The 144,179-nt window shown below is 39.9% G+C and overlaps 3 protein-coding genes across 24 annotated transcripts in view; 1 reads left to right on the forward strand and 2 right to left on the reverse strand.

Annotated features, from left to right (window-relative positions):
- Window positions 1-7,060: 7,060 nt before the first annotated feature.
- LOC146675738 (PC-esterase domain-containing protein 1A-like) lies at window positions 7,061-10,217 on the forward strand. Its single transcript, XM_085401185.1, has 7 exons — window positions 7,061-7,136; window positions 7,952-8,031; window positions 8,261-8,493; window positions 8,705-8,855; window positions 9,448-9,712; window positions 9,847-9,938; window positions 10,200-10,217. The coding sequence occupies exons 1-7, from the start codon at window positions 7,064-7,066 to the stop codon at window positions 10,215-10,217; spliced, it is 912 nt and encodes a 303-aa protein (XP_085257311.1). The 5' UTR covers window positions 7,061-7,063.
- A 3,680-nt stretch (window positions 10,218-13,897) lies between these two features.
- Window positions 13,898-110,824, reverse strand: afap1 (actin filament associated protein 1). 5 transcript variants are annotated; one of them, XM_085400701.1, is made up of 18 exons: window positions 110,704-110,824; window positions 58,520-58,648; window positions 57,586-57,668; window positions 34,877-34,985; window positions 34,517-34,728; window positions 34,248-34,427; window positions 30,144-30,230; window positions 28,471-28,546; window positions 23,838-23,990; window positions 23,102-23,313; window positions 22,453-22,598; window positions 22,035-22,149; window positions 21,030-21,269; window positions 20,183-20,312; window positions 19,285-19,449; window positions 19,014-19,204; window positions 15,561-15,728; window positions 13,898-14,745 (listed from the first exon to the last, which is right to left on the reverse strand). In XM_085400701.1, the coding sequence occupies exons 1-18, from the start codon at window positions 110,726-110,728 to the stop codon at window positions 14,719-14,721; spliced, it is 2,448 nt and encodes an 815-aa protein (XP_085256827.1). In that variant the 5' UTR covers window positions 110,729-110,824; the 3' UTR covers window positions 13,898-14,718. The 5 variants fall into 5 exon arrangements, with proteins under 5 accessions (XP_085256827.1, XP_085256826.1, XP_085256825.1 ...); XM_085400700.1 differs by lacking the exon at window positions 110,704-110,824 and adding an exon at window positions 70,529-70,778 and having other exon boundaries at window positions 28,471-28,543; XM_085400699.1 differs by lacking the exon at window positions 110,704-110,824 and adding an exon at window positions 70,529-70,777.
- A 3,392-nt stretch (window positions 110,825-114,216) lies between these two features.
- The window catches only part of ablim2 (actin binding LIM protein family, member 2), a 105,430-nt gene continuing 75,467 nt past the window's right edge, over window positions 114,217-144,179 (reverse strand). For 5 of the 18 annotated variants that reach the window (XR_014910328.1, XR_014910325.1, XR_014910323.1 and 2 more), the window contains 13 exons: window positions 142,804-142,881; window positions 142,538-142,681; window positions 141,721-141,753; window positions 140,864-140,981; window positions 139,685-139,954; window positions 134,984-135,091; window positions 133,341-133,394; window positions 128,437-128,474; window positions 128,149-128,248; window positions 128,013-128,071; window positions 123,365-123,425; window positions 121,709-121,789; window positions 114,217-116,155 (listed from right to left, as the gene is read on the reverse strand). Coding sequence is in view for 3 of the 18 variants with exons in the window: in XM_085400707.1 (XP_085256833.1) it covers window positions 121,852-121,916; window positions 123,365-123,425; window positions 128,013-128,071; window positions 128,149-128,248; window positions 128,437-128,474; window positions 133,341-133,394; window positions 134,984-135,091; window positions 139,685-139,954; window positions 140,864-140,981; window positions 141,721-141,753; window positions 142,538-142,681; window positions 142,804-142,881 (1,128 nt within the window). In the remaining 15 variants the exon portion in view is untranslated. Of the gene's footprint in view, window positions 116,156-121,708; window positions 121,790-121,818; window positions 121,917-123,364; window positions 123,426-128,012; window positions 128,072-128,148; window positions 128,249-128,436; window positions 128,475-133,340; window positions 133,395-134,983; window positions 135,092-138,989; window positions 139,062-139,684; window positions 139,955-140,863; window positions 140,982-141,720; window positions 141,754-142,537; window positions 142,682-142,803; window positions 142,882-144,179 lie in introns of those variants that run through there. The other 13 variants (XR_014910330.1, XR_014910327.1, XR_014910326.1 and 10 more) reach the window with 8 other exon arrangements.

A 144,179-nucleotide genomic window follows, 5' to 3' on the forward strand; every position in this document is an offset into this window, starting at 1 on the left:
AGAAATCTGCCGCAAAGGTAACCTGCGTCTCCACAAGTTTGTTTCTAACAATCACACTGTTTTGCAAAGTATACCTGCATCAGAGTGTGCTGTAAATATTAACATAAGAGACTTGACATTCAAAGACATGCCACAAGAAAGAGCACTAGGCATCCAGTGGAGCATTGAAAAGGACTGTTTCAAATTTGACAACACACTGAAAGTCCAGCCAGCCACACGCAGAGGTATTCTATCCACTGTTGCGTCAATCTACGACCCACTTGGATTTTTAGCGCCATATGTGCTGAATGGAAAGAAAATCTTGCAAGAAATGTGTCAGCATGGTGTCGGGTGGGACGACCCCATACCTAATGCACTCAAGCCAAGGTGGGTGAGTTGGCAAAGTGACTTTGTAAATCTAGACAAGCTAAACATACCTCGCTGTTACCTGCCTGCTAACTTTGGTGAAACTAAAGAAATAGAGTTGCACCACTTTTCAGATGCAAGCTCAAGTGGTTATGGACAATGTAGCTATCTGAGGGCAAAGAACGCTAAAGGTGAAGTTCACTGCTCTCTGGTAATAGCAAAGGCTCGAGTTTCTCCAACTAAACTGACCACAATCCCCAGACTTGAACTAACAGCAGCTGTAGTTTCAGTCTCAGTCAGCAACATGTTACGGGAAGAACTGTGTTATGGTGCAAAGGAGTACTTCTGGACTGATTCAAAGGTGGTGCTGGGCTACATAAACAATGATGCACGTCGTTTCCACACCTTTGTAGCTAACAGGGTTCAGAGGATCAGGGAAAGTACAAGCCCTCAGCAGTGGTTTTACGTGCCATCAGAACTGAATCCAGCTGACGGTGCTTCGAGAGGTGTAACTGTCAATGAGTTAAATAAGTCTATCTGGTTCACTGGCCCCTCCTTTTTGTGGAAAAATGAACTGCCCACAGCACAACCTGTTGAGCTGGATCTGACCATAGGAGATCCAGAAGTCAGAAAAGTACAGACAATGTTAACTAAAGTCACAGACACTGTAAGTCTTGCTGAATGTCTAAGTAAGTTCTCCTCCTGGTCCAAAGCAATTAAAGCTGTAGCACGTCTCATAAGAAGGGCTAGACACATCAAGTCAAATGCATCAGCTACAGTGAGTGAGCAGAAAAATGCTGAACTTGTGATCATTCGACGTGTACAAAGTCAAGCGTATGAACAGGAAATAAAACAGCTGAAGAAAGGAGAACAGCTCCCACATCATAACAAACTGTTTAAACTGGACATTTTCATGGATACAGATGGTCTCCTCAAGGTGGGAGGGAGACTCCAGCATGCAACGAGTGACACCTTCAAACACCCGATCGTGATCCCAAAAGAACATTGTACAGCCAAACTCATAATATCTCACTGTCATGACAAAGTAAAACACCAAGGAAAGGGATTCACCATAAATGAAATCAGATCCAGTGGCTACTGGATTCCTGGAATGAGTAAAACAGTTGCCTCATTCATCCGACAATGTGTGATCTGCCGCAGACTCCGCAAAGCTCCAGAGGGTCAGAGGATGAGTGACCTACCTCCACATCGCTTAGAGCCCTCTCCTCCCTTCACACACTGTGGCATGGACTGTTTTGGTCCATTTGTGACAACTGAGGGAAGAAAACAACACAAACGGTATGGACTCCTACTTACTTGCTTTTGTTCTCGTGCCATTCACATTGAGTTCTTAGAGGACTTGTCTACTGATGCATTTATTAATGCATTAAGATGTTTCATTTCAATCAGAGGTGCAGTTCGACACATCCAATGTGACCAGGGAACGAACTTTGTTGGTGCTCAGAATGAGTTTAAAGCAGCTTTAAATGAGCTAGACACTCAGAGACTAAATACATACTTGACTGAAAAACAATGTGACTTTGTGATGAACGCACCCCATGCTAGTCATGCAGGGGGAGTGTGGGAACGTCAGATAAAGACTGTCAGAAGTGTGCTGAATACCACTCTGTCACTGGCTCACGACAGACTCAATGATGCTTCATTACGGACGTTATTCTACGAAGCCATGGCTATAGTCAATAGCAGACCCTTGACTATAGATAACTTGAATAGCCCCAACAGCCTGGAACCGCTCACGCCCAATCATCTGCTGCACATGAAATCCAATGCACCGTTGCCCCCACCTGGTGCCTTTTCAAATGAGGACCTGTACAGCAAGAAGAGGTGGCGCCGCGTGCAGTTCCTTGCAGAGCAGTTCTGGAGCCGCTGGAGACGAGAATACATTCACAACATCATTTCAAGGCAAAAGTGGCACTCACCAAAGAGGAATCTAAAAGTAGGTGATGTTGTGTTGGAAATGGATGAACTGGCACCCAGAGGGGAATGGAGACTTGCAAGAGTTGTAGAGACTGTCAGTGGAAAAGATGGACTTGTGCGAAGGGTAAAGATCTCACTTGGAGAAAAGAGACTCAATAATAAAGGTCAACGCTCTACTAAACTATCAGTTGTTGAGCGTCCAGTACAAAAACTTGTATTGTTGTTAGAAAGTTCCTAAGGTAACTCCTACATGGGTTATTTTGTTTGGGAAAATTATTCATTTTGGTTCTTATGTAAACCAATTATTCGTAATTTTGGTGGGAGTGTAAATAACCCTGAATGCCTTTCTTTGCACCTTATTTTGGCACTCATTCCTGTTTTCTACTACCAACTTCCTGTCCGTGTGTAGAAGCTTTTATTTTGATGGGACGATTTCCTGTAAAACAGTTTTTGGCGCAGTTTTCAGCAGCAGTCGCGGGAGTTTAGAAAAGTGATGGCTTAACGGAGCCTATGGTGATTTCTTTTGTCATTAGCAGCCCCCTTGATAGAGGCACAAGGTATGGTTATGATGTAAATAAGGAGACGTTTAGATGTTTTTGTGACAGTCGCTACATTTGTTAAATGTTACGTTGAAACGAACTTCATGTTATAAGGTTTACGATTGTAAGAGTGTGGATTATTTTGCTTACACGCTGTTTCTGTGTATACATCCCCAGCTCTTACGGTGAGATTGATGGTTTACTGCCATTAAACCTTCAAAACGTCATCAGTAAAGTGTCATCCTTCATTCGGGGGGGTTCGCTACACACACTATTGAGATCCTGTTTCTCTTTAAACTTTATTCTTATAGTTGCTCCGCGTTTTTCGGCACTTAACTACTCCCTCAGTTTTCAGCCGATTTTCTCCGTTCAAACTCTAAACTGTTCTGCTCTTTCTGCTAATTCCAGCTATATCTTTTGGTGTTTATTGCTATTATACTATTTAAAATATTACACTTTTTTCCTTTAATTTGTCCCATTGAAATGAATGGGAAACTTCCACAATTCTGCTAAAACTTTCTTGTCTTTGAAACTTAACTACTGCCTCATACTTTGACCTAGAAACTCCATTCAAACTTTAAAATGTTCTCAAATGATTGGGCTATTCCTGTGTGATTCAGCTTTTTCATATCTGTTACCGTTTTCATGTAATGACTCTTTAAGTTTTCAGTTGCAACTTTGTGATTTTTCAGAAAATACATGCGTTGCTATGGTTGCTATGCAATTAACTCCCAGTGCACACTCATCCGTTCTGAATTTTCTCTTCATGTCTGAACAACTCCTTGCTACTCACTCAATTTCCACTCAACTTCCACAAATTATACATCAAAACGTAGGTATTTTTGCTGGCTTTAAGTAGAGCTGGGCGATATAAGATTTTTTCATATCACGATATGTTTTTTTCATTTCAGGCGATAACGATATCTATCACGATATAAGCCAAATAACTATATTTGTAAGATTTAAATGTGCCGTTGCTCACAAGTAAAATGTGAAATAATCAGCAGCTTGTTTTTATTTAAATATTTATTTCCCATAATAAGTTCAACAGGGTAGATGTACTTAAGGAACATGAGACTTTTTCAGATAAATAAAGGCAAATATTGCAAACTACACAAAAGGCAGCCGCTAAAGCGTTTAAGTTTCAAAATAGAACAAACGAAACAGACTAAATTGTCAATTCCACTTAGAAACAAAATATTAATTCTAAAAATAAATCTTAGTTTGTTTTACAGAAGAACAGACAAAACTGACTAACTTTTGTCAATATCAAATAAACTGAGAACTAAAAGGAAATTCTCAATCTCTCCTTGTTGTATAGCTTAGCTTTTCAAACAGTTTTAACAGTTACTTTAGTCTGACAAAAGCCGAATGACGAATTAGCGCTTCCAGTCAGAGACTGAGGCTACGTCCACACGTACACGGGTATTTTTGAAAACGGGTTTCAACTTTTTCAGCTTTTTTCAGCAGATTTTCTCTTCATGTCCAAACAACTTCTTGCTACTCGCTCAATTTCCACTCAACTTCCACAAATTATACATCAAAACGTAGGTATTTTTGCTGGCTTTCAGGAAATGTCACTATCATTGTTGTGGGAGTTACAGATTTTTTGCAAATCTCCTCAGAGCAACAATAAGTCTCAAAACTCTCCATTGAAAGTCAATGGAGAGTTTATTCAAAATCACCGCTGGATTTCTCTAATGAGAGGCATTTTCAAATTGTCATATCTCCTTAACGAAGCGAAATTAAGACATGAGGCTTGTCCCGATATATCTTCAGACACTCCTGATGCTCACAATTCAAGAATTATTTTCTCACCTATTACCGTTCTGAGATGAGTTAGACTTGTTTGAGGGTAGGAAATTTGTCCCTCGCTCAGATTTCTTCAGATTTCAAACTCTGGAAATGAGGGACTTTTTTCTCTCATCATATCTTTTTGATGGATTTCCACAGAGCCCTGAAAATTTCCATGACTGTTCACCAAAGCCTGCTGTTTCTTACGGTGAAAGAACGATTTTGATGCTCCATATAGATTTAGAGTTACCAAAGGTTGTTTGAGGGCAAGTCAAGGCAGTTTTTGCTTCGCCTCTACTCAGTTACAGTGTATTACAAGTCATATATCTTTAATAATTTATATTTTATCTCTGAATTATGAAGACCTGAAGATTTCCCCCATCTCTTCTGAACAAAACGATGTCTGAATGAACGTTCTAGTCTCTACGGTTAGGAAATTATGGCCATTTGTTCAAGGGGAATCCTGAATGTCAGAAATACACTGAAGAAAACACACCTCTCTCTGTGTCTGTGTGTGTAAGGGCTGACTACAGCAGGTGCAGCTAATTTAACTGACCTACATATACCAAGCCCAGACTCTCAACAGCTCCTGTTCCCTTTACTGTCTGTGTATGTGTGTCTGTGTATCAATATTTCTCCTATGTTTAAGTATTACTCCTCAATCATAGTATTTCTGCTAAAGCAAAGTACTTCTACTACATCTTAGTACTTCTGCTAAATCATAGTATTTCTGCTAAATCATAGTATTTTTGCAAAAATCATGGTATTTGTGCAAAATCATGGTTTTGGGGCCAAATCATAATATTTCTGTTATTTTATAATATATGTGCTGAATATATTATACGTGCCAAATCATAGTATTTACCCCAAATTATAGTATTTATGCCAAATTACAGTATTTCTGCTAAAACGCAGAAATAGTACCTTTTAGCAGGAATTTCTACCAAAAGATAGTACTGCTGCTAAATCAGAGTATTTCTGCTAAACCAGAGTATTCCTGCCAAATCATAGTATTTGTACTGAAACATAGTACTTCTGCCCAATCATAGTATTTGTACTAAATGATAGTACTTGTGCCAAATCATAGTATTTGTGCCAAAGCATCGTATTTGTATGGAGTCATTGTATTTCTTCTAAATCATAGTATTTCAAGCAAATCTCAGTAGTTGTTGTTAAAACGCAGTATTTCGTCACTTGGATGAGTGACGAAACGTTTCTCCAACTGAAAATGTCCTGATGAACAGAATCAACCTTTTGGGATTTACTTACCTGGATGATTAAGCACGCATCAAGACGTTATTTTATTAAAAATTTTAAAATGTTAGCAGCACAAACAAGCATTTTTGCAGCACAAACCAGCACAAACGTTTGACATCAATTTTGTTTGATTCCATTAATATGGGGGGGCTGGTTGACCTCTAGAAATTTTTGTTAATATCTTTAAAATAATAGCGGCACAAACAAAAATTTCTGCAGCACAAACCAGCACAAATGTAGCACAAACGTTTGATACCACTTTTGTTGGATTTGAAGAAGGGGGGGGGGGGCAACTTCACTCACATAAAACCTTGGGCCAGCTAGTGTTATCACAGTAAAGGCATTGTTTTTGAAGTAGGAAATGGTTTAACAGGCACAAGAAGAGGCGTGGTTGTAATTCCATATGTGCACGTATATTTAAAAAAAAAAAAAAAAAAAAAACCAATTCATATTGTTAATTTTTAAAAATCTTTTTTTTAAAAGCATCTAATATCTCTCTAATATTAAATTAATTTTTTTAAAAATTTATTAAGTAATTTCTTTTTTATTTTAAAATTAGTGTCGACCCATTAAGGTAGTGCACAGTCGTTAAAAGCACCATTTAATTGGCGACACCTGCAGTTTGGGGGTGTGCTTGAAACTCCGGAGTGAAATATTTGTAATATTTTTTTTTTTAAATTCACACCAACTTTAAACTTTTAAAACACTAAGTGGTTGAGGAGGCTGTCGCAACTTCGGGTCTTGAAACTAAAAACTTAGTGGCGCAAGAGCCACTTCAGAGGAAATTTGGCTAACGCTAGCTAAACGCTAGCTAAGCTGGTTGAAAAATAACACTGAACACCAACACATATAGCATTTACAAGGGGCTGGAATTAGTGGTACAGTTTGCATCTAAACTCAAAAATGGTAAGTGTTTATTACATAAGTGATTTTAAGCCAACAGAAAAATAGCCAGCTATTTTATTTATTTTTTAACCACTGTTGGTCATTAGTAAGCTAATGTTATTGCGAGAAGCTTGGAAGTATGGTAGAGAAACTCTGATGTCCGGTCAATATCTCATCTGGAAAAACTACCACAACCTTTGAGTTTACACATTTAGGCATTTTTAGTGGAAAGTATTTATGACCGCAATTTGAGCCCATAGAAAGACGCAACAGTGTTTGACTTTGTAATTTAACAGCGGGAGATCATGAAGAGTGTGAGCCACCTGCAGGCCAGCCAGCTGCTCCATAACAAGTTCATGGTGGTGTTGGGAGACTCCAGTGAGTAGCTGGCTGACAAAATTAATGAATCGGTATTTACATTATCTTGTGCATTTATACTTAAGGTGTTCTTGTTTGCCCAACGTTGACTGTTTTGTGAATAAACTGTATGTACCGTTCACATCCACTTCATTAGGTTCAGTTTGGTTGTGCTGGAATTGATACCCGTTTACCTTCATAAATAACATAGGCTAGTTCTTCATGACATTTGTTCAAGTTCAAATAATGGCATCAGACACGCAGATTTGTGTGTGGCATCTTTATTATACAAGAGTGTGGTAACCATATCTGTTCACTGTGATCATAGGGATGAACATGGTCAGTAACTACACTCAGGTATGTTGCAGTGTATTTGCAAATATGTGTAATTTAATGGGGCAGCACTAAAATTACCCCAGATGAGTGTTTTGCCACAACCAGGTTAAATTGTTCACCCAATCCAGGATGGATCCATGTTTTCATGTTGTTAACCCTATGAAAACTCAATGTTCTAAGCCCTAAATTCTGACCTTATTCAATGTATCCTGTGCCCCAGTGTCAACTGCTGTCATCAAGACATTTTTATCCAGAAGTCTTGTATATATTTTTCCCTTTCTAAACCATTCTCTGGCTCAAATAGATGGTAGTAATCAAGTTCAGTTTATCAGCAATTTCTAAAATGCTAAAACCAGCCCATTTTCTGCTAAGTGATGAATTAAATATTAAAGTGCACTTGGAAAGGTGTGCCCAATGAAAGGACTACTATCGAATCTGTATAATGTAATGTACTAATCTATGGGGACTACTTCTAATCTATCATTTTATTTCTTCCTCAGTTCAGCGGGCAGTGTACAAGGATCTTGTTCTGCTGGTACAAAAAGAGAAATATCTTTCCTTGAGACAACTGCGGAGCAAGGCAAGGGCTAAAATTTACCAGTTTTATACACTGATACAAAAAAGCGTGCAGGGTGTATAACCATGTGCATGCTACCAGTTAAAACCTCAGCTAACTTATGCAATATAAAGTTTGTAATCATGCCACTGGTGTCATTTAAATTGTAATGTAAAAAAATGGGTGTATTTGAATGACGTGCTTTATATCTGTTCACCTCCTCGTTTGTGTTGTCCTCACACTTCTTCTTTAGGGTGAGATGAGCTTCGAACAGGACTGCCTGGTGGAAGGGGGCTGTCTGGGTCAAATGCACAACGGCACAGAGTACAAGGAAGTTCGACAGTTTCAGTCCGCCCACCATCTGGTCCGTTTTTACTTAGTGACGCGTATCTATTCTCGCTACATGAAGAGCATCCTGGAGGACTTCCGCCATGGTTTGAAACCAGATGTGGTTTTTGTTAACTCCTGTGTTTGGGATATTTCAAGGTGAGTATATTGCGTAACTATTAATAAGGCTGTTGATTTGATTTCATTAAAGAGATAATGTGAGATGAGTCAGAAGTGAGAGTGATGGAGTTTTTTGTGTGCATCTATCAGTTCAGAAGAATCATAGCACAACGTTTTGTTTTCCCAATTGAATTCCTCCCACTGTAGTGATTTTTGTTCTTCCTGTTTATGTCTGCACTGGGTGTTCTAGATACAGTTGCAGCTGGGTTGATGACTACAAGGAGAACCTTCATAGGTTCTTCGACGAGCTGCGTGAGGCTCTGCCAGAGGAAACGCTGGTTGTGTGGAACCTCACCATGCCCTTAGGAGAGAGGATCAAAGGCGGTTTCCTGGTGCCTGAGGTCCGTTAGCAAGTCCCATTTATATTATGATTTAACACTAATCTGATCGTGTTAAACACATTGCATGTCAAAAGTCTCTTGTCATCTGGGGAAAGCTGATCTAGAAAATTTGCATAAGCCATGTGCCTGTAGTGGATAATGTGATGCCACTGTCCTCTCAGCCAAGTGCTTTTAGAGGCTGAGTAACAGCAGAAATCGAATAGCATTAACATCTGAAACCCCAAGGGTCATTTCTATTTGAAATGACATGCCCAAAATTAATAGTATATTGGATATGTCAGTATTTCTTTGTTTATTCAGAGTTGTAATTGCAATCTTGGTATCAAAATAAAGCTTTTGAGACTTCATCAGAGGTGTAACTATTACAGCAGATGCTACTGTGTCAAAGTGGGGATGCCTAAATTTCTTTTATAAATTTTAATAAATATATTATGGTGCGATCTGTAGTTTTTTTTTGAGTTTTTTTTAAATACTTACTTTATAAATTAAGTATTTAAAAAATTATTAAATTATTAAATTATTTAAAAATTATTTAATTTTTTTTATTTTACCATCTTCTGTTTTGAGCCTTAAAGCCCCTTATTTGCCTCAGATTGAGCACAAGGCACCCCAGTTGCGCTACGATGTGATTGAAGCCAACTTCTACAGTGGAACTCTGGCCGATGTCTATGGGATGGATGTGTTGGACCTCCATTTCCAGTTCAGATTCTCACTGCACCATCGAATGAAGGACAGAGTCCACTGGAACGCAGTTGCTCATCGCAAGATAACTTCTCTTCTGTTACAGCACGCTGCAGAGGCCTGGGGTGTGATATTGCCCTGTCCTGTGATATTGCCCTGTCCTGTGACTGTCTATGGTGAAAGGAAGTCAGGAGTCGCACGTACATGCAGGAAAATATTTTGCACTTCTAGGATAAAATGTGGTTTGTTGGTGTCTAAGCTTTCTGCAGGGTTTGAACTTCACCTTTTTTCTCCCCTTTTTTGGGTGTAGATCACACGGAGGTTGCTGAGGAACAGCCAACCTATAACAGTGCCTATTCATCCTATTCATCCTGCTCCAGTTCCACCACCTTCTTCATCACGGTACTACCTGAACGGATAAATATATTTAGAAATACTTTAATTTGAATAATTGATTTTTCGGGGACCAATTTCGAAAGAAGATCAGATATCGTGTTTCCCAAAATGCAAAGTTGACGCTTTCCGAGTGTGCCCGATCTCGCGTATTCCTAAATTTTAGTCATTGTAATTTTTTAAGGGGCAAGTTGAGGATTTCCACTTGTTTACACTCCAGTGTGTGCGGTGATACCCCTAATTCTGCTTTCAGGGTGTGTCTCCATGTAGTTCAGAAGCGAGAGTTGATACCAAATGCTTGTTGAAATCTAAAGTTTTCGTTTTACTTTTGCCTGAAGTTCGACAGGGAGCAGCTCTGTATGTTTCAATTCCGCTGTAGGGCGCTTTAGTTTGGAAACTGAAAGCATTTTTGTGCAGAGATGGAATGTAACAGCCTTTTCAAAATAAAAACACAAACAAGAGGAGCTCTTTGCTGTATTTACTGTATTTTTCAAAAGCAGGTTTTTATATACATTTTCTTGCTTTGGTCGTGGATGTTTTTTATGCCTAAAAGAAAAAGCAAATACTCCACTGATATGGGTTTAGAATTCAATTGCAGTTTTAGTCTGCAACAGAGATTTAGATTGATCTGAATACACTGTTTGTTTCTTGAAATCTGATCAACAGTTCATGAAAACTTGCCTAACCAGTCCTTCATTGACCTACAGCGTAAACCCAGTGTTAACCATTCCTCGCCGTCAGTCCCCTGACCGTGGTCGGGAGACACGAGGGGAGATGCTTCCTCCAGGGCCGAAGTTTGTCCTCCTTCGGGGTTAACTCCCTTCACTTTTGTGGAGTAGTGAGGCAGACAGAAATCAGCCGAGGCACCGGAGAGTACTGAAGAGATGAGGCTTTAATAACAGTACTGCACACTGCATAGCCTGTAGCCCGTTAGAACGCTGCTCCCGGTCGTCCTCTCTACCCATGACACACTCTCTCACTCTCTTTTCCCTCTTTCGCTCCCCGCGTTTCCTTCACGCGCATGATTGAGTGCTTGAACAAAGGCCATTCAGCCGCGGGCTTTACACTCTTGCCCGACACGGATATATGAAGAATGAAGGAGCTCTCCGGGGAAACGTAGTGCGCCTGTGGACTCAGCTTGACCACCTGTTGAAGGTAGTTTGATACCATGGCTAATTCTAGCATCACCGCATGTAGCCCCGCTGTTCTAAGAAAATATTACCCAGCTGAACTAGCTAGCAATGGTTTTTGTAAGTTAATGTGCTCTTCACGAATAAAGCTTCAAGCAGCTCAGACTATTAGAACCAGCTACACTTACACAATGTGAGATCAGTGCCTGCAACCTACAGCCTAACTCGTGCCTAAAATGCTGTCTGGAAACACATCCTTCCACATGTCACCACATTACTTTATGATACTTAGAGTTAAAAGAACGATGACAGGGCGAAATAACACAATAGCTGTCAATTCTCTCATTCCTTATATTATCTCCAGTCTTAGCAGAGGGCAGTGACACTATTATTCTAACCGGCAAAAGTTTATTCTATTCATCTTATGTACCTTTTTTGGATGAGTGACAAAATGTTTCTCCCACTAAAAAAAGATAAGACTTGATGAACAGAATCAACTTTTTAAGATTTCCTTACCTGGATGATTGAGCATACATCAATACACTTATTGATTTAAGTTCATAAGTGTGTGCAAACATTTCTTGCCTCTTGATTTAAATTTCTGAATGTAAAAAGTGAATGCATTTAAAGCAGGAACTGCACACCTAGCCATCAAAAGGTTGGTGAACTTAGGGTACTCATCCTACTGTAGGGTCCAGTTAAAAAAAAATCACACAAGCATCACATCACCTCTGGTTATATTTTGTAAATTACAATCATACACTATACATTCCAGTCATCCACTAATCAGTAAACATCCATCACTACGTTCTCACTATTAAAAAGTACAATTATTTTCTAAATGGATTCATTATTGTCAGTCAGCTACACACAAACTATCTAAATCTTGCTGGGTTTGATGGCTTGAATTAATCAAAAAACAAAAATTGGAAGAAAAAAACTTCCATTTTTGCAAAATATACATTGAGAAAATTTCTGCTTTTGTCTGTGTCAACAAAATTAAAATAATTGTGAACGTACACTGACCATCAAAGAACAACATAAAAGCTTCTTCTGACATGAGAATTGTAGAACCGTGAAATCTACTCTGTCCTGATGAAGCTCTATAGACTAGCTCTACCATACACATGACTAAAGTGAAACTCTACTGACAAATTTAAAGAAAATTTCCAACTCTGACTCTGTCACTAGAAAAGTTCTAACCTCTTACACTTTTAATGCTAGGAATGATGATGGATTCTGAGTATTGGATGTGCATAACCTGCAGAACACTGATTTCTGGAAGTGTTCCTTCCAATGTCTATGAAAAGTTTATATCTAGATCTATCTACAAATTCAGGTTAAAGTTCTAACATTTAAAGAAGAAGCCAGATGTGAATAGGTCTGGAAACACTGCCATTTGCCCTGGGCCAAAGCTCATTTAAAACGATTGGAAAACTGTTCTGTGGTCATTACATTGCATTACATTACATTACTTTTGAAAAGAACCAACAATAAGGCACAAAGTCCGAGGCCGGTTTGTTCGGAGGTTTATTAATTTATGTACAAGTGTGCCTGTCCCCGAGTTGGAGACTGTCTGTGATATAAAACAAGAGAAAATGTATATGGTGCAAAAGAAAAAAGAAAAAAAATTCAAAGCCCTCCCGCCCTTCTACAGTACTACATTTACCAAGCTATGTACAGCAGGTTCACATTTACTGACATCAGACATCCTTTTTTGTTGCAGGTCAACACTTGCTGACCACCATCTCTTGTCCCATCTTTAAGCTAACATGCTTGTAAAACCTTCGGGATATCATTCCGGCAGGCAGGAGACAGGAAATATTTACATCACCACGAACCAGTGAGTGTCTGTGTGTTCAATGAGTTCCAAACTGAGTGCATGCTTTCACTACATCTGTCAACACTCCCCATAAAGTAAATTAGCCTTATATACATAGTAGCAAAGCTTAGGCAGTGAAACATCGTCCAAAAACAACAACAACAGAAAAGAAACACCATTATCAGTGTGACACTGATGAATGTATGTGTGTTTAACAGTGTGGAAATCAAACTCACAGTCTTTGATTGAGCAGAACACACAGCAGTGTGAGTTTACAAGTGCCCCCCTTTTAGTCAGTGTAATGTTGAAGGATTTGCAATGTGCCATGAAGACATCTCTGAGCAACACAAGCACACACACACAGAAAGAAGCGCAAGTTCTCCATTAACAATACAACTATTACAAAGCATGGATGATGATGCTCTTAGTGAGGCCTTAATTAGAAACATTTTAATAAACATATAGGCTGTATAATATGTATTTTATTTGGGTCTGTCACCAGTTTGGCCTTTCTTGATAAACTGGTCTAATTTGTCATATTTTCAATTTTAACTTTCACCAGTGAGTGAGAGTCTGGACTGCTGGCAGGTACTCTTAAAAAATGTCACCTGACTGTATGTTGTTCCTAAACTTGTTTACATCATTAATGGTGCCTTCACAGAATGAGCGAGCTTCCCATGCCATGCACACTAATTTCACTTAGTAACATGGTTGGCTATAACAATCTAATCTAACTGTAAGGCATCCTGTTGTTCTTTAAGTGTTACACCTTTCCTGTCTTTTCTGCCCCGCCTACTCTTTATATTAACAATGTTCACATATTTCACCACATATATTAAAAAAAAAAAAAAAAAAATCTTATATGTGAAATCGAATATGTGAATTTAACAGGTTATATTTATATTTGACTCAGCATCTAATCTACTTTCAGTTAGATGGTCAGCTTTCTGTTCATAAACTTCTCTAAACTGGCAGAAAAAGACATCTCTGGAAGTTGTCCAGACCACACGTCTGTATTCAGTCATGGTTGTTTTAATGCAAAAAGAAAAGCTGAAACAAACAGAATAAACAAGGATCTTACCAAACCAACACAAACTTACCATTGGATTACCCATAGCAATAAAGTCACAGATATAAAATATGGACATTCATATTAAAACACACTTCAAGTGTGATTCATCATGATCTGTGTGTGAAAACACTTAACACAATTAACAAAATCTTCTGCTAGCCATGAGTCGGTGTTTCTGACAGTTGGGACAATTGTATTTGTACTTCTTCAAACATCAATGAGAGAGGAGCTACATTGTTGCCAGGCTGGTGTGTGTTACAATTATCGTTACTACAACAGAGGCATCATGACTGATGACCAATTATGTTGTGGGAAAATGGAGTGTGAGCAAAGCCACAGACTCTACGAAAATACTTTAAATACGTCAACATAAATAAACACAGGGAAGCTAGTATTTCCTTTAACATTTACAAATAAATACTTGGTTTTGACCTTGGACCTTTTTAACTTCAAATGGCTGGAACACATTTTGAGAGGAAAAATAAAGACAGGTGTTTGCTTGAAAAGATGTCAAAGCGGAAAACACAAGTTGCACAACCAAGTACACTGAACATGCTCAATAGTATAAAAGTTTATGTTGTGGTACTTATCGTATACTCAAACTAGGCATGTGTTTTAGTACATGTGAATGCTATGCATGTATCCTCCTCAGCACACCTTCTGACGGTATGAACAGGTTTTGTTTTTTGTTTTTTAAATAAATATATACACAATTTCAAAAAAAGAGATTGGAGGAAGACTGATGCAAGGGTGTATGTGATGGGTTTATGTGCCGGTCTTCTGTTCCCATTCCTGCAAACAAACACAAAGATTTGGTTTGCATACTTGTACACAGATTGCAAGTATTTGCATTTACTGGGATTCTCTCATTTGTTTACTACCTCAATGCATTTTTCATTGCTAGTCAGTACCAAATCAAATGAGCAACTACATCACACTTGTGTACGTGTTTGTGGAGTACTTAAACTCGCTTGTAGTTCACTGTAGCATGCAGTGAAATACAAACTTTATTAACCATCTTTATTAGCCTCACTGGTTATCTAGTTGGTGGAACTCCTCTGTGGACCTTGACACACACACACACACACACAGCTGTTCTCTGCACTGCAGGAATCCTGAACCATAACGCTGCTGACCCGATCATTCTTATGCAAGTTGTTATGAGCTAACTCACACTGTTTCCACTGCTACCACACAGGTTCAAGACAAATGTAATTAAAATTACATATATTACATATGACTAAAAGAATGGGGATACTAACGTTACATTCATATTTAAATATGTCGATCTTAAGTCGAGGAATGCATCTTTTAGATGTATCAGAGCCTTTCAGAAGGTTCCAAGAAGTTGATTGCTTAAAATACTCAGCCTACTGTTGGAGCCACATCACACAAAACAGGGAAGTCAAAGACAATAAAACCAGATTTCAAAAACAAAAGACCCTGTCCACACCAAACAATGGATCAAACAATGTGCTTCCAAAAAGGTCCCAGCATAGTTTGAAGTTTTGCAAAAGACAGAGCTAGTCAGAGATGTAAAGTTAAAGGCACATCATATTCTCAGAGAAAGACTGGTGCCAGTCGCGTTGTGTAGCGTGACCTCTGACCTTAGCCTTCCTGAGGACATGTCCCCGGACTGCTGAGGGCTTCTGGTTGCCCTGCTGCCGGTAGAGCAGTGAGGCGCTGTTGACCGGCAGCGAGCAGGACTCGGTGTCACTGGTGTCACAGCTGGAGAATGGAGAAGACTCGTGTGTCCGTCGCAGCATTGCTGGTGACTATACAAGACAAAAATATGAAGGAAACATGAGTACTGTGAGTACAACTAATTTAGTTGTTAATATAGTAAATTGGGAGATGCAATTAGAAAATGAGAGTCCCTGCCCAAAAAGGATTCAGCGATGTAATCCGAGCTAAAGTTCTTCTTTTTCTTTTTGAAATGACGTCATTTTGCTAAGAGTGGAAACTAAATGCGACGATCGATTCCACTATCAGCAAAGAAAGAAAGAATGTATGAATGAATGAGTGAAAGAGAAAAAAACTGACTGACTGGTAAAAGCTGACAAGACTTTACTGATGTAACACGACTGTGCGAAGTTAACCCCCACCTGACAAAGGTGCAGTGTATGTGTGTTTCTTTTTACAGGAGCAGAAGGCTGACAGCAACATTCGAGGTTGCGTGATGGTTTTACCTTTTAAATGCCATTTTCTGTGTCTGTGCATCTACCAGGGGTGTTATTCACTACCTTGTGTTGCTCACAGAGATCACTGTGAGAAAGTATGCATACGCCTGCGCAGCGCTAACATTTGCATTTTCTTTTCTACAGCATTACAGTTCTTCATGTGTTTGATCATATGATTTATAAGAGGACTAGTTAATGTTTTTTTTACTACAGAATTTTTGGGTTTATGTGTGAAGAAACTGTGTTTACAGGTTATGAGTTTGTGATGCTGTTACACTGTGTTTTTGGGAAAATGTGAAGGTTACTTTGGTGATGTGAATAACATTCTTTCCACAGCTATGGATGGCTAACTTTATGGTGTTTTTATGGCACCTCTGGAACCTGTCGACCTGTGCCTGACCACCGATGGTCAATGTGTGTTGCTAATGTTTGTTTTTTCTAAGAGAAAAACAAATAAGAGATGCAGTGTTTATGGAATAGTTTAGTATGGGGCTCATTAGCTGGCCACTATTGAGCTCCTAGTAATATATGAGTGGAGTGACTTTGCTTAAGGGAAGTCACCGATTACATTAATGTTGACTGAGTACATGGGATGATCAATGTCTGAGGCGAATTATGGTAATAGTTGTAGTTTACTGATTTGAGAAAACCTGCACATGACACTTGTCTTGCTGATGTTGAATGCTTATTGCTCTTATGATACAATTGTTTACAAGTGTGAAGTTTGATTTCACTTCCAGATCTTGTTTTCCAGGCCATGATGGTATATATGCAGGCTCCTGGCAGAGCCAGGTGTTAAGCAAACTTAATATGCAAAACACGCTAATGGTAAATGGCCTGTATTTATATAGCGCTTTTACTAGTCCCTAAGGACCCCAAAGCGCTTTACATATCCAGTCATCCACCCATTCACACACACATTCACATACTGGTGATGGCAAGCTACATTGTAGCCACAGCCACCCTGGGGCGCACTGACAGAGGCGAGGCTGCCGGAGCTTCTTCTCGGATGAGAGGTGAAACGTCTTCAAGTAACTTAAAGAAGTCCAGACGCTTTTCTTTGCAAGCTCCTTTGACTACGATGACCTGGATCAGGGCCGTGCAGAGAGGTTTAAAGGGGCGGGTGCTCAAAGTTAAAAAGGGGCACATTGAACCAGGCTGAATAACAACAACACACATTCATCAAGAATCTAATATGGGAAGGGCAGGGCTGTGTTGATCTGAGACTGTAGACATTAAAGAGTCCATAGGAGAGATGGTAGCTGATTAAACAAGTGTCATGAGATAATAACAAAATGCAAAGATTGGTGACAGCGCTTGGAACCATAAGGCAACAAAAACTGTGAGAAATAATTTAGGCTCTGCCTGTGAATCACTCTTTGCTTCTCTTCTTCCTTCCATCCCATCATTTCATATATCACTCTCCACTTGCTATGTGAGAACAAGGCACAACTTGCTGTTGCAATAAACTATAATCTAATTATCCACACCTAACAACTCCAGCACTTAATCTATAATAAAATGATGACAGAAAAATGTTATAGCCCTGCCTTTAGTAGCCTCACACAGCTCCTGCTGTTTCCTCCTCATGTCCTTACCAGCCATGTCTGGACAATGTTATATCATGAGTAATATTTTTTTTAGAAAATCCATATACATAAAACACACACATGCACGCACACACAGTGACATTTTAGACCTTCTTCAGAATACTGTATATACTATGGGCATCACGGTGCTGATCCAGAATCCTTACATTATTATTTATTACTAGAGCTACAATAATAAAGCAATGAGGAGGGGGAAGTAATAAATATGAAATAATGTCATTATGATGATTCCATTTGTTTCACTATCCACTCTGTGCAGGGGCAAAGCTTATTACATTTTTAAAACTGTAGAGATACAATAATTTTACTACTGTAAAATCCAAATTTTGTCTTATTTAAAATATAAATCTGATATAATCTGCTTCTTAATGTATGTTCTTTAAAATACAGCTTGTGTTTTTAAATATATTATAATTATAATAATTATTATGTGGACATGCATATTAGATCGTTTTTTAGTGAAATATAATCCCTCCAGAAAGGCAGGAAAAGCCCGGAAACTTACTTTAAAACTAAATATGTTCCCTAAAACGGTGACAGAGCTACAGACCCATGACAGCCTTACACAGGTAGCCAGCAGCTATGACCAGCACTACTTGTGCAGTTAATAAAAGGACAGGTAATGTTTGTCGCGCTGTTGCACACACAGCACGCTCGTTTGTTTCAGTTCGTCAGTTGCCACAAGACAGCTTACCAACGTGTACGTAATAAGCCAATACTCCTGGGTGCTACACACTACAGTGTACGCTGTACACCTACTTACTGGTTTTGTGGCATCAGTCTGTGTCTCTGAGTTAACTTGTGTCTCTCCTACAGCTCCGGACCGCTAAAAATGCGCGTGCTCTTTGTGAGCTCGTTCCCGGCTCATAACCAGCGCGTTCTGCCGTCAAGGGCGATCATTGGTTAAATGTGATCATGTGACTGATGCAAGCCAGATCCTTTTATTTAGCAAAACTGTGATTAATAGTTAAATATTATTGTTGAGGGGCACAGACAGGACTCCGCACGCACACACACATAAAAAAAAAAAATAATAATAATTTTTTTTTTTAAAAAGTTGCCTCAACAAAAGGGCACTTTGGGCACCCATCAGGAAAGGGGCGGGTGCTCAAGCCATTCTAGCCCCACCCTCTGCACGTGCCTGACCTGGATGACTGAGAACCTTCACAGACATATTGTCTTCAACGTTCCAGCGAAATAGGTTCAAGCTACTAACCTATCAAGTACACTAACGTGGCAGCACAAACTTATAAAGTAACTTCATACTCACCTGGAGGCCAGAGGAGCCAGCTTTCGGCTCGATGGTGAGGCCCAGGGTGACACCTCCGCTAAGGGCTTTCTTCAGGCTCTCTTTCACCTCAGTTAGCTCCAGCTCCAGGTTCACCCGCTCCTCCTCCTTCAGTTTGCACTCTTCTTCCAACTTCTTCAGGCGCTCTGATAGTGAAATATGTGAGCGTTTGCCTAATGTGAGAGAGAGGAGAAATATTACTTTATTAAACTCGTCTTTTAATGACAAGCACGTTTCTATCTCTCTCTCTTACCAGCCGCTGCCTCCACAGCAGCACGAAGGTCTCTCCTCTCCTTCTTCAGCTGGGTCAGGTGGTTTCTGATTTCCTGCTTCTTCTTCATCATCTCTTCCTCCTTTGCTTGCAGTCGCTTGGCATCAGCCTCCACACGGTTCTTCCCATACTTACACTGGTCCCCATCTACACAAGAAAAGTCGGGTTTCAAAAAGTTAGAAGCTAGAGACTGAGGTCATTTGCTAGCAGAGAGAGAGGGGGGGGGGGGGATGAACTGCTTAGAAACCCATTGACCTCAGTGCCTTCCGCAGGAATTAATTGCCAGGCCTATGTTTCCGTGAAAAATACACTCATTGTGAATAATTATGAAGAATCAGTCATATAAACCGCTGCTAATAGTTTCAAATTTAGCACTCTTATCTGTGGTACTCTAAACCCAACATGAAACATTTGGTGTTTCCATTCTGACATTTGGAGGAATTGCAAGCTACACTAAGTGGTTACAACCCTCCTCGTTCACACATTAGGCAAAAAATATTTTTCTGAACCACAAGGATTAACTCGACCACATTTCGCTCTCTTCCAATGAGCTAGGGTCTGTTTCTGCTATCGTGCCTCTTACCCTGGAGTTGGCAGGAGGCTCAAGTCTGGCCCACATGTGTCACATGGATTGTCTCGAGGGTAGGATAGGTTTAAAGGCTTTCAGTTATTTACTCCCCTCTACTTAAACCAACTGTAATTTAGATATCCTGCATTTTCCACATTGCTGTGGAACAGAATTTTGCTTGAAAGCAATCAGCGGTGAGAAGCCAGACACACTGTCTGCTATTCCTTACAGAGCAAGATCTGACTGGGAAAGGTGGGTGATATTTCAATTCAAGATGACTTCCTGTTGGTATCTTCAAATCTCAAAACTTACTGGAGTTGTTGCGCCTCAGAGACGCAGTCCCATTTGTGGCAATGACTCCATTCTTCTTTGGCTGGTTCTTTGGCTCTGCCTTCTGTTTTGATGCCACCCCATTGGTTGTTGCTCCCTTCTTTCCCTTTAGCTGAACAAACAGGAAAGACACAATTCAAATGACCCTTCAAATAGATGTTAGCAATGCATATAAGCTATACACATACAAAACTGTACCAACATGCTCTTCCATAAAAATAAAAAACAAAAAACATTTCAAAGAAAAATGTGTCACTGTTGTTTATGCCACAGGTTTTCTACTTGGATTGCACTCAATATCACAAAAGTTACAAACACTTTTATTATTTCATTAATTTTCCTACACTGGACTACTGTAATTCAGTTATCACTTTGTTCCAAAAGTTTCACAAAAAGTCTAAGCTGATCCAGAATAATGCAGCCAAATCACTAACTGGGACTGGAAAGAGAGACTACATTTCTCCCATATTAGCTTCTTTTCATTCCTTCCTTTTAAATTCAGAATTGAATTTAAATCCTTCTCTTGCATTATCAGACATATCTAAACGACTGCACCTTATTATCCTAACAGATCACAGGAGACAGTTTCCTTTTCGGCTTCAGGAGACAGGCATCATCTCTACTTTTGTTGTTTGGTGTTCATAATGACACAGGAAGAAAATCAGCAAACAAACTCCAGTTCAGTTAAATACATAAAGTAAACAAACAGCGAAGGAGAATTAAAAACACTAAAAGTTAAGAGGAGGTTAAAACAAACCCTGAACTGTTAGACAGTTAATATGCAGAAATGCAAAAAGAAACATGAAGGTTATGCAGCAGTGTTAGTCACCTGAGCGGAGTCTTTAGTTTTAGAATCAGCAGAGAGGAACTTAGAGGAGATTTTAGAAACAGGAGTTTTGTAGTGACAAGCAGAAGATGATGCAGCAGTAGAAGAAGAAGGCTTGGGAGGACAGCTGGTGACTAGCTTGGGTGAGGGCATGTTCTCATAGAGCTCAGTGTTTTCATAGTGCAATTCCTCTTTCCGCTGGCGCCCCCCTGTGCTGGGAGTGGAGTACTGCATCTCTGGGTCCTTGGGTTAGACCAGGTGAGCATGCAATAAGCAGAAGACAGGATTTAAGAATAAGGAGATGCCATAAAGGGGGGGGGGGGGGATAAGGAGAACAGAAAGGAAGAAGATGATAGCAGCATTACTGCAGTATGTGAAATACTTAACAAATTTAGTTTAGCTTCCCAAAATGGAGAGTACTGCTCCACGACTGAAAACATATTTAATGTTTCCTCTTTTTAATTGTTGATGAGCTTTTATCCAAGTCCTATAACGTTAAATCACAGGTTACTCTTTACTCCTTTATTATAGCATCTTTTATGAATAAACAATGTTATATTCTCTGTCTGCTTGTCTTTATTAGTTTTATATCATTATTATCATGCAACAGTGTAATTTTGCTCTTCTTTGGGTGCAGACTGACTCAGCCCTCAGGTTCATATGTAAATCTGTCAGGAGGTCAATGAGTGCAGAAGGTAAAAGCTGTGGTATGCAAGGGGCCCGAGCACCATTATTGCAAATAGCAAAGTACATACCGTTACTTTAACTGGTCTAATTTGATTTTAGGAAAGAAAAAGATTTATATCATGCAGGCTCACTGGAACTTCTGAAAGTGTCATAACAAAAATGACACATTTTCCAATAATATGTTAATGATATGCAAAAAATGAAAAGCAAAGAAAGAATCAGCCAAGAGTTTGTAAGCAAACTAGAGGGTGTTGAAGTGAATTATCTCACACTTTTTCATTGCAGTACATATGCAACATCAGTAAGCAGTTGTGTCCTTACCATTCCATTTATGGGCACATCATCATAGTGTAGTGCCATACCAGTGGGGCAGGCATAGCCACTGACTGGGTTGTCCAGATATGGGTTAGGAGACACGGCACGCTTACTGGTGAAACTAAACATAAAACATCACGATTTAGGCTTAAAAATACAGTGCCCTTCATATATCTTCATTACCTGGGATTTTTGTATCTCTTAGTCTACAAAATAGTTAAAAATGGATCATTAACGGTTGTAACGATCGTATAAAAACAGGAAAATGGAAAATAGCCAGACATACTACGTTTCAACATATAAGTCATTGTGAGCTAATGAAATAAGAAATAAAACACATTAAGCACTAATTCTTTAAGAATTCTTCCAGGTATTAACCAGAGAGAAAAAGATTCATGTGAAATGATGTGGATGCATCTCTCACCAGAAGGACTGTTTGGCAAGCTGGATGACGTTAGCAGTGGTCTCAACATCAATGTAGTCATAGTGCAAGGTGGCTGGGTCTGTGGTAGATCCAGTCTCAGCTAGCAAAACCCCCAACCAGCGACCCATCTCCTCAGAGGAGGAGGCCTGAAGGCAAAAGTCAGAGTTACAGAATATGCAATCCCGCCAGTGTCTGTGAAGAGTTAAATGTTAAAAAAGAGAGAAGGTTTATGATTTAGTGAAGGAGGACAGTAGAAACAGGGTGAGATGGAGGCAAATGATCCCCCAAAAAGACCAGCCAAAACAAGAAGAGGATCCTTATAAACTTTAAATTCCTTATTATTATTATCTGTTTAAATGAAGATAATAATAATTGGATTGTTTAAGGATAGCGTGCAGACTATGTGAGGAAATAGAATCAAAACAAACTGGATGGCAATTGGAGGAAGTTTGTGAAGACCAACAACATTAAACACAAAAATCACTGTGGGTGGAGGAGATATTGAGCACTCGAGAGGAAGATAAAAAAATAAGGAGCAATCTTTTCTTGCATCAGCCTAAGTGTGATTTAGTGGTGTTTGAGGCATTTCTAATTCCCTCAACAAAGTTTTTTTTCTATGAAAATCTCTCAAGTACGTAATCAAACTCACCTCCAGTACGGCCACTTCTTGGCTGTTACGAAGGAGGCGGAAGGCAAAGGGGTGTTTGTGATCGAGGCCGGGGCTGACCTCACAGCCTCGGAGGGGCAGTGAAGCTATGTGGCTTTTCAGGTCATCCCGGTCCTTGTGAAGGAGCAGCTGGTTGTCCTTGAGGCGGCACCAGCGCTCCCTCCAGCGGTTATTAGAGAGAACATTCAGGTAGCCTGTCAGAGCAAACACAGTCAGGAGGATACCATCTTAAAGAAGCCGTTACAGTGGCAACATTTTTTCAGGCCTGTCTAGTTGGGAGACATTTTAGTCGTACCTATTTGAGCCTAAATGAAGGAAATAATAAGACATAAAAGGCATTTCTATTTGTTTGTCCATCACTGGTCCTCATTGCACACAATGGGGTGCACTTCTAAATGAATTTTTTAAAGAAACTTTTACAATCTTTATGTTTTATAATACGTCTGAAAGCATAAGGAAATCAAAGCAACCTGTCTGAACTGTTTACTTTCAGGACCCTAACATAGCAATCTTAAGAAAAAACTTCCTAGAAGTGAGTCGCACCACTCAGCAGCCATTCTGAAACGCCTCTGGCATTACTTTGAAACATTTTCTTAATTAACCAAAATTCCAAAGATTCATTGGGACATAAATGCATTTATAGACCGGTCAATCAATCAAGATCCATATAAAAGCCATACTTCTACCATGTCAGGATATTTGCGTCTCTCTCTCTTACCACATGTAGGTACGTCTTCTTCAGCTGATGATGTCTGTTCATCCGTGGAGGGCTTCTTCTTTCCAAGTCCAATGATCTTAGTGATTTTCTTACTTGCTCCCTTCCCCACAGTGCCAGTCTTCTGCTCCGACTTTGTATTTTTCTTTCCTTTTCCTGAGAGAACATTTTGAAATTAATTCCTTTTTTACACTGAAGAGTAAATTAGTAAAAAGAACTCTAACGATCCTTGCTGAAGGCAATCTATGATCTTGATCTCAGCACAGGAAAATACCAAGATAGATGTTGATTCAGTTATGTTTGGATGCTTTTGTAATAATGTAAAAAAGAAGAGAAACCTTAGATTCTACTATAAACAACGCCGAGTTCCGAACGGGTTTAATCAGACCCTTGTGTTCAAAAAAGCAATGTTGGAGAATTAAACTCATTTCAAAATCCCAACATTCCCTCTGGTCTGAGTGTTCTGATTTGAGCTGCCCTAGTTTCTATTCAAATAGCAAAAGAGAGTTGAATGACTGTGCACATTCTGCTGGAAAGAGGGCTAACAGTGAAAAAAAAAAAAAGGCCATGAGAGGCTATGTCTGAGTCGCTCTGTCTGTGTAAGGAAAATAGCTTCTGCTTGACTCTCTTGCTTTGCTGATACTCTGATCTGTGATGTATCTGAATGAGTGTAAAAGAGAGTGAGAAAATATAAGAAAGACAAAAGAAAGATGTGTGTTTTAATGTGTTTGTATCTCTACACTAGAAAGGAAAAAAAAGCTTGACTTTTAACCTCTCTGTACTGTCAGACATCGAGGCAAAACAGACAGTGGAGAACAAGCGGGGGAGGGAAATATAAAGCATTCCCCTTCACTTATGTCATAGCCAACGTCTGGACTGACTCTAAACACACATGTGAGATCTGTATAATCACTGAGGCCAGTTTGCACTTGCACTTGCACACACACACACCCATTAATACTTAACAGGAATCAGCACCTGGCTGCTGAAAACAGTGAATAGCAGTCCAAACTGATATGATATAATGACAGCAACTCCCTGTGTTAACTTCCTCTTTGCAGTCAAAAATTCCCGATTTGGCATTTTTCCCACATTGCATTTTCCTCCCCGAATGCAAGATGACAATTACCATGGCAACTGTCTTAATTAAACAGTAAGCTGTCTGCAGTCAATTTAAGATGCAGGGTCTTTCTTGCAATAACAAAAGAATACAAAGACACAATGCAGGGCTGAGGTGGAGCGTAGACACACAGTTGTAAAAGTAATTTAAAAAAAAACTCTGATCAGGCTAATTTAATTCCAGTAAATCAGCTTTTTTTGTTACCAGCCATGGAAAGAATGTGGCTGATTAAGATTATGAGAGTTCTTGGACTGAATAAGAGAAGGAGCAAAGGATGAGAACTACTAACTATTTTTTTGGCAATTATTACAGCTGATGATGTTGCTGTGACGATACTGCATGATTAATATATGTGAATTCTGCCCCAATCAGTCAGAGAAAAACCACATCCAAAACTTCCTGAAGACTTTAAACATGGTTTGCAATAAATTTTGGTGTGACAGAAGTCACATTAATAGTCGCCAATGTTCCCTCTAAGCTGCGCACGTGCGCAATTGCGCACTGCAGGCACGGTTTCTGCACACAGAAAATCTGCATTGCGCAGAAAAAAAAAAACTAACCTGAATTGAAAATAAAACTTTAACAATTCTGTTTTGCAGTGTTAGTCAGTAAGTGACTGGCTGCTCCCGTATGGGATTAGAACGATGCCACCTTATCCCATAGTCCAGCCGATAATGTGATTCACATTTTTATACGCAGCCAATCAACGTGGTTGACAGGCTATGACAGCGTCCTTATGTGCCGACACTGGCGTTTTAACTAGCAAAGCGGCGTGGCTGATGTGGAGTGAAGCCACGTTAATGACAACGTGTACAACTATTGGAGATGTGAGCAGGACAGACGGAACAATTGACGGAAAAAGTGTGGACTTTCTACCAGTTTTTAAATTGTGTTGATAGGCCACGTAAAACCAGAGTTATGATAAAAATATCTGCAATGTTTGGTTTCCTTCCTGAATACTGTCATTGTTTATATTTACTGCAGGAAGAAACGGTAAAAACGGCGTTTTATAAGGAAAAAGGCTCGAAAGCACTCTCTGTATGTGAGCAAAAACAAACCCCCACCCCCCTCTTTCTTTCCTATTCGTCCAAAAAAGTACCATGTCGACCAATCAAAAAAATGGTATGGCAACGTGGCAACTAGTTAGAAACGGGGGGAAATTTTAGGAGTGACGGCGGTATTTTGAGATGTGAGAGATTTGAGACGTTTAGCTCAAATCTTGTGTAGTTAGTGTGTAGTGTAGTCAATATATTTGTTGTGTGCGTCAGAACAATGAGGCGACTGCTGAATGTTACAGGTGTTACAGCAGTGATACATCTCCTGTTGTCAGGCCTGCAGGTATCAGGCTGTTGTTCTCCTTTATCTAGTGGACAGAAATTATTTTTTGGAGTGTCACAAATAATTTGTGTGGCATCAAATTTGATGCAGAACAGCTGATTGTTCTGTAAATAGTTTGAAATGTTTATTTAAAAATGCCTCGGCTGCATTTTAAAAAAATAGCTGCAAAAAACTTTGTTTGCCAAACTGAGTTACTTTTTTGAGGAGTAACTATATAATTATACAGAGAGTTACAGGACTCTCTCCCAGACCACAGACTCATAATACAAGTCAGAGCTTTATAAAAAGAAAAAGAAAAAGAAAGTTGGTTTTTTTTTTTCGAAATTGGAGTTCAAGTCATTTTTACTTCCAATAGTGTTAACATACTACACAGGCCAATGGCTAGATTTTTTTTTTACATTTTCATTGTAAATGGGCTGAAGCAGTTTAAAAGTAGTCTAACATAAATGTAAATGCTGTAATTTGATTATTTTAATAAACCATGTAACTTGGATGGATTAGATGCTGGCGTGACCACAGTGCACACGTCTGATGTCGCTCAGGGAGTTTGTGTGTTCGCTCAGACACGTGAAAAATTAGAGGGAACATTGGTAGTCGCTGAATTATTTTCTCACAATGTTGGTTCTAAAACTATGTTATGCACTTTACTACTGTTGGAGTGGAAGTGGATTCATTTTTCTTCCCTCTTTCTGGGTTAGTATCGTGGACAGCGTGAAAGACAAATCTACCATGACACCATCGTGGTGTTTTGAAACCAGAATGAGGCGTTGATCTGACCCTGATGCCACATGCTAATTTTTACTAGCAATTTTTCAATCATAGGTCATTAACCAATGACCGTATAATGAATAATGCCCCTTTATGGCTCTTACAATGACCAGATTGATCAAATAAATGCTGTTTTCAATCTGACCCAAATTAAGTGACTGAGTTCATAAACTCACCAGGAAAGGAGATCACAGGACCAGGTTGAAATAATAGCAACTTATTTATAAGCAGGGCTGAGGACCTATATTCTAAATTTGAGTAAATGTAGTGCAGCAAAGGAAAAGCTGTGCTAAAACAGTCAGACAGAGAGAGAGAGAGAGATCTTTTTATTATTATTAATGGAATGCTAATGTTTACTATATAGCAAATTATCACAGAGTCAGTAACAGCATGTAGGTCTTTGGGATCCAATTAATTCTAACCACCCCAAAGCGTACTTCATTGTTCAAAGATGCACTCTTTTTTCAGTACACATCTTGGATATTACCCCAGATCTCATAATTTCATGGAAGCAACACAGAAAAATGTCTTGCACAACCAAATGTTTTCAAATCTCGAAACCCAATTGGTTGTTAGACTTTAAATCAACTGCTGGTGGGAAATTTGTTTCAGATACAATTCTGGAAAAATTCACCAATCTAAACAGAGCAAAAAAATAAGAGTGTTAAATTTTAGTTGACAATCCAAATAACTGAGCTGACAAGTAAAGTGAGTTTTCTCTCCCAGAAGAATTGTGCCAGCTGAGAAAACACACAGTAAATAATCTGAGAATATTTCAACGGTATCTCTTTGTTTTGGCTTTTAGTTGAGTGAGGAAAGACCATCCCCATGAAAAAGCATGTTAAATAAATCCAAATGCTCATTCTTCAGCCTTCAATAAAGGCTGACCTTTCCACAGCTTGCGGAGATTCCTCTCTGAATTATGAGGGAGATTACGTGAGAAAGACAGCCATTCAGCCTGAGAACAATTCTTTACGGTTCCAAGAAACACCAGTTTTAATAACTCCTGTCCCTCACTGAATTTTATTATTGATGTTGTACTGTGCCATGGGGCTATGATTAAAGGTACTATGTGAATGCAATGTGATCGGAATGGCACTATGAAAACAAGCTTTTAGCTCAATCACACAGTCTTCATTAGATTGTTCATCTGTCATGGATCTGTTGACATGCAAGCTCAAAGCTGATTTTATTTAATCCATGGCATCCAGATGAAAAGATACTTTCTGTTTGGCACCATAAAGGGCAACTACTGGTCTTCATTCACCTTGACCAGAGATCCAGAATTGCAGTTGTTGTAGTTGTTGTTACTCATAACACAGAGATTGTTCAGACCTTTTTGTTTTAAGCACAAACTAAAATGGATGAAAATGATTCATTTCTGGTAGCAACTGTCGTTGTGACTCTCACCTTGGTCCTTGCAGTCGCTGTGACCGTTCTCATGGGTTGCTTCCCCATCTGAGCTTGGCCTGTCACACGATGTCTTCTGGAGGCAGGACAACCACAGAGAAAAAAAGAAGAAGAAAGAAAAGAATGGGTGTACAGGAAGGTACATAGTGAACAAAACTGTACTTTCCTGAGGACAGACAAGTCAAGAAGCTAATCAACACAGCTAATTACACTGCAGTAACATCTGCAACATGTTACAGATGAGATTAGGCTGGGCTTACGTTTGCCATGCCAAGTTGGAAGAGGTTTGTCAGGCACACATACATGTGCCGAGTGCAGTTTGTCCACAGTGATTTTACCTGCTTTTTTACCTGCTTTTTCCCATGAAAGCCAAATTTCCTGTCTGTGCCATATAGAAGTAAATGTTTTTAGACACCGCCTGAAAACATACTGTGATTTTGAAAATACAAGGTTATGTCTACAAGAATACATTCATCTAAGGAGTTTTGGAACCAAATAATCTATTATTGACGTTTGAAAATTTATTGGCTAAGGCCAATAGCCTTATGTCATCTTTCTCCTTCCTGTGTTCATTGGAAAGGCAGTAGTGTGTCAACAGAAAAAAAAGAAAATTGCTCATAAGAAGCAAGTGTCTGCTTCAAAAAACAGCAACAAATCCTGGTTTAACAGATTAAGTACGTGTAACCTTTTATTGACACTGGAAGCACATTTTATTAAACTAAACTGGTGTTAATTACAGTGGGAAGACAGATATTTGATTCAAAACACTGCTATTCCATGAAGTTATCTATTGCACAAATAATAGTAAGCCAAGGCTAATAAATTAAGGTACCATCTGAATGACATCACGCACAATATATATATATATATATATATATAGATAGATAGATAGATAGATAGATAGATAGATAGATAGATAGATAGATAGATAGATAGATAGATAGATAGATAGATAGATAGATAGATAGATAGATAGATAGATAGATAGATAGATAGATAGATAGATAGATAGATAGATAGATAGATAGATAGATAGATAGATAGATAGATAGATAGATAGATAGATAGATAGATAGATAGATAGATAGATAGATAGATAGATAGATAGATAGATAGATAGATAGATAGATAGATAGATAGATAGATAGATAGATAGATAGATAGATAGATAGATAGATAGATAGATAGATAGATAGATAGATAGATAGATAGATAGATAGATAGATAGATAGATAGATAGATAGATAGATAGATAGATAGATAGATAGATAGATAGATAGATAGATAGATAGATAGATAGATAGATAGATAGATAGATAGATAGATAGATAGATAGATAGATAGATAGATAGATAGATAGATAGATAGATAGATAGATAGATAGATAGATAGATAGATAGATAGATAGATAGATAGATAGATAGATAGATAGATAGATAGATAGATAGATAGATAGATAGATAGATAGATAGATAGATAGATAGATAGATAGATAGATAGATAGATAGATAGATAGATAGATAGATAGATAGATAGATAGATAAAACCGCAAATCGCAAATCTTCTACCAACCTGAAACCTGATTCAAACCCTACAAAAGCAACGCTTAATAACAAAATACAACAAGCTGTTAAAATGACTATCATCTATCAGTGTGAGTGTGTTCTGTTTACCTTTTCCAGTTCAGGTTTATGCACTGGAGATCCAGATCCAACTCCATCCAAATCTATGCTCCCATTAACACACACCTCTCTCATCACCTAGGAACACCACAAGGAAATACGCCATTAGCTAACGTGGCTGCCATTCACATTAAACAAGTCCACAGTCACACATTTGATTGCCGCTGTGGGAGATCAGATGCCGCCATCTGTAACGGCTCCTGACTGCTGATCATACCATGTGGGTGGATTCCTAATTTAAAAATCCTAAAATATTTCCTCGCTGAATTGCCACATGATTAAGAAGCTCATTCCTTCAGTCTAGAAGGTTTGACTGGGGTAATGCAGGCCACATGTATGGTGAACTCTCTCACATCTCATCATGCTACTGAATCACAGCCAAGGGAGCAACAAGCAGTGCATGAACTGCAGGAGGGAGAGCATGCATGCATGTGGTGTGTGGCAGTAGTTGGTGGTGGGGTGGGGGTTGGCAGGTCTGTAACAAACATGAGACACAAAGACTTTGCCTGCATTCATGGAATCCATACACAATAAGGTCCAGTAGGGGTGAATGAGATCTGCAGAGCTGTGAATAGGGCGCCAGCGTGCTTTACCATGACCTCATTGGATGTCTGACCTGGCAACCCACCATGGGATCTGGCAATCCCAGACATGTGGCAGTGACAGAGAGTGCAGATGAACAGTGGGTATAGCAAAATGAGATTTCAGTTGAACCGCTGTGTGCGCAAGTTGGCTAATGCACTCCCTGACACACATGCAGACACACACACACACACACACACACACAAACTCCCACTCGTCTGAACCATCTCTAGCTGCGCTGGGCTCCTCAACTCATTGGTTTTGGCTTGGAAGGAGCATAACTGGGTTTCGTGGGGGAAATGACAGGCTGTGGCTCCATGGGTTTGGCTCTGAGAGCAGCTAAGAGGCCAGAGAATGGGATAGACAGCAACATCATGTCTATCTTTCCTTCGGAGAGCTTTTGCTGCCATGCCAGTGTACTACGTAGGTCTGATAATGCACTACAAATCAAAAAGAGGAGGAGGTGGTGAGACTGGAGGCTATAACTATGGGTGCTGAAACACAACTTGCAATAAAAAAGAAAATAGTGTTGACTGATGACTTGTTGCTCATTGCTTGTTCACCTCCTTGCAGTGCACATTTTGCAATTTTATGGTATAAAAACAGCTTGATTTCTTTACAGATGAAGCAACTTGAAGCATTTAATAGACGTGAAACCCATTCTTTACAATATCTGCAAACCTACAAATGGCTGTCCCTCCATGACCCTGGTTCTCTTCCTGTTAAAAGGGATTTGAAATAAAGTTTTCTGTCTGTCTGTCTGTTTGTTTGTCTGGCAAAAGATAAAAGAAAAAAATGATATAATCAACCAACACAAACCTTTTGTTTTCTGAGTGATTGCTTTTGGCAGCACTTATCCAATTGATGCAAAAAAACCAAAACAAAACTAAAAATAAACTAATCTGTCTGTCTCAGGGTTTGTTTGTTTTTTTTGTTTTTTTGACAATTCATTGAGGCCTATTTTAAAGGCTCATGCTGGAATAGTTGCATTACAGCTCAAGCTATAAATGTATTGTAAATGCTTATCTTGAAAGTGATGAAGGCATTGCCATGCACAGGACAACCATACACTGTCAAGGAGTTTGCACAAGGGGTTGGACTGTAATGGAAACTTGAGCAGATAAGCTGTGACTAACAGTGCACATTCCACTTACTTCCCCCAAAATTTATGCAGGCAAAGAAAAGAAAAGAGAAGTTAGTCAGTCAGCGAGACAAAGAAATGAGGTCAGACTATATCAGCAGGCAAAGATGAAGACAAAGAAGGAGTTAGGGCGTGGGGAATCCATACAATTAAAAAACACTGAAAAGGAAAATGAAGCAATGACACAATATGGACATGTGTGCTCCATAAACACATCGTTAGCCTACAGGGTCTGGGAGAGTCATTATTGTAAACTATGGGCTTTGGAAAGCCTCAGGTACTCTCCCAGCTTTCCCTTCACCCTGCTTTCTTTCATTTCTTTCCTCTCCTTCTTTTGTGGAGCAAAGCAGAGCTGCTCCTTCTGTTGAATCCGATGACTTCTATTTCACATGCTGACTTCATGCTGACTTCTATTTCACTGTTGGCCAGTGGGGGAAAAATATCCAAATAAATTTGAACTTCTTTGATTCAGATCGATAATATTCAAGAATGACTGTTACTGAAGCTCAATGTCTCTCTGGGTAAAAGATGAGGGGGAACAACGAATACTTAAAATATCCAAAAACAGTCTCAATTACTATTTTTTCCTTCTTCTTTTAATAACCTGTCCTGTCCAGCAGTTTTAGTAAGTTGAATTGTAGTCTGCATGTTCAGTTGTGGCAACCACAAAGAGACAAAGAGGGAGGGGGGCAGCAGACACACTGGGACATATCCACTTTGTGTGACTTGATGCCACTCTTACACACCCCACAGCTGAAGGGAACACAGACCAGCCAAGGAACGTAACCCTGCATGTAACAAAGCCAACTGTAGTGGCATGACGAACTACATGTGCATCAATTAAGTAAACAAAAAAACCCAGAGCAATTGCTAGAGTTACAAAATACCTGCCACGGCACTATCAGTTCAATTTGTTTCCACAATCCCGACACCTGACTAAATATGTGTCCAGACCCAGTTTCTCCAAGCAACAATTTGTGCACTCATTACCATCACTCGGATGGTTGAGGGATTTGTATATTTTCATGGGTCTGGTTGAAACCGCCTGCAGATACTTCAGCCCCCCGATGAGGTTACCTGCACCAGCCAATCAATAAACAACATCTAATTACCATGCCGAGCAAGTAATTGAATGAAGAAGAAAAAATCCAAACTGTTTGGGTCTTTGTTTCCTGACTGCAATAAACATGCTACAGCTGAAACTTCCAGAGAAAGACCAAAAGGAAACACTGCATATAGTAAGACTGGTGTTTCCATCAGTACATGGGGAAAATATGCTTGAGGGATTGTTTTCTTAACAAGGAGGAAAACAAGAAGACAAATCACATATTCAAGTCTAAAAGTCCACTGGAACTGCTGGAGGCCACAAATGTTTATAAAAAATACCATCACACAAATGCGCTAGGAGGCATCTTAAAATAGCACACGATAGGTTGTTGAGAAACCATAAATTTCAGGAGATACATATGAGATCTGAAGGGAGCAGAGATGAGAGGGAAGAATGTGGGGTGGGGGTTTCCTTTTAAAACAAAAAGACCAGATGACACCCACCATCAATGTAACTGAAACAGACAGAGCACAGAGGTGCTCTCCAACAACAAATGGTTGCAGGGATAGAAAAGCAGTACCGGAGCTTATTTGATGTCAGCGGGGCGGGTTTGTTTTGTGGACTTGTTGAGCTGCCAGAAGGAAAGATCAGAGAGTGAAAGAGAAGACAGGGGAAGGAAGAGGGGGGGGGGGGGGAGTCTGTGAGAGAGAAGCAGAAGAAAGGACTCAGAGGACTGCAAACCAAACATCTCCACATGAGAGAGAAACCAGCAGAACCACCTGTTCACAACAAACCAGTCATACAATACGAGGAAAAGGCCCATCCTGAGGAAGAAAGCCAAGACAGTTACACCCTTTATTCTTTAAAAGTAACTTGAACCCACTCTCTAAAACATGTGAAAGCAACTTAAAGGCTGATCCCAAGATATTTTAGATGTTCAGCAATCAAGTAAAGCTAGTAAAGCTCCAAGAAAAGCTAGTATGCTGCACTGGTGTTCTTGTCAGCTTCAAAGTTGGGCCACACAGAATGCTCTTTATCTACTGATTAACTCTTTACCCCTTAAAAGCCTGCCAGGCATAACCTTTGAAGTTCTCTTCTCAACTGAGTCGTTTGAGTAGAAAAAAAAAAAGACTGGGTGTGCACCCTTGAAAAATCCAGAAACTATGGTCGTCAAACCACAACTTTATTGATACATATCAATAAAGATGTCAAAGCTCGTCATTATTGGTACAAATTCCATCTTTATGGGAAAAAGAGTTCAAACAAACACCGTCTCTATCCAGTGTGATGGTAAAAGCAGTAGTTTTGAGATTTATTGATGTACCTTAAGCCACTCCTCGGCCTGTTCTTTGCTCTGCACAGCCAGCACCAGGGCGTCTGCACCTTGGTGGACAATCTTTAGTTCGTGCTTCTTTTTCTTGCCATCTTTAGGGATGTGTGTGATGCTGCACACTGACAGGTTCAGCTCCATTTGGGGAGTGTGGTCTTTGGAGGATTTGTAACACTGCATGAAGAGAAAGATTCTGTTTGTAGTGCAGTTTATGCTCACCATTTGTACGTACACAGACAGTAACATGCCTGAGTGTTTCTCACCAGCAGTTTGTTGTCTTTGATGACACATAGGAGTTTGGTCCACTGGCCGAAGCGCTTCTTGCGCAGCAGGAATGCACAAATCCGGGCGTCCTTCACGAGGTCCATGGACGCTTCCTCAGAGGGCCACTGGTGACGCATCTTCTGGCTCTTCCCATCCTCCTCTTCCTCATCGTACGACTCATAGGAACTGCTCATGGCATCCGAGTCATAGTCTGAGAGGGTATGAATAGACTGCCCTTCATTTTATATTCAAATCAGGTAACGCAAAAACTTGGGACACACTCACTTTTTTCTTCAGAAGTCTGTAACATAACTACTGTTACATGATTGATGTGTTTTATATATTAGCTTGTCACTTACTGGAGGTGATGTATTCTGGAGCCTTTCCAGGACCTAAAGGAACCGCTTCCTCATAGTAGCCTTCTGGAAGAGATGAGCTGGGCAGGGGAGGGGGCCCGTTATTTGGAGTCTGCAGAGTGAACACAGGTTTCCTCTACTTTTAATAATGAAACTTCAAATGACATTTTAGCTGCTTTGAAACATGGCACTGAACTGATCTGGTCTAGAACCTTCAATCATTTCAGCACTTGCAATTCAACTGACAAAACAACAGCCCTCTACATTAGCAATCACCAGGCACATCAATTGCTTTCATTCATGACGCCTGGCTCTTCTGTGCAGAGATGTTTTTTCAAACAAAAATGCTATACACTATTCCTGGGATTATTTCCTTTATTTCCTCTCATCATCAATAATGAGAGGAGATAAAAGACCAGTTTTACATTCAAATGTATCAATATTTTCATACATTCTCATTCATACAAAACTCTACCCATCATGCCTCAAACACAAAGGGGAATTAAGGATACCAGCCATGATCTTTTGTCTTCAGTCTTTAAAGGTGGTGACGATAATTCAAAATGATTAATCTCCCCATCTGCCTTTAATCACTGTCAGAACTACAAAAAGGAAGTAATTAGCTGCTGTAACATGAAGAAGGAGATATTCTTCTGGTCCAATACAACTTAGAGGAAGCCATTAACAATGTTGTCAGTGCAGCATTGAGCCTACTTCATTACTAAGTGTCACTTAATAGACACTGACAGAGCAAAACAGAGGCACAGTGGTTGCCGTTGTTTTGCTGAGGAGTCTTTCACTTTTCAGGTCAAAATCAGAAAATATTAGGTAGAAAGACGAGACAATATAATTAGACAGTGTCTGAAAGAGAAAACAAGAAAGTGTCGGTAAAAGAAATCAAATCCGAAGTTGTGTTAAAGACACTAAAAATGGCTGAAATTATACCAACAGAAAGATACTGACATAATTCCACAATGATTAACTGTGGTCTTAAATGGAGTTAAAATATTTTCATGCCATTATACTGCAGAGCTCATGAGCAGTGAAGCTGAAGGGTGGGGGTGAGACGTGCTTTGTTTGGACGTGTTCTCGTTGGCACTGCACAGTCCTACAAATCTAGTCAACAGGGTGAGGGATCAACTGCGCAGCCTGACGTGATCCATCTTGGCTGCGTCGCACTTCTCAGACATTTCACCTCGTACTAAAACAGCACTGTGGCTACAAACATCAAATCTGATAATGTGGTTTAACACTGGAACAAATAGCTTAGTGGCCGGCATACGTCAATGTACATATATTTTTTCCATTGCTGTGGAGTTGGGAGTTTTTGAAAGTTCCCCATGGAGTGCTACGACTTCTGTGGAACAGCTTTTTGATGAGTGTGTCCTTGTTGTGTTTAATGGATTCTGAGGTTCTCTATTTTGATGTTGGTGATGTCACATAAGTAGTAATATAGATGTTTTCAAAACGCTTTAAAAACATAACCCTTCTTTTAAATCACTAATATGACCCAGCTGAGTGTAGCATAGCTTATTAATGTTTCTTCTAGAGCCTCAGTTTAATAAGCAGCCTACACCGAATACAAGCCAGAGAAACTGAAAGTGCATGACATGTTGTCAAGTTGTAAAGACCTTATAAGGCCACACTCTAAGCGTCCCTGAAAGCACTTTTAAAAAAGACCAAGCCCGGCTGCTATGGCTGCACACTTATGGAAAACCTCTTTGATTTCCCTTTTTATTTTCTTTACTGATGGTATTGCCGATTTTCCAGTTATAGATGGGAGAAACATCATAAGTGCAGTCTAAGTCTATGTGCTATGGGCCATAGGTTACAGCCGGCCCAATCAGGTGTCAGGGCTGCATTGATGTAAGCACCCATTACTGTAGCAACCTGGGACATAAAAAGGACTTGGCTCATGCTCTCAAAGCACAGAAAGTGTGTGTCACTACAACATGACAGTGCACCGTCCAACATCACAGCGTTGATCATAATTATGGCATTTCTGTAATGAAAGAGCACTATTGAATTTTGGTTGTACATGTCTATTAGTGAATTAAGATGCCAAGAAAAAGCCATTCTGTTTTGAGTATCCTTCTCGTCATTTTTATATTCTAGTATCTCTAGTGTTGAGTGGAGAGGAAAGCTGGGAGGGAGTGGGGAAGAGTTGTAGCAAAGGGGCTCGACTTGGACCTGGGCTGTTCTGATTTTTTTTTCCTTTCTCTGGTAAGACAGTAGAAATCGTGACTCAAACATACAAACACACATATATGCTAAAAGTCACTCACTGAAGCCAAAGTATAAACTTGTGTGATGGTCTGTATCTCCATAGCAAGCTAAAATATTAGTCAAATAATCCCTTCTAAAATGCTCCAAAAGGATCCAACAGATACAGGTAGTTATAAAAATAACTTTTTAGCCCATTCGGGTTTGTTATGAAGGGGAGGAAGTACAACATCACTTTTGTACTTTTGCTTTTCACTGCTGCAAAGATAGGCATTTTAACATCGGAGTCTGGAAATTGACTGAAGCCAGCCTCAAAAGGCACCTCGAAGGACTGCAGTTTTTGCCACTTTCACGTAGGCTTAATTTGTTTTTATTTGTCATTTGTTGAGAAGGAAGAGTGAGAGCTTGTTTTCATGCAGAGTACGTTCCGGATCAAAATGCGGTACAATCGTCGTCGTCGTCTTTTTTTTTTTTTTTTTTTAAATCGTTGTCATTTGGAAATGAGATCGCACATAAGTATGAATCGAGATCGCGATTTTCTAACGATTAATCGTGCAGCCCTAGTGTCAATGCTCGTAAAACGTTTAACACGTCACTAACACCAGAGATGGGCAGTAACGCGTTACTGTAATCTGATTACTTTTTTCAAGTAACGAGTAAAGTAAGGGATTACTATTGCAAAAACGGTAATTAGATTACCGTTACTTTCCCGTAGGAACGCTGCGTTACTGTGTTACTAAAACCGTGATTTTTTTGCGAGAATGTCTCATGACAGTGACGTAAGCGAGTGCGCCGTTAGTGACAACAGCTGTGTGCAGATCAACAATGGATCACATATCGATTGTGGGAGAGAGTATGAGCGTGCAGCGTTTAAAGCGTGGAAGTACTGACCTTACTTTGAGTTTGATTCCATAAAAAGTGACAAAAACATTAGTGTCCATCGTGCGTGGGAAGAAAACTTCTTTTTACAGCGAAAAAAACCCCCTAAACTTCCAAGCAAGCACCGAGTGCGCAACGACATAATGGGAAACTCACAGAGAAACTCGCGGATTCTTCAACTGACCGCGGCACACCTGCACCAGGGTAAACCTCCGCCTACCGCAGTCCTGCTTTACAGGTGAAAATAGAGCAACAGGACCGCTGAGTCTTTGACTTTATTTATTTTCTGCTGTGTTTTACTTGCATCTATTTGAAGGAGTGAGTGTAAACACAAAAAATATTTTATTTTATGTGCTGGAATGTGCAGAAAATAGGTTTAAATATTAAACAAATTCCTTCCAGTCAGAGAATGTTGCATATAATTAAATATTTGCTTGATGCATAAAGTTAAAAGATTAAAACTGATAAAACAAGTTTTAAAAAGAGACTTTTCCATTTGATTACATTTTGTATGATGGGTTATGTAGAAAAAGTAGAATTGGGCTGAAAGATCTATCGCTTTATCACCTCTTCAGGTTGTAAATCGTGTTTTTAAAAAGTAACTAAGTAACTAAGTAATTAATTACTTTTGAAAATAAGTAATCAGTAAAGTAACGGGATTACTTTTTTGGGGAAGTAATCAGTAATTAGTTACTGATTACTTTTTTCAAGTAACTTGACCAACACTGACTAACACTGAAAACATAATATTGGCGAAATTCTTATGTTAATAACTGAGCCAAGCCAACTCTTCATCCTTGAATCATTAGAAGAAATGAGGCATTTTGGGTCGAAAAGATGAAATAAACACTTAAAAACAAAATAATCAATTATAAATTATTCAAAGTTCTGGGACCTGACACTTTCATTCATGAGGTTTTCCTTTCTCAAGCCAAACCACAGTTCCCCATCCACCTGTTAATGTTCAGATGAAAAAATATCCAGTTTGTGTTATCTGAAATTCATTTTTGTTGAGCAAACCAAGTTTCCTTTTCTTCACCCCAAACACACCCTCATCCTCACCCCCTAATCCTTGTTGTTCATCCTCCCCACGTCTCCTTTTTCATCTATAAGTCAAGTGTCTGGCTGGGCCTCTAGCAGAAATCTTATTGCATCTCCTCTGGGGAAACAGCAGTTTGGTGAACTCACTTTTTGGCATGGATGTGCTGCCCTGTTAAACGCCAGCAACACTAGCGTTCTCCACCCTAGCCCAGCCCTAAAAAAAAAACAAAGGAAAAAAATGTCTCCCTGGAGAAGAAGACAGAAAGAAAAGAAAGGCAGAGAAAGAAAAAGAATGAAAGCACTCTGCCCAGACAGTCTAACAACAGGGAATAATATATGGTTTAGAAACTTGACTTGTTTGTGCTGGTGGAGAAAGACTTTTGATATGGAAACTGCAGCGCCATATCTCACATCACAATAACTTCCTTTTAAAGACCCTTGAGCAGCAATAACACCATTAATAATCACACAGAAGTCGATTGTTTGGCTAAGCATTTTGCCTGAGTGCAGTATCACACCAGCGAGAATGTGACCCCATGACACTGCAACAACTGGTGAAGAAAGAGCATTAGCACACATGAAACACACAAACGCACACACGTGTACAAATATACACCTGTGCACTTACACAAGTCACAGCACAACATCTTAGCTGTATCACACAAATGACCTGAAGCTTAACTACACTGCAATACAGGAGCACAATGAAGATGAGCTGACTGTTGTCACAATGTATATAACCCATCTGTTAACCATAAACAAATGAAAACACACACACTCCATGTTCACATGGAGAACGTGGCAGATCATTTGTTCCACAGATTTCTAAAACAGCCTGTTGTGATTGTGACTTAACATAATGTTTTTAATATTAGATTTTTATCATTTGGTTTTTAGTGTTTATTTAAATGTTTAATCTTAAGTTCTTAGTTCTAGTTCCTCTTTAAATTAGAGTTAGATTTTTCCCTCTATTTTCCCAATAGAAAGTGTCAGGGCTGCCGAGGCGAGCCGTGTGGAATAAATGAGGATCCAAGCGCAGGCAGTCGTAGAGGAGTGAAGGTGATTTATTGAACACAAAGGAATGTGGACAAACAGCAAACGGGGCTCGAACTAAACTAAACTGGGAAACAACTAAACTACAGAGCACTAACCTGAATGAAAACGAGCAGAGGAGGATGACGATGAACAGCAGGGAGAAGACACGGTGGATACACAGACTGACACTGAGTAATACAGACGAACCGGCAACAGGCAGGAGAACACACAGGGCTTAAATACACACACCAGTAATCAGGGGATGAGAGACAGGAGGGCAACACAGCTGGGAGGAATCTGGGCTGACGGGACAGGGGAAACGTAAACTGATCACACTCACATACGACACAGACCTTCACAATAAAACAGGAAACTCAGATACATGGAACCAGACAAGACATTGAACTAAACAGACAGATTCACAAACAGATGGGGAGACACCATAGACAGACAGGTACAGACGCAGACTTAGAGGCAGATCGAAAATAACACAGAACTTAAACAATCATCATCTAGAAAATGATAACAAACTAAAAGCGCTGGGTCACCGACCCAGGACCATGACAGTACCCCCCCCTCAAGGGCTGGCACCAGACAGCCCAGCAGAAACGAAAAAACGGACCAAAACAAAACAGAAAACAACCCGACCAGGGCGGGCGGAGGGGGCCCAGGACGGAGGGACAGAGTCCAAAAAGGCCCAGATGGTCAAGTTCAGGAGGCCGACCATGCGAACGGCAACGGGGCAGGTCCGGATGCCGGCCGCGCAGTAGGCAGTGGCGTGGAAACAGTTCCGGGGGCCGACCGTGCGGACGGCAACGGCGGCGCGGAAACAGTTCCGGGGGCCGACCGTGCGGACGGCAACGGCGGCGCGGAAACAAGTCCGGGGGCCGACCGTGCGGACGGCAACGGCGGCGCGGAAACAAGTCCGGGGGCCGACCGTGCGGGCGGCAACGGCGGCGTTCAGGAGGGCGTCCATGGTGGCGGAGATGCCCAACAAGCGGCCTGGCAGATGACCGACGATGAGGAGGTGGTAGTAGAGGACCTGAAGGCTGCGTGGCCCCTGCAGCCCCAGGCGAAGCGGAGGCTGGACCAGACGAGGCTGATGAGTATGCTGGAGCCGGACCAGACGAGGCTGATGAGTATGCTGGAGCCGGACCAGACGAGGCTGATGAGTATGCTGGAGCCGGACCAGACGAGGCTGATGAGTATGCTGGAGCCGGACCAGACGAGGCTGATGAGTATGCTGGAGCCGGACCAGGCGAGGCTGATGAGTATGCTGGAGCCGGACCAGGCGAGGCTGATGAGTATGCTGGAGCCGGACCAGGCGAGGCTGATGAGTATGCTGGAGCCGGACCAGACGAAGCAGCTGATGAGGATGAAGCAGTGGCTGGACCAGACGAAGCAGCTGATGAGGATGAAGCAGTGGCTGGACCAGACGAAGCAGCCGAAGCTGAAGAGGAGGATGCTGGAGCCGAAGCTGAAGAGGAGGATGCTGGAGCCGAAGCTGAAGAGGAGGATGCTGGAGCCGAAGCTGAAGAGGAGGATGCTGGAGCCGAAGCTGAAGAGGAGGATGCTGGAGCCGAAGCTGGACCAGACGATGCTGGAGCCGAAGCTGGACCAGACGATGCTGGAGCCGAAGCTGGACCAGACGATGCTGACGCAGAAGCTGGACCAGACGATGCTGACGCAGAAGCTGGACCAGACGATGCTGACGCAGAAGCTGGACCAGACGATGCTGACGCAGAAGCTGGACCAGACGATGCTGACGCAGAAGCTGGACCAGGCAAAGCAGCTGATGAGGACGCAGAAGCTGGACCAGGCAAAGCAGCTGATGAGGACGCTGAAGCTGGACCAGGCAAAGCAGCTGATGAGGACGCTGAAGCTGGACCAGGCAAAGCAGCTGATGAGGACGCTGAAGCTGGACCAGGCAAAGCAGCTGATGAGGACGCTGAAGCCGGACCAGGCAAAGCAGCTGATGAGGACGCTGAAGCCGGACCAGGCAAAGCAGCTGATGAGGACGCTGAAGCCGGACCAGGCAAAGCAGCTGATGAGGACGCTGAAGCCGGACCAGGCAAAGCAGCTGATGAGGACGCTGAAGCTGGACCAGGCAAAGCAGCTGATGAGGACGCTGAAGCTGGACCAGGCAAAGCAGCTGATGAGGATGATGAACCCGGACCAGGCGACGGCGTGGAGGATGCAGCAGAGGCCGGGCCAGGCAACGGCGTGGGGGATGCAGACGGAGGCGCTGCAGCAGGTGGCGGCATGGATGAAACTGCTGCTGCAAGCGTGGATGAGGCTGCTGGTGGAGCGGCTGGTGGTTGGACAGGCTCCTCGGGCCCCCCAGTTGACGAGGAAGAAGGCTGGATGGGCTCCTCGGGCCCCCCAGCAAAAACAGTCTCAGAACCAGTGGGCACTGGAGCCCCTGGCACACACAGAACAGAACCAGCAGGTGCGGAGACCTCTGGCAGGAACGCAACAGAACCAGCAGGCACACGGGCCTCTGGCAGGAACGCAACAGGACCAGCAGGCACACGGGCCTCTGGCAGGAACGCAACAGGACCAGCAGGCACACGGGCCTCTGGCAGGGACAGAACAGGACCAGCAGGCACACGGGCCTCTGGCAGGGACAGAACAGGACCAGCAGGCACACGGGCCTCTGGCAGAGACAGAACAGGACCAGCAGGCACAGTGGCCCCTGGCAAACACATAGCAGACTTCAGCTGCCCAGAGCGTTGACTCTGCTCAGGCAGTGACAGCTGGGTGCAGTCCTCAGCTGGTTTCTTGACCTCCAGGGATCCAGAGTCAGCTGGGGACTGAACCCCGGCCTCTGGGGAGGCCCTGGAGCGTGTCGCAGTCTCAGAACTGGCCAGCTTTTGAGGACTGTTGACAGTATTGTTAGATTTGTCTCTCTGCTTGGAGTGGATGGGCGAGGAGCAGTGTCTTTCGGGTTGAATTGACTTGTATGGTTTTACAGGTGGAACAACTGACACAGGATGCAGGGCTGGTGGCTGCTGAACAGGAGGCTGAACTGAGGGCGACTGACATAGTGGTTGTGATGACAACGGTGGTGGAATTAGAGACTGAGCTTGAGGCCGTGCGGCTAACTGAGCTTGAGGCCGTGCGGCTAACTGAGCTTGAGGCCGTGCGGCTAACTGAGCTTGAGGCCGTGCGGCTAACTGAGCTTGAGGCCGCGGTTCAAATGAATAAACAGTCCTAGTATTATCAGAGCTGGTGTTAATGGTCTCTGGGTTATATGTCACAGTTTTAGCAGACCCTAGGTTGGCTGACACGGGTTTAACAGTTTCAGAAGAACAACAGCCCTTTGCTTTCGCTGAAGTCTTAAAAATGCCAACCTGGGAGAGATCGGTTATCACGAAGGTAGGTAAGCTTTGTGAATTAGCTCCCACTGACACACCCCGAACAACCCCAGAAGAAAAAGTCTTACAGTTCAGATTGGAGCCGTTATCCTTTTTACTCACCACAGTCGGCCGCTCTGATATCCTGGGGTCCGACTGTGGCGAGGGGCGTCGACGGCGTGAGTGCCGTTTCCCAATTGACGGCTGGACCGACGGGCCGGGCAGGACACTCTCCGTCGGGTCAGGGAGTGAAGCATGAGTTGCAGAGTGGGTGGTAGCAGGGGGGAGAAGATGAAGCTCGTTCAGAACGAAATTCTGTGTGAGCGGGTGAAGTGAGCTGAGCAACCAGGGGAGACCAGAAACTAAGCGCTGTAGCCGAACAGCTATGCCTTGGCGGAATTCTCTCCCCTCATGCTCGAGCCATAAGTTAATTAATCTGTCCACCGAGTAAATAATGTCCTCCCGGAGCTCCTCGGGCGGGTTGACTGCTGCTGGGTCCATAGTGGCCGGTTCGTACTGTCAGGGCTGCCGAGGCGAGCCGTGTGGAATAAATGAGGATCCAAGCGCAGGCAGTCGTAGAGGAGTGAAGGTGATTTATTGAACACAAAGGAATGTGGACAAACAGCAAACGGGGCTCGAACTAAACTAAACTGGGAAACAACTAAACTACAGAGCACTAACCTGAATGAAAACGAGCAGAGGAGGATGACGATGAACAGCAGGGAGAAGACACGGTGGATACACAGACTGACACTGAGTAATACAGACGAACCGGCAACAGGCAGGAGAACACACAGGGCTTAAATACACACACCAGTAATCAGGGGATGAGAGACAGGAGGGCAACACAGCTGGGAGGAATCTGGGCTGACGGGACAGGGGAAACGTAAACTGATCACACTCACATACGACACAGACCTTCACAATAAAACAGGAAACTCAGATACATGGAACCAGACAAGACATTGAACTAAACAGACAGATTCACAAACAGATGGGGAGACACCATAGACAGACAGGTACAGACGCAGACTTAGAGGCAGATCGAAAATAACACAGAACTTAAACAATCATCATCTAGAAAATGATAACAAACTAAAAGCGCTGGGTCACCGACCCAGGACCATGACAGAAAGTTTATTTTTGTGCCTTTGTTTCTCTCTTTAGGTATTGTTGCTTACTTCCTTATCTTACTTTGTTAGTTGTTTTTCTGTATATTCAGTTTTACTTCCTGTAATTTGGTTGATCGTTTGCATCTGTGTTTTATTTCTTCCCAACTGTGTCTAATTCCCATTATCCCTCAGAGGGGTGTACTACAAAGCAAAATGAATGTCATAGTGCGTTATATAAAGCTTAAAGTTTTCACTATTTACCTGGATAAATCACAATATTCAATTCAATTCAATTTATTTATACAGCGCCAAATCACAACAACAGTCGCCTCAAGGTGCTTTATATTGTATACACCCTACAATAATACATACAAGGAAAAACCCAACAATCATATGACCGCCTATGAGGAAGCATTTTGGCGACAGTGGGAAGGAAAAAATCCCTTTTAACAGGAAGAAACCTCCATCTGCTGTAACCGGTTGGGGAGAGAGAAGGAAGACAGGATAAAGACATGCTGTGGAAGAGAGACAGAGATTAATGTCAAAAGAATGAGCAGAATGTTTTAATTTGCTGTTTCAGAATTTGTATGTTTTAATACTTGGTTCTAATGTGCTGATGCGTCTATTTTACACCAGTGGAATTGCAGCAATTAGAACACAGTTGAATCAATCAAATTAACATCCCCCTGACCTGACAACAAACTAAAGGAATTTCCACATCTCCTTCACGTTAACTTGGTTCTAATGTGCTGATGCGTCTATTTTACACCAGTGGAATTGCAGCAATTAGAACACAGTTGAATCAATCAAATTAACATCCCCCTGATCTGACAACAAACTAAAGGAATTTCCACATCTCCTTTATTAGTAGACAGTATTAGGATGTTTATAGTGTTGTATACAGTAATGTATTCAGTTTAAGGGTTCAGAACGCTAATATGCATTCTGAAGTAAACCGCGTGCCCTCACCAATAAAATAATTATAAGGAAGAAAATGTTTATTTTACCCCTCTCTGTGTGATTAATCACCAGTTTTTCTGCAGCACTAGACTCGTCTTATTTGCAGTGTTGCATTTTGCTGTTTTTTATAGACCTAATTACTATTTTATCATCATCTGATGAGCTTCTTCAGTCTCAGCTGACTGCAGGTTTTAAAATATTTTTTTTTTATTATTAAAAAAAATCAACTTGTCAAAAAGTAGGGAGACTTGGAAAACAGCCAAAATTGATGATAATTTAATTTACAAAGCTAAAACAATGTCTGAATAAATTGTGTATGAGCACGTGAGTCATTTGTATCCCTTAATCACCAAATCATAGGAATGAATTGATGTTTATGGAGTGTTGTTTTAATTTCCGTGTATGCCTGTGTGTCATGCTATTTCACCTTTTTCTTAGTATAAAGGTGACCACAGTTTGGGGAAGAAATAGCTCGCGAGTCACATACATGCACCAGTTACCCAGCTCATGCTGCTTGTGTGGGTGGACAATAGAGCAGGGCGATATGGCCAAAAATATTTATCACGATATATATTTGAAAATTTGCGATAACGATATAACCGACGATATAATTGATGCGAGACAAAATACAACTCCACAACATTACTAGTGCAAAAAGACAACCTTCCATTTATTTTCACATAAACAAGAAGCTGGTTTTTATGTACATTAAAGCTTTATAAAAATTTAACAGTGCAAATGCAAATTCCTTGCTGAAAGTTTAACCAAAAGGCATTTCCAGTAGAAATGGGCTGACATATCCTGAGCATAACCATGTATAGTATCCACTGAAGTTAAAAAGAGGTGCTTTGCAACATTAAACTGCAGTGTGCAGTATGCATTTTTCGGACCATAAGGTGCACGGGATTATAAGGCACATTAAGCGAAACAAAGCAGTCAGATAAATCAAACTTTATTAAACTCATTCTTCTTGCTTCCTCCACTTCTGTACCATTGATTCATTAATGTTGAATTCTCTGGCAGCTGCTCTATTCCCATGTTGTTGCAGTATATTAATGACTAACCTCGCATTGTGGATGGATTATCTCAGTTGTTCTCCTGACTGAAGTTTGGTCTGTTTACAGCATCCTGCCATGCGATTGCATTTGTCTCTAACCATGAAGAACCTTCACGTTAACTTTTATAAGTGGAAAAGTGTTAGTGTTCGTCCTCCAGCTTCACTGTTTATGTTATGCTAACATAGCTGTGTCGCTAGCGATCACGTAGCACATCATTATATACCAGCTAGCCCAACTTCAGTAACCCTACAAACATCACTGCTGTTTAGTTTCCTGTCTTCATTTATGTTGGAAGTGATAGCAGAGCTGTACGTTTGATTTTTTTCAGAAATCTCTCAGTCAGAACATGCTATATCATGCTTAGGTAACTAGCGAAACTAGCGAGCTAACTTCCGCTAGCTTCCTGCTAACTTCTAACTCCGTTAAATGTAATAACTTTTGTTTTCATGGATGCCTGGAAGTTAAACTTTATAGTTACACCTGGTAAAGCAGCAATGCTGATCGTTTTATTAAAGATGAAAGAATTTAGACAGTTTTTAACTCTAAGTGATGCTGCAGTGTTGTTTGACCTGAAGCATACGGAGTTTAGGACCCAGATTACTCCCAGATTTAAGAGCATCTTAGTCCGACAAATATGACAATAACAACGGCCGCTTGCATGTTCTGCAAAAAAATGTGCTTTGTTGTGTATCTGACGGACAAACACCAAACCAGTTCCACATCACGGAAGTTGCACCATTTTTACAAACCAATTCTGGTTCATCTGTTTCACTCAACAATCGGCCATGTGCGTATGAAAACAAAGGCACTGCGCATGCGCGTTTTACTCCCATTCTATCGCGATATTTCATTTTCCTATCGTTGCCTAACATTATACCGGTATTACCGTGAACGGTATAATATGGCCCAGCCCTAGTGGACAACACAAAGGCCCTGATTTCCACTCCAGCAGTTCTTGTTTGCCACTACCAAGTCGCTTACATTGTCATAGTCAGAGCTATTATAGTTTTGTATTTTTATTTATTTTTATGTTAGTTTGAATTCTTTTTTTTTTTAAATCTGTTTGGTTTCCACACAAAGTTGTGAAATGAAAGAAAAGACAAATTTGCCATCAAAGTTACTGATTGTGTGAAAAGCACAATCACTATTACCAGTAATTTTCATTATTTTCATCATTTTCAGTATTTCTATACTTATTTTTATACTTATACTTTATATATTTATACTTTCTATAGTGTTGCTTATACTTTATATTGCAAAGAACTCCCAATTTGCTTAAAGCAATTATATTAAAATTGTAAAGGGAGTTTTCATGACCCATCACGGCCTACATCAGCTCATGTCCATGGATGTGGATCCGAAATACCAGAATTCCACAGTCATAATGTGTAATTAGATAGTGGTAAAGAAGTCCTGACCTTGGTTTGGAGACTTTGAGTGGGAGGTTTGTCTGCTGCTCAGGCACTGACCTGAAACTCACATCTAAACATTTATGCCAAGTATCCATTTTTGCTCTGAGTAGGAGGACTGGACCTGAATAATGTTTCTGCCATGCTGCCAGCAGGACACTGGAATGGATAAACTGACTGGACATACGAAAGCAACTCCCTTAGGAAAGGATCTGGAAAGGGAAAACTGCAGTAGTAGCTACAGGTTTTGACAGTGACACCCCTATCGAAACTGAATTTTGTTTTATTGGCTAATAAAGGCCTGAAGCATAAGAAATATTTATGTTTGTTCATCAGTATATCATAGAAACAGATTGAGAAATGTTTATGAAAAACAAAATTTGAGCCACTGCCAAAACGTTTGGCCATGATGGCAAAAAAGATTTGAAAGAACAGTTTCACAATTCTAAAGAAGCCGTGGCTTTGTCATTAATTGAAAGAATTAATTGAATATACCCAGAAAACTGAAGTAAAATGTTCCTTTAATCTTCTCCAAAGATTTTTCTAAGTGACTTGACTTCCTGGAGAACTTCCAAACTCTCACTGTGTCATCATTACAAAAAATATTCCAAAGCACTAGAAATATCTGGTTCTTGAGAATGCTAAAGTACAGGCCTGGGTAGTGTTTTAGTATATCATTTACCCAAGACAGTGTTTTTTTGTTCTTTTTTTTGTTTTGGGGGGGGGGTGATGAGTTGACTGAATTTTAAAAAAACATTTTGAAAAAAGAAGCTTATCCAACTCTGATGGGTATTCAATGTTTCAGTGTCTACTTCATAAAACATACACACTTCAAACCTAAAGGTAACAGAAATACAAAGACTTTGGTAACCATAATTTGGGGGACATTTAAAACCAAAAGAGATTTATTTGAAGCTGAATACATGATTATTCCAGCTTTATTTATCCAGAGACTCCTGCTCAGATTCCAATGTCACTGCAATCTACATTTACTGAAGCAGTCTTACCAAGCACACCTATAACATTTTGAAAGATTATGAAACCTTAATGCAGCACCGTAGCCAATTTGAGTTTTGTGAGAAACCAACCACAGCATACATTATGGTGGCTAGAGGAGTGGCTTCTGTCCAGTAGCAGCACTGAAAGTTTCATTGTTTGAGAGGGGAACTCAATCTGGAAGTCAGGTGATTAGCAAACCGCTAAACATTTCAAACAAGAGACACAGTAATATGGGACGAAACCTAAAAACTCTCTCTGCAGGACTGCAGGACCAAGCTCAGTGTCTGCCAGCCTCTGTGATACATATCTAAGATTTCCAGCTCCCTGTTTATACATGAACCACCCATGCTAGTGTTACCTCTGACAAAACAAAACCTTTCACACAACTCCCATTTTTGAAACTTCATTCTTTGCTTCCCCCGCATCGTTTTTTTACTTTTTCCTGCCTCAGCTGGGCCAGTAAAATGTGCGTTTTGCAGGACAGGTGCATTCACCAGAGTGCCGTTACTGGAGGAAGTGCCACCTTGCCTGAAAAAATAACCAGAGTGAGACTCAGACAGGGTTGGGCATTTCCTCCATTTCTCACACCTCACAATGAGGAGCCAGTGGAAGCCAGCATGAGCTGGTGGTCTGCAATTTTGGAAAGCAGGATGAGGTGGGCCAGCCTGTCATATCTAAATAGTGTTCTGTATTGCAAATAAGTAAGAAGTCACCTCAGTGAAGCAGAGTTTCATGAAAATATTTAGACATATTATAGAAGTGCTCTGCACATTTGCTCTTTGTCTGGGTATGAACTCAACTAATCTGATTGCAACAAAATGAAACATTTTACAGTTGGAAAATACATTTGCCAGTGTTTTCTGTTCAATAAGCTATCTAATAAGTCCCCCATTGTTTTCAAATTACCTGATATTATGTGGTCCATCTGCATTTCTGTTCTGAAAGAATGACATTTCAGTACCAATACCATGATATGCTATCATGATCAGCCCCTCTAGCCTATACTGCTAGTCGACTGTCAGCGTTTGGCTCAGACAAAAGGACCTTTTCCCAGACTTCTTTCATTCCAGTTAAAAGTCTGGCTATGCAGGACTATTTCCAACAAATAATCACAATTACTGTGATAACTGAGCCAAGGACTTAACTGCTAAACTGTCGAGTTTTAAAATAGGGTTGCAACATCTTCTGCGAACAAGCAGTTTCTTTAATGGCCATTAGGTGGTGCCTTCAAGAAAACACTAGATTAAAGACCACCCTCGTTCTGCAAGCTGCTGTCACTACTGCTAACAGCCAACTGAATACAAGGTAAGTTTAAACTTCACCTCCACCGCATGCAGCAGTTCTCTGAATGTTTATTAATTCATAAAACACAAAAGGAAGTGTGTGGTATTTAAGATTAACCCTTAAATGGACTGGCTGATTTTATGACATGATCACTCAATTATATCTATATAGCTACAAGCATGATATCATACTGCCAGTAACCTTTTGAGACAAAACCTAAAATTGTAATTTAGAAGCTCTTCAGGCTTATTCAATTCAATTCTTGTGAATTTATAGCAGCAGGAACTACATGGGATTATCAATCAGATCCACTATCTCTTTAGGCCACTAAAGGAATTTGGCTATTCATTTTCCATGCTCCAATAACCATTCCCATTTGTATACATGCTGTGATCAGAGTCACTGAACAATAGTCCGACAGTGTATAGAGTACACTGTAGTATGAATTCATGGGTTAATGGGCATCTTGGTCAAATACCTATCAGTTAGTAACCACAAAAGCTATTTTTCTACCGAGCACCCCTAACTTTTGTTTGGTTCAATTGTAAATTCTGTTAGTTCTCTACTAGACTGCAGAAATAGACTCAATTTTCCCTCCGTGCTTTATTTAGTCACTTCAATCACATCATGTGTCAGGAAGAAAAAAAAGAAACTTGGCATTGTAAAAAGCCTTCAAATGCACTAGAGTGGGGGAAAAAGTTGTGAAATAGGTTTTCCATCCATGCTCCAGTTACTCAGTGGGGACTTTTTCCAAAGAGTGTTAGTAACTGAAACAGTTCTGGCCCTTAAGATTAACCATGTTGTGTGCATGTGTCATTAAGCAAAGGCCTACTGCTTTCTGCAGTTAAGACCTATTCAATCTCCAATTTCCCACTTGTTTGGTTATCCCAGTGACAAAGCGTGACACCTTACAATACAATCTGTTAAACAACTTCATTTCCTGTCACAAGTCAATGACACAATACTGCTGATGTCACGAAATGCTTTGCTGTGGTATACCAAGCCACAAAGTAGGGAAACCCCACAGAGGAATTAAGTCAAATATGAAAACAGATTCATCAGCACCAAATGAAAAACACACTGCGTGGAAAAACTCCTGAAGACAAATAATTTCTGAGGCCATACAAAAGTAAAACAGGGCTGGTTCAACTCAATATGTTTGATAGCAATCCAACTGTTGCCACGCACGCACCGTGTAGCTTGACACTGTACAGTGACACACTTAGTTGGGTGAGTGTTTCCCCTTCAGGCTAGGAATAATTTGGTTTGGCAATATACAGCAATATAGTCTAAGGAGCTTGGAAAGAAAAGCATCTGGACTTCTTTAAGTTTCCTTGAAGACGTTTCACCTCTCATCCAAGAAGCTTCTTCAGTTCTAAGAGCAATTGGTGAAGAGTCCCAGATTTAAGCCCTATGGGAGTGTCCCCTAGAGGGTCTTGGACCCCCCTATTGATTCTCTACCTACCCACGCTCTTAGAACTGAAGAAGCTTCTCGGAAGAGAGGTGAAACGTCTTCAAGGAAACTTAAAGAAGTCCAGATGCTCCTTGGACTCTGAGGACCTGGATGACTGAGAACCTTCACAGACATACAGCAATACACAATGTTTTATAAGTGAGTAAAAAACACTCAGAGAAGATGGTGGTTTAAAAAACAAAGATTCCTCACAACTTCCAGTAATACATAACCATACAGAATACTGTATGGTTATAGTACTAGCTACATTTGTGCTGAGATGAATATCCATCTTTAAAAAAGACCTGGGAGGGAGGGATGTCTGAATCAAAATGAGAAGAGGAGAAAATGAATTCCAAATGAATTCTAGACATACGGATCTACGGATGATGCAGCCCTGTTACCGTGTATAGCACGTCGACCACGTGAGCACACTTCTGTGACGTGAATGCTTGAAGCACGGAAGAACGGGATGCTCGGCGTGAGTTTCTCATGCATGATACAACTAACTTTAGTGTGCATTACATGGGTAACTAATGGTGTGCGGGAGGGTCTGTGTCAGGGGAAAAGCAAGGGAAGAGAGGAGAAAGGGAGAGGTGGCACTGTTCTCCAACATCAACACAGATGGAAATCATTTGTGTTTCAACTAGCAGGAGGACTGGTTCACATTCTGCTCGAACAGTGCAGCCCTTAGGATACAGCCGAGGAAACGAATCCTGACTTGAAGGTGACTGCAGCAAACATTAGAACTCAAAAAAATCAACAAAAATTCCTAACACTTGAGGTTGCAGTCTAAGAATTTTCTTCTTCTCTCTGGTTTACAGTATTTGTTTTGTGGTGTGGGGATCTTAGACACAAACCTTTACCTTGGGCTTGCGGGACATTTAAGAGCAGCTTTAACTGTTTTTTGTAACATAAATGTCGAATGAACTGTCAAAGCAACTGGGGAAATTGTTTTGGACCCAAAAAAGTTCTTCACCGCTGTGTGCTCGAAATGTTGGTAAAAGTAGTTGTGAGTAGTAAAACAAAAAAAGCTTGAGACCAAAGTTAAAATTCAGATTCATCAAAACTGAATGTTTGTTCCATTGCTATTAAAATTAAAAGAAAAAACACAAATCAATGGTGCACTGCCACAACAGATGACTTTAAATATCTCACCTCCTTTTTTCATCACGTGACAACACGAAGCATGAACAATGCAGAAACATTTTAGGCAGATGTTTACTATTTTTCATGTTGGGTGGAGCTCCATTCTCCATCTGGAAGTCCATTTGTTTTCTTTAAAGGAGTTTAATGGAAACACGCACAATTTACATTTTATTTTCCAGTATTCTTCTTTAAACTGCTCAAATTTTGGATGAAAACCATTCATGTGGCTGAAGCGGCAAGCTTTTTGATGACAGCAATGTACTTCATGCCAAAGATAAAAGAGAAATATTAATGTAACATAAATCCTGAATATGAAAAGTGACAGGATGACAAGAAGAGGACTTCAGTGGGATTTCGTCATACTTATTAGTCATTATGATCCAATCAGAGCCAGACCTTGTTTTTACTGTTTCTGTGCATTTACGTGTGGCATGTAGCACATTGTAAAATGGTGCTGTGATCCTCTTCCATGGAGGAACGTAGAGATTTATAAGGTGAGTGTTGTGGAAAGGATCAATCTGACATAAAAGGGTTCAGCTGCTCTGTCAGCAAACCCACTACTTGTACGGATTAAAGGCTTGGCATAATTTCTAACTTTCTATAAATTGCTTCGTTGTTTTGTCTGTCTTTGATTAGCAGGCATCACCAACATGTCCAGTGTACACAGATAAATATATTTAAGGTGACAAAATATTGTGCTGTTGCATCAAAAAATTATTGAACTTTAGTTATATTTATACTGAGAAAAAACATGATCAGTAGTGTTATTGTTCTGTAGGTTTACAGATATTCTAGTTTCTGGGTTATCTGGCACTCAACTCTCGGAAATGAAGTTATTCCAGATGACAGCCTATTCCATCATCTCAGACTTGTAACCCTATCACACTGTCACGAATCAGTGCTGTTAACATTGTGGTTTTGGAGTTTTGGTGAAAAACTTTAAAGTGGACACTACCCCCTTTTTGTTGTGCTTTTATATAAATATATAAAGACCAACTTTATATGCATATACAATTAGGGAAAGACAATATAGTGGCTCAAAGTAGACCAGTTTCAGCTTGATAAACTAAAACAGGATCCAGTGGAAGTCTGTTTGGTTAGTGGATATCCTGCTGTGTGTGTGTGTGTGTGTGTGTGTGTGTGTGTGTGTGTGTGTGTGTGTGTGTGTGTGTGTGTGTGTGTGTGTGTGTGTGTGTGTGTAAGAGTCAATCACAAGTTTGCCCTTGGGAAAGAATTGGAGTAGTTTACACACATCATGTCTTTGTTTCTTTGTTTTCCTCTGCTCATGCAAAGGCTAACGGGTGTCACACATGTGACTGTCATGCTCTGCTAAGAGCTACACTGTGTTAACATGCCCCACTAAGTTTGTAAAAACACTAAGAATGTCTTTTCAAGATCGTATATACTCTTGAACAAAGGCCTTAAGATGTGAAAAAAAAAATGCCACAAACACCTGGAAATAAAATTATTTTAACAAGCGAATAAGTTCTGAAATGGACTAAATGTGATGACACACTCCAGAACAATTCAGCAGTAAATAAACTTATCGTGGAAGTCTGTGCAAAGCCATTTGTCTTCTTTTGCACTTCATATACTAGCAGAATATTCTGGAAGAGTCTTCAATCTGCATATTGTTTGGGTTTGAGTAATAAATTCCAATACCACTGTCCTCTGATTAAGTATTGTACATCAAGTGAGCTACTCTAAACTAAGTATTCCTTATGTAACTGTTAGTAATCAAAATGTGGAAGCTAAGGACTGATTCAGCTTCTAAAGGCACAGGCTCTTTGTGTACGTGAGTGTCGGTTTGGCTTTGAGGCTCGACGGGTCACAAAGTGACTGTCTTCCTTGTCTATTATTTCACCAGATTGCTCTAGTCCATGTTCCACTTCTTCACCAAGACCAACTAAAGACTGATGCCGTATAACACAAATAACTGCAACTTCTCATGACTAACAAGGTTGTTTTTGATCAACATGAAATCTTTGTTTCTTTAACTCTCTACCCTGTTTACTCTTTTCTTTCTAGCCGCCTCCTCTCTCTTTTCCTCTTAACCATTTGTCCGTTGTTTCATTTGCAGGCGGTGGAAATTTTGCAAGAAATGAAGAGTGGAGAAAGGGAGCACAACACTTTTTTCCTCAGTCTGGACAGCTTCTCCAGAGGTCAGTGTGGAAATGTGATAGATGGTAATTTCAGAGCAGAGACGGCAACAGGGAGACAGAGAGCTGGCACAAAATAAAAGACAGTAGCTGGGTTTCCATCCAAGTATATTTATGAGAATTATACTTTACTGCTGCGACTCTGCAAACCCTGCACATATATTACTCAGAGAGGTTTTGTTCTAATGTGAATGGCTCTATTTAACCACTTAATATATTTTAGCTGCTTTCTTTTCTGCTGATGAAAATCCCTGCTGTTGAATGTTTGTCACAGCTTATGCTGTCGTTAGTATTATGATTACTTTGTACACATATAAAGCCAGTGTCCAGAGCATGATATTGTTGGATAAAGTGTATAAAGTATGGTTGGATGATTTTGGACGAATATATCAACTAAGAGAGATTTATTCATCTATTTATCTGCCCATGAGTAAGTTTGCTAATAATGCTGGTTGAGGCTAAGAGAAGGAGTCAACTGAAGAAATAATAGCACTGTTTAACGGCATCCTCTTCCAGTTGCAAGCAAATGCACCCTCCTGAGAGTGCGCCCAAACGTGGCGATTTATTCACTCAAACTCATAACGGAAAGAAAGGCAGTAGTCTATGTTCAGAAAAAAACATAAACATTTTATTTAAATTAAAACAACACACAATGGTGGGGAGGGAAACAAGGAGAAGCTGGCGTCTTTTCTCCGCTATAACCGTGTTTACAGGCTGTTCCAGTGTTTATCCGTCTCACACGCTCGACCAAACAACAAATACAAAATTCAACAAAAAGTAAGTTAAAAATCAAAATGCTCAACCCAGTCCTGAGTGGGTCTCCTTCAGCCAGTGATGAAGACCTGCTAAAAACTTCACTCTTTCCATAAAAGACAGAAAGAGTTGTGTAATTGTGTGCCTATGTGCTTTGTTTAAATAAAGGTACGGTAAGCACCGAACAGGCCCGAGAGTCTGGGGTGTCGTGCAAGGCTCTGCTATGTATTTTCTTATGTTACTGGTTCTGATTGGGGCAGCAGAGAAGAGAGACAACAAGCAGAGACACAGAAACATCAGAAACTCCTCCTCCTCACTCGCCTAGTTTTCTGGGAAACCCTCGGCTGTGATTTCCAGACACACACTGGGGTCACCAGAGGAGGCTGAGGCTGACGACTGGTTCTAATTACAAACTGCACTGTAAGGCCTTGTGCCTTGGAATGTGTGCGTGTCCTGCGTGTGTGTGTGAGTAAGATGTAGAACAAGGTGTTGTGGCTTATTGCTATGAAATAAAGGCTTTGCAAGCCATCACAGCCACCTGCTTTTTATCACAGGCATCTGTTCCCACAATAATGGCAGACACACACTGTTATTCTTCACACTGGGTCTTTTTACATGCACATCTCACTTTCACAATAATGACACACACATCACTGTTTTAACAGAGATGTTACGGTCCTCATTGACTGTCATGGCGATGTGAGGCGCAGTACGAGAGAGGAAAACATACTGAAGCCATGACAGGCCTTCCAACTGCTTTACAAGTGACTGTAAAACACATCTCATATGGTTTCTATGTCCTGCTGCATTGGTAGCGCTGGCATTTGCGTGATTAACACCATTCAGGTGCAGGGTGTCACAAAAACTTGTGCACAGAACTTCAGTGTATTGCTAACAAGTTCACCATCTGATAATAATGAAGGTAAGGGTCAGCGTTATTGGTCATTTCTCTGCAGTTTCTACTAGCACCAGTTGTGTGTTACTGGTAATCAGTCCTGCATGAATGTTAAATATTCCTGTAGTGTTAACATGATGAAGTTATTTCTGTTACATAACACAGTTGTTACTATCAGAAGTTTGCCTTCTTCACAACAAAACCCAAAAATATCCAAAGGGGATTTGAAATTGGACCTAAATTCAATGAAATGCTGTAAATGAATGCAAACTGGGAGGTAATGTTCAGCTTTGAACAGATGATGTGACAAAATTAGCTAGTTTGGGGAAAGTAGTGCAACTGCAAATAGCAGCACTATAAAGTAAAGCCTCTAACACTGACCTAACATTAAGAATAGTGCATTGTTTTATAGACAGTTGTCAAATCATTTTATATTCGATATTTATTGGCTATGTTTTATTTATAAGGCCTAATGTATTATTTAAAATAGTAATTTCTAGTTTCGTCCTGGATGTCAATATTGTCGCTTTTAATTTAACGCTGGGATCAAATTGGGTCGTATACAGAAACGTTAGGAAGAAAATGAGCTGTCTTTCCTTTATTTATCACTTACTTATGCCACATAAATTACATGTGACTTGCACTTCATTGCTCAAAATGTAGTTACTCAGCAGTGTCCTGAAAATAAAGTATTCTTTTGTCCTTCACCATTGATTTGCTTGGTTTTGCATTAAAGCAGCTGGGCTGAGAGGATGACCCATAGCAGCGGAAGCAGAATGACGCAGGGCTATCTGGTATTTGTAGAAACATCTCTCTTTAGTCAGACAACCAGAACGCATACTGGAACTCGGTATAACTCTTACTGTGAGCACTGCTTGCAATAAGTTCCAGCATGGCCAAATTACAGAGAACTAAAATTAATAAATCTAAATAAACTTCAGTCTTACCATCCAGGGGTGAGGGATCTCTGGAAGTGGCATCTGAGGTGGAGCAGGCAGTCCGCTGTGTATCTCTGACTTGAATGAAGGCTCTAGAAGAAATCAAGTGGCTATTATGAATATAAACAAGAAGATGCTTTACAGTGCCACTAGTGTCAAATCTAAGTAGTGACAAAAAATAAAATGTCGTAATTTCCCTTCTTAAAATTATAGAACCAAATAGACTGTGCTTCTGTGTTTCTCTGATTTTAATGCGCTTCACTTCTGCTCCTCATTACAAGGTCCCTTTGTGGATATTTTTAATGTTAAAATGCAAAATCTCCAATAAATATTTCTACACGTGACATTTTGTTGTTGATAGAAAACTGAAACGTCATTATGAATTTGTGTGAATAATCTCATGTTTTGAGGCTTCCAGTATAGCACTAAAACAATCTTCGCGTTTAAGGATGCAAACAAGAAACAAAAATACAATAAAATTTCTGTGTATATCTTCTTTTCATGTTCGATTCATCCAGATTTTAATATAAACATGTTTTTGCATTTGAATTTTATTTCAATAATGGCAGCCACACACATCTTAAAGAAAAAAGTCTGTGTTAAAGAAAAGCTCAGAAAACATCAAACTGATGAAATTAACTCTTTTAATCTGTCATAAACAACTTTTGGCTATATTAGCTTACAAGTAAAGGGTTTTATAAGTAAATGTATACCAATATAACTCTATGATGACAGCAACCATACAATTCAATCCCACACTGACCTAGGACCAGCTTATTGTGGTCTACATTCTTTGTGTATGTACCAGACTGCTCATGGAACTCCTGCAGTCAGCCATAGTAAGGTCAGGTGTTGTATCTAATATCTGACCACCTAATGGACTTACTCCAGCTCTGAGTCCCTTAAAGTGTTTCAGAAGGTGCAGTATAAGTTTAATCCTCACCTTTGTCGGACAGTACTCTGTGCAGAATATTGGAGAGGTGTATCTTCTTCTCTCGGACCCCAGCACTCAGATATTCTCTGTCCAGCAGGTCCAGAAACAGACGAAGCTCACACACCAGCTCCTCCATTGCTGGAGAACAAATACACAAATATCAAAGAGTCAGGTTATGGAACTCTAGTCTAATTGGAATGAGACCTACGCTACTTTATCTTTGTGTGATCGCACCAATACTGAAAACAACTAATTTGTGGAACGTTACTCTTACAGCTTGCTTTTCTGTTTTTCACTGTCTGCAATTAAGAGCTGGGTGAGAAATCAAAGACTAGTTAGTTGTTTACCTTTGTTTAACTGAGCAGATGTACACCATCAGCCAACAGAAACACTAATGCACTGTGTTTGCAGATGAAGAGCAGTATAGACTATATCACTACAACACCGCACAACTGTACCATAGTTTTCATTCACGAGTCATATTTGGTAAGCGTTTACCCAAAATGATGATGACATTCTAATGCTTACATTGTAAGAGATTATTATTTTCTTTGAACTATTTTGACCTGTGGATTAATACCAATTTAATACTGTATTGAGTGAAACAGAGTGTTTCAGAATGTGAAAAGTAAGTGCTGGGCTTCCCAAACAACCTTTTGGTGGCACACAAACAGGCCCCAGCATTAGCTGCTCATTAATCAGTCCCAATGTAGCGCATGTTTCAGTTAAAACACACTGACAAGTATTTTTTGGCCCTGTGCAACAAACCAACATTAAACAGATACTGGAAAAGCACAAAATACTGTTATGTAACATAAGTGGGCAGCCAGGTGGCCCTGTGGAAAACAGAATTTTCAAGTAAATCAATCACAAGCGCTGACAGTCCTTCAAGTGCACAGAGCCAGCAAGCTGATAGGTGCTGGGCAGGGACAGATCTGGCAATGTACCTGATGGAATTATAGCCGCAGGTGAAAAATACACCAGCAGCTTCCCACACAGAGCAAAACAAAAGCAGGGAAACCGAATACAGAACATAGCTCGCAGATAGACTCACTGATACCTTGCTCCCATACCTATCTCCACACACTTGATCTGAGAGCATTTGATTGGGCTCAGAAGCGTGACTCTGAGATGCCACGCTTTGCACAGACACTCAGATAAGAAGCACTGTCTCAAGATGAGGGTCCCAGCTCAGTGAAGCTTTTTGTTAACACCTGATTGTATCAAAAGGCACTGCATCATCCTGGACAGCAGCTGCAGACTGAAAATGTTAAGTGGAGTTAATGAGGACTTTCTGTGGTTACTGCCCTTTGTGACAACGTCGAGTCACTGAATGTCCGAGCGTGATTCAGAAACAATCTGAGAGCAGCTGCTGAGCAGACTAACCTGGCAAATTTACTGGATCTGACTTTTTGTGCATCTACAAACTAGTTTGTTTTTGTTTTTTTAGGTTTTAAACTCTCCCCGTCAGAGAATAGATTACTGTTTTTGTTTTCTGGGGCTGCAGAAGGAAATTTCTTAGTGAGATCTTAGGCTACGTCCACGTGTGGACGAAAGGTGCAAACGCATAGAAAAATCTGCGTTTTCAAAAATACCCGGGCACGTGTGGACGTAGCCTTAGTGACGACACTGAACCTGACTTTAATCCACTTCTCCAGGCCCAAAACGAGAAAAGAGGCACGAGGAACTGAAGATGAAGTAATTAAACTACAAGCCAAACAACTGTGTATGAATTTAAAAGTCTGGAATTTTCAAAAACATTCACATTTTGTTCAAAACTATTCAAAACTAAATGACCAATAACGCTGACCCTTACCTTCATTTGATTATAGTGACTTTGAAAAGTTAAACTTGTGTTACATGACACACAAAAAAATGTACACTAATCTTTATGGGAGACATTAGCATCAAACATACAGACAGGACTTGCTTCCAAGCAAGCTGTGATATGTTTGTGTTTCCATATAATCACATGAAATCAGCTTAACCGATATCTGAGCAACAGGCACAGGAGATAAGCTGGCCTAATGGCTAACCCATGTGCCAAATGTCACAGCAGTTTAGCATGTCACATGCCATTAAGACTATTTCAGGCTATTTTATAACAGACATAAGTCATGAAGTAGCAGACCTCATATATCTCATTCAAAACAGGTCTTTTTTTTAATAACTTTTTATTTATTAATTTACAGTACGAGAATACAAAACTTTAGGTCAGCATGGAAGACATACACAGTCTCAACATTAGTATCTACTTACATCATGGTAATATTTAATTGTTCAGTACAAAGGGAGTACACAATCCATTTTTCCCAGAGCTTCTTGAATTTCTCAAGCTCAAGTCTAAGGACAAAGGTAAGTCTTTCCATTCCAAAAATTTCTTCCACTATCCCATGCCACTGGGCCCGAGTTGGAGGGTCTATTCAAAACAGGTCTGAATACCACATGTAATCACAATTCCCACAAGCATTTAACTAAACAAAAACAGATGATGGTGCAGGTAGCTGGCAAAAAGCATTAATGCTCTTCATATTAATATCTCAGCGTTATGACAATAAAATCAATAGATGTTTGTATCCAGTGCAGCCACGGTTCATCTTTATTGCTGCTTGACCGTTAGAGAGCAGCTCTGACACTGAATACACAGACACTTTCCCACATTCCTCACATAATCTGATTATACTACAGGAGAGTCCGGTGAGGAAAAGGGGGCTGGAGTGAAAGATAAACAGAAAAAGTGAGGGTGATGGGGAGACTAACATGGAGTAACATGTTTCCTCCGTTTGTGCATGTAATACCACTAAAACTGCAATTAACGATGACAATAACAACAGAAAATATTTAACTCCTGAGCCACCAATGGAAAAACATATTTCAATGCAGTTTTATTTATATATCACCAAATCACAATCTCAAAGCCTCAAGTCACTTTCCATTGTAAGGTAAAGACCCTATGATAATACAGAGAAAACCCAACAATCAACCCCAAATATCTGTAAGTCGGAGTGCTTTAAATCCTTTTACAGCAGAAAGATTACTTGCACTTCACCTACACTATCACTCTGTACTTGCAGATAAACAAGTAGTAACATCCCTCACTGCGAAGGTACACGCTCCCTGGATCACTTTCAGCACTACCTGATTTTGTACTAAACTCTGAACAGCCAAGCAGCTATTTACTGCTCCATTTACTGCTTCGTAGAGCTTTGTGCAACGTGTGCAATACTTTACCTCCACAGGGGTGGCCAAAAAACACAACCTGTGCGCATGTGTGCCATTAACAACCGAAGGTGAGCTCCCCAGTTCACCAAAGATGGCAGAGAACATGAAGAGGTGGAGGCAAGGACCACCCTCAAAGAAGGCCTAAGGGCACGCAGGAAAATAAAATAATAAAAAAAAAAAAAAACATGTTGTGCAAACAAACTGCCCACGTCCTTTCTTCCCCATCTCACCCTGTTCATTCAGCCTCATTTTTCCATTTCCATAATGCCCTTCATTGTACTCAACATAAAAGGCAGTGCATGTGTTTGTGTCATGTATTCTAGCTTTTTGATTCTAATGCCATAAATATTTTAGTCAGTTTTCTGATATCTGCATACATTAATCATATGTACCCCAAACCACATCTGCTGTGTTAGCATTCGGTCTGCATGACAAAAAATACGTGCTCTTTCCAAAACATCAATCCCCACACACACACACACACACACACACACACACACACACACACACACACACACACACACACACACACACACACACACACACACACACACACACTAAAAACACCTAGACAACTCACAGGGATGTTTTCACTGCCAGGTATTCAGATCAAAGGGGATTTTCCTAAGTGAGGACTGTGTTTGAACGAGACAACGGGGTCACGTTTGGATTTCATGTAAAACTTGAGAGCCTGCGGCTTTGTTATTGTGCAAAAATGCTTAGCAAGGTTAGAGGGAGGAGGGCTTTCTGCCCTCTTCCTGGAATACAGCTGTTATGATTGACGGAACACTGACAGTTGCTATCCCGCACCACATATTCCAGGGGTCTGTTTCTTGTTACCAGCAGCGCCTTTAACACTTCGAAGACGTGTTTAGTTTGATTATCTGACAGGACTTCAGGTCAGGATTTGCCTCAACATACACACACTGCTGAAATGCAATGCAACTATTAGAACTGGAATTATTCCAGTTTGGATTTGGGAAACAGACACTATCTCTACTTTTAAGATTAGGTTTAAAACTTTCCTTTTTGCTATAGTTAGGGCTGGATCAGGTGACCCTTAATCCTCCCTTAGTAATGCTGCAATAGGCCTAGGCTGCTGGGGGATTCACATGATGCATTGAGTATTCCTTCTTCAGTCAATTTACGTCACTCACTATGTGTTAATAGACCTCTCTGCACTGAATCATATTTGTTATTAATCTCTGGCTGTCTTCCACAGCATGTCTTTTATCCTGTTTTCTTTCTCTCACCCCAACCGGTCGCAGCAGATGGCCCCGCCCCTTCCTAAAGCCTGGTTCTGCCGGACGGCACTTCCTGTTAAAAGGGCGTTTTTCCTTCCCACTGTCGCCAAAGTGCTTGCTCATAGAGGTCATATGATTGTTGGGTTTTTCTCTGTATGTATTATTGTAGGGTCGACCTTACAATGTAAAATGCCTTGAGGTGACTGTTGTTGTGATTTGGCGCTGTATAAATAAAACTGAATTGAACTGAATTGTTTTTTTTCCTTTAAGAAAATGGTCCAAGTCACTCTAATACCAAACCATTGTCATAATCATAAAGCCATGCCACTTTTGTAAATCAACATGGGCTCAGTTTACTTGGATAAATGGGCCATACAAACTTGGTAAAGGTCTTTAAGTCTTGGATGGGAGTATAAATGCACTGTGCCAAAAGTGAACAAGGAGTAGGGTTTATATTTCTAACAAAAAACCATAAAATGCTTTGAATGGCAAAACAATACAAAATATACCAAGAACATAGAAAATGATGATTCTAATTAGCTTTACTTGTAATAAAAGCAATAATGTCAGGAACAAACACATACATTGATTTCTAGTATATTTCCTTTGTTTGTTCTTCAAACTTCAAGGCTTGACGCAATAATGTTTTCAGACTATTTTTTCATGGACCTGACAGTTCAGATTCTTATCCAAAGTTGAATCAGCTGAATATGTTGTCTGCCATACCAGGTCAGCTCAACCAGAACTGCTATTTTGTGGCACGTAACAGATTTTAAAGGAGTCCTTGTGCACCTAAAAGATGCATGAGAAGCCAGAGACTTACAGTTCCAAACACCCACTTTCTGCGGTTTTGGGAAGCTTAACTGCACTGTGGGTTCAGTGTTACAGTAAGAAGGTGGTTATTGTTAATTGAGGTTGGTTTTATGGTCTGGCATCGTCATGGTTACTGCTTCCAACATGCCACCAAAACACAGGGTGATGCTGGAAGGTATTTATTTGTCACATGATTACATAAAAACCATCACACAGACAAGCTGAAAAATTCTTAATACTTTGGGGGGAAAAGGAAGAGTATCATCTGCCTTTCCACTCTGATAACTCCTTCGTAACTCCAACTTGTAAAGGTAACTGCTTACCATCTGAATTTTCACTGCCCTTCTCAGCTTCACTTTATAATTTATCAGATAAAAATAACTCTTAAATGTCCTCCGCTACATACAGATATTTTAGTCCTATACTGGTAGCCTTGTGTACTGTTTTTTTCCCTTCCCACTGCTGGTGGAAAGCTGTGAAAGTTGTGTGCTATTACCAGTCATAAATGTTTCATAAAGACTTTTAAAGCCTCAACTTGGATGAGCACCAGGCGAGAGGGAGAGTTCTGAACAGATCAGAGGATGGGTGATGCTGCATTAACTTATGATGAAAGACAAGCTGCCTTGCTCCCGCCCCATTTCTCAGGTCTGTAATTATGAGGTTTGTGTGTTTTCTGTCTTCCATCAGGCATGCCAAGCAAACATCACAGAGGGGGGCTGATTGCTATCGAACTGTACAGGTGGTTTACTGTAGAAGCAGATGTTTCCCAGACCGCAAACACACATCTGCAAAACCCTGATGTGAAAAGGAGAAAAAAAAAGAAAAGAAAGGTGATGGGATAGGGAAGTGCTGATGGAGGTGTAGAGAAGATAAGAGAGGTGGAAATATGGTGGGAGAAGTCCCAAAGCAAGCTCTAAAACCAAACAATATTTGGGGATAGTAATGATGCGCCCTTTGGTATGTCTTTTAAAAAGATAATTAGAGGGAGCTCAGCTAAAAACCATTGGACAAAAAGAAAGATGGGGTGAAGGGTTGTGGAGGGGGAGACACTCCTGCTTGTAGTTTTGATCTTCTGGTGGGAATGGAGGACATGAGGTTTTCTTGATTGGACTGGGAATTGTAGCTGCATGGGTGTGAGAAATGAGTGTCACATTATACATGGTTTTTGACTGGTGAGGATATAGAGGCTGTAGGTCTACTAAGCATCATCATTTGTTTCATCCACAAAATGGCTCAATTCAGATATAGGTAGTGGACTGGAGTTTTCACAGGCACACGTCTCTGATTTACTATCTGAGAACTCATGAACATTCAACACAAAGTAATTTCACAGGAAAATTCCGATTTTCCACAGGTTGTGATAGCTCAGGAAGCAGCACATGTCATCTAATAAATGAATTCAATTCAATTCAATTTTATTTATATAGCGCCAAATCACAACAACAGTCGCCTCAAAGTGCTTTATATTGCAAGGTAGACCCTGCAATAATACATACAGAGAAAACCCCAAAAATCATATGACCACCTATGAGCAAGCACTTTGGCGACAGTGGGAAGGAAAAACTCCCTTTTACCAGGAAGAACCCTACGGCAGAACCAGGCTTTAGGGAGGGGCGGGGCCATCTTGTGTGAATGAGGCAAGTTTTATAAATTACCCAAATAGACTAGCAAAAAGCAATATACTGTAACAAGCAGTCTGTTTGCCATGCACCATACATTTTGTTATTAGCACCAGGTTGGTCACAGCAAGTTGAAAAACCGATCCCACTGAGTCTCAAACTGTAGTACACACCTTCTACATTTGGTAAAGAGAAATCTAGAAGATTGGAGGTCCTAGAATATGGACTTTATAGCTGCATTTGGGCATCCCTGGTATTAATTTTCCACAATGCTGCCTATTTCATCCCAGGACACCTTGGATGAGATCTTTTATTTAACTCAAAAACTTCCATTTAATAGTTAAACACAGTCGTTGTGTCTGAAGTTTTCCTTGTGTATGGTATATGAATTCACCTTAACTTCACTTTCATGGGCTAAAGTTGGCAGCTGTGTTCCTTGTTCTGCTCTGTAGCCTTGGTGAGCTCGGAGTAACATCACATAAACCATTTCTCTACTTCCTACAGGTTCTGGTCAGGTTCTCACAGGTCAGCGAGCCAGGCAATAGATAAAACTGGCATTTGGTTAGAAGCGGCTGAACACTGTGATCAGCTATTTGTCTGATCACAAACAGCGTTGTTCTGTCAGACATAAAATACTAACCTCAGTCTCCAAATAAAGTCTATGTGTGGAAAACACTGAAAATACAAAATTCATCATGCATGATTGCCCCTTTTTTCAATCTGAAATAGCTAAAGCCTGTCTAACTTTGATTTAAATCAAATTAGATTCCTGTAGGTGTACCCATTGTCCTGACTGTGATAGAAGCCTTTGGTCTTTTCATCAGTTACTTATTAAACACCACCTACAGAAACAGGACACAGAGGCACTCTTATCTGTGCGAGTGTAAACAGCAGCTACACAGTCACAACCAAACGCTCAAACTGACAAAATTACAGCTCCCTGTACCCTTATCCTCCTATTAGGACACCCCACCAAGGCAGCTTTAGTCTTGTACTGTAATCCTAAAAGCTTTGTTAAAGGCAGACAGGCTAACAAGTGAATGCACTCATCCTATTACAATAAGCTTGTTGAAGGCTAGTGAGACTCATGAGAAGTGATTTCCTCCTAATGCATCCAAATTTTCAAGGCGACCATATATGCTTGCAATAAGCAGAACTATTTTAACTTCTTTAAAGTACGAGTCCAAAGGCAAATGCTTGTTTGATGATGTTAAATCAGTAGGCTACCAACAGGCTGCCAGCTGGATGTATGCCATATCATTCTGTGCTATTTGGCATACACTGGGGTCCTTTGAATTGTGCTTGAGTTTGGCACTCGCTCCCCATTCTTTTTCCCTGTGTTTTTCCAGATGCATATTGACACAGGGGTAAGGCTGGGAGGGCTATGATTAGTCGGCCCAAAATTAAAGTCTCTCTTCCCACATGCCAGCTTACTGACAGGCCAACTCTGCAGGGAAGGATGGAGAAATGGCAAAGTCATTTCTCCTCATCTCTCCTCTCCACTGCTGGGATCCATCACCAAAAAAAGGAAGGGGCTCACGCGTCTGACAGATGAAAGCTTTTAAACTTCAATCACTATTGGGGTGAATGAGGCAGGGAAGGAGAACCAAATGAGCGAGGCAGGCCAGTACGGTGACACCATGCACCCACCGTTCCCACATCACACACACTCCAATTAATTGCTTGTCGACTCAGAGTTTCTGTGAGGAAAGCTGCAATAATAAGTGGCAATAAACACTTTAACACTTGTATTTGCCCCCAAAGCACAGCACCCCATAAATGGGAGAGCTATTGAGCATGGACTTGCTAAAAGAGACAGTTGACGTTGACTTTGGTTTTCTATTATTGCCTCAAATCCACCACCAGCTCAAAACAACATAGAAAGGAAAGCAAGCCAGGTCCCTTAGATCAGAGATGTTTTAGAAGCAAGCAGTTGCTCAAATTTGACTGCTAACCCAAGTAACATTTGGTAACGATCCCAACTCTGACCTAGATAGTTAAAGTATGCAATTTTGCTTTCCATTAAACAGTTCTCCCAAAAAATTTCCCTAATTGATATTTTAAAAAGTATCCACTTTTTTTCCCAGATTACAGGTTAAGATAGGGTTAGGGTTAACGTCTTTGGCTGTGACCTGTGTCCGATCCAGTGGGTTAGGGTTGGCAGATAGCATAGACAAAGGGAAGCTAGTAAAACAACATCAACAGCATCAAAAACAACAGCTATGCATTGATTATCACTAAACTGCTGTATAGTGAGACAGTCATTACTGTTTGCAAAATGTCACTGCAGTTTTGTATGTTTTATGTTTAGTATCAATCAACACTGTTCCACTGTTTCAAACTGCCACAACTGCAGCAAGGAAAAAAAAAAAGAAGATTTATCTAGAAAAAATATGCCTGAGCTAAATTTGGTTGATCTCCATTCAAGATCATCTTCTTGTGCATTTCTGTACTATTTTTCTGAGCTTCTACCATTTGTAGGTCACTTTGTAGAAGTCCCCGTATGCCCCTTTGTTCTTGCACTAGATCTCCACCAGTGTGTCAGGACAGTCTTAGAACTTGGGTTTCATTTTCGGGAAGTAGAAAAATCGCAGGAAGGCAATTCTGACAAACAGGGCAGGTGGTGAGTGATGACTGCGTTGGACAAAAAATCTTTTCAATGGCACTCTGGTATGCGTCACAATAGGTCATTTCTGCTGAGTGTTTTACAGTAGATCTCCACGCTTGACAGCTTCACCCTGGAGCAGGAATTCATGGTGGGACATGACCCCAGTAAAAAATAATTATAGAAGCCACACTTAAAATTTTTGGGGCATGCCAGAGAAGATCATTAAACTAATGTATAAGAAAAACCATAGAACTATCAATTGCAGTTTTAAGGTATTTGACTAAAATGTTGTATACATTCACAGCTACGTTGATACAGAAGATTAATTTTGAGAGTCTGTGACAATGACAAGTTTGCTCTTTATCGGGCGTGCCATTTTGACCTGAAAAACAAATGCCATAATTATCATCACTGTCCTGCATATTGTTTAAAGCAGCCTGTACAAATCCAGAGACAAAGTATTTTTAGCATGGAGATTGGTGAAGGTAAAACCTCATGGCTGGCCTCTTTAGTAATAGACAGTGTTCCCAACACTGTTTAAACTGAGAAGTTCCAATCAGTGAACACCATCATAAACCAATACAACATAAAACAACATAAACCAATAAAAACAAAAAAAGCATAAATTAATACTACTCCACCCCAAAAAATTCTTTGAATTCCTCTGAATGCATGAGGACAATGTTTACTCTAAACCAACCTGTTGGGTTTATTTCCAGAATACCGAACAAAGCTCCACTACAGGAGCCCTAATTAGTTTTTCTTAGTATTATTAAGAGTAAATCAAGATTCCTTATTTATATTTCAGCAAGGACTGCAGTATGTGTTGTTACTGTATCATAGAAAATCCTGAGCTGGGAAACTAGAAGACCTAGCTGAGTTGTGATATCTATTTTATACCTGCATACTGGCTCTTCTATATCCACACTGGTTAAACAAAAATATTATATACTGCATGCTTCAGTAGTACACAATAGATGTCTGTACAAACCTCACCAAATGCCGGGCACTGAAGCACTGCCGGGCCACCCGAAACCCTTGCAGCTGCTAGCATTGGTCCTGTTATTGTGCACTCACTTCACAACCACATGAGGACAAGTGAGAGATATCAAGCATTTGTGTTGTCATTCCAGGGTTGTGTTAGAAAACCTCTGACTTCAGGGTGGAGTTGCCCTAACGCTGACCTGGACTGTTTAATAACTGTCTGAGTACTGCCAGCTGTATAAAGCTAAATGGATAAGAAGATGAAAAAAACAGTTCTGTTAGTGTACACAGTGACAAAGTGACTATTTTTGACTAAATAGGTTGGTTTACCGTTATCCTGCTGTTGCAACCAAGTCTAGAGAGCCAGAGTTTGTTGTCTCAAAATCTCAGGCAGGCAAAGATAAGGGTAATACTCCTCAATTTATCCCCTAACTGCTCCAAGTGTACAGTAAGAGTAACCCTCCAGCTCAGAATTATGCAGCAGTTTTTCTGAGCACTGTTGAAAGTACTCTGATTTTTAAAGATTATTTTCAGAGACGGATACTGCACATGTTGTTGATGTATGTGGATCTGCTGTCTAGCAACAATGAGGTAATAAGAAACAGACTTGCTTTTAAGCTCCATGCCAGAAAGAAAGGAATTGGGTTGCATAATAGGGGGTAATTACAAAATGAAAACCGATAAAATGGTGAAATATCTGAAAAAAGTACTGCTTGTGCTTGTAAAGTACAATGAGCTTTAATTACATTATTTGTTAAGAGCACCTTCCATTGGTTCACCTTTAATAGGTGAACCAATGAAAGGTATTCTTCTGTCAATTGTATGATAACACCACCAAGTTTCACTGGTGGCAGCAATGAAGTCAGCCCAAAAGCTGAGTCTAGTTATATCAGTTTAACTACTGTTACACATCATTATGAGATCAAACTCTTGAAGACCAGAATCACCAAAACAGATTGCTTTCTCATTTATAAAGGGATTCATTTCTGTAGTCAGAGCTACATTAAATTGCCAGATGACTGAACGGAGTCCGGCATAAAGTCCATATACTACATAGACACTTAACACGCGACCACAACCCTAATGACACTGCGAGGAGCCAACTGTCTCTCCGCAGTCTCTTCCCCGTGCCCTCTTTCAGCATACCTTTTAGAAACATTATTCATTTGTGGCCTTTTTCTGCGCTTGCGTATGTGCTGAACGGCGCACGTGCGCCAATCTGATGCATGCACACAGATTTCTACAATACACACTCTGAACTACAACAGAAGAATAATAAAAGCTGGCAAGGAAGCCAAAACAAACGTTATCGACCGGTAATCTTTGTTAGTGAGTACACTAGCAGCCCCGGAAAAGTCATGCTGTTCTTGGCTTTCAGTTTGAACGTCGTGGAGATCCCACTGTACAAGAGATACATCGTAAGAAAGTCGCTTTTAACAACCTTCCATTTTAATAGGTTTATTGCTGCTAGAAAACCAAGCTGCATTCATTTTTTCACGGGAAAAAAAGGACAGCGTAAGCCACTCACCCCTGCTGGAAGTGAAAAGAATGGGCTCGCTCCTCATCTTAAAGTCAAGCTCATCTATAATCCCCCGTCCCGAGCAGGCGCGTGCCCAGCGGCTTCCTGGCAGCGGTAAAAATCCACACAGGCACGCAGTTGTCTTCTATGCCTCCTCTTTCTACCTCCGACTGTCCTTTTCCTAGCTAACCGGCGGCCACTGAAACGTCTTTTTTTCCCTTTCAAAGTTTTTCCCCGGATCTTTCTCCTACTCCCTCCCTGTGCCTTCTCTCCTCCCCTCTCCTTAACCTCCCCTCTCTACGCGCCCCCTTCTCTCGCTCTCTTTCGCTCGCTCGCTCCCAATCTTCCTGCACTGATAGCTCTGCTGGATTTATGAGATTTTCCCTTTGCTTTTCTTTATAATCTCCATTCTGGCCTATTCTGTTTTATTCGAAATTATGTGACTTCAGAATGAAGGCAGATTGATATAATTTAGATGCCAGTACTGTCTTTAATATGCTGCAATTTATTAATTTAATACGCTTCTTTTCTTTCCGTTTTTTAATTGAGTCAAAGACACGTGTCATTGAAAGCATATGTGTGTGTTTTACATATGCTTTGATCGCACTTTCATTGAGCTTATTTCATCTGCTCTGAATATATACAAACTATTACTAGGATTGTGTGAAAATGTATCTCAACAGCTGCTGACTCTTGTGGCCCAGAAGTTGCAGATGGTAAGCAACACTCCACATTGTTTTACTTGTGGAGTGAGGGTGACTTTTTAATGTGAGAATTCCAGAAATCCCAGTGTAACTGGGCCGGGGGTGTTGATTACACAGCATTTTGTTTCCTGGTGCAGTCACTCCACAGCACAGAAATGTTTTGTTTGGTGCGCATGTCAACACCTTTAGAGCCACACTGTGTACAAAAAATGATTTGAAATCTCTTTCATGTTGGTTCTTTGCAGTAGTAAATCATGTAAGTGCAAATTCTTTCATTTTTGAGGGAAAAAAACCCACAAACTTGCTTGAGAATTGGATGCCTTCGCTAATTACAGTACACTGCATTACCATAAGCTGCTGATCCCTACGTCCTAGTCCCCAGGGGCAAACAAGAGCCAGTCTGAGTTCAATATCCCATCTGCCATCAGGGGAGGAGGAAGGGGGGAAGGAAAGACTTGCTCTACCCTGCCCTTTTTCAGCATGGAACTTGAGACTGTGAGGAAGGGAACAGTGTGCAGTGTGGAGAGAAAGAATAATGTGCCGGATCACCTTTTGGTCTCACGAGTTCAAGAAGAACCACAGACTGGCAGAGGCTGTTGACGTGCATTTCCCTAAAGAATAAGACACATAATGTGACATCTCAGCTCCACATGGGCTCTAGACAAAATGCAATTTTTGATACTTTGGCATTGGCTTGATTTGTTTAGGGTCACAACAGCATTTTGTATCACAAACAAGTATAACAAGCGCTATTATTATAAACACCATTATTTAAAAATCGAGAGCAGGGTGATAATATCTTTTGGATTCCCAGCTGATGATCCCTTACACAGTGCACATAGTGATTTGATCCACTGTTGATATAAAAGTTACCAGAAGATTTTCTCTTTGTTTGAGTTATGACTAAAACTTTCTTTTCAGAAATATGAGTTGCTTTTTAAAAAAAAAAACTTCTCCACTCGCACACAGTTTTGCTGCCAATTTTCCTCAGGCAATAGAGCCTCAAGTTCAACACAACAGACAGCAAAAGGCCACACACACACAAAAACAGTGTTATCAGAGACAATTGCTTTGGACACACCGGTCAAAATGAACAGCAGGCTAACGTGAACATAAAACCCTTTGGATTTTACCTCCATTGCAACTAACTTCGCTAGTGCCAAACTCTTTTGAGCTTAAAACACAGGAGGTATGTTGGTGCACTGTAAGGCAGTATGCAGACTAGATGACCCTAAAGTCAGTTAACTGCAGTGGACAAATCTAGTGGGAGGATTTCGGGTTGAGTTATGAGACTCTTATGAGGGTGAGATATGAGATGGAGAGGCAGCCTGTGGTGAGTAGCAATAAGTGATGAAAGGATTGACGGGTTACAGTGAAAAAGCACCAGACTGTATATTCTTCACTCAAGTCTAGAGTCTCAAACACACTTTTCTTTTGTGTAATGTGTATGCGCAAGTGTGATCCCACTGAAACTGCATACCAGATGAAAGTTAACTTGGCTCTGTTTCTTTAAAAGTCAATAGTGACATCAGTCTTCTTCCCACTTACTTTTATTAAATCTAATAGAGATTGAGATACTGTAATAACTTGGACACTTCCCTATCCAAGTCAGTCATCAACCCGTCAAGTTATTCAGACACCCTAGTGAGAGAAAACACACATGCACAAACACGTAAATGTTAAAGCTGATGATGAAACGTTGATGTTTTGACCAGTTAGACTATCAGACATCCACTTTCTCTGCTTAATGATCAGAGGATTTTGCAGGTTAAGAGGTCAATCAGATAAGCCTAGAAACCATCTGGTACCGAACATGAGGGAAAATTGTGTATTCCCTGACTGGTTGCAACTGGTTGCTGGCAGTCGTTGTAAAAATTGATTTCTAAAGCCCCATTCATGCAGGCCTAGCAACCACTCTTTGAGTGGTAGGGGAATAAATGGTATAGGAACTGATTCTTATATAGGGCTTTTCTACTCTACCTGAGCACTCAAAGTGCTTTATCACTTACATCACCACGGACTGCCATTTGGCTTTTTCTACCTTTAAAACCCGGAGAGCAGCCAAATGGCTTTTAGCTAAGCTTTAGCTTCAGCCAAGTGGAAGCTAAATTGGCTAGTCATTCATATGTATATTAGGTTGTTAGCTGGGAATTCTGGAGGGAGGGGAGTGGGGGTGTGTGGATGAGGGGGTGGGGGAGCTGCTAAAAGCTGTGAACTTCCTTTTGTGTTTCATCTTGATGCATTCTCAATCATCCAGGGAAATAAATCTCCAAAAGTCACCAACTTGGAGTGTTTCAGTTTGCCGTCTTAGGGAGAAATCAACACACATGGGTGTAGGTCCTTTGTTGCTGAGATTTATTGATAAAAACAGTACAAAAAACCAACCATTTGTACACATATTTACAAATAATAATAAAAAGTGAGTGAGTACATTTCAACATTATACCAGTGGTCTGATTGATGCCACAATGGAGCAAATCGAGCAAAGACTGATAAGTTCGCTGCAATTTCCAGTGTGTGGGGATCATTGGTCACCAACTGCATCACGTGCTACAACCCTGGTCTACATATCACCGTTGATGAACAGCTTTTCCCATCAAAGACTCGGTGCTGTTTCCTGCAGTATATTGCAAGTAAACCTGACAAGTTTGGGATCAAGTTTTGGGTGGCTTGCGACCTAAAATCCAAGTACATTTGCAATGTCTTCCCATATCTTGGCAAGGACCCCAATCGTCCCACTGGGGAGAGACTTTCTGAAAATGTAGTAATGAGGCTGATGGAACCATTCCTAGACAAGGGCAGAAATGTTACCACGGACAATTTTTTCACATCGCTTTCACTTGCGCAAAAACTTCTTAGACTGAAAACCACCATCCTCGGCACAGTCAACAAGATTCGCAGGGAAATTCCTCAATCCACTAGTGGATTGGCTAGTCATTCATATGTAAATGTGGTGGAGCTTGCAAGAGAGTTGGCTCACTCTCATGTAGCTGAGAAGAAGGCAAGAAAAGAACAGTTGCTTCGGACACAACCCTCCACACCTAGTCCTGGAAAAAGAGCCATGTGTCAGGTCAAACACAAATGCAAGAACAATCATGCCACTGTGCGATGTGTTCACTGCTACAGATACACATGTGGTAAAGGCAGACTACAGATACCATGGCAGTGCCAGGATTGTGAGTGATTGCTGAAAATGTTGAAATGTACTCACTCACTTTTTATTATTATTTGTAAATATGTGTACAAATGGTTGGTTTTTTGTACTGTTTTTATCAATAAATCTCAGCAACAAAGGACCTACACCCATGTGTGTTGATTTCTCCCTAACATGGCAAACTGAAACACTCCAAGTTGGTGACTTTTGGAGATTTATTTCCCTGGATGATTGAGAATGCATCAAGATGAAACACAAAAGGAAGTTCACAGCTTTTAGCAGCTCCCCCACCCCCTCATCCACACACCCCCACTCCCCTCCCTCCAGAATTCCCAGCTAACAACCTAATTTACATATGAATGACTAGCCAATTTAGCTTCCACTTGGCTGAAGCTAAAGCCTACCAGCCATTTGGCTGGTGGTGGGTTTTAAAGGTAGAAAGGTAGAAGCCTGGGACTCCTAGTGTTATACAGCATGCCTGATTCACTCATTCATACAAGCACATTTATCTGTTCCTAAGTGCTTTCTATCTAACATTCACAAAAGCTGCTCTCCAGTGCATCCATTACCAAAGACTGCAGGTCCGAGTAGCCAGAGATCAAACCACCAGCCAATAAGCAGATGACCTGCTCTACTCCCTGAGCCACAGCCAGCAAGTGGTTGCAGATGGTTGCGTGGTCTCACTAGCATGAAAATAGGCACAATGACGTATACAGTACTGCACTGAAAACCTCCTTTTGATTACTTTGTCACTAGCAGGTCCAGCGCTTGACAGTCAAACCATTACAAATGACTCGCCAAATTATAGTGAAACTGCAAAATGTGCAATGCATATGAGAAACTGAGAATGTTTACCTTCAGAGTAAAAGTTGTACCTTTTGAAATGTGTTTCACAACTTTTCTTTGTTTGCATCAACATCAGAGGTGGGACCAAGTCATTGTTTTGCAAGTCTCAAGTAAGTCTCAAGTCTTTATCCTCAAGTCTCAAGTCAAGTCTCAAGTAATGTCAGGCAAGTCAGAGTCGAGTCTCAAGTCACTGGTGTAAAAGTCCGAGTCAAGTCACAAGTCTGAAACTTTGAATTTCAAGTCCTTTCGAGTCTTTAAAAAAAAAAAAAAACGAAAAAATAATGTTGCAGTTATGCTAAATGTAAATATTAGACCATGTAATTTTTTAATCTGTGTTTTTCTCAACACATGACAAAATAGTGAACTTAGAAAATATACACAAATTGTGAAATTGCACCTCTTTAAAATGCAGCTCAATTAAACCTAGCTCCAAGAATAATTTTCACCGACAGTTCTGAGATAAGCTGCATGTTATTCTTGGATGCGGTTGTAGGACCGGCTTTAAAATCGCATGACAAAAATATCATACATATTAAAAAAAACTGAATCACCAACGTAGCCTGGAAAACATTTGCTAGTTAGATGAAGTCAGCTATCTCATCTTAGCATATTTATATGCATATTTATAATCATACGGTTCTTGGAGTGAGTGCACACACTCATGAAGTTTAGTAACTTCCGGTCACTGCAACAAGCCCAGGTACAGTATCAGAGGGCTAAGAGTTAAGGAAAGTGGTCTAACTCTCTCTGAGCAAGGTCATCCATGTGTGTGTGTGTGCGTACATGTGTGTGTGTGTCTGTGGTTTGGCTGTTTTGAGTCTGGGTGTTTCCCCCTTTACTTGATAAAAGGTAAGTATTCAAGATATGCTTGTCAAAACAGCAGCCAACCTGAGCACCTCTCAGTGTGCACTAAGACATGCCCAGCCATAGCCCCTCCTCTCACACACACACACACACACACACACACACACACACACACACACACACACACACACACACACACACACACACACACACACACACACCTCTTTTGACCAAAATAGAATGGAAAGACTTGTCAGGGTAGGCTGTTATGCATTTTATTGTTCATGAAAATGTGTGTGTTCCTTCCTAGCAAACATGCCGTGGGGGCACTGTGGGTGCACCCACACTCTAACTTTGTTTTGAACATGTTCAAACTTTATAGAAACTTCAACAGCAACAGTGATTTCTACACACTAACCTCGTGTATAAATTTGGGTGACTCAGACTGCACTGCTTTCTGGACTTTTCTTACTACTTTGATATTTAAGAAAATTCAGCTATGTGAGTCATCTGAGTTTTTCCTTTTATTGCAGAATCTTTAAGCAATTTTCACTCACAGGCATAGAAAGCAAAGAAAACGACCACAGCAGCAACTAATGGAATCAACTTGGAATATATTCACTATTTCTTGCCAACCAGACATGTAGAATATCTCATTTTTATATGCTAGTTAATCAAGAATTATTGGTCTTAAGACTTTAGATAAAGTTTAAAACACAATGAAAACCACACATTTCTTTCCTGTTTCAAATCCATTGTGCTTGATTGTGGGTTAGGAATGGAGAAATTCCTATGGATCCCAGACCTCTTGCTGCCTGTGTTACAACAGACACAGTGCATCAATATCCCCATCAAACAAGCCATGCCGCTTTCACAATGCATCCAGTAGCAGGCACAATCACTTTCATTTACATGATTATGTACATGCAAGCATTCATAAAATGATCAGATGTTTCACATTATTGCCATAACAAACCATGGGCCAGGGGTAACTACTTTCTTAAGGCCTGAAAGTACTTGAAAGTAAAACACGGCTTGAAGACGTAAATCAGTATCAACTAGGCTTCACATTGCTGGGACAGCACTGTAAATGGTATTGTTTCATACACACACTCACGCAGGCTCACCTTTCTTAACGGGAAGTGTATGAGGAATGCTGACGTCAAGGCATTATAAATCTCTGGTGGCAGTGCGTCACATTTGAGAAGTTAGCCAGCTCTAATGTCCAGGTCTGGAAGTCCCATTATCATCATCATTCTCATTGCAGTCAGTGAGCTGTGTGTGTGTGTGTGTGGCACTCAAGGCAACACTTGAGTGTAGCTCATCATTACAGTCAACCTATACAGTTAATGCATACGATTGTGTAGGTGTGTGGGTTTGTGAAAAGATCCATTACAGTGTGGCTAAATACAACAGTACTCTTTTTTTTCCAGTTTAAATCATTATTGTTAACACAAAAAAAGGAAGATATTTCAGGCCTTGGCAACCATACTCTGACATAGCCAATCCAATCATAACAACTCTTGGGATATGGTCTAAAGCTCTCGGAATAGCTACGTAAGGATCATGTCTTTAGAGTAGAGCCAGTGAACATTTTGGACAACTAAACGGAAACATGATGCACATCACGGAACTGAAAAATGTTAAATTCCTTTAAACTGCTAGATGTGTCAGAATATTATACAATATAATATTGAATTTATTCAATATTTTTTTACAACTTTATATATGGTGTTTATGTGTGGTGTACTCTTTGGTATGAACTTTTAATTGGCCTACATAATGCTGATTTAGCACCACTGCATAGGTCACGGATAAAACAAATATTTCCATTATGCACTGCATCAGTGTATGCCAATAATCTAAACATGAGCCAAAGGATATTAAAACCAAAAATATCTTTAGATCTCTGAGTGATCTCCATGACGCAGTCAACCCCTATTGGCAGTTCCCAAGATCAATATCCATCAGCACAACCACGACTGTTTATTTAACTGGTGCAGCATCCAGGATTACCTGTCAACCTTGTCTGGTCTTTTTCTGTTGCCTTTTCTTTTCTGCTTTAAAATGATTAATCTGTTAACAAATAAATAAATACAAAATAATAAAATACCCAAAATATGAAGATAAATGGCAAGGTTCCAAAACTGAGTGTTTAACTCTCGACATTCTTATTGCTATCACCTGAGACAAATGACAACTAGGAAATATTTGCAGTTCAGCCTTAAAGGTGTACACTTGTATATTTTAGGAAATGTCACTTAATTTTTTAAAATTAGTTTACTATACATTTTAAGAACTTAATCAAATCGATTCAGGTCTCTGTGAACTGAAATTGACTAAGGGATGAGCTTCACTACTCGACGCTTATCTGTGACACCAACTATAACCCCTTCACCAGTGTTTCCCAATCACTGTGCCGCGGCACATAGATGTGCCGTGAGAAATGATCAGGTGTGCCGTGGAAGATTATCTGGTTCCACCTGATTAGTACCCTAAGCGACCGGCATGAGTAACAGGCAGAGCATTCTCTTCCACTAGAGGGCAGTACAACTACCTGCTCTAATTAAATGGGTAGCCAACTGCCAGTAAAACAGAAGAAGACAAAGAAGAAACTACATAATAGTCATGCTGTGAGTGAGACAACGCAGCGCGTAAAAGCAATAGACAAATGTTTGAAAAAGTAGTTAATCTGACCTGGATTGTGGAGAAAATCCAGACCCAGATGAAGGCCCTAGCATGAGTAGTGGTCAGAAGAAAGCAAAAAGGGGCAAACCGAGCCAAGTCCCTTATTCTTGCTCTGCTTTTTGTTACATTTTTGTTTGGTGGGGTGTAGTGTGATTTTTCTCATTTGAAATATATGCCGTGGCTCCAAAAGGTTGGGAAACACTGCCCTACACACAGTGTGAATACTTGTAGAACTAGGATTTCCTCCGAGCATTAAAATTCATATGGGCAATAATGACCCCTGGTTACGTCAAACGGAGGTCATTAAAATTAATACTGACTCTGTGTGCAACCAACGGTGTTGCCAAAACAATGTCAGACTCTGTAGTTTTCTCTGGTCCCCTCCCCAGTGGGCCCAGGAGTGACATGCTTAGCCACACATTCTCCTTTAAATGAAATTGCTGGCTGTCTGAGTGATGTGGGCTTTACACATAATTGGGCAACCTTCTGGCAGAAACCTGGTCTTGATGGGAGAGACGGCATCCATCCCACTTTGGATGGAGCAGCAGTTTGTATCATATCCATCTAATAGACTGCAATTTGTTCATGTAAATGGAGAGTCCTCTTCACACACTAAGGTTAATTATGGAGTTCCACATGGTTCTGTGTTAGGACCAATTCTGTTTACATTATACATGCTTCCAGTATCATTAGAAGACATAGCATACATTTTCACTGCTATGCAGATGACACCCAACTCTATCTATCCATGAAGCCAGATAACACACACCAATTAGTTAAACTGTAGGAATGTCTTAAAGACATAAAGACCTGGTTCACCTCTAATTTTCTGCTTCTAAATTCAGATAAAACTGAGGTTATTGTACTCAACCCTGAAAATCTTAGAAATACGGTTTCTAACCAGATTCTTACACTGGATGGTATTACCTTGGCCTCCAGTAACAGAAGGAACCTTGGTCTAATTTTTGACCAGGATATGTCATTCAATGCACATATTAAACAAATATGGAAGAAAGCAGTCGCTTTCTTCCATTTGGGCAATATCTCCAAAATTAGAAACATCCTGTCTCAGAGTGATAATGAAAAACTAGTTCATGCATTTATTACTTCCAGGCTGGACTACCATAATTTGTTATTATCAGGATGTCCTAAAAACTCCCTGAAAAGTCTTCAGTTGATCCGAAATGTTCAGCAAGAGTATTGACAGGGACTAGAAAGAGACAGCATATTTCTCCTATGTTGGCTTCCTTTCATTGACTCTCTGTTAAATACAGAACTGAATTTAAAGCCTTGCTCATCACATACAAGGTCTTGAATAATCAAGTCCAATCTCATCTTGATCACCTTATAGTACTGTATCACCCCATTACTACTTTTAATATTAGGCATAAAACTTTACTTCATGATAAAGCATATAGTTAGGGCTGGATCAGGTGACCCTGAATCCTCCCTTAGTTATGCTGCAATAGGTTTAGGCTGCTAGGGGATTTCTATTATAGATTGAGTATTTCTTCTTTAGTCACCTTTTCCACTATGTGTTTATACACCTCTCTGCATTTAATTATTTCTGGCTGCTTTCCATGGGATGTGTTTGTCCTCTCCATATCTACTCATCCCCAACCGGTTGGGGCAGAAGGCCGCCCTTCCCTGAGCCCGATTCTGCTGTAGGTTTCTTCATATTAAAATTGAGTTTTTCCTTCCCACTGTCACTAACACGCTTGCTCATTGGGGGCCATATGATTGTTGGGGTTTTCTTTGTGTTATTGAGGGTCTTTACCTTTACAAAATAAAGTGTCTTTAGGTAACTGTTTTTTGGGATTTGGCATTATATAAATAAGATTGAAATGAGCTGAAATTGGACTAACTTTGAAATAGTGCACATACACAGGGTAAGAAAGCTTTTAAAGAAGGTGATCCTTGAATCTGATATTTCTACAGCAGTGTATGGAGCCATGGCCTTCATCCAGACTGAACAAGGGTACTGCTGCTGGCAGGAAAACTAGGTCAAGAATGGACCAGGTCCTTTAACAGTATGGACCTCCCTCAAAACATCTAGCAGTTTAGGTACTGTATGTGCATAAATAGAGCTTTCCCGTTGCTCTGTCTCTCTCTGATTCAGATATCTATGTGCACAAATGGTTTTCACATATATACGGATAAAATGTCTCATTAAGCTCCAAACAATCCGCTGATTAACTTATTAGTAAATTATCACACAAACGTAGGTTAAGATTTACTGTGATTGTCTATATTATCTATCACTGTAATAACAAGCTCTATTACCCTGTTTTGTAATAGGTAATAAAAATAAGAAAATATATCATTTTAAAAATCTAAGTGTTTTAGGTACCTGCTTTTAAATGTAGTTGGTGGTTTTCCAAAAGCTCCAGCCCCTGCATAAAAACAGATGGAAGTAATGTCCACAAGGTTCAGGTCCAGCTGGAAGTGTTAACTTACCAGTAAACAAAGAAAAATTGTTCCGTCTTTTCTGTTTAGTTAACTCTTTGCTAACTCTGTTGTTCTTCTCTTTTCCATCCAGAGTTTACAGGAAGGTCAATGAGATTCTTTAAAATAGGGTTGATAGATATATCGATAGATCTGCAATCACAAGCACTGCCTGTAGTATCCGCAATTTCTCAGAGAAGTCCCAGTTTCATCACTGTAGGTAACTGTTGGTGTCAAAGTACATGTTTCTACAATCTGAAAGAGAGCATAAATTCAACCTGCATGGTCAAGCATTACAGTTAGATTACACTGTCAAGACCAGACATTTGGTATTATCTTCTCTGAATATTGTTTGGCCACGGGAATAGTAGATACACTTGGCAGTGACCAAAGTTTTTAGTGGAATAATTAATTTCATCCATTACAAATGGAGATGAAATGTTGTAGTTTATGGCTGTTTTCCTCAGGGAAAGGCTGGCTTGCAGTTAATGAATCAACTATATTTTTGCATCATAGGAAAATGTGCTTGGAGATAATTTAAGAGCCATCTGTGTGAAAGTAACATTTGAACTGGAAGTGATCCATTCAACAGGACCTATGAGCACTAGAGCACCCACCAAGACTCAGCTCAAAAAGATGAATCAGAGGTGAATGAATTATTGAGTCAAAACCCAGATTAACGTTGCTCTGAAAGATTTGAACAGGCAGTGCACACAAGAGAAAACCTCATAATTAAGACCTCATTAAGAGATAAAGACAGAATTACTGAAAATGTCAGCAGACATCACATTATGATAACAGACATTGTGGTATTTGCATCTGAATGTTTCGTGACATTATAAAATGTCGTATAGTGGCACCCCTTCAGCCAGTTGTCAGATCAGACTGGATTTCCTCTACTGAACTGTTCTGAGAAATCATAATATTCACACGTTTTGCTTGTTTAATGTTGATGTAAATGTGGTCATTGTGAGTCAGCATCCTCCACCCATAATCCCCTTTCTGTTGGGCTGTTTGTCTACTTGCTCATATATTTTTAATGGAGCTAACCAAATACACATGGAAACGCACACAATAAAAATCTGGCGGTTGTTGCAAATGGCAGCAGATGTACTTGTATGTCTACACACACACACACACACACACACACACACACACACACACACACACGTTTGTGTTCACACATGAATTCTGAAAGGCCAGATGGTTCAGTGAAGGATGACCTGGAACGAAGAGTGGATGGGGCTTCCTGCTCAGGCCTGGACGCCAAACATACTTGATTTCTGAGTTTTAGGTTTTCTGCTGTACATGTGCATTTATTACATGCATTCTGTGATCTACAGAAGTAATACGACTTATGGCAAGAAGTATGCTCTCCCGTGTTTTAAATGCACCTTAGAACAACACGCAGCAACACTACACATGAGCGAGAGGAGGGAGGTTTGGGGTTTTCACACACCCCTGTTCTCTGCTGGCCATCGGGGCGGCCGGTAACTGATGCCCTCAGGGGTCGGTGGGTTGGTGGTTCTTGGTGTCCGGGGCTGGGCGCTCAGGTATGTACCAGCTCACTCCCGGTGACTACTTGGCAGGGCCTGGTGCCTGTTGCCCGGTCAGGCCTCTTCCGGGGCAAAGGGGGCCCTCGGGCCTCCGGCCTCTGGGCCTGCGGCTCGGTTCACTCTGGCACAACTGGCTGCCGGCAGAGCCGGCGGGCACGCCACTGCAGCCCCCTCTGGCTTCTGCTCCGTGGCTACTGGGTGACCCCTCATCTGGGGCTCTTCCCAGGAGGGTGGCACGGATGCCCCTCCGGTGGTCCTCCTTGGGCTCTCGCACTCTGGGGCCTCTGGATGTCTGGAGCCTGGATCTCGGGAACAAGAACATTGTCGGTCCTGCTTGCTACACAACAACATTCAATATTTAGTATTTACTGCTGTTTACATTTAGCTAGATTAACGTGATGGTGTTGTGTTTAGTATGTTGCTCTGGTTTTTTTTTTTTTTGCTTGTTTTCTCTTCTTTTTCTCTCAACAGGTGATCCAGGAGATTTTTTAAGTGCCCTTTCTCACTGTCCCTCTTCCCTTCTGTTTTTCTTTTCCTTCCTCTTTCTTTCTCCCTTTCCTATCCCTCAGTCATGTCTGTCCCGTCTGTAACAACTGAAAATAAAATAAAATAAATAATAACAACAAAGGTCGATCAAATGGACCAATACGGCAAGGCCGTGATGATCCATTTGGCAAAGTAAATCCACTGGGTATCCTTGTTGGTCTTCAGACAACAATTCTGACGGCTAAAGAACCAAATGGGACAGGCAAAAAAAAAAAAAGAAGACGAAGTATGAGTTTATTCAAGGCTAGGTACAGTGTTGTGCAAAAGTCTTAGGCCAGTTCTTGTTTCTTTATATTTTGCTTCCCAAAAGCCAGACTGTCTTCTAATTTGCAGTCTTGAGCAATAGTTTTCCACACTTTTGCTTGGGGATTGCCTGCTTTTTCAGTAATTTCCAGTCCAGTCTCGAACATTTTCAGAGGATTTTTTTCCTAAGCCACATAACACCGAGCTGTGTGTCATTCAAAGATGAAAAAGGGAAAGTTCATCTCTTAAATTAAGAGATGAAGATTTTGTCAACACATAACAAACAGTTGAGCAAATAACCCATTTTAATTTGTATCATAAGGCAATTTGTTAATAGCAGTTTGTCACAAAAACAAATAATTTCTTGCAATTTCTTTAGCTGAATATACAAAAAACTTAACTGATAACTGAGTTTGACTGGAATAAAATAATATTTTTGCGTCAACAAGGTGATTCCCAGGAAATATTAGCTGAAACGTGGCATATTGGGCACATTTGGGCGACCGTGGCTCAGGGGGTTGGGAATCGTATCTGTAACCGGAAGGTCGCCGGTTTGATCCCCGGGCTCTCTGTCCTGGTCGTTGTGTCCTTGGGCAAGACATTTTATCCTACTTGCCTACTGGTGTTGGCCAGAGGGGCCGATGGCATGATATGGCAGCCTCGCTTCTGTCAGTCTGCCCCAGGGCAGCTGTGGCTACAACTGTAGCTGCCTCCACCAGTGTGTGAATGTGAGAGTGAATGAATAGTGGTATTGTAAAGCGCTTTGGGTGCCTTGAAAAGCGCTATATAAATCCAATCCATTATTATTATTATATCTTGGCTTGATCTGCAACAGAACAAGTGGCAGGCCTAATATTATCTAGACATTTAAACTGTATCTGAAAGTCATCTCCTTAAAAACAGGCAGAAACAGTTCTTAAGGAATGGAAACAGGGAGGAAAGGCCGAGTTATGCCAAATTACAGAAGAACTGGACTAAAAATCAGCAGCAAAGGGGGTTATGGAGCGATGTATCCAAATTTGACATTTTTGGTTACTATCTATGAAGGAGATCGGGGGGAGGTTGAACAGGGAGCATCTATAATTGTCTGTAAAACACAGTAGAGTGTTATAGTTTAGAAAAAAATACCATCATCATTCTCCATGGAATGCCATCTGGAAAGCACCTGATTGACAATGGTGTCATTTTTCAGTGTGACTATGATCCTAAACACACTGCCAATGCACACAAGAACACCATCAGTCATGGATTGGGCTCCCCTAAAGTTTGGATTATTTGCATTATTGAAACAGTGTGGCTATTAGAATTAATTCCGTTCTGTAAATATAATCTAAATATCCATCTTTCTTTTGAATAAAAACTTAAGTGTGAATGAAGAACTCATTTTAATTTAACACTTTATTTTATTTTAAATGCCACTAACATGATTTAAAAACTTATAGTACGGCCAAAAGTGCAGTAAGCTCAGTCCACTTACCATTTGCTCACACAGCGCACAGTGGGCAATCCAGTGTGGGCCCCAGCATTAAATTTGGTTTTCCTTGTATAGTGCCAAATCACAGCAACTTTATGTCATAAATTAAAGACCCTCCAATAAGAGAAAAAACCCCCAACAATCAACGACAACACCCTATGAGCAAGCACTTGGGGACAGCAGGAAACAAAAACTTCCTGCTCCAAAGGAACCAGTCCTTAAATTGTTATTAAGGCCTTACATTGAACAAATTTGCTTTTCCCTTGATGCTAATTTGGATTATTAAAAAAAATCTGTCATCTAAATTGAAGAGATTTTTTTTACAGTGCAGCATACATGCAACACTATCCATCATGCACAAGGAATCACACCAGTCCAATATAAAAGCCATATGCTCCAACAATGTGGTGGGTGATCCCAGAGATGGAATGAAGTGAAATGACTTCATTTCTTTCCACTGAGTGCAAGAGGAGAATTAAGGGTGGAGCAGGTGGGACACAGAGCAGAGTTAGGTTTCATCATGCTTCTTCAGCTTACTGTCATATGGTATTTATAGTGCAGACGTTGCTGGAAATAAATGTGTGTGTGTGTGTGTGTGTGTGTGTGTTTGGAGATTGGAGAGAGAGATATGAAACCCGTGCAGGACATATTGACCTTTATACCCAGGATTACTCATTATGCTGGCAAACAGCACTGATTGGCATGCAGGTAGAAAATTGAACAGCTCGAAACCAACCAAAGTAATTCTGTGTGCGAGCTAGAGGGCATTCTGTTGGGGTCTAAATAATCAGAGCAGGCTCCATCCAGCCAGCCAGCATTTAGCCAAATTCCAGTTGTATTTCCTGTCTGGAAACCAGGTTCCAGAGTTCATACAAGCACATAAGCATTTTTCATACCAATAGGTCATGATACCAAATGATACCATTCAAATTTAATAAAATTACCCACATTCTGACTATTAACATTGTAAGATAAATATGACATGTACAATGATGCTTCTAATTTGTAAATTAAAGTATATGTTATTAGACACACTTTAACCCTTTAAGGTCTAAGTCATCATAGATGCTAACTCTAACCTTACCCTAACCCTACATATAGGATAATGATAAAAGATAAATTTTTGGAAAAAAATTAAATATAATGAACAAATGTAGAATAGTGTGTTGAGTACTTTATGAAGGACAGCTATGAAGAATGCAGCAAATACAGAGGATAAAGGTTATACGCTATATCATGAAGCTTTGCAAAAGAGTTGTTGAAGCTAGTTCAAGGAGCCAGCAGTATTGAAAGTGTTAGGAGTGATTTGTGACAGACGGACAGCAGCAAGAGTGAGAAGGAAGAGGTACATTTCAACAGGGTGATGCTGAAAAAAACACACAAGGCAGAGCTGAAGGTGTTGAGGTTTTCTCTGAGAAAACCATGATGGGCAGGATTAGAGAAACATGTTTAGATGATGTGGACATATGCAGAGGAGGGATAATGGATATACTGGCCAAAGGATGTTAAAGATGGAGCTGCCAGGAAGAGGGCTGTTCGATATAACGATATATATCGGATGACGATATAAAAACGTCTATCATTTCATTTTATGCTATCGTTTGTTTCGTGGTGTCGCAAAATAAACTGTTTATATTTTTTCATCGTTTTGATGGTCACCGTAGTGGCTGTCACTACCCGATCCGTACAAGAAACCCGATCGGTACCACATGTGCAAATCTTACGTCACTTCCTCTCTTTGCCAACATTGCGACAGTTATGTTTTGGGTTTTTTTATTGCACAAAAATATAATGTACAACAAATATGGCAATCTCTACAAAGATTTTTTTTCCAACTTGAAATAGTATCAGAACAAGCTGTATTCCAACATATAAAAGATATCTTCTATATGAACAGGAAGTACAAACAACAACAAACAAATAAATAAATAAAACCCCAAGCAAAAGCAAAGAAAACAAACAAACAAAAACAAAACAAAAGATAACTAAAAGACATAAAAGAGATTATACCTTAGGGGTTTTTCTAACAGATTTATTTCATTAATCATATGATACAGATCCAGAGCTTGTTTTTTGTCCATAAACTTTATAGATGAGAAGAAGAGGCAGAGTTCTTTGTGAAGAGTATAAAAGGACGGCTTTGTTTTCAGAAAACAACATTTGTGAATGAAGAATTTACCCATAATAATTACTACATTTAAAACATTTTCAAGCTTCTTTTCTTTTCTTAGAGATCCAAAGATAAAATCATTTTTAGAAAATTCAAGTAAGTTTGGAATCTTTGGGAAAAGCCAGTAGTGCACATCGATCCACAGGGCTTTACAGAATATACAATCACAAAATAAATGTTCTGTTGATTCAATATCCCCATCGCAAAAAGGTACTGCACATGCGCAGTAAGGATCGGCGAGTCCTGATCTGTAACTATCTTTTTATTTTTCATTTTTGTCTACATTATATTGAAATGTTTCATTATTGCAAACATTTTAAGAGATACTTATTATTCTTAACACCTTAACAGATACTCTGACCCGTAACTATCGTAAAATGCTTCGAGCGGAACTAGTGGCCTTTTGCACATGCGTGGTACCGATCGGGTTTCCGGTACGGATCGGGTAGTGACAGTGGCTACATTAATTTCTTAAAGTTCTCTCTTTCTCTTATATTTAATATAACCACACTACGGATGGACAAGCACCTGTGTTTATGCGTTGTCGTTAGCAATAGTGACGGTAAAACCATCGCGTGTCCGCTTGTTTAATTTCTACATAAACCTTTCACAGTAAAGCTCAAGATCCTGTTGAGACTTTTCAAAATAAACTGAATCACGTGAAAAAGTATGCAGAGTATTTACGGATGAGAAGCAAAAAAGAGCCGTCAGGTGCTAAAAAAATAAAGCTTAGACTCAAACGTTAGAACAGGCTTTTCCCCGCAGCACGCCGTGTAATAAATACTCACAAAGAAAACGGTGGCCGTTACAACTTATGTCTAAAAATGTATCGTTTCATGCATGGGTTAAAACACTCGACGCCCAGCTGGAAACACTTCACACAAGTTGAGCTGCCCGAGATTCACAGAATTTACAGAAAATGTTAAATTTTTGTGATTTATATCGTTATCGGGACGATGGATGTCTTATATCAGGATATGAGATTTTGGTCATATTGCACAGGCCTAGCCAGGAATGAGGAAAAGAGGAAGATCACAGATGATGTAGTTAGGGAGACATGCAGTGTGACAGAAAAGGATGCTATGGATAGGCTGAGATGGAGGCAGATCACCCACTGAGGAAACCCCTAAAGGTAACAGCAGAAGTATGCTAGTACTTGCTAATAAAATCCAGATCAGATGTGACCATATTTGGATTAGAAAGAGGGGCTGACAGGTTATAAAATAATACTCCAGCTAATATTCTTTTGGCAAGAAAAAAAACAGGCTCATTACAGCACAAACTTCATAGGGCACGTCAACTTCATTGAATCTTTCTTTTTAAGCCATCCCACTACAGGTTTGGTGTTGTGTATGGGATCATTGTCCTGATGCATGACCTAATTTAATTCAAACCTTTAGATATGGGACGGATGTCCTCACATTTGACTTTTTTGGTTTTTACAAATATGTATGGGCAAACAACTTAACATTGGCCTCATCTGTGCGTTTGTTCAGATGCAACTTTTTCTAATTGTACTTTTAACATGTCAAGCGAGGCCTGTAGAGTCTGAAATGCAGCTCTTGGGTTTTTTGTAATTTCTCTTAGCATTCCATGGTTTGACCTTTGGGCTGAATTTGTTGGCATGTACCAAAGATTTTGGCATTGTATTAACACAAAGCTGCATGCTCCAGATCAGCAAACTGACTTTTTTTCTGATTCTCATAGAGATTATAACACATTTATTTTCCAAAGAAGATGAACCCCAATTCTGTCTTTGACCAGCAGCTTCAAGATGTTTTTTCCCCATGTTTATACAAATGCCAAAAGAGTGAATTTTCAGCACTGTAGAAACTGGTTTCAAAATGCATTTTCCATGAGCTTTGTTTTTGTGCACACTGCACCATTAAGTCAGTTAATGTGCAACTGAAAAAAAACTTAAAACAAAACAAAAACAAAACAAAAAAAACCCTTTAGAAATCACGTTTTTAGGCAGTCGACAGATATGGTGGGAGCACACAAACCTCTCACAGACATTTAGCCTTTTTTTCTTTCTGTACACACTCTCCTGTTGGTCTCTTCCAAGAAATAGTAAGAAAACAAACATTAGTTTGAAGTTTAGATCTAATCTCAAACATGGCATAAACTGGAAACCAGTGTAATATAAAACACGTACATAACTGCGCAGGAACCACATGTTCTAGAAGTATCAAAGAAAGTAGCTTAAAAACCCCACAAAGGAGCCGAAACCATGTAAGGACAACTCTATCTGATTAAAAGCTTAAATGCCTATATTCTTGCTATTAGAGGCCTCGCTGTAGTCTCCTTTAGTTCTAAAGTACAAAACAAAAACAAGTTTCATAAATAGCTGATTCAAGAGTTTAACCAAATGCACCATGCTTGGGTGAACTGTAGTGAAAAAACATACATTCTCATAGTAAAATATTTCAGTTATCTGTATTAACAATAAAGTAGCAAAGTAATCAATTATAAATCACCATCTTCTTTGTGACACAGACACAAACAGTAGTTTAGGCATCTGATCAGTATGCCTTCCTGTGGATATGCCCTGTTATGCTCTATGGACAGGGGTGTCAAGCTGTCCAAGCCAACTTGTTTAACTCACAGATCCACTACCCAACCCTTATGAATGGTGGAGAACTGGTGGATGGCATATTGCATTGGCACAAACAAAATATGTCTTTCTGACAGAACCTCTTTCAATACGAGTTGAATATGTTGGAAAAACAGTTTTTATTTTGAAAATTGATTCCATTGCTGCTCCGCCAATGCTTGCAATAAATCCAGTGCAATAGATAATTACCATGGAGGATATAACATTTCACAGAGTACATATTTACGAACTAACATAGCTAGATGTCTTGTAGGTTCAAAGGATAGGAAGGGTTTAAGATAATGACGTGACACGCAAGGTTCACTATGAGACAGCCTGGCAGGTTACTTTCAGTAGGTGATTTTAACACCATGGTAACTCCATTTGAAAAGCCAACACTGAGAAAACAAGTCCAAACATTGAAAAGATTTTGTTATTTTCCTCCTTGGCAAGAATTTGAGGTGAAGACACACCGCCAAAGGAAACACATATTTTTGAAGACGCAAATTATGCAGTAAATCCTGAGAGCTCAGCCTCAGATTTACAACCTAATGAGAGGCAAAAGGAGTATTAGAGAGAAGATGATGAGGTAATGAAAATGGTGATGACTTTCATATGTCTTGCCATAGACAGAAGGACAGAGTGCATGACAAAGACCGCACTGCAGCTTTTAAAAACCACATAATCACAAGGATGCAGAATGGTAGTCTAAACAACCCAAGACCGTTTCTCCAGCTAAGGGTGAAAGAACATGGGTACGTGAAAGGAGATGAGATCATTTCACATTATATCTGCTGCAAATTCTTGCCATCTCATTACCATTTAATGGAATTTAGCTGATTGCCCCAAATCATTTCATTTACTTAAATTTAGAGATTCTTGGTCTTGATTATGTATACTGTTTTATCATATGTTCCTAAGTAAGTGGCTGCATCTCAGTTTAAATGGGCACCATTACAAGATCATCACTTTGCAAACACTGACATTATGAATAGGAAAGAAAAGTGTTGGGACTTTTCACCTCTCATCCAAGAAACCTCTTCAGTTTTAAGAGTCATTGGTGGAGAGTCCTAGATTTAAGCCCTATGGGAGTGTCCCCAAGGAGGTCGTAGACCCCCTATTAATTCCTCTACCTAATCACAGAGTCAAGGTGTGAAAATGGGTGTGGGTCACAATCAACCAAGGTTTTGGGTGAACCCATTGTGAAACCTAACCCCAACCTATCATGTGATTTACTAAGGTCAAATGGCCTTAAAGAAGAAACTTTAACAAGTCCAAATGCTAGCGGGGGCGCAGAGCCATGGCAGGGGGGGCGCGGGATGAAAAGGGGGGGGGGACAAAACGCTTGGACACTGCTAGCACGGGCGCCTACAGAAACGCAAAGCAGGAGATGAAGCATCGCCGAATATGTTTCCAAACCAACTTCATTCTAAGCCAAAGACTAGAAAATATGGTGAAGCATATCTTCCCTTTGGTTTCACCTGCACAAGTGCCAAGGTAGGTCTCCCCTGCAGAATTGGTTTTACCTTTGTAGGGAGCAGCGCTGGGCTGTTTAAATAACGGACAAACAGTATCAGAATCAGAATCGTGTTTATTGGCCAAGTATATGTGCAGACACATACAAGGAATTTGGTTCCGGTAAACAGTATCCCACATTCGTGATTTTTAGTTCACAAACACTTCTTGTAATGACTAACTACTCCTGACATTTTGGAGATATACATACTATACTATACTTTATACAGTAAAGTTACAGTGGGATACAAATAATATCAGGCTAAGCCTGCCACGATTTGTTCCCCCTGTCTAAATCTCAGACAAACAGTATCCCACAGCTGTTTATTTTTTTAAACCTATTTTGCACAGAGAGGCATTTTTTGAAAAATGTATTGATAGCGCTAGAGCTGGGCGATAGAACGATAACGATATGTATCGCGATATAACTTTTTCTCGATAGAAAAATTAAACTATCGCGATAGACCTCGCCGCTCTTGTCCTCTTAAAAAAAAAGAAAAAAAGAAAAAAAAGAACAGCCAATCCAAACTAAGTAGCGCAGAGCCGAACCAATCACAGCCGCAGTGTCACATCACGTGACTTGTTACGTACAGCACAAGTGCCAAGCCGCACATGTGTATTTGTTTGGGAAGCAGCCAGCCACCGTACCGCCCGGGTAATGGAGGAAATGAGTGTGCCGACTAGAAAAATCAAACGAGCGTGACCAAAGGTTACCGAAGAGAAAACAGATGATGGTTCCAATGCCGGAGAGATTGTCGAACGGAAGAGCCAGAGAAGTTCCGTAGTGTGAAGGTATTTCGGCTATTTCAAGTCTGACAAAAACAGAGTAGCGTAAACTGTAAATTGTGCCGAAAGCAAGTCTGGAAATACTTCACACGTACCTGGGTATTTTTGAAAACGCAGATTTTTCTATGCGTTTGCACCTTTCGTCCACACGTAAACGGCGTTTTTGGTCACTGAAAATGAAGATTTTCAAAAACTCCAGCCAGGGTGGATATTTTTGAAAACTCCGTTTTTGCATTTACGTGTGGACTAGAAAAACGGAGAAAACGCAGCGTCAAAGGTGTGCGCATTTTTTGACGTCACACTGTGCGCCACATTATTGTTTCGGTGAAATGAATTTCTACAATACTGTTACTGTTAATTCTACTCTCTGCAGTGTTTAAATGCTTACACACAGTTACTGTCCCTCCACACATACGACTCGGTTCTGCTTCTATGCCCCAGCTTTGTTTACTTTTTCCCACTGAGGCTTCTAGACTTCTGATTGGCCAACATTTCTGCACAGTTAGGAATCTAGCTCCACCTGCTCCTTTGGCATGTTCATAGCAGCGTTTTCCTTCATTTCTCCCTTTATGTGTGGACGGGATTATTTTTTAAACCGAAAACGGAAAATCTCCGTTTTCAAAAATACCCATGTACGTGTGGACGTAGCCTCAGTCTCTGACTGGAAGCGCTAATTCGTCATTCGGCTTTTGTCAGATTAAAGTAACTGTTAAAACTGTTTGAAAAGCTAAGCTATACAACAAGGAGAGATTGAGAATTTCCTTTTAGTTCTCAGTTTATTTGATATTGACAAAAGTTAGTCAGTTTTGTCTGTTCTTCTGTAAAACAAACTAAGATTTATTTTTAGAATTAATATTTTGTTTCTAAGTGGAATTGACAATTTAGTCTGTTTCGTTTGTTCTATTTTGAAACTTAAACGCTTTAGCGGCTGCCTTTTGTGTAGTTTGCAATATTTGCCTTTATTTATCTGAAAAAGTCTCATGTTCCTTAAGTACATCTACCCTGTTGAACTTATTATGGGAAATAAATATTTAAATAAAAACAAGCTGCTGATTATTTCACATTTTACTTGTGAGCAACGGCACATTTAAATCTTACAAATATAGTTATTTGGCTTATATCGTGATAGATATCGTTATCGCCTGAAATGAAAAAAACATATCGTGATATGAAAAAATCTTATATCGCCCAGCTCTAGATAGCAATGTTGAATATTATTACACAGGAAAAAAACTACACGTAAAATAATTACACCATGACGCCTCTGCCTTTGTAAATGGAGGGACAGTAACTGCGTGTGTATGTAAGCGTGTAAAACCTGCAGATAGTCAGATTAACAGTATTTTGTCTCTATCTGCCATTCTGCAATTCATCTCATGTAAACAATAACCTGATGTACAGCATGACGTGAAAAAGGCACATACCTTTGACGTTGCGTGACGAACTCTGTATTCCTCGTCCACACGTAAATGCAAAAAAGGAGTTTTAAAAAAATCTGTTTTCGGTGATTCGAAATGCCGTTTACGTGTGGACAAAACAGCTGCGTTTTCAGAAATACCCGTGTAGGTGTGGACGTAACATAAAAGAGTTAGTAGTTTATTTTATTACTACCTGTAATTTATTGCAGATTACTTGTATTTGCTTAATTGTTTACTAAATGTTTGAGGTGTGAAATAAAACGCAATGGAGCAAAATATGGGTGTGTGGTTGGAGGATGTGTGCGTGCGTGCGTGTGCACGCGGGGGGCGCAAACATTTATCGTGTAAAACGGGGGGGCTCAGCAAAAAAAGTTTGGGAACCACTGCCTTAGACTGTGATGACCTGGATGACTGAGAACCTTCACAGACACTGGCATTATGACATTTCTAACTGCCCTCGGCTTAGTGGTACTCTGGTTTCACTCAGTTGCTAATGAAAACTGTTGCATTGCAAATACAGGCTTTAAAACCATTGTTTATGAATTTAATGGCTCAATAACCACTTTAACATAACACAGCTATGACAGTTATCTAATGATGGTCATGATCACTCTTTTAAACATTGTAAACAATCTTGTGTACTTGTGGTTATTTGTAAAAGCCTCAGATGTGGTAAATAAAATATTGTCATGCTTTGTGTAAAAATATCTATTAAGTGAGTTCATTGATAAATCCTTGCATTCTTTAATCTGGGGAGCGGTTTAAGCTTTATAAGCCTTAGCTGAAGTCCCGAGGGAGAGTTTAAGGTGGCACTGTAACACTCAAGTGCTGGCTAATAGCCCAGTTGCCATGGGCATAGCTTTGTTTTTTGTTTCAATTAATTTCTGAGTTTCTTCTCAGCTGTTTTAAGTTTTTTTTGTATACTTTTAGTCTGTTGTTGTCCATACCACCAACCTGAGCAGCCTTGTTGTCAGCATTTGTAAATAAATTACATATCAGGTGATTAAAATTCCTGCCTCCAAGTGTGCTTCCTCCACTGCATCTGTAGCCCTCTTACAGAAGGTCCTCTTACGTCAAGAGAACAGCTTGACACATTAACTCATTTATCCAACTCACCTGGATCTACAGCGAGGACATCAGGACTGGATAAGTGTGACCTAATAGGTGCAAAGAGAGGGTGATCCAGACTGAAGGGATGGAGTTGGCAGAAGGCAGAAAAGGAGATCTATAGGACTGTCATAGGCCAATGGGAGCGGTCATAAAGATGCACAAAGACCACTGCCACCGCCAAATACCTCCAAAAGGTAAGACAGGTACTGAGAGGCCAGCTGAATGGTAGAAATAAGAAGTCATCAATACATATACCCTACAATTCACCGGATACCTAGCTGGAATATTAAGGTAGCCACAGAGGGAGATAGTGATGTTGACATGCGAAAACTCCTCATAATGCATGGAGGTCGCCACCTAAAGCACCCTGAGGTAGGGCTGTGCGATATGACCAAAATCTCATATCCCGATATAAGACATCTATCGTCCCGATAACAATATAAATCACAAAAATTAACATTTTCTGTAAATTCTGTGAATCTTGGGCAGCTCGACTTGCGTGAAGTGTTTCCAGCTGGGCGTCGTGTACCTGGAGTCGAATGTTTTAACCGATGCATGAAACTATACATTTTTAGACATAAGTTGTAACGGCCGTCGTTTTCTTTGTGAGTATTTATTACACGGTGTGCTGCGGGGAAAAGCCTGTTCTAACGTTTGAGTCCAAGCTTTATTTCTTAGCACCTGATGGCTCTTTTTTGGTTTTCATCCGTAAACACTCTGCATACTCTTTCACGTGATTCATTTTATTTTGAAAAGTCTCAACAGGATCTTGAGCTTTATTTTGAAAGGTTTATGTGGAAAATAAACAAGCGGACACGCAAAAGTTTGTCTTAATTTTTTTTCCTCCCATGTCACTTGCGGGGCTCCGTATTACTGTCGTTGTTGCTAACGACAACGCATAAACACAGGCTCTTGTCCGTCCAGAGTTTGGTTATATTAAATATAAGAGAAAGAGAGAACTTTAACAAATGAACATAGCCACTACAGTGACCATCAAAACGGTGAAAAAAATATTGCCGTAAACAGTTTATTTTGCGACACCACGAAACAAACGATAGCGTAAAATGAAACGATAGACGTTTTTATATCGTCATCCAATATATATCGTTATATCGAACAGCCCTACCCTGAGGCACTATAAACAAAGCAAAGAGAGCCTACTTAAGGATTAGTGAGTGTCCATACCACAATTCAAGATGAAGCACTGAGCATCTGCGAATGCATAAGGAAGATACCCCCCCTAAAATGAACTGCTCCAAAAAAAAAACACATGCTATTACTATTATGGACAATATGGGATGTACTACCAACATTTAGAGGAAGTGGATGAAGAAATCCAGCCAGTGGCTAGGAATGGCGGGCTCAAAGGACAGCATAGAGGCTCTGATCATGGACACCAGTCTATGGTGGAAGGGTCGTGTTAAAGACTGAGCTACAATCCACAAAGAGCAGCCTTGTATACACCTCTTGGTGCTCCAGGTGGACCAGAGCAGAATGGAGAGAGGCAACAGCATCCTCTTTAGATTTGCTGGTGCTACAGACAAACTGATGTTTGTCCAAGGATCGCTCAAGAACTTGCTGGCAATGATGTGACTTTACTCAAAGCACTTCATGACAAAGGATGTGAGTGCCACTTGGATGGTCATCATTTAATCTGTTTACAGTGGACTTTTGTGGCAGGGAGATAATGACAGAGGACTTTAAGAAGAGTGGAATGGTGGACTGTGACAAGAGTGAGCGAATGGTTGACAACCATGGTCAATTCCCTAGCCAGATGGTCTGCACAGTCTTTCAGCACCCATCCAGCCTCACTATCAGGTCCAGGAGCTTTCCTAGTGTTCTCTGTGCTCAGTATTCGGCTTACTGCACACTCCTTCATCATAAATGTGTTGGAGCTTCAGACTGGTGTGGGTGATGGAGTGGTGCTGAGACAGCCTCAAAGTGGGCAAAGAACAGCTTTAACTCTTTTGCCAGCAAGGCGTTGCCCTCAGTAGCTGAAAGGTTGCCAGACTTGTAGCCAGTGATGTGGTGGATCCTTCACCATACCTGTGTGTTGTTTTTGCTGTTTAGGTGGTCCTCTGTCCTCAGGCTGTAAGCTGGCTTATCCTCAAATATGCCTCTCTTTACATTGACTCCACGGAGAATTTGGTGTAGCCCAAATCTGCAGCTGTGTAGTCCTCTAGTGGTTAAAAACTATACAATTTGTTTTTTGGAAACATTCCTGCAGCTGGTGAGAGTTAGCTTCAGGCCATGTTTTTGTAATCTTAATTAGTGGGAGCCCTTTTCCTGACTGGGGTGTATGCTAGAAGCAGGGACATATGGTCAGACTGACCAAGGAGAGTTAGTGCTTTTGTGCTCTAACCCTAACCCTGTATTGCTCCCCTGGTTGAACACTGGTGAAATTTAGAGAGCCCTGTCCTTGAATGAGTAAGTCCACAGCTATAATGTAAGCAGCCTCCAGTTATGTGCTGTCTCATACATGTGCCCAATATCTGCACTATGCTAGCATCAGGTAGTATGTAAACAGCAGTTAGCAGTATGACACTAAACTCCCACAGCAGAAATATGAGCCTGCAACAGTCACAAATTGAAAGTCCGGGGAGTAGACGCTGGTGATCACGTTTTCGGTGGTACATTAGCTGTTTTTCTATCTATATCTTGATTTGAGATCGGATGCATTCTTTTGAGCAGTGTATTTTCAGAAATACTAAGCACACACTACAAAAAACAAGATGGGAATACCACAGCTGCCCTTCCCAGGTGTATCCAATGATTTTTTTCCTGCTTTCTCTTTCTTCTACCTCTTATTTTTTTATTTATTTTGTTAGGGGGTGATACACTGATTTTCAGGGTAAATATGGTGAAGGGAGCCCCAAAATAGCTGACATTTGCATGAAGAGAGAGGAGGAATGCAGTGGGTTACAATAATAACAGAATGGAAACTTTGCGTGAAATTGACTTTCAGCCTCGCAGTTAGCACGCGGGCCTCGTATAAGTAATGACTTCAACAGGCCTGCCAGCTAAAGACACACATATACCAATAGTAGTCGAAAGACAGAAACATATGCATACACACACACACACACACACACACACACACACACACACACACACACACAATGGAAAGAAATGCCAGGTCCTGCCAATTAACATCTACTAAATTTGCCAAAAAGACACACATGGCCAATACAAAGTGTTGAAAGAAAGAGGGAGAAAAAAAAGAACTATGTACTTACAAATAATGGCCTTGAGAATTGATAAGCTCTAAAAAATCTTTTTTGAGGGAGTATTGAATGATACAGTAGAAACACTTGTTTGATTGTGTGTGCTTCATTCCCTCGTCACATCTGTTTCTAATGGGCACCCAACACATCTGGGGGTCTCTCTCTGAGATGGTAGAGAGACCAGGTCAGGATCAGACCTTGGACAATCACACACACTTTTCTCATTTACACGTATGGCCCACTGCGATGGACTGCTCTTTCATCTGAACCTGCTACTTTTTCAGACACTCTATATGCAGTGAAAACTACATGGTTCACCGCTGTTCATGTTACATACATAGATCTTTACAATGCATACTTTGAGATGAGTGTTGTTGCAATTTGGTGCTACAAAAATAAAACTGAATTGAATTAAATGAACAAATAATTGGAAAGGATGTGTATTTAATGGTGTATTTAATGATATACGTCATTATTTGTTCAAGATGATCATCATCATTTCTTGGTAATTTTTGTTATTTCAGGACTTCCTCTCCCACTGCAAATATGTATTCTGACCTTGCAGTGCACTTCTCTACAGCAGTCTAGTAACCAGTTTACTTTGCCACTAAAGTTAACAGACTCAGTAGTGTTACAGTTAGTAGTAGGCATGCCATTGCAATTGTGCATTTACACAAAAAGAAGCTGATACAGCCTGGTGAATGCTTGCTAGGACATTAGTGAGAGGTGTCTGCCACTTTCAGCTTGTCAATTTTCAGTGTGCAAAGTTATTGTTTAAACAAGTACCATTTAGCCCAAACCACAATGTATTCGTAAATCCTTAAAAAATGAAACAATTCAGCAAGTTTAAAAAGAGAAATTGGTGTCAACAAAAATACAAACCATGATCCTTCTTTAAAAAAAAAATAAAAAACCGACTACATGTTTAATACTGTTTTATCACGTTAATTGCATCTTACTGTTAGATGCAGGATGACCTTAACTCTACAGCATTTACATGTTTTATGTGCAATATAGATTATCGGCTGGGCAGATACGTTTTATATGTGCAAAATGTTAGTAAGATCAAAAAACAAAGCCCAAGTGACAGCACAATTGCAATAATGCGTCAGTGGGAAGGGAAAATCCTAACAATGCACTAAGTCATAAACAAAGTCACAATCAGCGTATTTTAACAATAACTAATGCAATCTAAAGAGCAGTGGAAATAAGCAGATAGGTGAGTTTCAAATACCTGTGCGTAGCCATCCATATTGGATGGTGTATAAAAGAAGCAAAGAAGACTAAACATGCAGGGTGGAGTAGGTAGAGATCGTTGTTGGAGGTGATTTAAGACAGAAGGACAGCAGAAGAATGAAAGGGAAGGTTTACAAGATGGTAGTGAGATCTGCTGCAATGATGTATGGTTTGGAGGCAGTGGCATGAACAAAAAGATATCTTTCAGGAGGCAGAGCAGACCACACCAACGGCAGATCACACTAATGTTGCAATTAAAAATAATTTTTCGCATAAATTCTATTTCTAATTTTATTGAATATTTATCAAATGAAATACCTACTACAGCAATTATACGCTTTACTCTACATCTGTTTCAAATTCATACCTTATTTGCCAATAAAAGCACTGCACTACTATTTAGTGTTTTTAGTGATGCTTACTACATCAAACAAAAACAGTGAAACCACTGATAGAGAGAGGGCTGACTCATTTATTTAAACAACTGGTGAAATGTAATTAGTGAGTCATCACAGTAGGAAGTGATATTTCGACCTACAGCAATTGTAACACTTCTTTGACTGAAATTTTCCCTTTTCCTACGTCATCTCCCTACCTACTGTTAGTCCCACTACACACACACACACACACACACACACACACACTGTTAGGCCCTTCTGCAGCCCCTAATCACTTTGCAGTGGCAGTGTTTTATTGGTTTTGTTTTGTTTCTTGCACTTTTAATACGATTTCTCACTTTCTTATTAGCATGTTGTTTTCTTTCTGAATCAGTAATCGAAATGAGGAGCACAGTAACAACGTCTGAATGTAAAAATGATAACCCTGTGTGTCTGTGTATTCCTGTCGACCTTGTGGTGATTGCAACAGAGTAAAACTGGGTTGGGACTTAAGTCATTCAAAAGGTATTTAGTTCTGCAGTATTCAGTTTCGAATTTAAGAAGGCTGTCTGTGAAAAATCATTTATTAAATGACAAATTCACCTGATTTTGAAGTGGGAATCGACCTCTGCAAAAGGAGGAATACAACACTAACAGTACTGATCAGCATCTACTGTTCAAGGAACGCATCAGTTTCCAGAGAAGCTACGGAAGCAACAGACTCCAGGAAAAAAGAAGAAGAAATAACCGAATGTCTTTGAAAATGTTGCATTATGTGTGTGTTTGATACCATTTTATATTATTGATATGAACTGAAATGAATCTTGTGTGTTTTATAAGGAATTAAGTAATTCATTACTGTCTGTAACCTCAGTGTGTCCCAGACCTGGACAAAAAAAGCTCCCCACTGTTTGTTTTTTTAAAGATATCTTGGAGGCTCTTTGCATTTGAGTCTCATATTTTGGAAGATAAATGAAAAACCTGTTTGGTCCTGAGCTGAAAAAGCATAAGGACCTCTGCTTTATAGGGCATGACAGGGCCCAAGAAAAATCAAGATTCCTGGTGAGGCTCATGTTAAACTAAGTTAACCACATGCTGGTATCTTTTTTTGTCCAGAAACATTTAGCAAACTGATTGCTGCCTTTCTCGGGTTAATTAAAATAGCGGAAGAATCCTGAAAGGGCGATCGTGAGTAAATAAAGAGCTTCTGTTTAAATTATCTAACTGATTTCAGTTTTATACATCCTGAAACTTTGTGTGTCAGACTGAGGAGCTAGACGAGGCGCAATCTGTGGCCTTCTTCTCTAGCCCCAGGGTCACTTATATTTAAAAAAATAATAATAACAGTAAAAAAAATGGCACTGCAATGAGATTAGGGGCTGCAGGGGGGCGTAACACACACACACACACGTCCCCACACCAAAATCAAGGCACGCTCTATGTGCATTCTTTTTAAATATAGTCTGTGTTCTCATGAGAATCTCCTGCATTTCATCCCCATGTAGAAGTGAACTGGATGACATGAATCTGCTGGATCACATTCCATCCAGTCAGTACACTCCAGCCTCAGGAAAGACATGTCTTGTTCCATCTGCATGTGGTCTAAAGGAATGCAAAGGAGATAGGTATGAGCTAAGATTTGTGTGTGCATCCATACTCTCTGTCTCTTTGACTCTCAGTCTGAGTTGAGGCTTAGTCTACATTCTCTGTGGGGGACTAGAGTTACTTTTTTCCATAGTCTTCCCCCTGCAGGCTTTTAATAAACAGCCTTTATCTGTGATCAGACTCTAATAACAAAGCTGATCCTACCCATTTATTCTTTGTACAGCAATTGGAACTGCATTTTTAAAAGATCTCATTTTGGTTGAAAAACAGTTCAAAACAGAAAGTTTTAGTCATGTGCTAGATGCCCTTTACATGTCCTTCCTGGATTTTCTAGTAAGGGAAGGTTTGTGTACAAGAAGATTCATTAACCCTCTGAGGTCTAAAGCCATTATCAGTATTAGCCACAAATCTAGGCCTTGTCCCTTCACTAAAAAGACTTGGGAGAACAATGTAAAACAAGAATATTCTAATAGCATATGGTTAAGATTACGGGTATGGTCATCACCAGTAACGATGACACCTCAGCATGTCATGGTCCCGGTTTTGTGTTCCTTTTGCAACATGTATTCCTTGTGCTAACTTTGCTTTTCTCTCTGCCTCACATTTGCCAGCATTATTAGCCGCAGACTTCCTCTTGTGAGAAGTGCAATGCAAAAGTCAGAATTCTGAGAAAAAACTCAGAATTCTGAAGAAACAGTCAGAACTCTGACTTTAATCTCAGAATTCTGACTTTAATCTCAGAATTCTGACTTTAATCTCAGAACTCTGAGTTTAATCTCAGAACTCTGAGTTTAATCTCAGAACTCTGAGTTTTTTTAGAATTCTGGAAGAGAAGAAAAAACTTTTTTTCTGGTGGCCCTCTATCATATAATGTAGAGAAATTGAATATCAAATGGAAATAGAATATCAACCAATTTAAAAAATAACACACACATTAAATAAAAGTTATAAACTGATTTGCCTGCCATAGAGTGAATTAAGTATTTGATCCCAAAGGAAAGCGTGATCTAGTACTTGATTAAGAAACCTTTCCTGACTAGCAAGTGATGGTTGCCAACGGCAACGGTTTCTCATAATTGGAACTGTAGAGTACAAGGACATTTTACCAAATATTAGTTGGGATTTATGTCTATTTCTATTTCATAAAATTTATTTTAACTTGTTTGCCTAATTCTTGTTTTTAAAAGTCTTTACATTTATGCATGCATTAAAGTCATTAGTATATGCTGCACAACTATTCCACAATGGTTCAAAGCTCAAAGAAATCATCAAGAGCCCAAAATTACCATAATACTGTAGAGATTTATCAAGCTTGTCTAAATATTAGTCTGTTTTGGATGGACTCTTCTTTTTTTATACCCTATTCATATGCATTATCTCTAAAATACTATACACAGCACCTAAAAAAATTCACAACATAAGACTTAAGTGGAGTAGAAGTAAACGTGAAAAGAGGTCACAGGCAAAGAGACTGAATGGAAATCTTGGTAGTCTGTGAGGACTTCTGATGGGCAGATTTTATAGAGTGGATGAGAAAGACAGAGGAAGATTAAGACAAAGGCACTCCTGTGTGCCAACCTTGCTGAACTGTGGGAAGACTACACAGTCATAGACACCTCAACACTCAGCTCATACCCCCTAAGACTGTGACTCACACCAGCAGTTTTTCATCTGTTAAAACTCTTCACACATTCTGCTTTTACACAAACACATAGGATGAAACCCTCCCCTTTCCAGTATTTCTCACTAATGCTTTTCGTGTACGTACCCTGCAGCACAATCTGGATAGCATCTGACATATTAATGGAGAAGAACTCCCCCTAACCTGGTTCACTGACATGCTGACTTATTACACATACATGCAACTCTATTACACTTGAGCAAATGTTGACTTAGACAGTCTTTATCACCTGAAGCTACTATTTATCTTCATACGGCATTTGAAAGATTCTTCGGGATTAAAAATCTTGCACAAGAACATCTACATTTTTTATAAATCATAAACATAGGTCATGTATAGATATAAATGCTTTTACTATATTCACTTCTCAGAGGATTAGTAAGAATGAAGTGAGGGCAGCTATGAAGAGGATGAAGAGTGTTAAAGCAGTTAGACCAGATACCTGTGGATGTATGGAGTTGTCCTGGAGAGAGTGCAGAAGACTTCTTATTCAGACTGTTTAATACAAACTTGGAGAGTGAGAGGATTTCTAAGAAATGAGGGAGACGCATACTGGTACAAGAACAGGGGTGATGTGCAGAGCTGTAGTAAAAGCACTGACAGCTACATCAAGGCTCTTTATATTGTAGGCTAGAGACCCTACAATAATAGAGAAAGAAGTCCAACGATCAGACAACCACCTATGAGCAAGCACTTGGAGACACTGGGAAGGAAAAACTCCCTTTTAACAGGAACAAACTGCTGGCAGAACCAGGCTCTGGGAAGGGCAGCCATCTGCTGCAACTGATTGGACATGATAGAAGCTAGAAAGTAATCATATCCAATGATTAAATGCAAAGTGTTGTACAAACACATAGAGTTAAAAAAATGTGAGTGAAGACGAAATGCTCAGTATATCATGAGAAGCAGCCTCAACTTATTGCAGCATTACGAAGGGAGGGTTCACAGTCACCCGATCCAACCTTAGATATATGCTTTATCAAATACTGAATTGCACTAGTTTAATCTAGATGTAATAAATACATGAACAGTTTTTTTCAGCATCACTGAGTTTGTAAAGAAAGCTGCATTCTCAAACATCCAGGTAAGAAAATCAGGAAAACTCAGAAAAAAAAATTCAAACGTAGTGTTTTCAGTGGTAGAAACATTTTGTCACTTATCCAAGTGACTTCTTCAATTTCCACTGGTAGTAAACAAAATGAACATGGCATGAGAAACAACATCAGAGAGACAACTCAGGTTGAGCAGTTTACAGACAAAGTTAAAAGGCGAGACTGGGGTGATTTAGAGGAGGGATAGTGGCTATACTGCCTAAATACAGGACAAAGGATGCTAAATATAGAGCTCCCAGACAGCAGGAAAAGAGGAAGACCACAGAGAGGATTCATGGTTGTAGTAAAGGAAGATTTGGTGTTACAAAGGAAGATGCAAAGCACAGGGTGACAGATGATCCACTGTGGTGACCCTTAAAGGGAACAACATCTTTAAAATAATCAATTAATTCATTAATATACTGAAATCTTTAAAAGACAGGATTAAAAAGAGCTCAGCGATTTAAAATAAAATTTATAAAAGCTACTTTATTAATGGACTTACTGTTCTAGCAAATTAAATACGGCAAGTTAAATCAAAAATGATGATTGTAGCATTTATTCATGTTGGTTCAACCAGCTGTTGCACTTACATCACATTTTGTTAGAGTTATTCACCAAACATAGAAAACTTCACACTGAACTTTATAATTTAATACGGATATGAATAACACCAAAACAAATATGCAATGAACTGGCCATTATATAGCACTTTTCTATCTCTAAAATTAGAAATATCCTGTCTCAGAGTAAAGCTGAAAAACTAGTTTGTGCGTTTATTACTGCTAGGGTGGAATACTGTAATTCATTATTATCAGGATGTCCTAAAAACTCCCTTAAAAGACTTCAGTTAATCCAAAATGCTGTAACAAGAGTCCTGACAGAGCAGATTTCTCCTATATTGGCTTCCCTTCAGTGACTCCCTGTTAAATCCAGAATTCAGAATCCTACAAGGTCTTAAATAATCAGGGCCCATCTTATCTTAATGACCTTGTAGTACCATATCACCCTATTAGGGCACTTTGCTCTCACACTGCAGGCCTACTTGTTGTTCCTAGAGTATTTAAAAGAAGGATGGGAGGCAGAGTTTTCAGCAGACAGACACTATCTCTACTTTTAAGATTAGGCTTAAAACTGAGTCAGGGCTGGATCAGGTGACCCTGAATCCTCCCTTAGTTATGCTGCAATAGGTACAGGCTACTGGGGGATTCCCGTGATGCATTGAGTATTTCTTCTTCACTCACTATGTGTCCATAGACCTCTCTGCACTGAATCATACTTGTTATTAATCTCTGTCTCTCTTCCACAGCATGTCTTTTATTCTGTCTTCCTTCTCTCTCCCCAACAGGTCGCAGCAGATGGCCCCGCCCCTCCCTGAGCCTGGTTCTGCCAGACGTTTTTCCTTCCCACTGTCGCCAAAGTGCTTGCTCGTAGGGGGTCATATGATTGTTGGGTTTTTCTCTGTATGTATAATTGTAGCTTCTACCTTACAATATAAAGCGCCTTGAGGTGACTGTTGCTGTGATTTGGTGCTGTAAGAATAAAAATTGAATTGAAATGAATTGAACTGAACTGACAAAACACTATACATCAGACTTCACCTTATATTCCTAATAGTGCTTTAGTGTATACACTCCAAGCACTTTATCAGCCTCACATTCATGGCCCATCACTAATTAACCTGATATTCTAGGGCTCAGATTCACCAGAGCCTCTTGGTAAATGGCTCTGGTATTTACTACCAGGTCATAGATCTGCAATCTCACTCATAGTTGCTTCAATCGCTCACCTAGAAGATGATCATCTCAGGTGCCACACACTTTGCTGCTATTTCACCAATGTCATTTTTATTTTCTATATTTCTTTATCGCTACTTAAAGAGTTGTTGGAAAATATAGGATTTCAGTTTATGTGCGTGGTCACGTAAATGAGTGCATTTGGAACAAATGTTGATGTAAGCATTTGTGTATGTGCCTGTTTAAGTGTGATTGCAGATGGGTTGCTTGAATCATTCATGCAGGGATAAGGTGAAGAATATAGGCAACTATGGCTCTCAGGAAGGAACAAATACTTTTTCATGGCGCTGTACAACGCTGTGAACATACACCACTCTTCCTCCACAAATAGAATTGAAATTGAATATCTGGAAAACATCTGGTTGTCAAATAAATAGATGTTTCAGTTTTGCTACAAACCTCCACCAGCAACCACCACCTAAGCAATGAAAAGGAATGATGGCTTTCTGGGCTCATACTGACAGACACTGAATTATCCAAACACATTACTTGTGAGCTGCAGATCCCGGCCGTGTCCCGACTTGAAATTAGGCAGTCTATCTGCGCAGCACAGGCATTACAATCATGCATTTCTTTCATTTCTTTTCAGTCTTCTCACAAGCACTGACAGGCCAGAAGAAGCAGACATCAGGAGAGAGTGAGGCAGGAAGGCAGCTGTGCTCTGTGGATGCCTCCTCGTGTTGGAAACAATTATTTAGACGTATTGTTCTGCTCTAAGAGCTTGTTAGCAACTTTTTCAGATTCAGATTCAAGATCCAGTCATTGACTATAATTGACTCTTTGTTTGTTGAGGCCATTAGCAGGTTGTAATTCACTACACACAGACACACACTGCAGAGCAAATATTTCATCTTTTCTTTTTTTCCTCCTGACTTTTAACTATGAGTGTAGAGTCCCCACCTGCAGGCAGGATTGAAGACAGAGATTTATACAAACTGAGAGAGACACTGGAGGATAGGGAGCAGACTGGAAATGTTGGCCTAAAGCTAAGCACAGTACGGTACACATACCAAAGGTGGGGGTTGGGGGGTTTAAGAGAGAGAGAACCAACAAAAGGAGGAAATGGACAAAAGAGAGGACAAAGGAAATTGTGCTGAGGATGAAGAAGAAGAAGAAGAGAGGTCAAAAGAAACACAGCTGTTCAAAGTTAAACAAGGAGGGCACACCGATTAGTTAGAAAATGACTTTTACCTGATCAAGGAAACCCAAAATAAATAAATAAAGCAGTGGTTTGAGTCCTGTAACAAGATAAATATGTATCGTGCATGCTTGAATTATATCTTGCATTGTTACACCTCAACACACAAACCCAAACAGACCCAGATGTCCAATAGTGATGATGTCACTAGCAGAACCAACAGCATTAACAGAGCTGAGGTAATTAAGACTCAAAACCAGTGAGTGTAAATAGGAATAAATATATGAACCACAGTGTTTGAAAAGATATGCCAAAGATGATGTATATTACATTGAACTTTTCCTCGTTGGAATTTTGCTATACTCGACTTTTTAAGTTTGCATTCTTAGAAGTGAGCAAAGGAATAGTTCAAGCTATAATTAAGCCTCTGAATGATTCAGATAGGGGCTGCTGAGAGATAACAGCAGAATGACAAAATCTGCATTAGGACGTTGAAGACGTGGCAGTATTTGTACCTCATCCAGCGAAGGACTAATGGGTTCTTTGAACTTGCATGTAAAGGAATTTTAAAAACCAACAAAAACACTACGTTGGATTAAGGTAATACTTAATTAGTCATCAGTCAAGAGTCCTTACACTACTCCCTCTTGCTCTGTCCTGTTTATGTGTGTTTCTTCAGGCTGTTCCAGTAGTTGGGGGAACATAGCATCAGGGTAAATGGAGACACCTGGGCCCTGTGTTTCTGAATGATCAATATTTGCTCTTCCTCTGTCCCACTGGAACTTATTTTTTTTCACCAGTCTGGCAGAATACTGTTCACTCGTTCACACATACACCGTCAATACTGGTGACTACTATTTCTTTCATTTGTTTTCTGTTGTTGTCGTCATGCCTTTCATGCCAGAGTCAGGTTTCTGTTAAGCTATAGCCTCAGCAGTCTGGACAATGGACAAAAGAGGAAAGCTGAACAATGTTTATCAATCCTTGCAGCTTACAGGCAGCTGCATTTATAACTATGTAAGTAAATGAAGAATGATTTGATCTTTAAACTCTAACGATGTAGGGTTTAATGCCTAACCCAACCAGTAAGTAAATCGTGACCTTGTGCCTGAACCAAACTGGGTGAAGATTCATTCACAGGCTTGGAGACCAGCTGCTGCCCCCAGCTGTTTGGTGAGTGACTGCTGACAGTTGCAATGTGAAATTGCTCACATAAAGGTGAGCAATTACAGATTCCTTCTCAGTTGCCTCAACCCTCACTCACAACTTGCGTGAGTAAGGGTTGTGACTAGTTTCACTTAGCGACTACCAACAACAGAGAAGACATTTTTTTCCTAGCGACTGGTAGTTGCTGACTGGTTTCTAAGACTGAAGCCTTACTCCTATTCTTTAATGACTATATTTTAAGCCCTAGAACATGTTCAACTGAAGCAACAAAACAAATTTAAATCATTAACTGTAAACACCTCACTGACTTAAGGCAAACTTTGACAAGTTTCTCAGACGCTGCTTTGTTTTAGTCATAACAAGTGGTGAGAACTGGTATACCAGTTCACTAAGGTTCTTTCTGCCATTATACAATAGCTTTTTCCAGTTATTAGTAACATTTGTTGTAGGAATTCTAAAACTCTCCAGTGAAACTACAAAGTGTGTGCTACAAATCTCACCTCTCACCTTTCCTCCGCATGTGCAGGTTACATTGTTGGCTCAAAGCTCCATTCAGTCTACAGGATGTTTATAGATTGTTTGCCTGCCTTTGTCTGTTGTCACACAGTAACTGGCTGTGGGGAAGCTGGTCTGTCCTTTGAACTAATCCAGGACACAACAAAAATCAGACAGATAGAGATACAAACAGGGGTTTAAAAAAAGCAAGAAGGAGTCTGGGAATAACTGTACATGATTAACCCACAAACAAAACAGAAGTCAGAAATGTCTGTGTAGGCCAGCATGATGCCTGCTATCTGAAAGGTTACTGGGTTACTGATATTTTAGGTACCACAGCATATGTGTCTATTTGAATATCAAATGGGTACCAAACTGTCAGTTATACACAGACTGGAAAAGCAGTCTAAAGTACACAGCTTGTAGATGGCAATGGCCCCATCCTGTATATGGTGCTGCTCATATAATCATCAGCTATTTATACTGGTTGTTATTTAATATGATTTCTGTTATTTGTAAACACTGATCTACTTATAACTCACAAACCTAAATAACTCAATTACTAACAAATTACTACTAAATAGGATTTTGAGCTGTGGAATTAATAGTATTATAAATAATAGGGGGGCTTTTAATGGTAAACATAGAAATTAACATGGAAATGACAGAATAGGCAAGGAATTACTGGCCACAACCCCTGTTCACAGCAACTACTCGGGGCCTTTTATGTCTATCATGGTTCTTTGGATGTAATAATATCTGGAAATATTCTCCTCTCTCTGTCATTTGTTCTGACGTTCTTTCTCCCTCGGTTAATGTCACAGAATGATAAAGACACGCCAGATTAGAAGTAAAGAAATAAGTTAAAAATTGTGAAATTCTTAAAACTTAAACCATGTGGTGACTGTTCAAATGTAATGTAATGTGAACATGAACGTGTGTAAAATGGTTACAACTTTTCATACACAAAGACAAAGAATCAGTGCTTCTCATTTGAAGTATATCTTTGAATCGGTCATCATAAAGATTTGTTTGTTGAGGAACAAAGTAAAAAATTGTAAAAAAGTAAAAATTTTAGAGGACTTCATTAAATGAACATTAATATACAAAACAGCTGATTTGGGGTTTCTTCAAACTGGCTGAGTAACTGATCACTACAATTTCAACATTTTCAAAGGTGACTAAAGGGATCATTTTTATTAGAAGTCATCTCCGGTGCAAGCTGACTTTTTTAATCCTATTAATTGTTCCATCCTAATTATTCTTCATCTCATGTTTCGTCTGTCTAATTGCTCTGTTGTATTTGAATAACTGCATCCGGGTGGGGGTTGCCAGATGAGCTGATGCCTGTGCCTCTCTTTAAGACACGAGGCAACACTAGCAAAATGTCTTAACCCTCTTGAAACAAATGTGTTCAAAATTTAAAACGAATATGGAAATCACCTCTGATATGTTTGGATTCTAGATGGCATATAACCATAAATACATTGATAAACATGAACTTGTTTTTCTTTGGATATATCATTCTAATCGATCAAAAGTGGATTAAAAAACAGTAACGTTGCCTTAAACGACTTTCTCCCGAGCGTTTTTTTCATGTTGAGAAATCTTAATTTAATGAATCAGTCTGTTAACTGGCCTCTCTTTGCTCTTTTCATTTCAATGACGACCACTTGTCTGGAAGTCACAGCTGGGAAAGCTGACAGAGATCCATGCTCCCAGCTGGTCCCCTCTTCACCCCCTCCTTCCTCCTCCTCCTCCTCCTGCAGGGCTGCTGATGCTGAGAGCAGCCTGCAGTATCCAAACACAGGCATCACACACCCAAGGTCTACCAATTAATCACACCTCTTTCTCCCTGCCTCCTCCTTTTCCTGCCTTCGTCTGTGTTACCACATGGCCCTTTGTAGCTTTATTCTAATGTCCTCTAATATTTACCAATAACAAAAAACACGTAAAAAAATACTTTAAAGAAAATACACTAAAATGTCTAAATAGGAAAATGAAATGAAAATATCAGAGTAGATGCAACTGAAGACAGCGTAGTCACTACACAGTATCACACACACACGCACACACGCACGCACGCACCAAAAGACTACTAAAAGGTACAACTGCAGAGAGTTGGGGACAGTAAATATCACAAACGAACCAATAGGAATTTAGTGTCATTAAAGCGTTATTTAAAAATGTAGGCAGTAAATAAAGCCCAGCACACAGCTTCCATCAATTGTTTGAATGAATTCAGCAACACACCCAGACGAACTGGGAGCAACTCGTTAAATAAAGTCTACGACCAGAGGTCGTTTGAATCCAGCAGCTTACCTTTGTCGTTTTTCTCCTTATCCATGTTACAACGGACAACATGGATAACTGATAACTCCTCTCCAGCCGGTCACAATAAAGGAAGGGCGGGTGCATCCGTCAAGCACCCCCTCTCCGTCTCCTCCACCCTGTTCTGACAGGAAGTGAGTGATAGGAGCGCCGTCCAATCGCAGGCTGTATCGCGGGAGGCGGGTCTCGTGGCCACGTGGGCCTGTAGAACGTGTTGTGTAGCCAGTGTGTGAAAGCAAGTGAAAGCTGTTTGGCATATACAGTCGCAGCACACTGGAGCACCAAAGCACACCTAAAAAAAAAACAAACCTAAAAAAAATCTGCTGCTCTTTGCCCACACAAACTATGAAGCTATAGAGCTCATAAATCAATCAAATCACTTTTATTGTCACATCACATGTGCAGGCACACTGGCACAGCACATGCGAGTGAAATTCTTGTGTGCGAGCCCCACAAGCAACAGAGATGTGCAAACACAACAACACAAACGAGCAAAATACAAGAATGGCCAACCTGAAACTAATAAATATATGTACAATATATAATAGTGTATGCATTTCTGGATGTGTATACTAAATATTTTCCTACGTGTGTGTGTGTGTGTGTGTGTGTGTGTGTGTGTGTGTGTGTGTACACATTTTTACAAATTAAATAGTAAAAAAATAATAAAAAAAATGCTCAGTTAATGTTTAATCTTAACACATAGATAAATAACTAGAAAGTATTTAACTCTGTGAGGCTTCATCTCAAAAACAAAAAATAGGTTTAGGAAAATTATTCAACCTTTAGCAAGACAATACCATGTATTTTATAAAGCTTGTGTTTCTGACAGTTTTTTTTATTCATCATCACCTCTCAGGTCCATGTCTGGAAATGAGACAATTTTTAAAGGGGAAAATAATTCTATAATATTATTTTTTTAAACGTAAGAAAAAGAGACAATATTTATAGTTATTTGCCATTTATAGTCTTTTTTTTTTTACAGTCATAGCTTTAACTACGTTCCTTTGCCTTACGTCATGGTGTAGATAGGAAGAGAAATAGAGTAGGAGTCATCTTGAAAGAAGAACATGTGAATAGGTTTGTGGAGTCGAAGAGAGCGTCAGATGGAATTGTGAGTTTATAGTTGGAAATCAAAGGGGAGAATGTAGCTAGAGCGCACTGGAAGTTAATCTGTAGCATGACTTTCAAAGTCAAGAAGAGGAGGAGAGTGAAGGCAGCGATTAAATGGTTGAAGTTGAAGGAAAGATGTTGCACAGAGTTCAGGGAGGAGCTGAGTAAAAAGTGAAGAATTGCCAAATGACTGGGAAAGTACAGCAGAAATGGTGGGGGAAACTGTCAAGAAAGAAAATCCTCTGAACAGAAAAAAGAAGACAAGAAAATTTGATGGTGGAATGAAGAAATGCAGGCATTCAAAGTAATATCTTAGCAAAGCAAAAGTAGGATTGTCCGAGAAAGTAGACAGGAGTACTCGAAGGCAAGTCATACAGCAAAGAGAGAAGTGGCAAAGACAAAAGAAAGAGCATATAGTGAGTTGAATGTGAGGCTGAACACTAAGGACGGAGAAAACGACTTGTAGTGATTGGCTGGATAGTTTATGTTAAATAGAACAAGCTCATTTTCTAATTAAGTCTCTAAGGAAATTATTTATTGATGCAACAGATCTCTGGATCTCCCCTAAAGGCACTGCACATCCAGTTTGGATTTAACTAGAAGGGATATTAAATATTAATGAAACCACAATTCTTTGACAATAAATTCATGAACCCTAAGAAGTTTAGAAAGAGCTTGTTGAATTTGACCATGGTATTGTAACAGTTTGGGAATTTCTTTCTTTCCTCCTTGATGTTCTACGAAAATTCCAACAAAAAGTGGTATTATTGCAAAGTGGAAGCAACTATGAATGGGAGGCCATGTAGACTTACAGAGTTACTGAGTGTTGATGTAGTGCTGTGCGATACTACAAATTTTGGTATCCATACCAAACACACCTGAGCATCCAGCACAGGACACTGGGGAACCACCAATGCACCAGTGGGTGGGGGCTTGAGGCACTGGCAGGGAGTGCGGCCCAACACCTGGAGGATCCTGAAATGTTCTAAGGGGAGTCTAAGACTTGACCTGACACATAGACATACATGACACAGACGACCCTCTGCCAGACAACGGTTGGCGTTAGCGGGAACAGCCAGAGGCCCACGATGTCCGGAGGAACTCACTCGCCTGGTGGAATGCTGCAGCGAGGGCCCCCTGGCCGAGCTCTGGGTGTGCAGCGCCAGCAGCTAGAGCCACAGCAGCTGAGATTTTCTTTTTTTCTTTTTTTTGTAGTTAGGGGCTAGGCAGCATCTAGGGAGGCTGCCAAGACAGGCTCCCACATGCGATCACAATTGCCACACACACACTCTCACACAGTACCACACGTAGGTACATGTGCAATATGTAACAGAGTAGAGAGATAGGCTCAAAATGATAAAGAACTACTGTTGCTCTCTTATCAGGGAGTTTTTCTTTCGTTACAGGAAATGCTTTACATGTTTTAGGCGAGGTTGCTGTCAACCTTGCAAGTTCACAGTGCAGACTCTCCAGTCACTATTCTGTGACTTTAGCATATGAATAGGGAACATTTTAACAAACAGTCTGATTTAATCTTGGAAATAACTTTACATTACTTTTATTAATTATTAAAAAGAGAAAATGTTTGTATAGATGACATTTACCAGTCGTTAAATTACTAATTCGCTTGTTATCCTTAATTCTCTAATGTCCAAGTCAGTGATGAGCCCAATAATAAACATAAGTCTATCAGAATATGTATGTTAAAGTTTTCACCTACGACAAAGACAGCGAGGACTGTTATTATTATATTTATTTATTTTACAGCAGTCAGCTGTTCCTTGTCTTGCTTCTGTTACGCACACCAGAGAGTACACATTGAACAAAGAATAGACACTCAAAAAAAGGCCTTGAAACAGCCCCACAGGGACACTGTTTGTGGTAAATGTGACACATTGGTTCAGTATAGACTAATGATTTACTGCAGACGTATTATCCAGCATGAGCAGCAACATTAAGACGGTTGATTAGTGTCTAAAAATGATGACTAAAACTTTTAGTAATGAAGACTTGTATTTGTAAAGGAGTATTTTAGAATGGATTGAAATAATCCAAATAATCTTCCACCATTAGTTGCAGTGGGCGAGAAAGATACGAGACAGACATTTCAAGATTTTGCAAATATTTTCATGTTAACCACTTGCATTTGTGACATAAAAGAAACCTATTTTGTGAAAAACTAGTGAGTTTTCTTTACATTAAAACATATTTGCTGTTAAAAATGATTATGACTGATATACTAAGCACTAGCAGGTTTACCAATGGTCCCACACACGCACACACACACACACACACACACACACACACACACGTACCGCTTACTTGAAGGTATCCATTAGAAAAGGGCTTTTAAAATCTCACAGTCGTAAGCACTTAAAACCATAGTGACTCTGTAGTTTGGATAAAGCACTTTAATAGCAGATGAATATTAGAAAGAAGACATGGCAATGCATGACAACAGTTAGTGTGTTACTTACATGAGCAACATTTGACACTCAGATTAAACTCAAAATTTGATATGTTTCTCTTCAAAAGCACTCTTCCCTGACACAACACTCAAGATTTCAAAAATAAAATCCCTTCCCCGGTATTGCAATTAAATAAATACCTAACACAAGCTAATGTAAGGAGCTGAGCTGGGCACTTCATTTGACCAGAAAAGAATCAATCACTCAAAACACATTTATGATAATGTTGTCATTCATTTCTTATATCAGGTCAGTTGACAAACCCCATTTCCCATCCTCATGCATGCCTTAAGAGTTATACACCATGGCAGACAGATAAATCTGATATATATCCAGTATATGTTTACATACATGTTACAGTATGTTAGTTGGCAAGTTGATCGATTTACGGTCCAGAAAGTCGAGCAAAGCTTGAATGTATAGCTTTATTACTGTACGCAACAATACTTTCAAACAACAAACATACAAAGAGTTAACTCTCTAGCTGAGAATATATAATACAGTTAGAGTATTGACTTTAAAATCAAACAAAACCTCTCTTGTTCAGCTTACGTCTGCTGCAGTTATGTGAAGCTTAGTCTGCAAGGATTTATTTTGTTCAAAAAAAAAAAAAGAAGAAAAAAGATGATTCTCTCAGCTGCATCCTCCTGACTGGTTTAATGATCCTTTTCAGAAGTCAAAAATAGCTTATAAAAATAATTGTATTTATTTTGTTTTTTTCATGTGAGTGCACGTCACCCTAGCAATGCAGCATGTTTGACATGTTTGTACACCCTGAAACCTTCTGTATTCTACCCCTCCTTTTCTTCCTCTCGCTGACTGTGATTCAGAGTTGTGGCTGCTATCCAGCCCCTGGCTACTCTATCTGGGCTGATTTATGAGAGGCTTGCGTGAGATATGGAGCCACATTCAAATGTACCAGAGCACGCATATCAAAACTATGTAGCCAACTTCTCTGATTGAATAGAACAAGAAGGAAAACCAAAAGCAAAAGATGATGAGGTGGTTTTTGACAGTTTTGAAGTAAAACATCACATATTTTTTGTTTTTTTTTATCCCTGTCTTTGACCTTGACATGCTTGAACAGTGAATGTCTACAGTCTCTTCACTGTCCTAATGTAATGGCAAGGGTGTAAAAATGAACTGTCTTGAATATGTAACAGTAACCTATTGCAAGGAGCAGACACAGCAAGAGAGAAAAGGCAGCGCAGCAAACAGGTGATATGTAGAAAGAGACAAGATGGCAAAACCTCACAAAGAGAAAACAAACTCTGTACAGAAACAGAAACAAGTCAATACTGAGATTAAAAGAAGGTGCACATAAAACATTCCAAACCACAGAAACCTGGAGGAAGGCCTGCATGAGAATTGGAAAAAGCTGTTGTTTTTTTATGGAGTATGAAAGCACTGGCATATGGGAGGGTCAGGGGTCGATGCAAAAACCACATAGGAGGCAAGGAGCATCAGCACAGGCCATGCAAACACAGCTCCTCAATCTCCATAAGGTTGTCAGTCAAACATTTGGACCACACTGCATACAAAAAGCTATAGATGCCCGCCGCAGCTTTGTGAAACTGTGCCCTCGCAGGGTTCCTCTGTGGCTTCACAGGCATGGCGTTTTAGAGGTGGAGAGTAGGAAGAAGGAGTATCACGGTGGTGCATATATAGATATTTCCGATGGGGCTTTTTTTTGTATTTTGTTTTCTTCCCGATACTTTTTGAGATTTTGTTTAGCATTGTTTTTCTGTCTAAAAAAGGCGTGCCTTCTTCTTCATGTCATTCTTCTTCCAGAGAGCCAGGCGGTCAAACTGCTCCAGGGTCATGCCGAACACTTGGTGAAAGTCCTCTGGAGATAGATGTCTCTGGATTAGGAAATTGTGGCAGAAAAAACATTGTTATTTAAGTGGACAACAGTAATACCAGCAGCTTCTTGTGAACCTTATAACCAAAGGAAACACTGGTGGTGGTTGGCGTTTTAATGATAAAGAAGCAAAGTGGGTGACAAGATGTTCAGACATATTGACCACAACTGTACTTTTATTTATTTTGTACCATAAAGATCTTTAAACTCAGCAAAATAGTTGTCATATATTTGTTTTTCATCAACAGTTTTCTTCCATTTGCACACTTTCTCTAAAATTATAAACTTTTTCTTTCAGAACGATACTGAAAAACTAGTTCATGCATATATTACTTCTAGCCTAGTGTATTCTAGGCTGTGTGGACATCACATTTTGGGTTATTTAGACCAAAATACTTAACCTTTCTCTACAGGGGCCTAATATCCACTTATGCGGACACTATACTGCTACTGTTCTATTGAAATTTTGAATGAATATCCTCATATGTGGCTCTGATTTTTCGTAGAAACAAAATTTAGGTAAAAAAAAAAAAATCTGGTAATTCGTTGTTTTTACATTCAACAGGTCCCAATCAGCCCAAATATCAAAGAGAAATTAATAATGCATGCCATGGAAGAGTTCGGGTCTTAGAAGGTTAAAATCACATAAAAAGTCTTGAATAATGAGAATAATCATCTTATCTTAAAGACCTTATAGTATCAATCATTCATTCTCAGACTGCAGAATTGTGGTTCAAAGGATATCTAAAAGTAGAATGGGACGCAGAGTCTTCTGCTTTCAGGTCTCTCTTCAGTGAAACTAGCTTCCAGTTGGGATCCAGTAAACAGACACCCTCTCTACTTTTAAAATTAGGCTTCAAACTTTCCTTTTTGCTAAAGCATATAGTTAGGGCTGGATCAGGTGACCCTGAATCCTTCCTTAGTTATGCTGTAATAGGTGTAGGCTGTTGGGTGACTCCCATGATGACCTTTTTTCACTTCCTGCAAAAAATAGAGTAACCTGTGTTGCTTGAACACATGTATCATTCAGAATTAAGGGTGCCTTCACAGCAGTGCAAGCTATGCAATGTGCTGCCATTGAGCTGCTCAAACTGATTAATCAATAGAACAATAAATTAATTTCTAACTGAAGCAGTACTATCTGTGGATCTTGGCCAGCATAATTTTTATTAATCTGTATCAGCTTCATGTCTAAGCCTGGACGCATATATTAGATGGACATCCTGACATGTCTGTGTTGTGCACACACAGTAAACAGGCATAATATTGCCTTCTGTCTTGATGTTTAATACAGTATTTTGAATTTTATCCCTTATAAGTTCTTCCAACCAAAACTCCTATCCTAAAACCTCATGTTGCCAACACTCACTAAGTTCTCTCTAAAAAACAGACACAAAAAAAGCGTAACAAAAACTTGCATGGCATTGATTTAAACCCAGAAACAGAGCGTAGGTAGCTTTAATATAAAATGTTTCCTGCACTGTGCACTGCAGGTGTGTGTTTTTTGTGATCAAACGGTAAATGGCCTGTATTTGTATAGCGCTTTTCTAGTCCCTAAGGACCCCAAAACGCTTTACACAACCAGTCATCCACCCACTGGCAAGCTACATTGTAGCCACAGCCACCCTGGGGCGCACTGACAGAGGCGAGGCTGCCGGACACTGGCGCCAAGTGTCTTGCCCAAGGACACAATGACCGAGACTGTCCTAGCTGAGCTCGAACCGGCAATCTTCCGATTACAAGGCGAACTCCCAACTCTTGAACCACGATCGCCAACTATCAAGAGCTAGGTAAAGCTATTTCTGTGAAACAGCCAATCCCCTGGTTTATATCAGCAAACAGAAGGTTTGGTTTTCACCCCGAGGTAAAAATGTTCAGGTGCCTTAAATTTTTCACCTGCCAAATTGACAGGATAATGACACTGGTGGTATGAAAAAGGAGGATACTCTTCCCCATTTCATATCACAGTGTGTAACTGTAAAACCAATGACTCATGCCATTCAGTATGTTACACAACATGTTTTCTGTTAGCTGTCAGTAGCAAAACACCTGGTGTGACATCACTGAATGGTATTCTGCTAAAGAGGTTGAATCCAAAGACTTTCAGCTTTAATTCAACAACTTTAACACAAGTTTTTCTTCAACTGTTTCAAAATTACAGCCATTTTATACACATTCCCCCATTTCCAGAGGCTCAAGAGTAGCTGGACAACTGCAAGTAGTTTAATGGCCAAGTGAGGCCTATTTCCTTGTAATTGTATAACAAGATCGTATAATCTGGAGATTATGATGAGAATTGTATTTTGTAGCTTTTTGCTGAAATGTCAGTATGAGGTCCAAAGAAATGATTATGATGAAAGAGATGGAAGTTATCTTTTGGTGAAAAAACCAAATTCCACCTCTCAGAGAGGCTGCAAAAACTTTGGTTTTTAGAAAACATGAAGAAAAGAGAGAAACAGCTCATGATCTGAAACATACCACGTGATCTGTCAAACACAGTGGAGGTTATGGCATAGCCATGTATAGCTGCCAATGGAACCAGGAAATAGTATGTATTGATGACATGACTGCTGATAGAAGTAGCCAGATTATTCTGAGGTGTATAGGACTACACTCTCTGCCCAAGGATACTCTGGCATTTATACTGGAGCAGCATGAGATCAAACCAGACACCTTCCAATTACTGGCTGACCTACCTCCTGGGCTATAGCCACTCCAACATGGACCTAACTGTGCGGGTTTACACTTTAACAGGCATCCTTACAGAGGGTCACACACTAGCTAAATAACAGAGTCATCAGTGTTTATCCAGATAATACATGAGCAAATATATCTGGAGGCCTATTTGGGGTTGGCTTTGGCTTAGGAGGTGAAGTGAGTCGTCTGCTATTTGGAAGGTCAGTGGCTCGATCCCCCAGCTCCTCCAGTCTGCATTCTTCAGTTATGAGTGCTTAGGCATAAAAAAAAAATTACTTGCATGAATGTGTGGGTGAATTAGCTTTGAGTGCCCAAATGGAAAAGTGCTACTATCCATTTATTTACTATTTCAAAGACTTGGAACTCTTTTTTCTTGCATTTCTATAATTTTTATATAGCCTGGACTTCAGTTTGTGCTCCTAAATTTACATTTTTCCGTGGCACAAGAACTACATGCGGTGTGTACTTACATCTTTTACTTTTCATTAAGACTACAAGCAAAGTTAAATTAAATCAAAATAAATTTAAAGCAATTAAAAACCTGTCAGTTTGAGGTGTTGCATGGGTCAGGTAGCTTAATTGACCTAATCACAACAGGCTTATTGAGGTGAGTTTGAGCCTTTAATTATGTGCAATATTTTTGTTAAATATATTTAACCTCCTAGGACCTGGCGTCCACATATGTGGACATCACATTTTGGGTTATTTAGACTAAAATACTCAATTTTGCTCTACACGGGCCTGATATCTACTTACGAGGACATTGTAGTGCTACTGTTTAATGAACATTTTAGATGAATATCCTCATATGTGGCTCTTATTTTTCTTAAAAACAAAAATAAGGTAAAAAAAAAAATCTGGTAATTCTTTGTTTTTACATTCATCGGGCCCCAATCAGCCCAAATATCACAGAGAAATTAATAATGCATGTCGTGGAAGAGTTCGGGTCTTAGGAGGTTAAAGAAAGAACATTAATATTCTTTACAATGATTCTCTGTATTTTCAGAAATAAATAAATGGAAAATACTTTAAATATTTGGCTACAATAATAGTAAAAGGTACTTAATATAGCAACCCAAGCTTCAAGAGAGACTAGCCGAAAAGACACATTTTACAGGCAGTGTATGGTTTAAACGTGCATAAGAATAGTTTTCTTTGTTTTTTTTCCCTTTTCACTTTTATATGTTTCCATCATATAAAAATTGACTTTTTAGCAGCTGATTAGTATGGCTAAACCTAAAACAGTTTGGGGCCAAGGATCAAGATCAGTGGTGGGTAAAACGCAGGTCAAACAGTTTCTCTTCTGCACACACTTTTGACAATAGGACTCCAGTCTGGTATTTCCAACCACAGAGGGAATCTCTTGAGTATCCTCAGTAACCTCAATATGGTCAGACTCCACTTGGGACAATATTTCTGTTAACTGAAAGCCTCACAGTGAACTCTCATAGTGGGGTTACTGAAGACTGAAATGTTTCAGAGGATGTTTTTTAGACAAAACCTCTCTTCCGAGGACTGCAAAACATGAGCTCTGAACCCCAACACAAACCACAATTGGATTTTTTTTAAATGGGTTATTTTAGAGACAAAAACAGTTCATTTTTTTCAGCTGCTCAAACTTAATGAAAGTTTTGAATCTTTAAATGGGTTGTGTAATAATAACAGCAGCAGGAAATTGGTTATTCTGGGACATTAAGTCCAATTTCACTTTATTTCTTTATTATAGTTATAGGACATATATGTGTGTTAAACTTGCTGTGACCTGGCACCAAATTAAATTAAACTACTGCGATGTTGCAGATCTGTCTCCTCTGGTTTCTGATTTTTCACCAGATTTTAAAACCTATCAGCAGCCACAAAATCAAGGTCGGACTGTGCATGTCATTCGTCTTTTTCTCAGCCATACTGGCTCTGGCTTTGGCAGAGTGTTAATGACAGGCATGGCATGTTTGTTTCAAAGATTCATTTGTTTAATTCATCAGTCTTTATGTGTCTCTGTAGTAGTGTTCTGCTTCCTAGTTACCAAAAATAAAAAAAATATAGGTTGATGTTTAAAAAAAAAAATCAAGAAAGAGGCATATATCCATATATTCCACTATTTCACAGATTTCTGTCTGCAGACATAGACTGTATATAAAACAAGACCTTAACCTGTTTCTAAAAGTCATCGCTGGTGATGTGCCCAGCCCTAACCGTATGTTTTAGAGAAAAGCAAAAAATTACTATTTTAGAAAAAGTATAACTAGTTTTTCTTCTGTGTCAATTACAACGATTACTTACTTTGTCTTGGAGAACAGTTTTACTCTCTGAGGTCTATATCATCACTGATAAAGACTCTAATCTTCATCCCTATCATTCTAATGGACACAAATCAAAATCTACACATATTTTTTTTTCCAAAAGAGTAGTTTTTGGTTGTCTAAAAGAGGGTTAGTGTGAGTGTTTGAAGCTAGGATTTAGGTAATTATTGATCATGACTCGGACTCCAAAGAAGTAAATAAATACAATTATGTATCCTGATAGCAAATACACACACTTCATTTACCGTAAGTTACATTTTACTTCACTTCACTTCTAAGCGCCTTTTGTATTTTAGCATACAATGTGTATACTAAGAGAAATCCCAAAATAGTTTATTTATTGTTTATTCACCACTTAAGTGATTGAAGATGGCACCTCTATAAGCTTTTGCTGATACTTTTATCCCATTGGCTGAGCTGCCTAGCTCCTACCCAAACCACAAATTCTTGACTTGACAAAATTCTGTAAGCCAAAATTTCATATTTTCTCAGGTTTGTTAACGACCTACGGATAGAAGGAGGGAAACAACAGAGGGGAAAGTAAGATTAGAGCTCACCTCCAGTCTGGTGCGGTCTACATCTCTGGGAAGCTTCACTTTCACTCTATGCGTCACTGCCAGCATTTCATAAGGGTAGACCTGGCAACACAAAGTAAGCATTGTGGGAGATTTATTAGGGAATACAATTATAATCCAATGTCCTAACAGTGCTGCCAAGAATATGAAAGTATATTTGCAAAGTGGGAGCAAACTCTTACCTTGTACTCTGAGGAGGGAAAAGACAGAGACAGAAGAAATTACTCTGGTGGAACAGTTATCTTTTATTTGAATTCAGAGCTATTATAAAAGCTAGCATAAGTGAGCTTAAAAATAAATTACACTTGCAAACCCAAATCTCTTCAAAAATATTGGGTTTCAAAGGCGTCAAAAAGCATTAGAAATGGTCGCTCTGCTCACACACACAGACTGTTATGAGGTTGGAATACTTTCAACTCAATCTTTGCCTCAGATACAGCCAAGACCGTACACGCACGCACTGGTAAACACACAGCGCTAATTTTTCGAGCTGGAAAAATGACATCATCCTTCCTCGCTCTTACTTCTTGTAACTGATCTGGAGCCAAAGCAACAGGGCTCTGCATGCTTGATCGCAACATATATGTAATGTTATCGGGCATTGTAAAAATAACCTTGATCTGACTCATAGAAAGATGATATGGTCCATTTAGTGTCATTTTATAGCTTGGCTAATATTTTTTAGAAGGAAACATTCAGTTTTTGAGGATGGAGCCTGTGAGATTTTGCAACAGTGAATTAGCAACGTGAAAACTGCATTTAAAACAATCAGATAACGCACATTTAGTGGGGTTAGGTTAATTGGTTAACTTGTGAATAGTGATTGTCTGGCTGTCTGTATTAGCCCTGCAACAGACCCTGTTCAGGGTGTGACCTGCCTCTTGCCCTATGGAGGATGGGATAGGCTCCCAACAACCCCCACGTCCACTGTATCCACCTACATGCTGTTCTCATGTAAGAGAACAACTACAATACCGAAATTCTATTTTAGGTGAATCATCTAGTAATCAGATGACACTTCCTTAACACCTTTATTTAAAAAGTTTTTAAATTCCCAAAGCCAGGCTGTATTCAAAAGCAGATTTACAAGTTAATGAATGCACTCTTTACAGGAAAGAAGATTTTGAATTTATTTCTAAATTAGTCCTCAAAGTTAAAATAGCAAGTTTCAGCTTCACTCAGATGTTATTAACTGTCAAAAACAGGGAAAATAAATTTTCATAAATTTGCCAGGATGACTCGCTGGTTGTTTTTCTCAAGCAAAACTCAGATAATTTATGTGGTTCCCCAAACTTAGAGGATAGAAAGCATATTAAACGTGTTAATGAACAGACTGAGAATACCAACAGAGACCAAGAGACACCTTGGTATTTTCCATGCTGATGCTAAGCTAGCCCTAGACTGTAAAGAGGATGTTGAGCTGTAGCCTGGTCAGAATGAGTAAGGTGAGAAAGGTGAGAGAACTGTCATACTACTAACCCCTTCCAGTATGGTAGTCTTGGTTGGTATATGATCGTGCATGGTTAAAAAAGACACTATAGACTGCACTGGGTGTAATGTGCTATGCTGTATATGAGTGTTTTGCTGATAAAACCTTTAAAAACTTGATGAGAACTGAAGATACATGTCCGCTCTCACCTCTCATGCCTCCCCAGCTCTGGGAGTCTGGGTCCACTTCATCCTCCATCATCTCAGCAGCCTGCGGGCACACACACATTAAACAAACACAGAGTTAGACCATAATTCAGATATTCTGTGTCATTCCGCCAAGAACACTGCTGCTCTTTATCAAAGCAAGGGTTCATCTGAAAGCCTTTTAGTAAAAGCTGTTGCCCTTGATTTGCTCACATTCTTTCAGAGTTAGCAACGGGAAGTGGATGTGACACGTCTGATAGGGAGTTTGGATTACATTGCTCAGAGAGACTGAAAGCCAACTGATGAGACAAGGAGGGACCGATATTGTAAAGTCTCTGCTGTTTGTCCAGTAATCCATTTTCTAGTGTTAAAACTAGTGAAAAACAAATACTATTCTTTAAAATAAGAAAAATAATTTTTGAAAATAAATCGGTATTCATGGAGCTGAACTGGCAGGGATATTGATATACGATATACACATAAGTGGTAACTGGTGTGAAATGTGAGTGTGAATGGTTGTCTATCTCACTGTAGTAGCCCTGCAACACACAAGCTAAGGGCAGACCACACCATCTAACATCTGACACAAGTAACTAGTTAATTAGCTATCTTGCCTGCCAGGAAGCTAATGGTTCCATGTTAAATTTGTCTCCATGCAACAACATGAAATGCAATATATGCCCTACCATCATGCTTGCAAAGTGGAAAAATATGGTATGGTAGCTAGAAAACTAATATACAGTGTACAGAGAATTTCTTGGTGTCTGTAACTAAACCAAGAGTCAGCCTAAACATCTGAGAAATCAAGCCAAGACAGTATTTCTTGAAGTATCTGGCAGTTCCTAAAATGACCAATTGAGACTCGCTCCAAAGCACAAAGTCTTAAAACTATCATTTAGGAATTATGGTCCAAGGAAAGAGACAAGCAGCCCAAGCATTTACTCAGCCTCTAAAGGTTCCCATCCTGATCTCATTGGGATGTGCCGTAAGACGCCTAATCTATCACTATTAGCTCCCTTGGTACCAGACATCAAAGGTCAACCTCTCCAGGTCTCAAGTTCATTCCTCAACAAGTCAGATCTATTTAGCTACATAAGTAGTGTCCACATAATATTTGGCATGTAGCTTAGTTAAAGATCAGTCTTTTGTCTCATAAAAAACTCTACAGAGGAATATAAAAGCTATATTCCCATAATGCAACGTGCAGATGCCAAGATGCTTCTATCTTGCCAGGATATTGAAACTCCTTGGATGCTTAGCTTACTATGGTCTGTCAAAGATGATTAGAGTATGACAGGTAACTATTAAATATTCAGTATTGGAATTCCTATCCTCTCTCCTGAATGCTTTGATATCATGAAATCTTTCCTACTTATGTGTCACCTCTTCTATGTGCATTATGTTCCCGAGAGAGGTTTGTGTACAGTGAGCATTGTATCCCAGCTGTTCTCTACCAACAAGACGATATCATCATCAGAACAAACTTCATTGCCATTCTGTGATCCTGGGGTTACTAGTCTGTGTTAATGGTGTTATTACTATGATTGGCTGTTTATGCAACTGCAGGTAGTTCAGGTTTACCATCCCCAAGAGCCTCAACTACCTTTATTTCTGAGCTATCCGATCGTTCAGTCTGACGTCACTAGCCGTGTCTGGGCCTAAACTCTGCTGCAGGTCCATATATCAAATGATCACTGTGGCATTACTGAGAGTTAAAACACTGTCTAAAGTCTTTCATCTTTAATAAAATGATCAGCGTTCTGCTCTACCAGGTGTAACAACTGAGTTTAACATCCAGGCATCCATGAAAACGGAATTTATGACATTTAACGGAGTTAGAAGTTAGCAGGAAGTTAGCTCGCTAGCTTCCATCTAAATACAATATCGCATGTCCTGACTGCGGGGTTTTGGAAACAAATTAAAACGTACAGCTTTCTTATCACTTTCAACATAAATGAAGACAGAAAACTAAACAGCAGTGACGTTTGTAGGGTTACTGAAGTTTGGCTAGCTGGTATATAATGATGTGCTACGTGACCGCTAGCGACACAGCTATGTTAGCATAATATGAACAAGCTAACTTTTTTTCCACTCGATAAAAGTTAACGTGAGTGTTCTCGGTGGTCAGGAACAAATGTAATCGCATGGCAGGATGCTGTAAAAGGACCAAACTTCAGCCAGGAGAACAACTGAGATAATCCATCCACAATACGAGGTTAGTCATTCATATACTGCTGCATGGGCTGGGCTGTAGTTACATCCTAAGGTTTTAAAAACTGAGCTTAAATAAATGATTAGTGGTAATAAAAGCCGAGGGAGGTCAACGGTGATCACTGACTGTTTTTAGGAGCTTTTTGAGATTAAATAGAAGAAAATACAAAACATTAAACATGTTAACAACACAAAAGCCATATTAAACGCAGACTACTCTAGGCCCGGAAGTAGGATTCGTCACATCATCACTTAATAATCGGATTCTTTGTCCCTTGTGTCCCTCTACACTCCTTGGGGATTGTCCATACTGACTCTCACAGCTCCCCCTTTTCTGCAGAATTTTTGTTACTGTTAGACTGCTTCAACATCACTCAGCATGTTAAAGACACCACGCTCGGACCAGAGGTAACTTCGTCAGACTTGCACTGTTGTTAACCCTGCCAGCTGCAATCATCATGCATTTTTTTCTCTGTTCTTATAACTCTGTGCAGGCAGTGTGTCAAGCGTACCATCTCATCCAAGTCTCTTTATACATCTGGCCTCACTGTGCACCACTAAACTCTCCAATCAGCCGATGATAGTAAGTCTCATTCACTTGATTGTACTTGTAGCACACTAGATCCACCATGTTAACAATAATTTCAGCATGTGAAAAATAGTTCAATATAGTTTGCCATGACTCTATTGTGGCTCTTGAGCTTTCATTTCCTCTTCTGTTCTGTTTTGTCTGCCTGTCCTCTATCCATCAACAAACACCGAGGGAGAGCAGCTATATTGCATCAGTGGCTCATAGACTACCCCCAAAGTCCTAAATAAACCAGAGCACTGCCTGTGTGGACTGAATGGTACTGACTGGCCCTGTGAAATTTGATACCAAAGCTGTGGGGAAAGGGAGGTTGATTTTTAAGGTAGAGCAAAACATTTAAATGGTTTATATGCTACTCTGAGGTTTCCTGAGTTGATTAGTAGTGAGTGGGAGGCTATACAAGGCTGGAAAGTGTTGGTTTGATAGAGCCATGGTGTTATCACATAGAAATGGAGACCCTGAATGGGAAACAGCACCAGCTAGTGGTCTAAATGGCAAAAGCTGTCAGATCCAGACATCTATTTGTTCTATATTTGCTCAATTAAACTATAGTAGAAACAGGATGGCAACTTCATTGCAAGTAGGAGCCATTGTTGGTACTGATTTGAATGCATTTTTTCAAATCTGGTCACTGATCACAAGTAGTTGTGGTGACTGCAATGTGAAGTGTTTGCCAGGTTGCCTGGTAGAAGGCAAGTTGTCTCTAAACAACTATGCTCCGACTTGAGCCGACTGCAGTCAGTATCAGAACCATTGACAAGGTTTTGAAAATTACTGCTTTAATTTAAAAACACAAACAGAATTCCAACACGTTATAGTTAATCTGAGTCATTCTGTGCCAGTAAGCGCAGCTTGTCTGTTTTACCTCTCTTTGCCAGAGGGGACTTGAGTCAGCTGGTATTCCTACATACAAGCAAAGTCTGTCATTTCACAGTTACTGTCACTATGGGGCAGGGATAGCTCAGTAGGTAAAGTGGTCGCCCCATGATCGGAAGGTCGGCGGTTCGAATCCACTTAACGGCTACCCTGAGGTACCCCTGAGCAAGGTACCGTCCCTACACACTGCTCCCCGGGCGCCTGCTTAGTGGGCTGCCCACTGCTTCACTGAGTGAATGGGTCAAATGCAGAGAAAAACAAGTAATTTCCCCATGGGGATCAATAAAGTATCCATTATTATCATCATCATTATTATTATTATTATTATTATTATTATTATCATCATCATCATCATCATCATCATCATCATCATCATTATTATTATTATTATTATTATTATTATTATTATTAGTGAAGGAAATTCTGTTTCAGATCTGTGAAAATTTCACTGATCACTGAGCGTAAGTAGTTAATGTGAATTTGTGTGCATGAAATTTGCAACAGACGGTAAAATATTTGTGATTTTTGCTGATTTATCCCAGTCACCATGTTGAGGCACAAAAATAGCTTTGAAGACAGCAATGACTGCGAGTGGTCACAAACCTGGTCTCCATTTTCGAAGTAACCACTTGAAAGGCAACAAAACTGCAAGTGTATTGCACATTGCCACAGTAATTCTGGTCATGCTCCAGTCTCCAATCACTGTTTTCCCTAGTGCGACTGTAGCGTTAATGAAGCACCAAACTATGGTGAGGACATCTCATCTGTAAATGTGAATTGGTTTGGTGCTAGGCATCAACCGTTAACTGTTCAGTGTTCGGAGTTTCCAGTGCTAAGTCTCAGTAACACAGGTCCTGTTAAAAAATTAAACCTGACTTTCTTAGACACTTTTAAAATAAGATCTTTGGCTGATCTACCAAAGATCTGAGATTGTGCATCTTGATGGCCATTCTATATCAGAATCTGTCTGCTCACCTTGTAGATGCCGTTTCTTCCATAGCCAGGTAAAGATGCAGACTTATTGTAAGGGAAATCTAAAAAAAAAGCAAAGACAATTATTTTCATTTATGTCAGCTCTAGTTCAGCATCTAGCTTGTTAATAGATACTCACTAGGTTGGGAAGTGTCAGTGGGCAGACTGCAGGTTGATTTGCGGGGGTCGATGTCGATCTGACCATCAATCTCACTCTTCAAAATCATCCAACTGGTCCTCTACAAGGAGAAAGTAAGAGACAGAGAGAAAAGGACAGAAAGATGGAAAGAGGTGATGGATGATGGCATAGTATGAGTTAGTAAATTAGTGAATGGATGTACAACATTTGTAAAGTTTAAGAAAATGACTTGAAGAGAGACAGATATGGAAAGACGGATAAAGACAGAAACTGTACACACAGACCCACCTTGCTATCCTCACCATCCTGCCAAGATGTTCTAGAAGCTGTAAAACAGTCAGATGTTACATGACGTGACAGTTGTGTTGGATTATCTCTCTCTCGGCTCCCTTGTGCTGCACTATTAACACCAATAGTAATCCCTGGACCCCTTTGCATGACATCATCGGCCACAGAGAGCATCCACAGGGAGCTCCACAAGCACAATGTTACAAAAATGGAGAAAATTCATACTTTAACTAAAAGGATTACACTGTACACCGTGGGACATTGGCTTGTTGACCATCTACAAGTCTAGTCACCATAAAACTCTGTATGTATATCCCTTGTCTCATGAGGATAGATAGAAATGGCTAGATCTGACCCCCCAAAAGCATTTCTTTTACATTTATAACCAGTTTGCTAAATGACAGATGACCATGAACTCTCCTGTGAATCATTACTGTGCCAGAAGAGAATCGTAATGTTGCTTTGACAATCTATCTTACTCAAGAACCAAACTTCAGCTTTCAAATTTATGTGTCAATGGCCGAGGGCAACAATTTCCTCTAAAGAATCAACTCTTTGTATTTGGTGAATTAAATTTTCCAGTCCTGTAGTTAATACTGAAATAAATAAACCGTCATCTGGAAGCAAAACACAAAGTGCAACATTATTTTATTACTTTTACTTATAAGTAATAGTATTGTTATATACTTATCCTTAATCTCTCTGTTAACGATTTCACAATTCTGAAAAAAGCAACGCCGAATAGCAAAACTTTCAACATGACCTCTGTCAGAAAGGGCTTGGGACCAATTGGCAACCTCCTGGCAATCACAGATTGCTTGGGAAAAATATCTATTGGAGAATAGTTAGTGGAGGCTGCTGTTAGAGACTCAAAAACAGGTGCAACACAAACCAGAATCAAAAGAACTTCGCAGTAAAAGTTAAAACTGTGACGCACAACTTTTACTCTAAAGGCAAACATTCTCTTTTTATTATTTGCGTCACACTTATTATCTCTGCGCTAGTGTTTTCATAAAATTTCATCTTGGTTGGCAGGGCCATAAAAGATGGTATCTAAGCCAGTGTGACTGAGGTCATAGTGAGGAACAGGCTAGTAGCTGTTTTATTAGAATGCATTGCAACACAAGACAATTTCAGGAGTATAGGCACTTGATAGCCCAATGCAGTGTTAATTAATGTACATCTTCAGGTTGTGGGGCCAAGAGAAACTAAATCTTAAAATGTGTTGGTCACAGCCTTGTTGTAAACTTATCATATTAGCATGTGGAGCTATTTGTGATGTTTCTGACATACTGACATTATGATGTTATGTGAATTCATACGCAAGAGTGTGTAAAACATTAAAACTTTAGAGATGAGCCCTAAAAAAACTGGATCCAATTCCCACAAAGTAGGTGTAGCCCACTGAAAATGAACTTAAGCTAAAACACATCACAAGTTTAAAGGCAGTTAGGAGATCAGTAAAGTTGTTTTTCTTTTTTTGGCAAACAGTACACTTTGTCAGTGATCTAATGTCTGCTTGAATGCTTCCAATCTAGCTGTCAAAAGCCAGCTCAGTTGATTTACATGTCACTGTTACTTGTTGATAGTGATGATGATATCCTTGTGTGGTAGTGGTGACATTAGCTCCTTGGAGTCCCGTGTTCATGCATTTTGGGTGACCCTGTGAAGTTAGACTAGATTTCTTAAAGTATGCAACATAGTCTAGGGTTACTAGAAGTGTAGACCAAAAATATAATTTAGGTACACAACACAATGATTAGGGTAGAGACACACAGAGACACGTCACCATACTAACCGAACAGACTAACACAACATGATTCATGTGCCTGACCATTCACAGTGTACACACAGTTACAGCATCACCAATGAAACCAACCAATGAGCTGGTGGAATGAGTGCACACATGCAGGAACAGGATGAGCAAAAAACACCCATGGGCCCAAATCCCAAACAGCTCCACTCCCACATAGTTTGGATTAGGAAGATGAATAATCAATGTTTCACTGTGTGAGATATTGAAATTAGGGGTATTTCTAAAATTGGTAAAAAAAAAAAAATTATAACATTGTGAAACAATGTTACCTACAGACCCCAAACGAGAGATAACCTGACATATACTGAACAATGTTGATTTAGCAAATGTGTATATATGTTTGATCGGGACTCCCCGATATTTAACCAGAGATGGGCAGTAACGTGTAACCCAATTACTTTTTTCAAGTAACGAGTAAAGTAAGGGATTACTACTACTGTTACTTTCCCCTAAGCATGCTGCATTACTGCGTCACTAAACTGTGAGTTTGTTTGTGAGAGTGTCTCATGACAATGATGCACGAACATGCAACGTCCGTGGTAACAGACGTGCGCAGATCAACAATGGAGTGCGTGGAAGTACTGATATTACTTTGAGTTTGATTTCGTGAAAAGTGACAAAAACATTAGTGTACACTCTGCGTGGGAAGAAAACCTCTTTCTACAGCGAAAAATTAAACTTCAAATCTGAGCGAGGACCAAGCACGCTGCCACGGGAATGTGAAATTCAGAGAGAAATCCCCGGATCCCCCCACTGACATGACTCCTGCTAAACAGCCACCGCTGGGGTGGCTGTAGCTCAGGTGGCAGAGCAGGTAATCAGAAGGTCGGTGGTTCGATCCCAGGCTGCATCCTGGCTGCATGCCAAATATCCTTGGGCAAGATACTAACCCCATGTTTGCCTACTGGTGGTGGTCAGAGGGCCCGGTGGCGCCTGTGTCCGGCAGCCTCGCCTCTGTCAGTGCGCCCCAGGGCAGCTGTGGCTACAATGTAGCTTGCCATCGCCAGTGTGTGAATGTGTGTGTGAATGGGTGGATGACTGAATGTAGTATAAAGCGCTTTGGGGTCCTATGGACTAGAAAAGCGCTATACAAATGCAGGCCATTTACCATTTTACCATTTAAACAGATGAAAATTGATTTAGGAGCGACAGGACTCTTTGATTGATTTATTTTTTTGCTGTGTTTTACTTGCATCTATTTGAAAGAGTGAGTATAAACATAAAAAATTATTTTATTTTATATGTTGTAATATGCAGAAAATAGGTTTAAATGTTAAACTAATTTCTTCCAGTCAAAGACTGTTGATTATATTTTTTTCTTAATGCAATGTGCATAAAGTTAAAAGATTAAAACTAATAAAACAATTTTTAAAAATACATTTTTTTTATTTGACTCCGTTATATATGATGGATTATGTAGAGAAAGTAGAATTGGGCTGAAAGGTCTTTTGCTTTATTACCTATTCAGAGTGTTTTTTTTTTAAAGTAACTAAGTAAGTAAATAAGTAGTAAAGTAACTAATCACTTTTTTCAAGTAACTTGACCAACACTGTATTTAACATACTCTATCCTTTAGGTGCCAGTACCATCATTAAATGGGATAGTTCCCAAAAGCCTGCGGTAAATGATTTCGTTAACAGTGAACACAAGTCATAGAAGTTTTTAAGCAATTTTAGGCAAACATGTTAGCATATTCTGAAACGCTGGCTAACATAGAGAGGTACATTAAATACTTGTTTCTCCTTAAAGGAACAAAAAGTAACAGAATAATGGAGAAAGGCATTCAAACTATATAGAAACTAAACAGTAAATATCCAGAATAATAAATTATCCTAAATCATACATTTCATTTTTTGTTTGACATTTCAGCAGGAATTTTATCTGTTGTGTTGCAATGAAATGCAAACTGCATTGTTCGTGACCAGAGATGGGCAGTAACGCGTTACTGTAATCTGATTACTTTTTTCAAGTAACGAGTAAAGTAAGGGATTACTATTGCAAAAACAGTAATTAGATTACCGTTACTTTCCCGTAGGAACGCTGTGTTACTGCGTTACTAAAAACATGATTTTTTGTGAGAATGTCTCACGACAGTGAGGCACACCTGCACCAGGGTAAACCTCCGCCTACCCAACTCCTGCTTTACAGGTGAACATAGAGCAACAGGACCGCTGAGTCTTTGACTTTATTTATTTTCTGCTGTGTTTTACTTGCATCTATTTGAAAGACTGAGTGTAAACACAAAAAATATTTTATTTTATGTGCTGGAATGTGCAGAAAATAGGTTTAAATGTTAAACTAATTTATTCAAGTCAGAGAATGTTGCATATAATTAAATTTTTGCTTGATGCATAAAGTTAAAAGATTAAAACTAATAAAACAAGTTTTAAAAAAGGAGACTTTTAAATTTGATTACATTTTGTATGATGGGTTATGTAGAAAAAGTAGAATTGGGCTGAAAGATCTATCGCTTTATCACCTATTCAGGTTGTAAATCGTGTTTTTAAAAAGTAACTAAGTAACTAAGTAATTAATTACTTTTGAAAATAAGTAATCAGTAAAGTAACGGGATTACTTTTTTGGGGAAGTAATCAGTAATTAGTTACTGATTACTTTTTTCAAGTAACTTGACCAACACTGTTCATGACACACTGCTTGGATTACAGGAATTCTCTGGGATCCACGGCAATATTCTGCATCCACACCTTTACACTGCAGAATATCCGATTGGGTTTTAGTAAAAGCAAGGCCATCTGCTCTCAGAGAAGGGTCATACTGTAGGTAGCATCATGTAACTCACACCTAAAATGTTTGATCAGAAACTTTGAGGGTTTTTTAAAATTATTATTATATTTTGTTGTTAAATTGCCATAGCATTGCCCACCATCCAATTGTTCAACAATCATGGATTCTGGGTGAAGTACACCAGTTCTATGCATGTAGATCCATAGAGCCTTCTAGACAAGCGCAGTTCTTAGAACATAAAGGAGGAGAACTGGAATGAATGACATGACTGACGGGCAGCATGCAACACATCGTGCAGAGACCAGACCAGATAAAAAAGCGTTAAGGACGAAGTGGACTGTACCATGCTGTTTGTAGATGGGGGGTTTTCTATAGATATTATCTTTGACCATAGTCTCTGAAGATGGGAACAGAGCAGAAGAAAGAAAATGGAAGAAGCCAACATGGGCAGGGTAGAGAAAGAAAGAGAAAATGGAGAAAAAGAAGCATGAGTTAGCAGTTATTGCGGGATGAGATATATTTAAGAAGCAAACGGGGGAACAGGAAAGCTGATTCAACACAAGTCATTTGTCATTTTCATTTTGGCACCTCAAATAAATCAGCAATTTTAAATTCATGCAACATATTCAAAACACATAAATTTATTGGGAATGGCGGGTCATTTGATGCAGAACAATTGAATGATACTAAAAGATTAAAATCAGCAGCCACACATAATCCTCTGGCATCAAAAAGTCCACTTGTATTAGCAGATTTGAGAAAATGTCAAATAAAATCATTAAAAAATGGCATCTAAATTAATAACATAAACATTAAACATAAGCCCAAAGTTGAAGGTTTGTTCAAGAATTGTTGCAAACACTGCAGTGCTCGATAAAGGACCTCTGCAGAATGATGAGGACTGTGTGTTATCCCCTAAAGCTGATCTAATCCATCTTAGTGTCAGTGAACCTGTCTAGGCCTCTGATGGAGATGCTTAGTAACGACTGTCACACATTAAGACACGGCAGAAACAGGACTCACAATAAAACAACAGATGCTGGTCATTTCTCTGGATTGTTTCAGTGCCTGTCAGCATTTGAAACAATATCCATATAAAAGCAATGACTGTGAAAGCCATGAAGTGGATAACTTGCTTCCAGCATGAGGGTTTTTTCCCCCTTCTCCATGACTGACAGTATAATTGACAATGGGAATTATTTTTCCATTTCCCTCTTTGAGAAACAGCGAAGACAACACAGTTAAAATGTTACTGCTTTTCTAAATGTTGGGCTCTTGTGTCACTGCTGTTTGATTATTTCTGTGCAGTTATTCTGAAATTAGTAAACAGTAAGAACACTGTGAATTAAAGTCCAAGAGCCTAACAGAACATAAAGAAGTAATGTGCTAAAATAGTCTGCATGAAAAAACCATAATAATCCTGTGAAAATTATAATTAGTGTCTCTCTTATGAGTAAGAAGAATCTTGCCAATGTTACCAATTGCCTGGTCCTCAAAGCCTTCCGTCCAGGTAAAGACAAACTTTCCTCTGCTGTGATGGCATAGTTATTTACTGGTGGCATTCATCAAGCTGATTCGGGCCATTTAGAAGAACCCACTGGCTTAATAGAGACACTGACACTTGTTCAAATAATAATTGAGCTCTATGTCTTTGATCTTCTTAATAGTGTCAAAAGCTTTTCTGTGCAAATTACTGGAAAGAAATTGCATCAATTAATTTCATTTTATATAACTAAATAAATAAATAAATGAATAAGACAAACTAGACACCCAAAGTGTGTGAATTCCACTGGCTGAGATTTTAACTTTGCTGCAGTTAATCTAACCTGCACCTAAGTTCACAACAGATTATTACAGCAAGTTTAGTTTAGTTTAGTTTGATCAGGATTCTATAATGGCTACAGTTAATGATGGCCTATTGTTTAAAGCGGTATGATGTGAAAATTGTAGGCTGAGCTGTGAGCTAAGCAGTCCTGTATGGCCTACCTGGTATGTGGAAATGCCGGGGAGCAGCCATGTATGTAGAAGTAGATGAGGGAGATTTGCCATCGGAATAGGTGGATAAGCTGGGGGTACTCCGACCGCTTTCACTACCTCCAAACGTGGAGGGCATTGAGTATGGAAGGCAAAGGGGAAAGGTTTTGGGAAAGGAAGGGGAAAAAAAGGGAAGGGGGGGGGGGGGGGGGCAGAAAACAGTATTATGGTAAGGTTACTTATACAGCTCAGACATGCAGCTATTACTATAATACCTTATCCAGTGACTTGATAACCCAGCCATTTACAGTGTCTGTATTCATTATATCCTGAATAATCAAATTTTTGTGGGATGTTATTTGAGTCTTCTACCTGCTAAGTGATGAGATTTATAAATAATTCTTGCTAGCACTTTAATGTTAAATAATCTTACACTATGTTGTTCATCAGCCCAAATGAGATATTTTTAGATATTTACTGGGATTCCCAGGCACAGGAAGACATGTCTGTCGCCTAGTGTACTTTCCTTTCAAAGTATCATTAAGAAGCTAAATGCAAAGTAGAGTTTCAGATGCTCATTTATCTTAGGCCACTTACATCTCAGCCTGTAGGATTCAGATTGGCATTTTCTATTACTCTTTTTTCAGTCTTACTGCCAGCTTTACGCTACATGTCAAATTTACCTCGCATAAAGACATTAATACAAAACTTTATTAATTCAAGAGTTTTCTTTAAAGTATGTCAACGTATGAGGCCAGTTTAAAAGTACCAATTGTGGGATGTCCACAGAGTTCTTTACATGTCTTGCCATGTCAGAGGGCTCGCACATTAAGATAGAAAAGGCCTCTTGCAACTCTGCACAGGACAGCAGGAACTTGTTTTTAGTTTGTTTATTCTGATGCCGTAGAAGTCATTATTGAAAACCAATCAAGCGATTTACTTGGAACATATAAAGCCGTCGGAGTTGTCAACCCTATGCTACTCTGTGGTTTCAGAAAGTCCTCCGAAATGTTTGGAAACAGCTGTTGAAAAGCTTCTACCACACATCTACTACAAATCTTTGTTTGAATTATAAGTGACCTTATTATTGTAGGGTCTTTACCTTATAATATAAATGTAAAAAAGACAATAAAAGTCAGTATCATAGCCTGAAGGGCGGATGACCTCTCATCACGTAACATTTTCCATGTGCTAAGTGTAACAATGTGACATGCATTTTGCTGACTGCATGCATATGGGTGCTGCGTAACCAGGGCACACCCACTGTTACAACACAAGCAGGCTGGGTGATGGAGTCACTGACAACAGTGAAGCCAAAAGTAATAAACACTCTACATCCAGAGCTTTGAGGAAGAACTGAGACTGTGTCTCTCCCCTTAGACACAGAGGAATTATCGTCAGGGATCTGGATGCAAGTGGATGAGATCACTGTCACGCAAGTCTAAGTGGATCCCCTTCACACACTTAAACACACACATACACACAATAGTACTGTTAGTGCGGGTCTAAATGTAGGGCAGAACATCCATACAAACATCTGGAGCTAAGACACGAGGCTAAGAGAGTTTGGGAGGAGATGCATTACAGTTTATCTGAACAGATTACACAATGGCAAAGTCATTCATTAATCAAAAACCAATAACACAAAACAAGATATAAAAGATGGCTTGGGATCATTAACAAGGAATCTGGGGATTAAAACGAAAACATGCATTTTTCATCCTTACAAGGTTCTTTCCTAAATATCCTTCATCAGTGTCACTTCATTTCAAAACACTTTTTGCCCCATAGGGGCCAATCTACAGAGCAAAAACTTCTGGATAACTTGAGTGCAGCTGACAGCAAGTCTTAATACTACAATAAAACATCATTAAAACACAAGTCTGTTGCATAAAGACAAACAGCAGTTCTAAGGCAACACTACGCTGCATGCCACTGCAACTGAAAACCAGATCCCAAATTACAGATCAGTCTGCTTGGTCTGTTTCATTTCTGTGTTACTCCTCTCTTTCATCTTCCCCATAAAAGAGTTCCCATCTCAGCCTCTTCACCCCACTGTGAAAAAAAAAACCACAGCCCAAGTGCTCGTGATTTTCTGTGCAAAATGTGTCTCCACCTCTTAAATCACTCTACAAGTAATCTTCAAATTGCATTAAAAATTAAAACTACTAAGCAAATATTTGAGCTTAATAGTCCTTGTGCAGCCTTTTGAAGGAGTGGGCATTTGTGACCTTGCATGCCCTTCAGCCATCAGTAAACTAGGCTCTCTCTGATAGTGCTAAATGCTGAAACGACTGGAAAGGTCAAACTCATAATGCCATTTTACAAGAGTTTTCTCAAGCTTAAATTTATATAGTTCTAAAAAATTATTAGCAGCTTATCTAATTACCCATTAATTTACCCATTAAACCAATATGGATGTGCTCATAAAACTACGTTTAAAACAGCAGCCAAATGCAGCCCAAGGCACAAGCAGACAACACTGCTAACATGAGTTTTAATGTTCATATTATTGGGTGGAGCAGGTACAGTAGGGCAAAACTGAAATGGTAAGTTAAGTGGTATATTAATATCAATTCATATATTATTATCTATTGTGGGTGATACATCTTTTTATACACGTGTATGATTGCCTGAAAGTGTCAGGGTGGGAATATCTCTAGACTCCACATTCACTGTGCACTAGTTTGTGTTTATGGTTTTATTGCTGAATCAACTGATTACTGGTGGTATTAAGCCAAGTGTTTTTTTAAAACCGTGTCATGGAACATTTTATTGGGTCCTGTTGCGGAAAAATTGACAACATCTGCAGATGCAATGATATGAAAAAGAAAGTTTTCACAGGGCCTGATGCAGTCCTGTGAAAAACTGAACACACACATGAGCACATGAGCACTTTATCACTATCTCGCATTATTAAGAAAAATGTTCTTCTGCTTCTCTTCACCACTGCTTCTGCTCATTGATGTTTGTGGGCATTTGTTCATGCACAGCTCTCTTAAGATATCTAACAGTTTGAGGTCTGGACTTTCACTGGGCCACTGCAACACCTTGGTTCTTTTCTTTTTCAGCCAATCTGTTGGGATCATTTTCCTGTTGCATGCTGTCCATTATGGCCAGCATCTCCACGTTGATCTCATCTGTCCAAACGATATTGTTCCGGAAGTCTTGTGGTTTGTTCACATGCAACTTTGCAAACCCAAGCCATGCTGGCCTGTTCTTTTTAGAACATCCTTCCAAACAAGCCATACTTGTTTAGTGTTTTCTTATTGTACTATTATGAACTTCAACATGTAACATGTTAAGCAAGACCTATAGAGTCTGTGATGTAGCTCCTGGTGTGTGCGCTCCTTCCACTCCCAGATTGTGGTATTGTGTTAACATATACCTGAATACTACTGAACAATAAACTGCCAGAGCTTTGAGTTTTGGACACACTTGCCAATGACCAACTATTCAAGTGTACGGCATTTGATTAGCAAGCACCAAGCTGCTACTTATCCTCTTAATCCTCTCTGACACAATGTAGATCTCTGACGTACACAATAGACTTTTCCAATGATTCTGTGTTAGGAATTTACCCTTTGTCAATCATCAAGTAAGAAAACCTACATTGTCTTCAAGATTTATATCAAATTCACGGTGATAAAGACTGTATTATGACAATGACAATCATTCAAGAAAAATAGCAGACTAGATCTAAGATCAAAGCTAGGCAGAACAGACAAGTGCAAAGATGAAATCGCCCTTAACCATTCTCTAAAAGTTAATACCAGATGTATCAGGGTCACAAACAGGTCTACAAGGAGTTAAACCATGCACAACAATAACCACATTCACAGACACAAGTGAACAGGGCAAGCAGAATGAGAAAAAAGGAGCAGTCCTAAAAATATGCCTTGATGCATCCCATGAAACCTGTTAACACCACAATACCAGAACACAACATCACAAAACCTGCTATCCATTCCACTACAGGGAGAGGAAACACAGAGAACAGAACTGCTATTGTCTTTACCGTTAGGAGGAGGTAAACTGAGATGCAGGGATGTCCTAGGTTTAGGGTCAGGTAGGGGGTCCTGTTTGAACCCTGAGAGGTGAGGGAGATCAGGGGATGAAGGAAAGCGAGCTTGTTGAATAAGCCCCCGGGCAGGGGTTACATTATGCGAGGGAAATGTGAAAGGTACTGGTTTGTGATGTTGATTTCAGGGATGTGTGACACTGAAAACCGCATCAGTGGTTTCATGGCTTTAGTTCAAGAATCAGTGAGAATACAGAATGAAAATAAAGTTTCATGAGTGACCCAAAGTTTACAGCAGTTCACACCAGTATAGTCTATTCCCATTATGGCTCATAAGTCTATGGTAAATCCAGGTCCTCAAAGACACACAGTGAGAGTTTACAGCACACAGTTAAACTGTTGGTAAACCCATGCGAAGTTGGGTCATTGGTCACAGCACTCCATTCTGTAAGACCTTAGATCTTAGTCGAATACAGAGAGGACTGGTTTGCTGCTGAATCACCAGGTTTCTATGCTTCTTTTCGGGCATCTTGGAAACCAGCTTTTGGGACACGTTAAAGCCTCTTTTAAATATTTAAATATATAGATTTTTAGTTGGCTTTTATTATTTTTCTCTTTTTAAAATTTTAGCAGGAATGATTCTAGCAAGTAGTCCATTGTCTGCATTGGACCATGTCTTTAGTCACTAATACCTCTAAAGTAAGGGATATAGTTGTGCTGCTGCAGCATAGCCAGGGTGGTGGGATTTAGGTGTAAAGACAAGCCTGCACTACCACCTGTTGGTGTAGGTGAGTACTTGCCACAACTACCACCACCACCACTGCTCCCTTCAGCCCCACCAGAATAGTACATGGGTGGGGAGGATGTGTTCCTGGCCCAGGTGGAGGGGTACTTAATGCCCCCCATGAGGGCTGGGGGTAAAGCTTGGCTGCTGTGTCTACCGGCAAGGTATATCTCTGGTCCTAGGTATCCAAGCAAATCACAGGAGAGTACAAAGCATATGATAAACTTATTAGGATACGAAGTTTCTTTAAAGCCTTTAAATCTGTTTGGAAAAAGGGTAAGAAACCACAAAGTAATATATATATATATATATATATATATATATATATATATATATATATATATATATATATATATATATACACACAAAAAAAAAAAAAACAGGCCCGATATTCATATACATTACAGAACACAGAAGAAAACAGTTCCTAGGCTTATCTTATCAGACACCTGCAACTACGCTAAACATATGTAATGATTTGATGAAGAGCATACAGGTGGACGCTGGGGTGGTGGAGGGGCTCAAATAGCAAGCAGTGATGCTGTGCAGCAGCATTAACATGTAAGAAAGATGTGTAGCTTAAACAGACCACCAAGTTGGGAGAGTGTGTTTGGTCTATGACGAGAGTAAAGCATGTTACATGTATATGATACAGCGCAGCTTGAGATGTTTGACTAAACTAGCTTGGAGGCTTTGATTTTCTAAATAATAAATAAATTTGGTATTTCTGTCAAGTTCTGTCAAGACTATCCCTGCAGTTTTAATGCACTTGTACTTTACTTGATAATGGTGCAAATGCAAGTTTTGTATTGGGACTTTACTTAATTCTGCGTCGACCGAGTGAAAACAGTGGCACTCTGCAACTTTATTTTTATATAGTAATACAACCAAAAACAACCATTTATAAATTAAAAATAAAAAAGTAATGCACTCAGTGAGCACCCTCTGTCCTATTATTAGTCTAGTGTGACTGAGCCATAAACTGTTGGATCTAATACAGGTTAAACCTGGACATAATTGGAAAGTAAGACCTTTCAGCTTTTCATAAGGCCACAGTGATGTATGGATTATGGGGTTTTGCTAATACCTGGTCGGCTGTAGTTCTGAGGGGAACGAGACGGGGTGTACCGCCCATAGCCCCCCAGGGAGCTGTTAGAGCTGGGGCTCGATGGCCTCCGTTGACGGGGTGATTTTTCCCCATCACCCTGAATACACAAACACAGAAGATAAAAACAGAGTGAGTACATTCTATGCACTCAGTCCGTAATTTCAACATCAGAGAAAAAATTTCTAAAATATTAATAGTGAGGCAGCTGAGTTATGTTGCACAAGTCACACCAAGGAGCGAAGATAACATAACGTCAACATAACAGGAGTGAGGAGAAATGTGTGCGCTTATTGTTATGATTAAGAGCAGAACTCATTTCAAATATGTATCAACAAATGGAGCCAATGGTTTGGATGTTTTTCAAACTTTCAAAACAACATGCATGTTCTATTTTAAAAACAATCTGATTACATATATTTTTATTGCTTGTGCTGTTATACTAATCCGCCAAGAACTGAAACTGAAAAACTGTGACTCTAAGAAAATGAATCCTGCACTACTGATATTAGCCTTTGGCAGGGAAACTAAAGAGCATGCTTTACTCCAGGCCTCAGGGACCAGTGTCCTGCAGCTTTTAGATGTGTCCTTCATCCAACACAGCTGATTTACCCCCTCAACACATAGTATAATGTTATCATATCTGCACATAATCCAAAAATTAAAACACATCCCACAAACCATTTAAAACTGTCAATTACCCTAGAAAACTCTTATGTCCCAAATATGGCAAACAACTTGTTTGTGTCCACAAACACATACACTCACACACAAGCACACAAGAAGGCACTGATGAAGTATGATTTACATCCACATTGAGACACAGTGCATCACATTACCTCAGTAGGAGTAGGAGAAAGCAGCTGGGGAGACTGCAAATGAAAATGGGGAAAGAGCCAATGATTAGGAAAAACTCATATGTGAGAATATATGAGTTAACCAACCAGCAATGAGAGTGGGAGTGAGCAATGATGTCCAAATGCAAGGACATTGCTGATGAGTGAATGAGGAAGTTTACAGTTCGGCTTATAAGGCCAGGGCTGTGAAGCTGTGGCTGAACTGCAAAGGATTGCGTCAGTGTGGCATTAATGAATGACTTCACTGCGATGATGGAGGATGAGGAAGGTGAAGAATAAAACGAAAAGACAGGGAAGAAGCGACACAAGGAAGGTTTCTCGCTCAAATTGCATTCATTCACTGGAGTGAGACAGAAAGAAACCTGTGAACAAATCAGTTCTTTAGAGATAAAAGGATGATTGGATGTATTAAATCGTTAGAAAAAAGACACATTCCTCTGGTTTTCAGTTTAAGTCTGGATATATGCTGCATACATTCAAATTCACCTTAACAAAAAATATCAGGACAGAAACACTTGCTCCATATCGCCCATATTTGGCTAGTCTCTGGCTGACACTCATTAACAGTTAAGCAGGTAAGAATGTGTGTAGTGAATTCCATTTACTCTTGTTACTGTACCAAAGTTATGTTTACTTGCTTTCTGAGCCATTTAAAACCCCTTTAGTTACAATTTTACTGAAACTTAAATTTGTTTTATAGAAGTATTGTTCTACTCTCATAACGGAGTCATGACAAACCATAAGAATTACTAGTGACAAACTTCATCACAGCAGCAAATGAAAATGGAGTCGGAGTTACCTCTCCATAGTGCCTCTCGTCAGATGGGTAGCTGACATAGGGAGAGTAAGACAACATGTCAGGCCTATCTATGTTATAGATGGCCTTGGTCTTTGGAAGGGCTGCCAGGTCCTTGTAGTCCAGCATCTCCTCTCCTAGCTTGGCCTGGCAGCAGACAGGAGACAGATTTAGTTTTTATTTGCATCCTACTGACACTTGGAGGAGCACAGAGGTACAAAAGTCATCTGTTGCTCCCTTAAGGGTGAATAGAGGTGATGCAGTCTTACATAGATGACTCTGCTGGGAGAGCCCGAGGTGCTGGATGCCGGGACTGAGGTGATGCTCTCTGATGAAGTCCGGGTCACCTGGAACACACACACACACACACACACACACACACACACACACACACACACACACACACACACACACACACACACACACACACACACACACACACACACACAGCAGTTTTAAACACACTGAATTATGACAGGTTAAGAAAGGTGGCATTCATGTAATTACTGCCATCCATTCAAACTCATGCGTAGTAAGATATTATTAGAGATGGCACGATGCCACTTTTTTATGTCCGATACCGATATCATAAATTGGGATATCTGCAGATACCGATATGAATCCGATATAGTGTGTTTTTTAATCAATAAAACTGTTTTTTAATATCTTGCTGCTTTTTATATAAGTTCATACTCAAGTAAAAACAAACAAACAAAAAAAAAACACTAAAGCTATTCTGTTATACCTGTATGCAAAAAATACACTGCACCCAAAATATTTCATAGTTCAGCAACACTGATCAATCTAATAAACTTAAACCTGCACCATCCTCCCTATTCTGGTATTTTAAAGAGTAAGCAACCTAACGAATAGGGAACCATCCCCCACCCTCCACCTCATGATGCTTAATTGACGTAATCAACTTTAATTTGATGCAGTGTGAAAAAAAATGCACAGAAATCAATTATTTTTGAAGAATAATTAAATAGATTCAACATATTTCTATGTACTATAGCTTACTAGGGTATATTAGACTTAATAGTTACTATATACAGTAATGGACTTCTATACATTTTACATCAGATTAAATCTTTGGGTGTAAGATTCGGATAATTATTTATTAAAAGCTAGACATTTTAAATGAGAATAAGAAAGAAAAGTATGTCTTTGCCCCCTTTTCCTTGTTCATGCCCTATCGGCCCCCCTGGCTAAACTTTGCTAGATCCGCCCCTGCACAGTTACCAGCCGTCAGCTACGTAGAAAAAGATCCTGGTGTAGAAAGTAATATTAAATAAATTCTAACAACAGATTATCAAGCTTAAACGTGCTGCTGTTGTTCAGCCGCTGGTTTCCTCTTTCTGGCGAGAAGCACACAAACAAGAGAGACGGACTCGCGACAGAAAAGCCGATCAGCTGATCATTAATCAGTTTCATGATTGAAGTAGCAGCAGGAGAGGGAGGGAGAGAGGCAGTCGCTCCATATGTCGTTGTTAAGCTTAACGCTGGAATTCTTTATAAACATTCAGAGATGAACTTACACATTTGCTTTACTTCTCTCTGGGATAACTTCCTCGGAGATGAAATGCCGGATTGTTAGCGAGGCTACAAATACGCACAGCTGCTCTATCACGTGACGCACACTGCT

This window comes from Rhamphochromis longiceps, linkage group LG3, assembly GCF_057381845.1.
Source record: "Rhamphochromis longiceps isolate RC_006_pf linkage group LG3, R_longiceps_female_GT1.1, whole genome shotgun sequence".
In the NCBI taxonomy this organism is placed as follows: domain Eukaryota; kingdom Metazoa; phylum Chordata; class Actinopteri; order Cichliformes; family Cichlidae; genus Rhamphochromis; species Rhamphochromis longiceps.

Coding starts and splice junctions, on each gene's coding strand:
- afap1 (XM_085400699.1), bottom strand. CDS start 70,565: ATGAGGAGCGAGCCCATTCTTTTCACTTCCAGCAGGG. Junction 21,270..22,034: donor ATGTGCCCATAAATGGAATG/GTAAGGACACAA, acceptor GTCTAACCCAAG/GACCCAGAGATGCAGTACTC. Junction 19,205..19,284: donor TGCTGTGGAGGCAGCGGCTG/GTAAGAGAGAGA, acceptor CTCTCACATTAG/GCAAACGCTCACATATTTCA.
- LOC146675738 (XM_085401185.1), top strand. CDS start 7,064: ATGAAGAGTGTGAGCCACCTGCAGGCCAGCCAGCTGCTCCATAACAAG. Junction 8,856..9,447: donor GCGGTTTCCTGGTGCCTGAG/GTCCGTTAGCAA, acceptor TATTTGCCTCAG/ATTGAGCACAAGGCACCCCA. Junction 9,713..9,846: donor CTGTCCTGTGACTGTCTATG/GTGAAAGGAAGT, acceptor TTTTGGGTGTAG/ATCACACGGAGGTTGCTGAG.